A 144,179-nucleotide genomic window follows, 5' to 3' on the forward strand; every position below is an offset into this window, starting at 1 on the left:
ATATTTCATAAAAATATATTTCATTATTTGTGTCTTATGGAACTCTTACAGAATTCTCCTAACTTGATTTGCAGTGTTGGTAGGTAGTAATCTTCTGTTATTGCCAGTAATAAAAGTTGTGCAGGCCAGATGGTGTCTTCAATTATACTTTTACACAGCCTTCTTATAAGCAACACTTCAGCTGAAGAAGTTGCTGAGATGTCAGCAGGACGATGTAACAGTGGGCCTGTATGCTGTCTATATACCCCTATTAAATTCCTATGGACAGGAAAAACTCCCTCATGGGAATTTTGGTTTGGTTTGGGCTTTGTTGTTTGCTTTTGTTTTGTTTATCTGGGGGGTGTTTGGTTAGGGGTTGGTTGGGTCACCGTTTTTTAATTTTTACAAAGTTTCTCAGCACCACTGTTTGACTATCTTGATCTGCTTACTCAGTTAATTCAAATTTCTCTAAGGCCTTTGACTTCACGCAGCCATAGCACTCAGCTTAACTTGCTTGGAGGTAGGAAATGGCAAATACCGTATGTTTATTTCTAGCAACCTCTGTAATAAGCCAGAACAAAAAGTAGTACTGCCTGATATGAGGAACTGTGCAAGCACTGTTAAGAGCTGGAGCCCTGCCTTGCGCTAGTCGTTGTGAAGCCAGAAAGTTGAGATGTGGGCAGTGGAAAGGTGATCCTGGAGGATCATCTGCGTGCGAAGTAGGACATGAGCTAACAGATGAGAAGTGAGGGAGGAGGGGGAGCGTTGAAGTGAGAAGATATCCTTGCTTCCTTCTACTGACTGAGCTGAAAGTAGTCTGGGCCAGTGTCCAGCAGAACATTCCTCACTGCAAAATTTTCTTGCCATGATAACTACAGTGGAGGTATCCGAAAATGTAGTGCTTCTTGAGGTAAGGATGAAGGGAAGAAAATTAAAAACACCAAAAAAACCCCAAAACTGTGCAGTTGCAGTAGCTTTCCGTGTTCTTTTTCTCATTTTGTTTTCATTAATTCAGTTCTGTCTAAGGAGATACTGAGTGGGGGGGGAATTTGTAGTATCCCACAGTAATATGAATGTTTGGACCATTATAAAGATTGTCTGGGTTTTTCCATCTGTGTTTTTCTGGTTAGCCCTCCATCTTGATATTCTTTATTTCCAGGTGAAGGAAAAAAATCTGAAATTAAAAGGAATTGTTTCTGAATAGGCAGCAACCTAATGTTTTGTGTTTGTATGTCCTCGATTTTGAAACTAGGTGATGGTGAGGGTTACGGTGGCGAGGAAATCTAAAGTTAGCCAAGCATGCTGACCAGATGCCACTGGTATTGTGTGGTCTAGAACAGGAAGGAGCCAGGAATGGTATCTGAGTGCTGAGGTGCCTCTCCTTAGCTGCAGGTATATTTGATTGAAAGCAAGAAAAAGTTGGATGATGTACTGAAAGGAGGAATCATGCCAAAAACAGGAGGTACACTTTTCCCCATTTTTGGGTGACTGTGTTATATCAATTGTGCTTGTTGGCTCTGTACAGGAATGTACCTATCTGATCCCAAAACACAATGGGGAAACTGCAAGGCTTTTATATCAGTAGAATGAGGATTCTTGAAATTCTTAATATTTGACAAATGTTAAACAATTTGGACTCAGAAGTGAATGACTATAGACCTGTAAAATTTCTAAATTTTTACTGTTTGTCATCTAAGGCACATAGTGCTATTGTCTGCCAGATTTACTGCTTCTCCATGATGGATAAGGACATGCAGTAGTCTCCCTCCAGTACTCAAAAGAACTTGAAATTTTGGGGTGCATAGCTTGAGTTCAAACAGGTGGGGACATTGGGGTCCATACATCCCAAAGAGATGGAGATGTTGTTGGGCAAAAGCAGGAATCTAGTTCAGCATAGGTGGAAGGCACAGAGCAGTTTCTCAGGCCACATTGGTTCCCTCATAGCAAGAACTATCCAGCAAGGATGGTCAAGCTATCACCCAGGAAAGCCATGTCACCCAGAACTAGAAGCAAAAAAAAAAATTCATAGGTTAAGTAGGGATGCTGAACCTCTGTCTGGATATGGGTGATCTCTTTTGAAAATACTTGGGTTGAAAGTAACTGCTTCTTGGCTTTTCACGGCCACGAGAAAGCATTTATCTTGATTAAGGAGTATTTGCAGGTTTTCCTCTTGCCCAGGTTGCCTGAGAGTGTAATCCACGACCATTGCTTTTTAATACAAAAGGAGCAAATTTGTCAGTGTTGTGCAGCCATTTTTCAAGTTCTTCTAGAAGACTCACAGACGTAGACTTTTTTAAATGTCACTGTAATTTTTTCTTATGGGGGTTACAAATCACTGTGTTAAATAAATTAAACTACTCATTCAAGCTGAAAAGCCTTTAAAATCTTATAAGGTAGCAGAATAGTTGGGTTTGATGTATTTAGATTCTAACCTGAGCTAAAATTGGTAGTCTTAATTTAAAGTAATCTTACTCTTGTTTAAAACTAATCTTAGAACTTAGTCAACATGTAAATGAAGAACACAATTTCATATAAATTAAATTTAAATAAATTAAACTAATTGCAAGCAGTGTGTAAACTGTTGATACAAAGATAATTACAGTGACTGTGCTGGTGGAGTGAATCTGCCTTAGGGTGTGTTTGGTAGTTCAAAACAAAAAAAAGAAAAACATCTTGAACTGCTGTTTCCTTTTACAAACTTCTTTCCACTCAAAACCAAAACTAACCTAGTAGAAAAACATCTGTTTTCTTATTAACAGGTTAAATTGCTTAAAAGTGCTCCTTATTTTACTGTGCATTTTCATCATCACCTTTCAGGGCTTGTAGGTGGTGCTGCATGCAGCCACAATGGTGTTTGGGCAAGGTCAGCTCTATATCCTACGCTGTCACGGGTCATGGATGTGTGTGATACCAGCTATGGATAAAGGAAAAACCATTGGCACCGTTCTTGGGTAAATTCTTTGTGGGCTGTAATTTGGTTAAACTTGGTCAGAAAGGGCTCATGGTGGTGGCAAGAGCTGGGCAAACAGGGAGAATGAGAGCAAGTGGCTGGAGAGAGCCGCAGTGCCAGCCTACAAGTGTCAGAAATGTTCATAGAGATGTGGTGCGAGATACTTTCCTTTCAGCATCGCCCTGAGAAAGCTTTCCTTGTGGCCTGAGAAAGCTTTCTTTGCCCACTCAAGAATGCTGTTTTTCAGAAAGAGGGGCTGAATATATGGGAGCTTTGTGTAGTCAGAGACAGAAGAAAGCAACATCACAGAAGTGGGCTTATTTGGAAGCATGCACTATCACTGTGCGTGTCTGGATTCCTCACCTTTTTATTATGAGAGAAACTTGCAAATCCCAAACACCAAGAAACTGATTCCTGCTTTCTAGTACCTCTAATTTAAGTAATTAATTTCAAAGATATATTCAGACCCTCATATTTTTTTATTTGCTGCTTTTTTTCCTCCTAATCCAGATGCTGTCAATGTCCTGTTACATGAACAACACAGCTTTTGTTTGTGGGAAACAGAAGAGGTTTGTATTCGTCAATTCTATGACTGGTGGTTCTTGAAGCACTGCTTATGCTGGGAAGCTTCTGTCTCATAAGCAGAGTGACTTCTAAAGACATGCAAACAGTGCATTTCCTGCAGCATTGACATTAGATCCAAAGCCCTAAGTAGCTTTGTAGCATAGATAAAGAGCACTGCAAGTCTGAGAGTGCTGAGAGCACTGTAAGAAAAAAAGGTGCAAGTGATAACAGCTGAAGAAGATCTGGGTGAAAGGAGGTTCCACTACTCACACCTATACAAAAAGCATTTCTCAGCATTCCCCAAGCATTTTCTTTGTTTTTGCCCAATTTTCACTTCTTCCTTCCAATCCTGTGCATCATCAAAATAGCTGCAAACAGGTACTTGTATATAACACATATGAAATTCCCTCTCTGTAGAATCAAAGTAGAAAGGGCAAGCTTAAGAATAAAGCCTCTGTCACCTTCCTTTCATGTGCATGGTTTGAACCAGTTGCTTCATGACCCTTAGAAAAAAACTTCAGACAGAACATTTACATTCTGTTAATGTCTAGCTATCTGTCTTCTACAGAACAATTACACATAAAATGATTAATATTTAAACCGTGGCTTACATTTTCTGCAGGCAAGTTTGTGCTTAAGAGACGTGTATAGTTTAATGGCATGGAATTGAAATAACATATGAAAAGTCCTGAACAGTTTTGTTGTTCTTGAGATCTTTTGCATCTTTCTAACATAGTTACTTTGTTCATTCAACAGCCGTTCTTAATGGGAGTTCCTGCTAAGCTTTATGTGTACTGTATTTTTAGGAACTCAGCAATTATAGATGTAACAGTGCTGAGTTATTAAAAAATACAAACTTGTGGAATATGGAGTACTTGTATGATTCAGAATAACTGTTAAGTGGCTGCATTTTCTTTTCTGTGTATTTAACAGATTTATCTTTCAAATATCTTCCAGTTGGCTGTATTCCTTTAAAAGCTTGAGTTTTTCCTAGAATTCTATGGGTTAGTTCATCAGACACTCCTGTCATATGTACTGGCAACAGTGTCCATTATGTTGAATTTTAATGCATTTTGTTTTGCTGTCCAGGCCTGTTGCAACAACAGCTCTTCAGCTTCTAATAATGCACTTTCAAAGTGAGCACATTCTTATTCAGGTTAAGGAGCTGTCCTCTAGTGATCCATGTTCTGATTTTGTAAAATGAATTTTATGACCCCTTTGTGGCACATGGAGGGTATCAGGTAAATCACTTTCTCTGGGCCCATTGCTGTTCAATAACGAAATCTTTTTGATAAGTTTTTACAGTTGAACTCATTTCCATTAAACTTTGTGGCAAGAATTGAGTTCCTGACAAGTCCCTCTCCGTATTGCAAAACAGAGCAGAATAAAAAGATGAGCCATTAATTAATTTTTTGCTCTTTTACTGATACCATCTTATGCTGACATTTTCTAATCCTGCAAAACTCAACTTGGGTTCATATTTGGGGGTGAACATCATTGTATGACTCCTCGATGCACAGGCTGAACCGATGCTGGGGCTTGGTGAGCCGAGTGGCTGTGTTGTGGGGTGACCCATCCTTAAGGACACATGATTACACAGTCCAGAAGCAGAGATGCTGGGTTGCCCATCACCCAGCAGCCTCTTGGAGTGTGACCCAGCCACCTGGGAGGCTCCAGCTGCTTGCTGTAGCTTCCCAGCTGTGGTGGTTGGTGGGCAGAGTGGGGAATTGGTGTGACACCCAGTGACCTCATTTGGGTCATCACCTCCCTCTGTCATGACGGCAGGTGATGTTTGCTCTTCTGGAGGTGGAAGGGTCTTTTCAGCCACTTTGAGAAGCGCATCTGCTTGGAGGTCATCTGGGGGTAGAAAGAACATTGAGACTGTAGGCAGAAATATAAGCATTGAAGGGTTCCAGCTTGTATATAGTATGCTGTTAACACGGTCTCTGGTGAAGAATAAAAGTGTAACACGAGAACAACCTCCCTCTCTTGTTATTCCAGGTGGGTGTCTCTGGGGAAGACATCTCTGCAAGAAGATGCAGGCAGGCTGAAGACTTCAGAAAAGTGAGCAATGAGTCCTTCTGAAAGCTGAAGAGAAGACCCCTTGTAGTGTCATGAACCTAAGACAAGTCTTCGTGTCTGTATTGCTGTTTGGAGTAGCTGGTCTACTCCTCTTCATGTATCTGCAAGCTTGGATTGAAGAACAACATACAGGTACACCATGCTTTCTCTCTTGTTTTGTTTGGCTTTTTTAAATATATATATATTGCATCTATTATTTTAAGATGACCATAAAACCTATTGAGGACAGTTGGTGGTGGAGTCTTCATTCCCCCACCCCCACTTTGGAAGTAAAATGGCATTGAAAATAGACTTGTTTTAATTGCTACACTTCATTTAGAAATTTCTTCAGTCCCGTGAAAAGATGCCCCCAGCTACCTAATCGTATTGTATCAGCTTCATTTGCAAATGCAAGTGTTGCAAAAGCATTCTGCACATCCAATTTAGAAATTATTCTCTATGATGATTTGTCGTGGGTTTTGTACATTACAATTTTTGTAGTAAAGTAATTTTTGGAGAAAAACTGCTGTGTTTTATAGACAAAAGTGGTCTTCTAAGCAGCAGTGCTCATGGAATCATCCTTTCCCTTTCTTTTTTGTTGTTGTTTGTTTGAAACTGGGCTTAGAAGTATTTTTATATGTACCATCAGAGTCATATAGCAACTTCAGGTAAATCTATGTTAGCACTGGCTCAGGATTACACTTCTGAATTGTACTTCTGTTGTTTCCCATTTGTGATGTTTTGTGTTGAAACCAGCTCAATCTAGATTCTCTTATGGACTAAACTAAACCAGGTTAGTTACCTCAACAACTACTGGAAGCTCAGTAACCTTCCACAAAATGTCAGTAAGGTCCCCCACCATTTTGTTCTGCAGGTCCATTTCTGTTATGTCACCTTATTGAGGGCATATCCTTGATCTTACTTATATACTTTTATTGGGGATGTTAGGTTTTCTTTTCAAGGTTTGGGTTTGGCTGGGGCTTTTTTTGGTTGTTTGGTATATATGCCTGGGGTTTTTTTGTGAGTGTTTTTTTGTTTATTTGTTTCCAACTTGTTGCATCTTGACTTTTAGATTCTCTCATCTCTCTCACTCAGCTTCCATTTCCTCTGTAAAACTCCTATTTTATAGTATGTTTATACCATTGTGAAGAAATATATCTGTAAAACCACATTAGTCACTGGCTTTATTGATTTGTACTGTTATTCCATGAGCTGCTAGGCTCCAGTATGTTTTAGAGAGCAGTGTTGAGGGGGAAAAATAGTGCATCATTTCTGCAGTTGTTTGACAATGACCTTGAGGTTTTTTTCAACTAAGTGCCATGATCACAGCATTAATTCTGGCTTGTTAATTTTTCTGGGCTGTCCCAAAGTATTCACAAGCTTGTATTAATAAAACTGTTGTAGGAGGTAATACAGGCTCCCTTTGGAAAGGTTCCCTTGTAATCAGTTGTTGACAGAAAGGTGCTGGCAGAAACCGAGCATGAAGCAGAGGGGGGTCTTCCTTGAAAATCACTACTGTTTTCAGGAATGTTAAGGGTAGATATCCTTGCTTTCAAGGTAGTTCAGGAATGTAGATGATGACTGTAGATTATTGATTTATTTACTTGCTGGCATTCTTCACATTCCTTGCATCTTTTCTTGTGCTGTAATTAACCTTTCTTTCCTTGCAGTGCTCCTTGTTGCTGTTTCTCACTGCAGTTTTTTTGACTCCTTTCTTTTGTATGTATCTCTCTACTATTTAAAAGAAACAGGAAAAAGAAAATAAAATAAAGGTTGAACTAGGACAGACTGTTCTTTTGGCCAACCAGTTGCTTTTTTTAGGGTTTTCTTTGATATATTGCTATAATCTTCTTCCGGAGAGAGGCTTCTCCTTGCACACATAAGTCATTTCCATGTGGAAACATTTCTCTAATAAAATGGAAGATATCAGAGAATAACAGAATGGTTACTGAGCTTAAAGTGTGACTGCAGTTTTGAGTGCCCTTCTATCTCACTGGCCTGCTGTTGTGACAGCACTTCATCGAGATCCAAAAAAAAAAATAAAATTTTGGCATTCTCTACAGTAGCAGTAGAGAATGTATATGATCATGCACATTGGCAAAAGCATGGAAAAAAGTCATTCTTTGGTGTCTGCTCTTGCTTCTTCTTCCAATTTAACATTTAGAGAGCCATTCTTTTTTATTTCAAACACCTGTATCTCCCCTAAACCTTCTGTGGCACAATTCTCTAATGCTCCGCTCTTGTATGCTGCTTTAGAGTTGATATGAAATAGAACATATTTGCATATTCACAATATGCATTACTTTAGTTATGGGCATTTTGCAAAATTTTTTCCCCTCTTCTGCTCTGTTTTTCATATTGCCACATGTTGTTCACTGTGGCTTTTTTGGGGATGAGCTGTATCTGGAGAATCCTAAACTGACAAGTATCTTTGTGAGGATTTTATGTGTTCCTTTAATCCTCTCACTAGCTGCACAGCTGTAAGACAGCTACTTTTAATCTGCAAGTGGCTGAGCATGTGAGGTGAAATTCTGTTAGGAAATGGAAAGTGCGCCTCGTGCTTCTCAATTGCCATGCTCAGAGCTTGTAGAGACAAGTGTTTGTTGTAGGCAGAACTATTTTTATCTTCCACAGTGCCCTGCTCAAGACCTACAGCATTCATGTTTGCATTTGGTTGCTGAAGGGATGGAAAGTTGGATGTGTTTGAGTTAAGGAAAGTAGCTGTTTTGCACCTGTGAAATGCTCCTCCTTACCACCCCATTCTTCTGAATATCCGGAGCCTTTATAAATCACAATCTCTGGAAAAGATAGTGAATTTTACTCTTTTGTGGTTTGCAGTGTTCATGCTTATTTCTCAGGCTCTCATAACTGTGGTGTGAATTATTCCCAGATGTAGATTTTTTGAGGGGGAACTGGAAAATTATATGGTAGTTTTCAATTCCCTTATTAACCTTTGGCCTGCTGTTTTAAAGTTGGACTGTTTTCTTTCACACTTGCCATTCTTATTGCCACTTTTTCTAGATATTCATAATTTTTCACTCTAGATCCAATGCCAGTTTTTATTCATAGTTTGCTTTCTCTCTTTTGGGGTCTCCTATTTCTACTTCCTGTTCACATCACTGAGATCTCAACTGTGATTTCGTTCCTTTGTTTGTCTTATTTTGCTCTAGACTGATCTTATCCAAGCATGTTTTTCTCTGATTTATTTTTGCAAACTTCCCTCATTACTCACATGTATCCAGCCCAGGAACATCTCTAATTTTTCATCCTGTCCATCTACTCCAGATGCACCTGCAGGCTCAGCAGCTGGATGCACTTCTCAGCACAGCCATGTCTTCTGCTCCCTCCCACTGTGCTTGGACTCTTCAGAATATTTCTAGTCGTGTTTATCATCCCTATACCTTAAAAAAGGGAAAATCTTTCATTTAAAGATGTCTAAGAAACAGCTGCTAGCTACATGGTGGTCCTCTCTGATGGCTTTTCAGAGACATTAGCAGACAGAGAGAACAGGGGAGTGTCTTGGTTCGGCTCTGGGCATGGAGTGTATAAAGACAGGATGATACATCTTTACTTCTGTTGGGTAGCTTCAGTTCTGCTCAGTGGAGGAACTGGGAACAGACTTGTCAGTAGTCCAATGTGAGCATCAATATGTGCAGACTACATCTGGATGAAAATTTAATTTATAACATTGATAATGTGGTATATATGGAGCACTTCATGTTCTCCATATATAATTATGTTCATTGTATATAAATTCACATACATGAATGAAGCTTAATGTGAATTCAGCTGGATCCTACAGCTTTACTTGACAGCTCTCCACGCCGTCTTGCATTAAGCAGTGCAAGCATCAAATATTGTGATTAAGAAGCAATCACTATTTGTTACATGCTTAGAAATTTCCAGCCCCGTTGATCTTATTCAGATGTGGCAAACTGCTGGGTGTCGTGGCTGATGTTGAGTTCTGTGCCATGAATTACCTGAATTAGGGGGTTGTGAGGTACAAAGGACCCTTGCAATTTAATCCTGAAATATTAGAGATGTGAATTGGTGTTTTAAGATAGGGGTTCTAATTTTTTACTTTAAAACTCTTCCTTTTTAGGGGAACTGATGTGATTTAGTGTGACTGGTTGCTACAAAATAATCTGAGAATATCTTTGAGGTTAGAACTGTATGCTGGGTTTGTTGTTTGGGGTTTTGCCATGTGCTGGTTTTTTCCCTTCTCTCAAGTTTGTGTAATTATTTTTTTGTGATGTATGCCTAGTAAATCCATGATTATGAAGGACTACTTTAGAATAGTGTAATCTTACCACTTATTAAAAGGCTGCACTGCCCTCCCATAGACTTCTGGCTCCCAAGGGTGAAAAAGTCTGCATCTCCTCTTTCCCAGCAGTTTTGCATCTCACCTTAAGGATAACAAGATTTTTCTGTGTGCTTTCCCTTCCCTTTGCAGAGTATCAGTTCTGTAGCATCAGTGGTTGCCCAGGCATCCTTCTGCAATCAGCGTGCTTTCCTGCAATTTGTGCATCTACCTCCTGAAAAGCTTCATAACACAGACTTTATACCCATTCCTCAGGCCACAGGTGTTCCTTTTGTAAAGAAACAAAAATTCAGATAAAAATCACATTTAAAAAAAAGTTTGGGCTTCCATGCAATTCTTTGCATGAGCTTTCACAATTTATTCTGCTATTGTTGTAGCCATCTGGGTTGTATCCATTATACATATTCCTTGGCATACACAGGTGGGCTTTTTTCCCCCACCTTGCCAGATTTTGTAATCCAAGGGGGTCTTTTGGGTCCTTTAGTAATCTGGTGAGATATTTTGAGTCCATGGAGTGCCTTTCTTCCTTATCTTGGAACTCTAAGTAGCAACTGAATGTGTGTGTACATACAATAATATTTAATCTTTGTTGTTTTTGTAGGTTGATTTTTATTTAAACTTTGTCTAAGTGAAGAAACATTGATGTGGCTTAAAGAACCATTCATATGTGATGATTTGCAAAGGCACCTGTTTCATGAAGGTCAATTTTTTTCTAGACAATCATCATAAAATACATGAAAGTAATATACTTGTAGAAAAGAGGTTTGTAGCTAAAGGTGAAAAGAACACTGCTCAGCAATGGTTATTAACTATAAATCATTTAATATTTCTAGTAAGATTGAAATATTTCTGCTGTCAAAGTCCTGAGTAGTTTATGGGAGTCTTCCTAAGTCTGCTGGAGAACATCACTGGTATGGCAAACAAATCTTCAGGTTTACACTAATGAGGCTGCTCTAATGAGTCTGGGTGTACTTAGATTTTACCCTTCTGGTTGGAATATGCTGTGTTTTTTGTGTGAAATGTTTCTGTTTCTTTGTTTTGTTTAGTTTTGTTTTTAAATCTGCCACATTATTGGACTGAAGCACAAAAGAAAGACGATTCAGTAGGGTCAGTAAATGCTGCTTGGTGAACAATTACACAGGTATTGAAATCCCAGAAATGTTACAAAGTTTTATTAGGTGAATTTCTCCATTGTAACATAGACTGGATTTCCTTTCTCCACATCCAGCTTTCAGTAGATGAAAACTGTAGGGGGAGAACAATTGCTTTTTCAGGAAAAAAGCTAATAAGAAACAGGTGGAAATTGATATTTACTTAAACTATAATAGTTAAAAAACACAAGTAAAAGTTGAATATAAGAGAAGATGGTTTCCTGAGCTACTGATTGTAGAGTCCCATCCTGTCTTCTGCAGTTTCAAGTCCCAGAACCTTTAAGAAAAAAATGCTAAAATTTCAATTTTTTATAACACTTAAGGCTCTATTTATCTATTTCTGAGGATATTCTTCCCAGGTCTGGCTGTTTAGCAACGATTTCATTCATTTTTTCATTCAGTCATTTTCATCTTGCATTTCATTCATTTTACTTTTATCATTCCTATATAGCTAAATCCCATTTAATTTTATAAATCCCTCTACTTTAGAAGAAATTCCAGCTTCCACCTTCTGGTGGTATAAAGCAAACTAAATGGGATAAGGTTTTGGCGCTCCTCTTAGCTATGTATTCAATTTCATGTTTGAGTGGTAGCTGATGACATTTCATGTATTATTGTGTGTAAGCTTTGAACAGCCCACAAAACCTTGTCCGACCTAGACCACAGAGATCTAGCTCTAGAAAGGTGCAGCACATATCTTAATTAGACTGAGGGCAGCTGAATATACTCTTTCTTGCCTATTTTCAAACAGAACTTTAAGAAGAGGATTCTGTAACTTTCTTAGATCCATGGGCATGTAACCAAATTCACTTCAAAATCTGAATTGTAGTTACCCCTGGAGGGCTTTTTGGCTTGATTAGTGAAACACTTATGAATTGGGGTATCCTCCTTCCTGGAAAGGCTGAGTAACAGTAATGCTGTTTTCAAAATGCTCTTTTGAATTAGATAGAAAATATGTAACAGGTGGTCTTCATGCTGTTTTCCAGTTAGTCAGACTCTCAGTGCAGAATATCTGCCTGATGTTCAGAAATGTGGTTTTACAGAGTCCTTAGCAGTCAATCTTTCTGTTAAGTAGCTATGCTGCTTCTTTTTTTAACACCATATGAGTTTTGGTTTGTTTTCCTACTTTTTTAAATTTTCTGACAGATGTGCTGTCATTGAGTGAAGCTGTTAGTTTTTAGTTATTGTCCACCATTGTTACTGCTTTAACAACATTTGGTTCATGGCGCTTCTTCAGTTCCAAAATTTCCTTTCCTTAAAAGCTTGTCATTTGGGCAGTACCGCCCTGCAGTCTTGTCTCTTCTGGGCATGGACTTTATGATACAGTACCACTTAAGACAAACAGAGTCTTACAAAGCAAGAAGGATGGAGACGTATTTTTCACCTTGCAAATCATCATTTAGATTTAACAGTAGAAAAAAATTGATATCACAGAATCATTAAATTTGGGGAAGACCTATAAGATCATCAAGTTTGACTTAATAACCACATTGTCAGCTAAACCATAGCATTTAGTGCCATGTCCAGTCTTTCTTGAACACCTCCAAGATGATGACTTCACCAGCTCCCTGGGCAGTCAGTGCCAACTCTAAAATACCCTTTCCATGAAGAAATTCTTCCTGATGTCCAACCTGAGTGCCCCTGGTGCAGCTTGTGGCCATGTCCTCTAACTCTGTCACTGGTTGCCTGGGAGAAGAGATCGATCCCCATCTGCTCCACCCTCCTTTCAGGGAGTTGTAGAGAGTGGTAAGGTCTGCCCTGAGCCTCCTTTTCCACAGGATAAACAAACCCAGCTCCCTCAGCTGCTCCCCATATGCCTATCTAGGAATTATGATGAAAAGATGAATGTTTTTCTTTTCCTGCCTTGTTCCATTTTCCTTACGTGCAGGGCACATTTTCAGAGGAGCAAGTGGTTGCTGCTGGAGTATGTTTAAGGCTGCTTACCTCTGTGTCTGATGCTGAACTACTTTGATATGTAGCTTGATTGCAAACGGTCCTGTTAAAACATGTGATGTGGTCTCTGCAAACTTCCAAGGAAAAGCTTTGGTTTCTTACTGGAATTAAATTAGAAGGTCTGGTGTTTGTTTTAAGTGTGAGTTTATACATATAGGTATGCATAGATATATTTATTTAAAGTATCCCATTTATTTTCCTTTTTTTTTTTGTGGGAGTAGAGACTGCTGGTAGTAGAAATATTTTAGATGGAAACCTATCTTCTAACCACAGTCAGCTACTGGGGTACATGGAGATGAGTTTATATGGAAGAGTTTTTTTGGTATTCACCCTCTAGAGCCTTTGTTTCTGTCTCTTTCATTTTACTCATTTGTTATTACTGTAAACAGGTTATTGCTATTAATTTGGGATACTTCTAGATCATCTTGCAATGTGTGAAACAAGCATTTAAAGATCAGAAAGCTGAGAGGTTTCAAGTAATGGGAGCCATTTTAGTGTACAAAGGGTTAATTTCTGCCAGATGATATGTATGATTTAGCTAGGAAAAAAAAAATCATTTGTGTCAAGGAGCAAAAGGCTCAAGGAAGAAAAGTGCCTTTAAACATCTTCTTTTTTTTTTTTTGGTTCTTTTTTATTTTTAAAGGTAATCATTATTTCACAGCAGCATGAATATTGGCTGGGCTTTTAAGTTTGGGTCCCTACTTCTTCAGACAAGTGTCTCACTTCTTGTGTTTTTTTTAAATTTATATTAATAGCATATTCAAAGAAAAAGAATGTTTCTACATTCTACAGTATTCCTGTGCAAAACATTTCCTATCTGTCAGTTTGAGACTGGGAAGATGCATGACACATCAGCATACAGTGTTTTTCTTCTCAGCTCCTTCAACCTTGAGCCTTGTGGCTATGTGTGTGGGAGTGAATGTTGCTGTCTGCAGCCACAAAGAAGGGAGGGCTAGCTGGGTGCTATCAGATGTTTAAACAACAACAAAATCTAAAATAAACAAACAGGCAAGCCCCTTCCAAAACTTCCAAATTTGCTTGTTTCTGTTGAAAGTCAGGGTAAATAATCAAATCAGCTTGAGGATTCTGCTTTTTGTAAAACAGTAAATATTCATTACTCAGGAAAAGTGAAAAAATGCTGTATTTTAAGCATTGCCTAGTATAGTGATGAAACCATTCCCAGGCAAGTATGAGCCTCACTTGATGTAAAACGATGGGGAATAGAATATCACACATATCCATTGGCTTTGGATTTTGTTTGGTTTGATCTTGGTTTAGTGAAGAGGTGCAGCAGCAGCACCCTATACTGGAAATTCTGGAAAGCCATACTTTGCAGCAAGTGCAACCTAGAAAATATTATTGACCACAGTATTTCTTTTGGTCCTCTCACTCCCCTCCAGTCCCACTCAAATCACCAAAAAACTATTGTTTCCTTATCACTTGAGAGTCTCCCCATGGTAAAAACATCCAAGACTATCGTGGACCTCTGTTAAACCTGTGTGGAACCTGTGTGCTAGAAGGGGAATTTGTCCCTCACAGCTTTGTTGTTTCAAATGGTTTTGTTTATATTGACCACTCATCTTTCTATCACACAATCCTGCCAGGAATTCACAGCATATAGCTCTAGCAAAATCAGGCTGAGTAGGCACAGATTTTGTCTCTTGGCACCATCCACAAGGTTAAATAACATGAGTTATCAAAATATTTGGGTAATGATAGACTTTTTTTTTTCCCTCGACAATGGTAATAATAATTTTCACATTTACAGTTCCATAATATTCTAATTAAAAACAAACAAACAAGGCTTGGTCAACGTTAGACTTTTCCAAATGAGCAATGATTCCTTTTTGTTTAGTTGTGTTTTTTGATTGGTTTGTTGGTTGGCTGGGGTATTTTTGTTGTTTTTCAGGGATGCTGAAACACAGAAGGTCCTGGAATGGCAGGGATGGGAGACAGTGTTGAGTCAATGGCTGCAAGGAGTTCATTTACCGTGGGCAAAAACTCCTATGAGCCAAGCAGACAGTGAAGGGGGAAGGAGGGGAGGTGCTCTTAAGAAAGTCATTGGCTTTGGAAAATTGACTTTCTTAAGTAACAGTGATAGCAAGGCTAAACTTGTCTCTTAGTGAAGAGATTCATTGCCTTAGAACGTAACAGATGATGGCCTTAGAACGTAACAGATGATGGCCTAAAAGCCACAAATTTGGACATGTACATCAGGGGATGTCTTCTGCATGTCATAGGCACTGGGTAACATCCAGGAAAGTAACTGAAGATCGCAGTCTAAGGTTAAGAATAATCAGAACCAATATTAAATTTCACTGTGGGTGCATGCCAGGTGAAAGACAAGGTGTTAACTGGTTTTATATTTAATGTGATTGGAAAGGAGCAGGTCATTTTAGTACTAATTATAGTCCAGCAATAGAAGAACTTGCACAGCTTTGTGTACATGTGTAAGGGCATAGATGGAGGAAGGAGCTGTTAAAGGTTTGCAATGCTTTCTGGGACAGATGTGTTATAATCTAGGCCTAATACAAGCATGCACTTAGGATCAGCTCAAGTGAACTTGGGCTTGTTCAGAGTTGTGTTGGCTGGGCCCTGGGTGCGGGCATATTGCCTCTCAGTAAATTATTTGCAGGAGAAATGAGGGTTTGGAGGTGTTTGGTTTTGATTATGGTCAGCCAGGGAGATGTGCGTGAGTGCTGCTAGCTGCAGCTGGAAACATTCTGTTGTGTTAAACAGGAAAATATCAGTGCCTGATGCCTTGCCATTCATCCACAAAATAGCTCTGTTAAGAAAAGAAAATATGTCTAACAGGAAATAAGCATAGCAAATGTTGTTTGCAGACACAGTTTTGATTATACTTTATATTCTTGCTTAATTTTTTAAAAGAGCTGCTCCTTCCTGGGAAGAGTGGAAAACAGTTGTTCTGGAATTGTTGCCATACCCCCATAATGTTTCTGTTGTTCAGAGGTGTAGGTCATGAGAGGTTACTTTGACTTTGGCCTTACAACAATGGCAGAGGAGAAGGATCCTTAGTTAGCAACAGCTTAATAGAACTGGGTAAATAGAATTTCACTTTCTGGTCCACTTGTCTGTGCAAAATCATTTTTTTTATTCCTGGAAGAACACTTAGTGGCCAAATAATGCAGTGGAATCTGTTGCAATAGTGTTATTTCATTTAAAAAAAAATTTAAAAAAAAAAAAAGAAACCCACTATATTCTTCACACTACAGTTTTTGAATGAATTCTGGCAATACAAATTAGAAAAATACATAGATGCATTAATTTATTTTTGTTTTTCTTTGTTTCTGTCTCTTTCTTGCTCTCATTAAATAGTCATTAATGCACAGTATGCCTTGTCCACTACTGAGAACTAACAGGGAACCATCTGTTAACACAGGTCATGGTATTTGAATTGTGTGTAAAATGCAGCCTGTTACTTTAAACATTATGCATATAATTCATTAAATGTCATTGCTTTAAGATGATTCTGTACTTGCAGTCAAGAATTATGGAGCACTTTCCAGGAAGCACTTCTGTTCTTGATGTTGGGCCAATGAATCAAGACTTCTCATGAACTTCAACTTGATTTATAAACTATTTGGAAATGCTCAAGTCAAGTAGCTCTACAGGACAGTTGTTAATAGAGGTGACAGACATTTGTTTTCCTTAGAAACTGAAATTTCTGTGGGAATATAAGATTATGAAGTTCTCTAACCTTTTCTATCTACCAGAAGTCCTCAAAGAAGTCATCAAATATGTAAAATTCTGACACTGGTGAAGAACCAAATCTGTCGTGTTCTGTGATAGGAAGGAAAGAAGCAGCTCAGGCAGGCTGGTAGAGGGATGGGAATTTATTTGGATGTGTTTTTATCTTCTTTACTCTTTTGCTCTGGGAGCTGCTGGATTATTAATGCAATAATAAAGTCCATTGGATATGAATAGACTCCTAATCGCTAAAGAAGTTACTTGTAGGATCAGAATCATTACAGCGAGAGTTGGCTGATTGGCCCCCAATTAAATTATATCCAGCGAAGCAACAAACTGTAAAAAAAAACCAGTAATTTTTTTTCCAGTGAGTATTTGATGGGTTTTCTTCTTCCTCTGTGCAATTTTATGTTAAGGATTTGCTATTGCAGTCTGATGGCAGGGAGAAGACAATCAAAAACATCTCAGAAAAACCCCCGGCTTTGCTCCTGGATTTCAAATTACTTTCATGGGATGGGGGCCAGCACAAAATACATGTGAAATACAACAAATAATATGGACTTTGGGGATTTTAATTTGCTTTATCCTCTTACAGATGGCAAAATTAATTTTACCCTACTTCTTTTCTGTTGCAATCTTTCTACTTCAATGTGCCTATTTTGAAGATGAACAGGCGGGTGAGACTGGGGTTTCATAGGCTGAGGTATTTGCAGTGAGGTATAAATACTTCATGATTTATTTAACCTTTGAGCAGAAATTTCTTTCTGGTAGAATTAATCTGCAAATAGCTGAGGTGTGCCACCCCTTGAATTATGATTGATCATGCAATATAACAAAACTCTATTGGCATCAAGTTTAGGACTGATGTACATATAAATATAATGCAGATAAAGCTGCCAGATGCTGTGACTGACAGGTGGGTTCAAGGTATTCTTGGAAAGAAGACTCAGCCTTGACTCTCCAGCTAATAAAATGTGCATATTGGACAGCTTGTATTAATATTCTGTAAATAAAATACAGTTGAATGACAGTTGGGAAGCAGTTTAAGCAAAGTCTAGTCTGTGATGACCAATGCGCACACAAATTAATAACTGATTTTCTGGAAAGTTAGAAGTTAATCTTGGTATTTTAAATGCTCTAATCCATGTGGACTAGTATCCACTTAAGGCAATCATATTAATTACTTGGGGGAGGTCAGATGTTTATTTGCAAAACTTTGCTGTCCTTTCAGTTTTCATTTGGGGCTGTGGACCAGGTATTTTACCTGGGTCAGAGGGCTGCCAGAATGTCTAGCTCTAGAGCTGGTAGAACAGCATCTTTTTGGTTTTGTCTCTCCATAAGGGCCAAAGACCACATAAATGATCAAAACCATTTGTTCATTCTGTTCAATGTGTTTCTTGAAGCTGACACATTCACTAACAAATGTGCTTTGTTACTGTGTATCCCCTGAGGTAAACCACAGAAAAACAAGAGCAACTGATAAAAAATGGCAGAGTAAAGCAAATGGTTTCTGGAACCTTGATGATAGGAAAGGAGAGCATGCCATAGATGTTGAATTCTAACTTCTGTTACAAGAAATGTGCTAAACTTACTTTTTATTATTACATATTTGTTGTACATGTTTATATTTTTCATGGTTATGTTTTACTTTTCTCAGACTACTGCTAGGCCGTTCCTAATACTAAAATATTTTTGTCCTTTAAGTATGTTGTTTCTCACATATCAATCATTAGTTAAACTCTCTATCATAAAATCATTCTCTGGTGACACCATCTAAAGAGGGCTGGCATTACACTATCAGCCATTCATTAGGAGTATCCTGGTCACAACTGTGCTTTTGCCTTGAAAAACTTCTGACATTTCAGGTTTTTCCAAAACTCTGGTTCCCACTGATATTTCTTTTCTTGCCCTCCAAATATCTGGAAGCAGTGAATGTGGCTGCAGTCTGTAGAAGTTTTAAATAGGTGGATTTGTAGGAATAGCATCTCCTTTTATAGCGCAATTTAAAACTGTCTTCCTCGTGTTAAGATAACCCTTAGCCAAAAAGCTCTGTGCTGCAGAGCATCAGTAGAATTAATGAAGATTTCTTCTGTGTGAGGAATACTGAAGTTTGACCAATTGAAAATACCCAAGTCTTTGTTCCTGCTTTTTTTGTTTTCCTACATAGTCTTTTTCTTTTTCTTTTGATGTTTTCCTCTAATCTGATATTGCACTTGCACAACAGTGCTTGGGGCATAGAGGTAATGTTTCAGGTAGCTCTCTTGCTACAGACGGTCACATTTTGTTTTTCAATGAATAGCCATAAAACTGAACAAATAATTATGTTTGCATTTGATGCAATGCCAAATACTGTATTATCAAAAATGTTCACTTGAAACTGTACCTATCTGGGAGTGTTTTCCAGTTACTAATAAAACAAAATATTTGTTGTGGGGGAGTGAGGTCTAATCTTATGTCTAAACATCCAAAGTCACAGTAAACATTTGTATATGGAGGCCTTGTAATGGTGTAATGCTGTGAGCTGGGAAACGGGGAATGGGGGAGAGGAGGAAAGACAGAGCCTGAAGAGGAGCTAAAATACTTTTGGTGGTGTGGCATTCAACAAATTGAATCCAAGAAAAAAGCCCAAATCACACTGCTCTGAGTTTTTTCTGAATAGGAGGACAATGTAATCAAGTGGATCACAAATACCTTTTTGAATGAGGAATGTTTATAGGATGTGATGACTTAGCCTTAGACTGCTGTGAATACCACAATGAGGGGAGGCATTCAGACTGATAGAGACCTGAAAGTTGCAAGCTTCCAAGAGAAATGCTGCTTGAGCCAAGCAAGTATGGTAGCAAGATGATCACCCTCTGTCATGTAGGACATATCAGGTCACTTCTACCTTCAGATAGCTCAAGCAGAGGTTTAGGAATCCAATTTTCTGTGGCAGACAAAAAAGAAGCAATAAGTCAGGTCAGGTTCAAAGGTCTCTCCAGCTTTGTATATTGTCTCTGCAAACAGTGCTTGGAGTAGACTATAAACTAGAGAAGTTTATGATAGTAGTTTAGAGAATTTTCTTTGCCTTTTGTGTTTTATAATTTAGAGGCCTTCTAGATTGGAGGTGTGTTCAGTAGCCCTGAATTATTCCTTCTTCCATCAGTTTGTACAGCGTTGTCTTAACTGATGCCTTTCCTCTGAGAGTCCTCTGATGAGAAATCCAGCTTGAACACTGGACACTACTGGAAGCATTTTTCCCATTATGCTCTTTCATTCTACAGAGGTATTCTCCAGAGTGTGTTATCATTGGATAACTAAAAGAAAGTTTTCCACTTTCTGTCCCTGTATGAATGTTATTTACTGATCAAAAAATTAAAAAGTGACTTATGGATGAATGGCTCAGCAGAACATCCTGGCTAGTTTTTTTATGGTTTTGGCACTTTTCAGTGCTTCTCTTTATCAAAAACTAATCAGGGATGATTGATTGTATCACTTCAGCTTTGTACCTATCAAAGTGTTGATAGTAAATTGAAGAATGTTGTTTTCCAATAATTTTTTTTGTAAGAGAGAAGGAGATGTCTGTTTCACTGTACTCATGACTGTACTGGGATTGGCTTCACACATGAGTAAATAAATTGTCTTTCAAGAAGAGAAATTTTGATAAGAGCAGATCAAAGATATGATAGATGTTTGAGGGGAGATGAGTTTAGGTATTAAGGGCTTTCTTCATAGGACAAAGTTTAGTATTTTTTTTAATGAATTACGAGCAAACTCACTCCTCTGCCAGTCAGGTCAGTAACATGACTGAAATGATTAGTTTTTATTAGAAGTGTATTTTCTCCATACATTTGAAAAAACATGCATCTCTCAGTGGATTGAGAGCAAGTGAAGAATAAGTGAAGATTTCTGCTTTTCTTGTATAAAGCATCAAGTGCTCCAAATGCCACATTTACTTAATGTTACTTTTACAGTGATTAGAAATGGACCTGACAGTCTGAGTTGGGCAAAACGTTTGCTGGGCAAGGATAGCAAATAGAATTGTGTGATAGCTTGGGGTATTTCTCACTATCTAGAATGAAATTTGAGCGTATCAATCAGCTGCAACACCTTTGGGAGCAGAATAACGATTAGGCAGTGTTTGTGAAGCCATGGCCATCGCCCTGTGGATTGCTTGGAGGAGCTAACCTGCTGCCATTCCGTCTCAGAAGAGCTGTCTGTCACCAGCAGGTGTAGGTATGCCAGTGCACTTCTGCAGCTTAGAGAAACTGAGCAGCTGACAGCAGCTGAGGCTGTTCTACCCATGAAACCACTGCCTAAACTTCAGCAGACAAAAATTCAATTTTCTTGTCTTAGTCGGCAATTAATGGGGAAAGTGGCTGCTCTGTCAAGTGCTCACTGTTGAATGATTTTTCTCAGCTGAGACAGATGTATGAATGGAAAAAATAACTTTACTAATTTCAAGCAATTTAGCTCTAATGACTTTTTGAAAGCCCCACAAGCTAGGAGGTCCAAAGAAAGGCTCTAGGAGAAATTACGTAAACACTAAATAGATGCAATCACCTACATTTGCTGTCTTAAAAAAATTCACTTATTTTCCTGGCAAGAGTGTATGGTTTAAAAAAAAAGGAAAAATTGAATAGTAAAGACATTTTAAATAATTTTGTAAGGATATGTTTGGGGTTTTTTTATCCCAGAAAAATAACAATGAAATAGCTTAAAGTTGAGTTAATTTGAAAACCTTCAGAGTGATTTTCAGTGGAAAGTATAATTTTATCAAAGTAGAAACTAAATACAAATAAAAAATAAGGCTATTTCTTGTTTATTTCAGAGAAAAATTGATGAAAAAAAATTATTTTGTTTAATATCTGACTTTGCTTTTGAAAGAACTTTTTGATGCAAAGAATTATATGATATATAGCTGAAGTCTAGGGTCCTGTTGAGAATGAATAAAAAATAGAATGTTAGACTTTTCTTTAGAAGAGTAATTGAGGTTTTTATTAGCTGTAACAAAGGCCCCTTTAACTCATGCTGATATATTGGAGATGCATTATAGATTACTGAGAAAGCAAATTATAATGTATCACTTAATTTATTTGACAAATGTACTTTCTTTAATTAGCTGCAGTACTTCATAGACTATTAGCAAATATTTTGCAGTCTGTCCTTTTATTTCTCATAAAGAGACCTTGCAACATCAATTGACTAAGTCTTGATTTGAGATGAAATGTCCTCAGAATTTTGTGAGCAAAGTCTGCCTGTGCAGTTTCTTGAAGCATGAGTTGGAGTTAATGTAGAAATCAAGTTTTTTCCATCCTTTATTAAACCTGTGTGGCTTTTATTTTAATTCTAATAATTTATATTTTCTGATAGAAACTGTGCTGTCTTTTGTTGGAACTGTTAGATAGAGGTCACATTCCATTATAATTCAATTCCTGAAAGTTAGAAAAAGACAGCATTCTGTCACAGATTAAATAACCTCCAAAGCAGTTCTAATCAAACATTTTAAAGCTTTCCAAAAGCAATATAAGCCATCTCATTCTGTTATTGCTTTCTTTTATGCATTTGTTGTTTGGATGAACCTCATGTTTGTAACAAAATATATCCTCCTTCAAGAGTAAATTTTCTAAGAGGAAGAATTCATCAAGAAGTCTATTTTTGGGCACCATCCAGTTAGGAGGTGCAATAATGCAAATTTCAGGCTGCTGAATCTCTGCCAAAAAAGTTCAGATATTTTGTTTGTTTAATAACACAAATGTAGCTGCTGCCTGAACACATGGCAACTGTTTTGAGGGAGATTTTTAGCCTGATGGTTTCCATCAAACAGGCTGTCCTAGTGGGCACTGTTCTGAAACAGCAAAGGCTCACTCTTGAATATAAAACACCATTTGAGAAGATGCAGAGCATCATGCCTTCTCTATGTGAGATGCAAAGGGGTAGGAGGAGAAAGTGACATATGCACTTGCTTCTCAGGGGTACGGTGACAAGCAGTAGATGGGACTGCAGGTTTATGCACGCTTCACACTTTTTTGCCTGACAGTACAAATGCCAGTATGAATTTGACTTCTCTCTCGCTTAACTTGCAAAATGTCAGTCAGTAGCTGCAGTGGTTTATGGAAATGAGGGTAATGTCAACTTACTTCAGTGTTATGCTTTTCATGCTTTAAGCAAATAAGACTGCTTCCATAGCTCACTTTTAGTCTGAAAAGTTTGAGGTATTTTAGATTTGAGCAATAACTCATTGTAACATGTTTCCCACGTGATGCTGGACGTGATATGGCTGTTGACAGCAAGATACTTTTGATGAATGCTTTTAGCCCTGGATTACAGAATTCCAAAGTGACTCTGGATGATCAAATAAATAGTTCTGTAGTGGGAGGCACTCCTCTTCCTGCTCAGGTACGTGCTGTTAGTCTTACAGGTCCTACAGTATTTATTTTTTTCTTTTTAATGGACCTTTACTGTATTATTTTAGCCTCAAATATTAGTAGATTATGGTTGTGGAGTCCTTTAACCCTGAATTTAATTGCAGAAGATCAAGATCTTCCATGCCCTGTTAAACATGATGGTGATATATGAATAAGGGAGAAGATTTGTGTTGGTCTAAGGGAATTTATGTAAGGCTTTGTAAATTATTTATGGAGATCCATCAAAGGAGATGTAAAAATATTTCCATTCACAATTTGCATCTTAAGCCTAGGGATGGGAATCATGAAATACAGGAGAAGAAGGAAGACAAGATGTGTAGGAGGGAGTTGAAAGAGAAATGTTGGGGTTGGTAGGCTGATCTTCCTGACCAGAGCGGTTAGTGGAGAGTGGTTATCTTCTTCCTTTTGGTCCTGCAAGATGTCAGCTCTCAGTCTTTGCTGTGGTGTAGTGTCAGTGGGGCTGGGTTCACACACTGGTTTAGATTAAGGCTGGGGAAGAGAGCTCATAATATTTGTTGTTTGGAGTGTGGGCAGACTGGGAGGAACAGGAACCCTTATCTGGATGAAGCTAAAAATGAGTGGTGAGCAGGCAGGTACAGGTGCAGGTATGTGACTGATTTCAACAGGGTTTTTTCCTTTCCTTTTTTTTTCCTTTTATGTTTACAATTACAAATCTAGTTTACATATCCTCTTCTGACCATCTTCTATGGAGTCACAGTATTTCCAAAGGCTTAAGAGAAAGTCTAGAAAGAGTCTGGTTTCCACTGCCTAAAATTAGCCTTGAGCACACCCCTTAGAGGTACTACAGTTTGTGTTCTCTCTCTATAAACTTTTTAAAGAGGGTGTGTGAAGGAAATCTAGCCAGGAATAGAAAGAGGTTTCATATTGCTAGGCTATATAAAACTGCAAAGGTTTGCCAGGTTCTTCTGTGGTTCTTGAGCTTAGTTAACCCTCTGTATGTTGTGTAGTTCTGTCCTGGTATAACCCCAGACAGAAACCAAACACCACACAGCCCACTCCACCCCATAGCAGGATGAGGGAGAGAAACAGAGAAGCAGAGGTGGGAAAACCCGAGGGTTGAGATAAAGACAGCTTAATGGGCCAGAAAAGGAAGAAAATAATAATATTGATGAAAGAAACAGAATATTCAGAAGTGATGCACAATATTACTCACCCCCTGCTGACCAGACAGTTCCCATGCAGTGGTCCCCAGCCTGCTTTCCCCTTGGTTTGTGTTCTGAGCAGGACACCATGTGGTATGGAATATCCCTTTGGCCCTGTGTCCTGGCTGAGTCTTCTACCAACTTCTGCCCCTGAAGCCCTCTTGCTGTCAGAGCATGAGAAGCTGAAAAGTCCTTGCCTTAGTATAAACACTCCTTAGCAACAACTGAAAACATCAGTGTTTTTACAACAACATTCTCATACTAATCCAAAACACAGTACCAATCTCTAGGAAAAAAGTTAACTCAATCCCACCAGAAACCAAGGCAAGTTCTAGTTAACAGTTTAAGATCCTTTTGAAAGACCAGTTCATGTGCTGATCAACAAAGTGCAGATACTGTTCTGTGAATATAGGAGAAAAATAATGGAGAAAAAGACCTGCTGCATAAAATGCTGCAAGTAGAAGTATTATATGGTGTTGCACCCTCTTTCAGCCATTATGCATTGAGGAAGTCACTTTCATGGAGGTGGATGGCTTTTCCTTTACCTGTAATATGCTTACCTGATAAACAGGAAAATCAGAGATTCATGGCATCAAACTCTTTTGCCTCCCTTTCCTGTGGGTGAAGGAGTGATCTCTTATTCAAGGTCCTAGATATGGTGGAAGATAACATGTTTTGTCTGAGTTTGCCAGTGATTTCTTAAGAAAATAATAGAGAAAACTTATGCCCTAGTTCCCTGTCTTCAAAGCAGAGGTGGGGCTAGGTCCTACTTTGAAGGCTTCTTCTGGTATTAAAATCCTGTGCTGACAGAGACATAGCATTTCAGGTTCAATGGAAGCTTGTATCATCTTTGGTGGGCTTTGGGACCCTTCCTTACAAAGGCAAGAGTACATTCCTTACAGAGGGATGAAGCTCTCTTTGTTCCATTCCTTCTTAGTAACTCTAAAAAATCCTTGTAATTATGAATTGAGTCCTTAGATAGAATTTTGCCACTCCTCAAGATTTATGCTCTTGTTTCATTGCTTACAAAATTCTTTTAACCAATTCATTTGTATTATCAAAATGTATTATCTAGTCAGATAAAATGATTTTTTGTAAATGACAGTGGTCACTGCATTCAGGTTCAGAGGCTCTGGTTGCAAAGCAGAGGGGTGTTGTATAAAATCAAAACTATAAGAATACTTCCTGATTTATCTTTATTTAAGATCTATAACTTACCAGTCTGTCAGTATGAGTATCTAGTTTACTGCATTTAGAAGCCAAGTCCCTTCACTGTCTTAAATTTTCTGGATCTGTATGTTCTTTTTTATTTGGCTTAATAAAGCAAAATTAAAAAAATAAAAAAATAACGCCTTCAACAAATATTGATTTAAAATATTAAGTAATATTGAATATGTGATTAAAATCATAAATTAAACTTTGAACTAAAAAACTTACATCTAATAAATTCACAATTTACAAATGTTCAATAACTATTATGTCAATATCTGTAAGGCAGTTGTATATAACTTGAATATTTACATATTTAAGAGCCAAAAGAAGTGGGAAAATACAATTTATAGTTCACTAACCATTTAAGCTAGGAATGTATACAAAGGTTACAGGCTTGTATTTCAGCATCCATTCCCACAAAGATGGGGTTGGAGATATTTCAGTGTTGTTTATATTAAAGGTACTAATGCTGATCACAGTGGTCTAACTAAGAGTTGTTTCATAACCTTGATATCTTCTTTACATATCATAGACCTGTATTTTATGTTTACTTCTCAGGTTTAATGTTAGTATCTAAAAATATTGCATCTGGTATATTAAGAGTCCTCAAAGAGTCTGAACCTTTCTGCATATAAGTTTTTGCCCTGTTCTATTTCCCTTTTTGTTGCCTCTCATTATCAAAAGCAAAGTAGATGCATTTTTGATGGGAGTTTTTTGAGCTTCATATAAGGATTTATGGATTTGTTCATGTTTTCTACGTACTTGAACTATAAACTGCTCAATTGTAAGAAAGATTGTTCTAAAGACTGGAGTAAAGACAGTAGAAAAGGCAGTGTGAGAGATGATAATTTGTGTTAACACATTAATTTGACATGACTACAGATACTTTGTATTATCAAGGAAATACCATCCCAAGAAAAAATTGTTAAATTTTCTGTGCAATATCCAACTACCACCCATAATTCTTTGAGTATTCTTTTTATCTGAGCTTGACAGATTCATTATTTCTTTTTTTTCTCACATTTCTCTTGCAATCCCTCAGGCAGAATGTTCTTTTCTTATAATTTTAATTCCAGAAGCTATATATAATAAGGGGAAGGAAAATATTGAGAACCAATAGGCATGAATAAATAAAGGAGAGCAAGTTAGCTTAAATGCATTAACTTCCTTCGCTTTTCTTATCTGCACCCAAGAGCCTCAAACTACCTCCTTTTTGGAGGTAATGTTGTAATGATTTATTGCTAGGATGTTCTTCTGTACCAAAAAAGACTTAAAAAAACAAATGTTTACAATATAAGCTACAGTAAAAAAAAAATCCGTTTATACCAATAATCAGAGAGGGGAAAAAAAACTATGCTCTTATTAGTGATTGAAGATACAAAGCAGGGCTCTCTGTATGTATCCATCCTTGTGTGCTGTCCAAAGTAATGTCATCATAAAGCCCTGGTTTGTTGCACAGGACAATTAATTCTGTCATTAAATTTAAGATAATACACTTATACACACTATACACCCTGTTGTATTTTACACTCTTTCTTGCCCCTTTGACCTGGATATCCAGTAGGATCTTGGGGTGCTGTGAAGAGAGTTTCTTTCTGGTTGTAGGTAAGAGATGGAAAATTTTTTCCAACTTTTTGGCTTTCTTTTCCAGATCAGCTTGGATTTAGCACAAAATGTTCATGGTTTATTTTCTCTGCTCTGGTGCATCCATAACTTAAAACTGCTCAGTGATCTGTTTATTTTTACTATTTTTGTGCACAAGTGGTTATAGTTCATTATCTTGTCATGCTTACTGAGAGAGAGTGTTTATTCCTTACAAAGCATTAGATAGATTCAGACATGTTTTTATCTTTTTATATACAAAAAAAAATAGCATTAGTGATGTATAATAGCATTGCAAGTGATGCAAGAGTTAGAGGCTGGCAGAACAGAAGTATGCTTTGTTCCTTTTGGCTAATAATTGCAGGGTTTGTTCTCCCACAGCCTTGCTTTATGTATGGAGCCTGCAGAACTAAATGTAAGATATCAAAAGATTTAACTTCTGGTAGTTTAATGGTTGGTTGGCTGACATAAAAAAACAGAGTACGCTTTGCTCATAGGTGCTATAGAAATAACGAAGTGTAAAGTATTTTTGTGACTCCTTATAAAACCAAAGAGCAGAAAACTGAAATGGAGTTATCTGCAGATGCTTTGTTATATTGTACTGCCTTCTCCATGTGTTACTGAGCTTCTCTGCAACTTCACTGGAGCATAAATGTGAGGGTACATAGAAACAAAGCAATTGCTCTTTAATCTTGCTATTTTTGTGTCTCCAAACATAAATAATTTCTCCATTCATTACTATGGCATCTTAAAAATATGTAATTTGGGTAAAACTTCTTAGTAGTGAGTCAGGCTTTCCAAGACCCTTGAGATCTAAATCATCTAAAGAAATCACACCCATGTTTAAAAGAGACCTGAGAAGCAAAAGGCAACAAAGTTTATGCTTGTCTATATATGGATGTAAAGTTTCTTGGTTGCTAAATTCCTAACTGGATGTTGAAACCCCAGAATACAAGTCTTCTCCTTTCTTTCCTTCAGAATATGGCAGCACAGCCCTTCCCCTCTTTGGGGAACAGTTAAGCCATAGTATAAAAAGTGGATTTCTTAATGTTCTGTAGGTTTGGGGTTTTTTTGTTTTATTGTTCTTTTCCTACATGCTTGTTATAATGTCTTCAACAGTCTATAGGGGATTAACTGTCTTGGAAAGTTTGCTTCTAATTTATATATACTGCTTTTAGAGTTGTATTTTTGCAGTACTTTATTTTTCAGAGTTTTTTTTACTAAATGTCTGTGGGTTTTGCTGTAGCAGCAGTGGAAACTCTCAGCTTGGAAAATTCTGTAGAACACCATAGAAGTTTGTTGATAACACTCATTTACATATTTGATTTTCAGCAGAGTTTCAAACATTACCTGAAGGCAGGTAGCAGCAACATAGATGTTGGTTCTTAAAATTTGCTTTAAAAAGGACTTTTAATCAGACTGAGTCCTTCTTCTATTTTTTTTCATGTCTTTGGTGGACAGATTTGTGGATGCTATTATGGAAAATTCCTAGAAAAGTTGAAAATCTTTGCTCTTTATGCATTTTCATTATTATTAATGAATATAGAAATAATATAGAGGAATACTGGGGAAAATGCCTCTGAATCTGAAAATATGGGGAGAGAAAGAAATATTCAGGAGAAAAATTGCTGCAGCTATGACTAATTAAGTATGACTAACTAGTAATCACTGTTACTTTAATAAATATTTTGAAGATATATATAGTCCATATTTTGCAGTTATCAGTAATTGAAACTTAAAGTATGTTTCAAAGCAGGTCTGAAAACTTCTATACTCCTAGAGTACTGCAGAGATAAAAATCTTTTTTTCAATTATTTTACCTTGTGGAAGAGTTCTATTACAGCCCTCTGCCTGTTAATAGCAAACATTTATGGGCTGGAATATAATCATCAGCTCAGACTGCAATTATTCTGGTATGAACAGTTGTACATGGCCATCAGAGCTCAAATGCTGTATCTCAAAGCCAGATCTCTTGAGCCAGTGGAACAGAGGTTTTTTGGATGGGAAATACACAGGGATGCTGTCAGGTGGAACCAGAGTGGAATTCAAGCGGAAGGAGTTTTCCAGATGAGAAGACATATTTCATGAGGGGTGAAGATAACAAAGGTTAAGAAGGACAAACTGTATTTTAGATAACTCGTTTTCAATTAGAGGTATAAGAAAAGAAACACTTCTCAAACTTGGAGCATGCCAAGATATCTGGGTGTTGCTGTAAGATGGGCATGGACTGCAGCCCTGGAAAATACACTGGCAGTATTAGCTAAAATCTTACTTCTGTTACAGGAAACTGGGACTTGTTGAGGTGCTGAGCTGCATGCACAGAGCTAGCAAGACTGGAGGTGTTGAGGCTCCTGTATATCCAAGGAAAGAGCAAAGGGAATAGATCTGAAATGTATTATAGGAGAAAAGAGAATGTGTTAAACAAAGCCTACCCACAAGGAAAGTGCTTGTGTGTGAAGATTGACTGCGTTGTTGCAGGAAGCAGAATTATGTTTGATTGGTTAAAGGAGTATAAAGAGCATCAAAGGTGGAAAGGTGTCTCTATGATGCCTGTGAAACAAAAGCTGTTCTTAACACTTAGGAAAAAGGAAGTCATCATTTTTAGCTGAACAGCAAAAAGTTGAATGCCAATTGTAAGGTGAGAAGGGTGTCATGAAAAGAAGGCATCATTACTTGTGTGGAGAACCTCAATGCAGTAGGTGTTAGCACAGAATTAAATCCTTGCAGGTAGGGTGTTAAATTGTAGCAGTGATCACTAAAACTGCATGCTCAGCACAGCGTTGTAAGCAGCTGAGTGTGGGAGTTAAAAGGTCTGGTTGTTAAAAAAATGAGCAGTAGGAAGATTACTCATTAATCCCTTAATAATTAATCTCATTAGGTGAAACAGCAGGTGTGGTGTGTTTAGGTTCTCAAAGAACTACCTGCTTGTTAGGAAATTAATTTCAGTTAGCTTTAAATCACTCTCACGTACACTTGATTGAGGGATACTTTTTGGAGAAGCCCCTGGCCATAAGCTGAGCAGCTCTGGAGGGATACAGAAGTCACCCCAATGTTCATGGGCTACAGAAGACTCCATGTGACACTGCCTACACAGCACTTCCCTGGCATGGTCCCCATGGAGGGCATTGAAGGATGAGAAGTCACCTAATGGGGGGAGGAAACTATCCACTGCTTTCTCCCTAGTGTTTTGGGGGATGCTGAGCTGCAGCAAAGGTACCCTCGACTGAATCTGCCCTGCATGCTTTAATTAGGGTGCCTAACATCAGGATGCTAGCCTGTTGACATTGCTGCTTCTTGACTAACTGATGTTTCTTGGTTTCACAGCATCTGCTCTTTGAAGTGCTCATGTCATCTCAGTCTCTGACACCCTTACATTTTATTGATGAAGCAGTTCCCATATTGCAGATGTAATATGGCATGGTAGCAAAAAAAAATTAGGGAAGAAGATAAAAATCTGCATGCAAAATCCTAGGGTTCCATTCTCCAAACTAGTAAATCCTTTCCAATAAATGCTATGTTTAGCTTTTCCCACGCAGGAAGCAGGGTCATGGTATTTTCTGGGTCCCCCATGGCAGGAAGGAATGAATCTGACTCCACGTTCTTAAAAGGCTAATTTATTATTTTATGATATTATATTAAAGAGTACTGTACTAAAACTGTACTAAAGAATAGAGAAAGGATACAGACAGAAGGCTACAAAGAATGATAATGAATCTCATGACTCTCTCTCCAGAGTCCGACACAGCCTGACTGTGACTGGTCATTAAGTTAACATTAAGTTAAAACAATCTCCAAACCACATTATAAAGCAGCAAAACACAGGAGAAGCAAATGAGATTATATTGTTTTCCTTTTACTCTGAGGCCTCTCAGCTTCCCAGGAGAAGAATCCTGGGCAAAGAGGATTTTTCAGAAAATATGATGGTGATACAGGGGTGCTACTGAAGTGGGGTGAGCAGCCTCTAACTTAACGTTGTAAAACTTCAAAAAGTTTTACCCTGGGTCTAGGCTGTTTGCCTTCTATACCAGCAAGAATTATTAACTGGCTTTTTAAACATCAGCTGACCTGTCCAGGACATTTGGTGGGAAAAACAAAGGTGGCAATTCAGAAAAGGAAGGCCAAGCAAAAAAATAAGGATAAGATATCAAGTAGTTTTCTCAAAGTGTGAGTGGAAACTCAGGAAAAGAGTGTGAAATTAAATTTTAGGTCTGTTATCTATGCTGTAAGGATCTCCCTCTGCAGTATGGAAGCCTGGAATTTGTTCCTATTACAAGAGTTGAGGGATCAGGACATGTGGACAGGTGTGTTTCACACTGTAAGCGTGGCAGTAGTGATTATCAGAACACAGAACGATTTAAAAATTATTTATTTCTTTAATTTATTTTCCTTCTGTGAGATGTAGTTGCCATAATGCATTTGTTGCCAACTTCAAAATTAAATGAGGTTATACATTCACAGCTATCCTTTTTAACTCCTACAAGTGGGATATTTCATTACACTTTTTCTTTATAAAACTGTGATCATCTAAAAATGAGGCTGCTTTGTAATTGTAGCTCATTTCAAGAAAGGACGTTTTGGTTTGGGTTGGTTTTTTTTTTAATTCCCCTACCCAGCTGAAATCTGAAGTAAAAGGGAAAAATAACTTGGGTAGCAATATGGAGTTAGTGCTGCTACAAAACATTATTAAAGCAGAGCTACCAAACCAGAACACATAGTCTTGTAAACTTAAAGCAGAATCACATTTGTCCTGGGTGTTTTTCTCTCTCTGAACAAGTGCTTGGTCTTCTAAATGAAGCTGAACCTTATCTTCTTTGAATTAATTTTTTTAAGATGCAACAGTGTCAGAACAATTTATTTGTAAGATTTGAAGCAAAATAGATTTTCATTGAAGAAACAGCTGTTTGGTACAACACTTAAAAAAACAGTGACAGAGATACAGGTCCTGGATCTTGTGATGATAGCAGCAGGACTAGCTTTGTCCTCAGCATTGCTTGTTTGGCTTCATCTCAGCCTTCTCATAGGAAAACATGACTGCAGTTAGGAATCTTAGACCAGAACTGGTGCTGGAACTGTCCCTGCTGGCTTTTAGGTTTGTTTTGGGCAGCATTTTATTGTCTTTTTCCAGGAAGAATAAATTGAATATTGATTGAAACAAATTATTCTTAAACTAACCAGTACATACTTCAAACCCCAATGCCACAGATGCAACTTTTAAAAAATCTCTTCCTATGGACTTTAAAATCCCATGCTTAGTACCTCTGAAAATGCTGAATGCAAACTTTTCTATGCCTATAATGTTAGTGCAGAAATGAAAGCTAATTGGAAATAATGTCTCTAATAAAGGAAACTCTGAAAAATCACTTACTCATCTATACTACAGCCATTTTTGTACTCTTTTTTGCTGACATATTAATGCACTGCAATAATGCCTTCCAGAGGTATTTTGCATCTATTTTTCACATGAAAAATCAGGAAGAGCATTATTTGCAGCTGTAACTTAGAAAGCACCAATGTAGCAGGAGTTAGAAAAGGAATCCAGTGAATTTCACTGCTGGTCTGCGAAAGTAATTTTTTGTTTTCTTAACTCTGTAAAGTGTGAAGACTACTTTCATTACTGCACCCATGTGTGTTTCTGGTGATAACCAGAATCCAAGCCAGGAATCTGTATTGAAAACTCTATAACACTGCTGACTGTCATTTTGTCAAAGTGCTATGTTGGCTTGCAGGTCCCACTTCAGAAAAAGGCTTACTTTCCCAGAAACAGAGAGGATTTGCCAGTCTATACTGGTACTCAGAATTTTTGCATTTCAACAGAATGGATAGATAGGAAGTTATGGGGGCCACCATGCTGAGTAGGTGCTGCTGCTTATATGTTTTTAAGGGCTACGACCCAAATTTCCAAATGAGTGTGTGCACCAGTTATTGATACTCTAACTGAATGCTTTCTGTCTTCAGTAATGGAAAGGGATCCTACAGAGAATTAAAATGAGTATCAGTATTCCAAAATACTTGGAAAGTCATTCAAGTACATCCAGGTTTTTTTTAGACAAGCCGGAGCAGAGTGGAAGGGAATCAATTTGGACTGTTTTGCTTTAGTTCCCTAACATGATTAAAGCTGTAACATAGACAAGGACTTTTGCAGATTTTTAAATGAGATAGCTGCTTGTATAGAGACGTTGAGAGAGTCAGAGGTCATCCTACCATCTTGGAGTAAAATTTTACACGGCCTTGTCTTTGCTAGGATTTTGCTTTATGTTTTCCAATTCCACTGTGTCTGCTATTCACTGAGTTAAAAGAACCATTTAAGTCACATCTCACTCTTAGGCTGCTGCCTCTCTTGCAACACAGAAATTTGTAATATGTAACTTAAGCCCATGTCAAGTGCTTGGTAACTCTTCCTAGATGTGGCAGATATGAATGGATATGAATTTTTATGCAGAAGTGTGAATCTTCACATTAGCTAGAACCAAAAACCTTATAAATAATATGCTAATTTACATGGGCATATATAGTGTTTTTCTTTAAATTGTGTGTAATTCATACATTTCATTACATTTGTGTGTAATTCAGACATTTCTTTATTTCAATAAATATTGAATGTATGCAAATAATACATTCAATATTTATTTCATTGAATATTAGATAATGCTCTCATTGCAGAATTATTCCTAATAAAGACATTGTAGCATCTTTAAAGCTCTTCCAACAGCTATGAGGCTGAACACTAAACCTGTTTTAATTCTTATTGTGCATCAGTTATCTCAAAGTTTCATGTTAAAATTAAGCTCTACAATGCAAAGTGTAGACTACACTGGGGTTTTTTAAAATTATTTTTCTTATTAATGTGTATTCTGAGAGCCTTGATTTTAGTTTATTTTTTAGCCAGCTTCTGCGAGGTAGTTTTCTTGTCTCAGATCTGTGTGTTCCTCATGGCACTTTATAACAAAGAGAAACATTAAGCTTAAATGAACATCTCCAGGTAGCCTAGCAACAGGACATGATTAATAATACCTTTCACCTAACTGTATGCAGATAAATGTCTGAAAGTGAAAGCAAATTCAGAATTGGCTGGCCAGAGCCTGGCAGTGCAGTGAGAGAGAAAAGGCAATATGATAATATCTTGTGATCTCTGTTGAAAAAAGGAGAGAAAGTAAAAGATATATTTAGTGGGTTATATCTGCCTTATGTAGTGAAATACAGAGCATAATGGATTTTGTTAATAATAATTGAATGGTGTACAAAGAAAAAGTATAAATGCCCTTGCTTCTCATTATTGGTTATCATCACTAATTCACCAACCATGCTTTTTCATATGTGAGAGATCAGAAACAATCAGTAGTAATTACTGGGCCATCACAGCTAAAATGAAATGTAGTATAAATGAAATGTGGCATAATTTAATATAGAGTTAATGGCTTTATAGTACCATACCAAGATTTTTAGGCCTGAAATGGACTTTTGTATTGAGTGCTGTACTTAAAAAATATACAAAACATTGGATATGGCATTAAGCTTGTAATTACAGTTTTCTAGCAAAGAAGGAGAAGCTGCAATGGATGTTTTGTCTTAAATGGCACTGCATTTTTTAGCTTTTCCTTAAAACTTCATGTGTGTATATATGCAAAAAAAAAGGACTCTGAGTTTTCTCTATGCACATTTGAACGGTATGTATTTATAAAATGTTGGAGACATTTACTTTTCAAGCACTCAGAAGGTGTTAGAATATGAGTTGGCCACACAAGCTTAATACTTTCACATTTTGTATTCATTTGGTATAAAGAAGAGGCACTGTGGGAGTAGAGCGAATATGAAATTCATTGTATGCTCATTTAATAATAGTGGGAAATTGCTGTTTGTATAGGAATAGAATGGAGTAATGTATTTGTGTGCTGAATGTAGAAGAACTAGTTATCTTGAGACAATCCCATGGACCGGCATAATGTCATAAACATTTGCCTTTAGAGATGAAACAGCCTATTACAATGCAGAAGCACAGATTTCTGTCCTGTGCTTTAAAACCTGCCGAACCTGCTTTTTTTCAGTTTTCAAATTACTTAATTATACCAGTCATGCCCTGTCTTCTCTGTGAAATCCATCGAGATCTTTATTCCCATTCATCAGAAGGTATGTATTTATATTTGCTGCTCAGTGACAATGTGAACCTTTCAGTGCGTTGCAGAAGTCGTAGGGGAGGGGCTGTGAAAGGTTAGCTGCTGATTGTGCCCCTTGTATCTGTCCTGATGCATTTTCATGGGCTAAAATCCATCAGCAATCATTTTGGTTTTCACTTATTTTTTCCTTTACACAGTCTAATGCTTTGGTGTCTGGTAGTATTCCAGGTTTTGTTGCCAAAACAGAGAGGGCAGATTTTTGCATTTAATAGGCAATTCCCCGGTTTGTTCACAGTTGGTAGCCTACTGTTAAAGTGTGGTGGGTGTTCTGATTTAGCAAGGATGTCTATTTAAGTCCAGACTCCTTTCAAAAGGAAATTGCTGCTTTTCTCTCTAACTGCTGCCACCTGAACTTACTACACAAAGATCTTGGTGTAGGTGTGTTATGGCATTTTATGGTGTAGCAGGGGTTCTCTGACTCATCCTTCTGAGATTTGTCCCTCATTAGCTGAAATTCCCTCCTGCAACATATCAGGCCTCAGTATTTGGCTTTGGCTAGAGCTGAGATTATTCTCCGTTGGAAAACTGCTTCTGTAAGATTCCTCCTGCCTCCTTTCTCCTCAGTCATCACCTGGATCAGCACCACCTGCTACATCTCCTCAACCCCTTGTGAATATATCACTTAGTGTGATGGCACAAGCATAAAGACATGCCATTAGTTTTCTTTTTTTTTTTTGTTTAGATAAGCACCAAACCCATGTCTCTCTAGTATTAGTAGAAAGAATTTCTGTTTAGGAAACAAATGCCATCCTTACTCTTGAGATCCAAGATTCCTCTTTTTGAAATCGCCATAAGTTGTGCCACTGATTTACCTGAGATTCACCTGATGGTGCCCTTTGCCTCTGGTTTTGCTGAACAAAATCTCTGAACTCTCTACTTGCAACCTATCCTAACTAACTGGTCATGCAAACAGCTTTTGGTGCTTTTACTTCTCTAAAAGTGCATTCAGCCAAGTTGGTTCACTGAACTAGTTTGACTGGTATCTGAGGTAATTATTTCTTTTCTGAGAATTACAGCTTCTAATCAGTATAAGATATTCATGCAGCTGTTTCTCAGCTTTACTGACCTTCTTGCTTGAGTCAGCTGTGTTTGCTTAGGTCTTTTGCCCTTAAATACATTTTTTAGGTTTTTGGTTGAAAACAACCCAGCATGAAGAGAATGAGAATAAAATGCCCCTTTCTTCCTGCACTGCAGTTTTAGTGTATCATTTATTTAGCTGGTGAATCACATTTTTAGCTCAAATAATAGGGACTCATTTAAGTTTACAGAGCTCATAGGAGTTCTGTGAGCTTAAATGAGTTCAGAAGTGATTGTTTTCAGACAAACTTCATTTTCCAACCAGTCAATTTTAAAATGGAGTATAAGTAACAAAACAGCTGGGCATTGCAATTTTGCAAATGCATAAGATTTTTTTGTATAATGCAGCTCTGAAACATGGTACATCTAAATGAGCAAAAGAGTTCTGCAATTAAAAATTACTGTTGTTAAAAAAAAGATATATAGCTGCACACTGACTAGACAAAGCCAGATTTGAATTTTTTTATGCATGGTTCTTCTCCAGAAGCAGTTGTATTTGTAGAGGTGGATGCAATAACGATAAATCTGTAATTAAACTCTATGCCTTCTGAATAATTAAATAAGAATAGTAATTAATTAATAGTAATTAATAGTAATTAAATAGTCCTCACATGTTCATTACATGTTACCTAGTTGGAATCTTCAGAAGTCATGTATGGCCTGGAATGTCTGTGTCTCTTTTGTAACTCAACTGAGAAAGCGCTGTAAACCTTAATTGAAATTTGAGGCACAGTGATGTGTGTGAAGCTGCACCCTTTACACCTTTTTATATGACTCATAGCTCTTTTTGTAGTACAGAGCTGAAAAGAGTAAGGAGACTTATTTGGCTGAGAAGTGCAGAGGGAATTAGGAGTGGGATTTCTTGCATTATCAGTGCGTGTATGTGTGTTTGGCCCTCTCTGCCCTCTACCTCAGCTGCCAAAACACATTACAGTGTGCATCTCTGACTAAGCACTGAAGTGCTCTGTACTTCCATGAGTGAAAGAGGTATCCCTGTGTTTCAATTAGCAACTTCTGTGTTGCAAAATGCCCTCAGGATCCCCAGGTTGTTGAAGGGATTGCACCAGCACTTCCTAAATTGCTTGTTACCTGTTAGCATGACTCCACAAGCCATGTGTCTTAAATAGTAGGGAACAGAATTAGAGCTGCTTCTCTCTTTAAAATCTGTTCAAGGGTCTCCCCATCTATTTGGCGCTGTAACACTCATGATGCAATCATTAATCTTAATATTTTCATTCTTATGGAGGTCAATGACATTCACAGAAGTCTGAGCAAATCCATTTTGTTCACTGAACCCTATTCTACATATCCACAGTGTTCCTCGACGGCCTCACAGAGTCTTAAGTTTCACAGATGTCTGAAAGGTTGAATGTTTTTTTTCTTTTCCCTTGGAAGAGGCAGAAGTGGCTTATTTAATAAAACAAAAGGGAAGGAAAAAAGGAGAGTAAACACAGTGAATAAAATTGCTTCTGCATCCAATTCAGGCTGAACATTGCTGTTCCTCTTTTGTCACTGCCAGTTCATCAGCATTTGCTTTAATATTTAATATTTAAACTGTGCCCACACTGTATTCCCTTTTATTTGGGTGCATTTTCTTCTGGAGTAATCTCTATCATGATTATTTTTAACATTAATTTTTTAATCTTATTATTAAGAATCACATCTCTTTTGACTTCTCCTCCTTACTTTTGTTTTTCCTTTTACCTCCCCCTACTGTGTTCATGCTTTTCTTTTGCTGAACACTTTCAGATATTTGCTGTTGTTGCTGAAAATCCAGCTTTAGGTCAGGGACTCTAACTGACCTATGACAGTATCTATCATCTTTCCACTACTGAGAGGAGAAGCTACTTTTTCATGTGAAACTGAATTGACAGATGTTACCCTTTCAGCTGCTATTTATTTATTTTATTTATTTTTCCTTGACCTCTTGTGAAGCAGCATCATGGCATTATAGTGCAGTAATGGTGGGTTGGTTCTGTCTTGGACTGTTGGGATGGGTTTGGGAATTTTGGTTTTGTGGGTGTTTTTTCTGAGGTGGCTTGTGTTTTGCTGGCTTGAGGAAAATATACCTTAGGAAATATGTTGTAGGGACACTCAGTAAGTCTCAGTGTGTAACAGGACTTCAAAAATGAACATATTAAAAAATACGTATTATTTAAAAAATATAAAAATGCAGTTCCTAACTATCACACCCAAAGGTTCTGTGGACAAAATTGACTTGCCTATTTAAAACAGTTTCCAGTTCCCTTACTTTTGATTTTTTGGTGTCTAAAGAACCTCTACTTGATCTACAGTATCCTGAGTAATGTCTCAAACCATTTTTACAATTTGCTGGTGCAGAGGACAAGTCTGTGCATCTCAGCTTAGTAGTAGCAAGGGGAGAGTGTAACCTCTTACAAAAGGTCCTCCAGGGAATGGCAAAAAATGAAGCTCTGGAACCAAATAGAAAATAATAAAGAGAAGGAAGAATACAAATGAATGCTTATCAAGAGGCATAACAGAAAAAATCACAAACCTTGTGCAAAGCCAGGTTTGGAGCTCAGAGCCCCTCACTGGAACCAATATCCATACCTTATATTCTTGCTTCCTCCATCTGCAGGATGTAGGCCCTCAGAGCTAAAAAATTAGTCTTGTGATTTACTGTGGCTGATTTTTCTTTTCCTTCTGTGAAGCTTGTCCTTAGCTTGTGGCACTCAAGTAGACCCTGAAGTCAAGAGGGACTTTTCATGTGGTTAAAGCTAAGGGAGTGCTGAAGTGCTCTGGCTGGCTGATTTGTAGTGCTGGCTGCAGAGCTGAATTTTAGCACACACAGTTTATTGTGGTCAGATTTAGGATCAAAATTTGCTATACCTTGCGTTCTATTTCTGTTTCTAATTCATTTGTGTTTCTACTTCTTTCCACAAACCTTATCCTTACTCTGCACATGTTTCTTTTTTCCATGCCAGGGTCCATTTTTGAGTGGTTTGTGCCTATAACTAGAAAAGCCAGTGAAATTAGAACCATAAAAAGCAGTGCATTGTGAGGTTGAGGAAAGAAGATTATTTTCCTCAGCTTTAATAATGGAACCATAAGCAATAGGACAAATAGGCTTAGAGAGGATAAATCTAGCCAGATTGCTTTTTTTTACCTTTCTGATAAGATTACAAAATAAGCAGATGAAAGGCAAGTGGTATAATACATGCATTTTAGTAAACCTTTTGATACCATCTTGCCAAAGCATACACAAATAACTAATACATGTTGGCTTGGATAGAAACCTGGTCATATAGACTGCAGATGAGTTGAAGGACTTTAAATAATGAGCAGTGATGACTGGTGATGAATTGAGACAGGGTGAATTGTATTAATGAGGCTCTGCAGAGGTCAGGATTTAAGCGCAAGTTTTTATTCTTTAACATCTTTATTCCAGCATCTTTTCAGCCTGCTGTTGATTTCCCCCCTTGCCAAAAATGACAGGGAGGCAGATAAGTAAAATATGGATACCTACAAGGATTGAACTCAGACAGAAGACAAAAAATTACTATTTATTAAAAATCTTAGGCCTTAGAAGTAGTGAAGCTACAGAACAATTTCTTACAAAATTATTACTATTTCAAGAGAAAAGACTTAATTTGCCCTAGTGCTGATAACCACAGAAAGGCGAAGTGAAACTGGGTGACTGAGGAGTAGCAGCAGTGTTCAGCTGGATTTCAGGAATCCTTAACTTAAAGGGAGTTTGGTTTTCTGTCAAAGATGTGTTTCAAGCTGTGGAATGATTTCCTAAAGAGAGCTCCTCAAAGCTCTGCTGCTTGAACCATCACATTGTGTACTGGGGAAAAGAAGCTACATCATGTGCCATTTAAAGAAAAACAGTGTGAGAAACTTCTGTCTCTGTAGTCTTTTCTACAGGTCTGAACCCCAGAGAGCTGCTCAACAGTGTCCTCATTTGGGGTGTCCCCCACCCCAAATGGTCCTGTCCTTCCAATGGACTCTGGGTGTGACACCCAATAGCAGAGCCAGGTATTTGGTGGTCCTTCCCTGGTGTTTACACCTTCTTTCTTGAACACATGGGATGGAACAGCAAATGGCAGCATGCAGTCAGTATTTCATACATGCTCTCTGCAGCCTGGCAGAAGTGCTCAGCTTTCATGACCAGGCAGTAGTGCAGGCTGAGTAACCAGGTTTGGAGGGTTGTTGCTCAAAGATGTTGACAGCAAAAATATAGCAGAATGTCTAAGAAGTGAGTCGGTACTAAATGCCATCAAAGCAGTCAGGAATGGATTATATCTGCTCCAAATTCTTTTGTCAGGTTATTTTCAGTGAAATGTGCATTTCTTGTAAAAGTCAGCATTGCTGGAAAAACTTTTGGGGTTTTTTTGACAGATTTCCACCAAGTGTTGAAATAATGGTTTCAGCTTTTCTGGAACGTGTTCTCCAAACTACTGTAATGCATAACTTAAATGAACATATCTTGTGCATCACAAGTGGTCTAGGTAAAAGTCTGTGTGATTCAGTCAATGGTACAATCAGTATTAGCATTTTTCACCTAAATCTATGCAATGAAAGGTTATTACTTGCATCTAAATAACTGTATGAAACTGCAGCTGATGGGTCACAAAATAATGAAAATTAAAATTTACAATAAAAATTTTCATAAAGTTGTCGTATGGGATGCCGTGAAATACATTTTTAAAATTTTTTCTCATTTTCTGTGCCCAGAAACCAACTTGTTTTAAGTTGCCTCTGTGGTTGAAATAGTGTATTTCAACTAGTTCCGAAATGACTGTTTTACTTACATGGGCCTATAGACTATCTTCTCTGTGGATTGGGAATTAAATAAGGATATAACAACAGGAATATTTTATCCTGGTTTTACAAGAAGAACAAAAGGTAAACCGGTTGCTGCAGAAATCAGAACTCATAAATGCAGGCTTTCAATACCCTAAGCTTCTTGTGGAAATGCTATGTTTATTATTACGAAATTCATCAAACTAATTCAGTTATCCATTTCTTGTGGCAGTTGTGATATGTATATCAGCCTGAATAACAAATGCGAATTCTGTGTGCTGGCAGTAAGCAATTAATAGCACTTCTGTACTAAAAGTTTCGGAAACATGGTTGATAACTTTTCTCTAATGATGAAATGTTGCAGGTTCTTTCTGCCACTTCTCGTAATTAAGCCTGTGTGAGATGTAATTAAGCCCTATTATATGTGTCTCGTGCTGCTGCTGCTACTTGTCTTCTTAAATCTAAATCCAAGCTAAAAGAGAAACAAAGCTGTTTTCCTCCACATTTTTAGGTTCAGTTGGAGCAGACTTAGCATAAATGATAATGGAATTAATCAGATGTGAAAATATATCTTTAGTCTTGTGTGTAGCTTGAATTTAAAAAAAGGAAAAAATACAATTAGTAAATGATGTGAATTGCATACAGATTGTGCATCGCTGTAATGCCACAAAGAAACTAAATTATTAGTTTGAAAGACTGGCAGGCAGTGACAACTGGGTTGTATTTGAAATGTATCTGGTGGTACCATGCACTTCTACAATTTTAGTTGCGAAATAAATTATTTGTTTTGTGATAATTTACATTGGCATCATCAGAAGCAGTTGTTCCTTGACTTTGTAATGCAAACAACTTGATGCTTTTTCCAGTAAATTAGCATGAACATTTTACTCTTTTTTTAATGGATATTAAACCCATTATCATCCACTGTCATACCAAGAGCAGACAGTAACTGGTGCAGTCCTCTTGTACACCTTACCCTTGCATCCTTTGGAATTAAGGAGAAAATTACTACCATTGTTACAAATTTGTTTCTGATGATGTTGTTCAGCAAAGATAGTCCTGCATCTATGGTTTCTGAAGAAGCTGAAGTATACAATAATGCACAGACTAGTTCTTTACCTCTAATAGGCTCAAGGGGCTTGTGAATGAGATGCCATTTGAGAGCAGCTGGACTTGTGGAGCTGTACAATGGCTAGTGGTCAGCATGCCTGTTTCCTTGAGCAAGCTCTGGGAAAAGTCCTCACAGTTTGGTGTTACGTAAAAAGAACCGCCTGTCTTCATTTTGGTCTTGGCTCCAACAGCAGGAAAATGATATTTCTTAAAATTTTTTCTCATATTTCTATGAGAGCAAACGGAATATATTTTTATGTTAGTGGAGAGCCAAGTCTAGCTTTGGGCCACAGCCTTAAGGAGTGTCAGAGTTCCAGTATACACCTTTCATTAGGAAGGTGCCTTATTTCCTGGAAATCTTTGAAGTATCCTTCCTTGCAGAACATGCTGCAGAGCCCTGGCCAGATGGGGCATGTCTCATTCAGCACCACAAGTTGTGCTTTGCCAGCTAAATCTAAATATCTCATGACCTGGATTGTGTGGTGGTCATCAGCCCATTTTCTTGTACTACATCATCTTCCCTAATATTGAACCAGGTTTGGAAGTGACAAGTTTATGAGGCAAAAAGTAGACCTTCCTAAAGCAAAAAAGGGTGTATTCAGAAAAGAGGAAATGTTATCTATAAGCAAGCTACATGTATGCTCAGTTAAGAGTAGGTCACCTGTCTTCTGCAGCAGGAGAATTAATAAATGCATAATAAATAATACATGTCCTTGTTGTAGGCCACTGTGGGTATGATGACGTAGAACCTGCCTTTTCAGTATCCCCAACCCACTCTGATCACTTGCTCCTCTGGTAACTCAGCTCCTGATCACTTAGGTTGTAATACAACCACACACAGGCCCATGTGGTATGTATAACACTTCTTCTAAAATTAATATAGTAATATTCAAATGTTCAGTGATTCCACAGCATCTGTCACGTCGTGCCCCTAGCCACACTGCCTGGTAAGTGCTTAAAAATAGTACTGGAAATGTGTTTTATCAGGAAGCCACTAGATGTACAGATTTACCATGATTCATTCCAAGCTGAGAGGAGGCTATAGGATAAACAGTGCAGTAAAATGGGAATAATCGGGTAGGTTTAGACCACTGACAGATAGAAGCATGCAGCTCAAAAATAAAGTATTCTACAGAAAGATTATTTGAGGTTAATACTAAATACTGTTTTATTCATTCATATAGAGTGAAAATCTACTTTAGCAGTGGGAACTGAGTTAAAATTGCACAGACTAATATTTGAGATGATAATTGAACTTCCACTGCAGTCAGTTTAATTGTCTGTTTGGTGCTTTTTCTTTTTGAATACTCATTTGTTCCAGAAGTTAGAGAACAGAAAGAAACAGGTAAGATGTTGTATGTTTCTTCCAGTCCCCTAAGTAGTTTACAATCTCCTCATGTTGGTGTTTTTCTCTTGAATGCTGCAGCAGCAGCCATCCTCAGCTCAATAACTGCATCTCTGCCTGCACCTCTCCCATCCTTTTCTTGTGTGGCTCTAGCTCACTTTCTCACAAATTTCCAGTTTGTGAGAAAGCCCTGCCTCCCAAATTTCCAGTTTTCTCAGAAATCTGAGCCAAGGTAGCACAGGTGTACCAGCCCTTGGCTTGGGATCACATGCAGCTGGACCCCAAGGAGGAAGGGTACAGTACTTACTGCAGAAAAACGTTTTTTCAGGCCTTGATTGTCCTGTTACTAAAATACAAGTAAGCATAGAGCCCTACAGCAAGTCAGGGATCTTTGTGACAACATTCTCCTTCAGAAGGAAGCGCTGATCCAGTGCAACTGCAGAACAGTGTCTGGGAAAGAAAATTTCAAATGAATTTTCTATTTAAATTCATTTCTTTGGAGAACTCTGCTGGCATTATTGTTTTGACGTCTTCTGAATAAAAGAATCCTTTCTTAGTTATTCTGAATTTGTCAGAGTCTGCAGCCTAAGTAAAAGGACAACATGTTTTGAAATTATTTTGAAGATTCAGCCAGTCAAAAGAGTAAAAAGTACTCTTTGGTTATAAAGTCATTCTAATCTTACACTCTTCTTCCTGATTTCAAGTAGAAAGGTTTTTTGAAAAACCCCAAATATTTTCCCAAGGTAGCTCTCAAAGTAACTGATAATTAGTAGCATTCTTGATATTAATGCTATTTTTCAAAAATAAACGAGGACATTGAATCTGTATTTTTGTCTAGCAGATGACAAGAGGATTGGAGATAAAAATTTCTGCTACTTTAAAGAGAAAGGAGGAGGATAAAGCACACATATGCAAGCCAGGAGGCTTAGAAAAAGAGGGATCTTTCTTAGGATGATGATGGAAAGACGAAAGGCCAGCCATGGCTGTGTTCATTCTCACCTTATAGCTTCATCCCAGAGCATTTCTGTCCAGCATCCTGTTTTTCTTTATGGTCTTGAGTACTTTTTCTCTTTTTGCCAATTAAATTATCCTTCCAGACTTCATTACACAATGAAGAAGACAACTAATACAAGGAAAACTGGGTTATCTGAACCTGTTTGTGATAGAGACTGAACGCTGGGAAGATGGAAATGGCCAAAAGAAAGATCAGCAGATTTTTGTCTAATCATGCCTGGTGTTCCTACCCAAGGGTAGTAGGTGCTTGTCTAGGCTGGGCTAACCCAGCTATAACTTAACTCAATGTCTAAAGCTGCCATCCTTTCAGGGGAAAAGCAAACCTTTTGTGGTCACATGAACATGATGTGATCTGTGTTAGATTATGAACAAAGTCTATATAGAATGCACATGAGATCTTAGACTTGTGCCTGCCCAGAGAACTTTGTGTTTACACATGCTTGTTTCTTGAAAATATATCCAGTTTCTAGTACCTTTTCCAAATAAACAAAAATGGCTTGTTTTTCCAGATGTCTTCAAAATCAATAAAGTATATTTTTACTCACCAAAATCTGCAAAGGCATACACCTTCAGTGGAAAAATACATCCATTTTATGACTTTTAGAAGAGTTACCTATCCAGCTGTATTTTAGGGAAGTTTAGAGGCTGGTTGTTAAAGCCATCCTCCTATTTTTGCAGTCTATGTACATTGAAAGTTACCTATCAAAGAATCTGCCTCTTAAGATGGAGATGTGTTTATGCTAATGCAATTTACTTGTTGCATTTAAAATAAACCCAAAGGAATTTTTATTGTGATTTGATAAGAGTATTTCCTTGGAAAGGTGTGCCTTTATTAAAGGTCAAGTGCAAGAGCATGTTTTGGAAGAAACTAGAATCATTTGCATTAGCATCAAGATAATTTCTTACCATAGCCTCTGTGCCCTCTGTACCCTTTTTGAACTTGTTTACCAGAAAAGCACTTATTCCTGATATTAGCTCATGTTCTTTCTACTTCTGGTCCAAAAATTCTGTCCCAAGGAGTGACATCCTCAGGATTGTGTCAGAGAGCACAGGTTGGGCTGCTCAGACTAATGCAGTGGGCCATGCATGGTGAAAGGCTCTTCATGCTCTGGTTTCCTTCTCCTGTGTCACAAAATTCCTGAGGCTGGACTCCTGCCTATGTTTCTGTGCTGGCTTTCTGCCAGGTAAAGGGATTAGATGTAATTGTTTTGGGTTGATGCTGATGAAGGGAAGGGTACAAAAGGAGGGCAAAATCAACATTTGAATGCTGGAGCAGGAGGCTTGTGGCTCTCCTTCGTGGCTGGTGCCCTGTTAACAAAGTTCAGGGTACACAGGCTGACCTGATGGGGTGGGCAGAATTCAGAATCCACTGTCCACACATCCTTCATCTGTGTCTGGGTTTGAAAGGCTCTGTAGGTCACATAGCCTCACCCATGTCAGTGGCAGTGCATCCAGGACAGATGTTACCCTGCATCCCATATGCCATTCTTGCCCCTTAGAAGAAAAGAACTGTCCAAACAGGTCAAGATTTGACCCCATCAACATCCACTTACAAACTCAATTTAGGAAGCCCATTGTCGAGAAATGACATGAAATTATTAGGAAGTTATTGAGACCATCCTGGATTTTTTATTTAATATTTCCATTCCTTCTTATCAGAAAGAGGAAAACTTTTATATTGTTTTTTTTTACATCTTTACTCTGGGATTGTAACATAGAGGTCTCTATCTGCTTCCAATGGCTGAAGCTGCAGTTTATAAATGTGCTTTAAGGTAACAGAGGTGGATTTCTTTTCTTGAAAATGTGGCTCTGGAACACCATTTTTTCTATTACATGTTCCTTTGATGATTACTTGTCCCCATGGCATCACACTGGAGAAGCAACATCCTAAAATTCTTACACTGGGTGAAGGATTTCTCTCTCAGACTAGTAAAAATGACAGCATTTTTTCCCCCTCATCAAATTGACCTCTTTCTTCTGTATCCAAATATAACTCCTCTTGCTTTTTTGAGTTAAATTATGCACAATTACAGCAAAACACTATTCTGAATTTTGTCATGCATAGTAATTTCATGATTAGTACTTAGGTTGCCTTCACACTTGGGCATTTACGAGTTGATTAAATGCCTTGGTTACCTACTTGGGTAGCAGTTGTTAAAAACTTGCAGCATTTTGAAGGGAGAGGAATTCTTGTTTCATTCTAAAAAATTCACAGTACTGTAGAAAAGGTATAAATGCAGGAACTTTGGCTGTAGCAAAGAACCTGGTGCAGGGAGGAATTTTTCTTCTCACCTCTGCATCTTTTTTACAGCATTTCCCTGGCTGGGACCTGTGGTATTCTGCTCCATGGTGGTTGGGCTGTAGTTGTGTTGGGCAGTGCCACTGTTGAGAGGCACCTGTGGTAGGACAGGACTGAAAAGGAAGAGTGGGAATGATGCAGGGAAGAGGCACTGTCAGTGCTCCCTCTTTTTTTCACTCTGTGGTGGGAGCTATGGTGGGATGTCCAGCTCTGCCTTTAGTACCATCATGGGCATTGTGTGTCAGTGCTGCAGGCACAAGCATTTAAAAGGTCAGTCTGTCAGCAATTAAAAAATGAAAGTGCTGGCTCAGTTATCTGTCCCTAAGAAATCCAGGTGTTAAAGCCTGCTTTGGGGAATTCCACCTTCTACTTTCCTTATCAAGGGTTGCAACTGAGGCTTGAGAATGCTTCATCCCTCCTACCTACCACCCCAGCAGTGCCATCTGTTTATTTTCTTAGGAAGCTAGAAAGTGTCTCTCCTTCCCATAGAAATATGTAGTCATTACTGTTTAAAAGGAGAAAAAATACAGAAGACAACTTACGTATATGTACGTGTATATATATATATATTAAAAAATACATGAAATGGAAATAACAGTCTCATATTTGAGAGGGCTTTATTTTAGCTTGCTGCCTTGGGTTGTTGGTGAGTGGCATATGGGGCTGATCTGAGATCCTTTATGTGTGCTTCCACCTACTAGCGTTGCAGAAGTCTGCGTGGGGTTTGGGTTGTGTTTTTTTTAATTTCTCAGCCTTTCAGTAGAATTAATATCCCTTCCACTGTCTATACAGCCTGGCATCAATATTCTATACCTTACTGCATTTATGTGAAGTTGACTGTGGCTGCAGACAGAAGTTCTCAAAGTGTTACTACTCCCCTTGCTGGTGTGTTGTAGCCATGGCACTCAGATACTTGGCTTTCTAGTGGCAAGCTGCTTCTTCCTATTTGAATTCATGAGGATGATTTTATGAAGAGACAGAGACAAATTTAAGAGTATAGGCTTTTTTCTCCTTTCTTATACCACATGACTATTAAATTAATAGAATGACTTTCACGTGTCTCTTTGATTTATGCAGACATGGACCTCAGATATGTGTAGACTCATCAGCATAGTTTTATTTGTAGTGGAAGCTATTTAAACAGTGGCATGATAACTATTTTAGCTGGTTTGTTTTTCAGAACAGTTTATTCTCTTGAATGAAAAATTTTTAAAAAGGCTTGTAGACATCTGGGTAAAGATTTACTGATATTGCTGCGTTAAGGAATAGTAATAATTAATTTTCCAAGTTAAAAGCTAAGTGTTCAGTATGGTAAAAGTGTGTTTTCTTCTGGCCCCATGTAACTGGTGAGGTCAAGTGTTGCCACTTTCAGGTAAAATCAGTTCTTCAACATGCAAATAGAAAAGTCTGTATGGCCCTTTTTTCTCACTGTACAACTCATTAAAACATTAATTTGCAGAAAAGAGATTATAAGTAAGGTAGACCAGGTATTTAGGAAAAATTTGATCTTCAGAAGGAACTTGCTGGGGGTTGGCTTCCTTTTTTTTAATACGTTGACAAAAAAGTTACAGAAGCAACACAGATCTGTATTTCAGGAATTCACCAGCTGCAAGCCAGAATAATGATTTCCTCCTGCATCTGGTGTTGCACTGAAACAGCTTTCATATGAAAAGCTGTATTTTATGTTTTCTGGTTTTATATAAGCAGGTTTCTTTTCTGCCCAGTTGTAATGGGCCATGTGGAGCCAGAACGAAGTTCTGCTGACTACAGTTATCTGGTCTGCAGCAGGTAACCAAAAGCAGATTGCAAGTGAAGAATGCAAGAAGAAAGCAGTAATTCATGGTCACTTCCCCCAGGGCTCCACCAGTTCCACTTAGGCAATGCTCTAATGATGTTACAGAGTAAATTTCCATGGAAAAATTATCCTTCTTCTTTGGAGGGCCCAAAGCGGAGAAAAGCTGGTGATGTTTGTTGGAATGGCCCTAAAATGCAACAAGGGTTTAAGGAAAGAGGCAGGCTGATTGTCTTTTGTTTTTAAATTGAGAGGGTGGATCTTTGTCTGAGGATAGCAGTGTGGAGACCTAGTGAACCATTACAACAGAACTAGAGTAGGAAAATACACTTTGTGCTCATCTCTGTGAGCAAGATAAAGCCAAATGCTGGGATTGGGGTCAGAGCTTGACATCACACCTCTGGCTGATGAACACTGAGTCTAAGATGCAGAATCTAATTTTGAGCCATTTATTTTCATTGTAGCAAGCCAATCCATTTCTTTCAGGGTGCTTTGCCTTCTTTTGTATAGGCACTCCAGATGAGGTGTCCTAACCATGCAGGTGCTTGGCAGGGAGCTTTTATGGTTAAAAGAGGTGAAAAGTAGGGGGAAATTGTCACCCCATCCTATCATCTGTCACCTCAGTACCATATCCTGCAGGGTACATGCTCTTACTCTGCTTTTTGCAGCCCATTCTTCCTTATGCTTATTTGAGAGCATTCGTATTTAAGGAATGACATGTTCATTTCATAATTAAAATATAGGTTGGCACTTTTCATTGTTTTCCTGTCTGGATTTGTATGGCATACTGGAAAAAAATATTGAAGAGATCTGTGTTTGCAAAGATTTCTGTTTAAGTGGGCTGCATTACTTCTTTATATATTTTTTTTTTTTAAAAACCAGCCACAAAACCCCTCAAACATTTTAAAATTAACCACCCTAAGCCTTAATGTGGCTAGTTAAAGGCACTGTGGGATTGTAATCCTGAAACACAGAACTAATTTTCTTGTTTTACTTTTAAATTAGAGGATTTTTTTTTTTAGTTTACTAGAATTGAAATGTTTCAGTTATGAATAATGCCAGGAAGAGCCAGCACACTTGAGTGGGTTTAATGAATTGCATGCGTTTTTGCTGCTCTGTGAACGTGCGTGTAGTGGTGGAGTTTCTGAGACCTGTCACTTAATATACACAGAAATGCATGTTTTATTTATGATGTATTAATTTTAACTATCCTAGCTTTTTTGTTTTATGAGCAGGGTTTCTGCAGAGCCCTAAGATCATTTTAATATGTTCAGAAGAAATTTCTACAGACAGTGAACTGCAGAGCTTTATGTCTCATGAAAGTGTAAGAGAAACATGTTTCTTGTCTACATTTATTAGCCTTAAGAAGGCACTGGATGTTTCTGTCATGACTGAGAAAATACTTAAGGGTAGTTTATTCCTTCCATTGGGTAGATAGGTCATTTGCATTTACAATCCTTGATATTTTATGTCGATTCTAACCAATATTAGGCAGTGTTGAATATGGACAAAGAGGCAGAAATGTAACTACTGCGATAAAACTTGAGAACAGGTACTAACAATAAAGCTGTGCCCTTTTTTGACAGTCATTTGAAAGGTCAAATTGCAATTCAGAGCATCTTAGCATTGGTGTTTGTTGTTTTTAAGGAAGCAACATTTCCTTGGGAGATTTGAATTTACTTCAGTGCATTTTATGCTGTGTGCGTTAGAAAAATTCGTCTCTTTTGCCATATCCTTTTTTGGTTTATGAGCTGTTTTTTATCTTCTCCAAGGAACTGCTTACTGAAAGGCTGTATTTTAAACCTTCAATTTAATGTTCCAGAGGAATATAGGAGTACTTCTGACTAAATCCCCAGTTTTACAGTAACTTGAGAGCACACTGGCAAACTGCTTTTCTAGCTAACATCATTGATTATCTCAGTGCAAAGACAGTGAGTACAGCAAAGAAAATTAATGTGGTAAGGTTATGACTTCATTACAAAAACCAGAAAATATAATTCATGCTCATTAAGTGTGAAGACAAAAAAAAAAAACATGTTTTCATTGAAGTGTTTTCATTTAAAAAAAATGCATAGCAGATAACAGTATTACTTAAATTATTCATTGCTGGTCTTTTAAAAAATTACCAAGAGCTGTTTTACAGACTGACGTGTAATTGTCAGTGTGAGATTCTCCACATGAAAAAGCAAAAGACAACATTTGAAAAAACAGAAAAACTGCTTTTTACAGAAGAGTGGTGAATAATTTTGAATTGGTTTCCAAAAATCTGATCATGGAAATGCTATGGGGGTGTGTGTGTGTGTGTGTGTATGTGTGTGTGTATATATATATATATATATATATATATATATATATATATATATATATATATATATATATATATATATATATATATGTGTGTGTGTGTGTGTGTGCTACATTATTTATAATATGTAATGCATTAATTTATATATTATAACATAGTATAGAAAACATATATTATGTAAATAATAATAATAATAATAATAATAATAACTATGCAGTTTTGTTCTCTGTTAAGAATAGATTGTAAATCTTCAGCTTTCACCTAAAGGAGTAGCAGTACAAAGTAAAGACATTGGTATCCTTTCTAATAATAACTTCTCTAATTTCACAAATTTAAAAAGATTGAGGGACAAAAAAAATAGGATTTTTTCCTTTGGAGGGTTTCTTTGCTTTCTAAGAACTCATTTATAAGCCAGGATTCCCTACTTACATGTTTGGAGAAGATAATGGAGTGTCGGGTGGGCTGTTCTGGGGAAGGCATGAATGATTTGAGGCAGGTTTTAGGGTGGCTTGAGGGATTTGTAACAAAGGGCAAGGGTTGTCGGGCTGGCCCAAAGTTAATTCTCTCTTCTACTTTGCAGCATCACCACTCAGTGGCAGACAGCTTTCTGAAGCAACAGCAGTTCAAGGACTGTTGAGTAATTTAAACAACCTGCCACAAAGCTATCTGTGTGTCTCCCTTGAGTTACAGAAATGATAGCATTGACTTTGATGCAGGAAAATACTCATCATGTTTCAGTAAATAAAGTGCATTTTAGACTAACACAGTGATTGGTTTATTATTATTATTATTATTATTATTATTATTATTATTATTATTATTATTATTATTATTATTATTATTATTATTATTACTAATACTACTAATACTACTAATACTACTAATACTACTAATACTACTAATACTACTAATACTACTATCATTACTGATAGATTTTGCCTGTCATTTTTGCTTTATTTTCTTTAAATAAAACAAAATTTAAAAAAAAACCCAAACCAAACTAAGAACCCCACAATGTTTCAAATGCTGAGACCCAAAACTGTGTAACACATGGAAGTGACTGTGAAAGTTATTTGAAGTAGGACTTTGTCACTAGAGGGCACTTAGTTACATAAAATTAGCCATGTTTGGGTTGGGTTGGTTTTGGGTTTGGTTTTTTTTTGGGTTTTTTTTTTTTTGTTACAGCTTCTTTCTCTAAAATATCTTCTAAAATATTTGTTGATTTTGCTGGATTTTATTATTGATTTAGGAGTATGCAAGTATGGCCATAAATATCTGTAAACCCAAGAGTATCAGGGCAGTGTTCTGCAGTGAAACATTTAAACATTTCCTCTGGGACAGGGATAAACAGGGAAGCTAAAGAGAAGCTAGAGTGTACAGGATTTAGCGCAAAAAACAGGCTGAAATTATACCAAAAGGTCGCTCAATTAGTATTAATTTAATTAATAAAACCTGAAGTGGAACAAATTATCATACTTAGCAGCAGGGGTGTATAATCCCAAACACAGACACAGTTCTCAAGTATCAAAATCTCTGCTGTAAATTGACAAATGAAAAATCTCCTGTTACTGAAAACAAACAAAGTCAGAGCCCTCATTTGCACACACCACTCATGAAGAGCTTTAGGTAGCAGAGTGGAGTGCCCCTTTCCAAGTGGGTTCAACGTGCTTGGCACTGCACTGTGGGCCATCTAGCTCATCATGCTCCAGTGGTTTGCTTTGCTGGACACCCAACCCCAGGCATTCCTCATGGGGTGCTTAAGGCTCACTGGCAGCCTCGGCACACCAGGGCATACTGGCAGCTCATGGCACACCTTTAAAGCTGCCTTTGTGCTGGGAAGTTGTGCACTTTGCCTCCTGGCTCCATGGCTGTGGTCATTTGCCGTGGGATCTTTTTTCTCTGATGGATAAGGAATTCCAGCGGGCTGGAGAGCTGATGACCCAAGGGGTGTCCCAAGAGGGTGGGGTTTGCTTTATTTTTTTGCTGGCTGTTACTGCCAGTCACAGAGAGAAAGAAGGTACTCAGGGACTGCATCTGCCAGGCCAGCTTAATGCTGAGGTATGCAGAATGCCCAGTATTAATTTACACACGCTTTCAGCAAGCGTGGCATGCAGTCATGGTATGTTGTGTGTCTGTTTGTCAGCTCTGTCCTCAGCCTCTGACCACAGCCTCCCATAGAAGGCCTTGGTCCAGTGTTACTTGGGGTTTTTTAGCTGTCTGGGAAGTCTGACAGGTTAATTATCAAAATAATCAGCTGTTGTGAGCGGGTGGAACCAGGGGTGAGTATCCCAGGTGCAAATCAGTCTGCAAATGGGAAAAAATGGTAACTGCCAGACCATTGTTGATAGAGCTTGTCAAGAAGCAGAAGCAGTGACAAGGACCAAATACGCTGGAAGCACATGGTTTGTTTTATTTCTAAGCCAAACTGCATCAGGTTAAGCCTTTGCTGGAAATTTAAGCTTGGAAATTTAAAGAGTTTTGAAAACACATGTTCAAGTAGCTACAAATGTAAATTGCCTTTTATATTTTCCTATATCTCTTGCCTTAGATGGAGGGAATGCTACTGTGGTGCATTTTGGAAGACATGCAGGTGGGATAATAGAATTGTAACAGCTTGCCAGGATTTCCTGTGTCCCTTCTGTTCAGAACCAAAGCTCATGATTAATGGGCATGTATACCCAGGGCTGCAGCACTGCCTTTGCATTCATGGACTTGAGGCCAGGACTGACTCTCTGAATGCCATTTGCATGGCTTCTGTCCCTCCACAAATGGACATGGAAATATTTTCTACTCTCTAGGTCAGAGAAAAAGTTTGAAAGCCCAGAGGTTAGTGTACCCCCTAGCAAAACCCAAAGGAGTAAATTTCCTGTTGATTTTCTATATCTAAGGAATTTCAATCAATCCTCTTGGGCAGAACTGAGAATTTAAAGTGCAAGTCAGAGTTGATAACTGTGGATTATCACTTAAGCTGAATACAAGGTCAAAACCATTGAGACAGACTTTTTCTGGGTCCCCATTCATGGTGCTGGCTGTCTGCTATGACTTATAGAACTTTGTCCTTGATGGTGCAGTCTTATCTGTGTAGGCACCAAGGTCTGTCCCTCTGTAGTGTGTGCCAGGTGCTCAGATGGCCTGTATAAGTGTTTCACTACATGGATCGTATTGCAGGGCAAGGATTTACAACCTGGACTCCTTTTTTCTCTGTTTGTCATGCTGAACTTCACTTGTCATGAGTACACCTCCCACCACATTTCCTGGAAAGATATAGTGACCCTCTGAATTCATGATCCCACTGAATGCTAAGAGAAATTTAAAATTACGTTTTATGAAAACAGGATAAAGTTATGCAAACAGTATATGTCTGCCCATTTTGTAATGGCAATCCCTACCAATGCAGAGGAGAATAACACTTCCTACTCTTGTAATCAAAAGAAATAGATTAGAAACCAGTTCCCATCAGAGTGGTGAGATCAAGTATTTAAAAAATTGGAAAGTGTAGTTTTCTCTAGTTCTGCTGCCTAAGCTTTTTACGTGGAGCAGGCAGAGGGCAGTAGGTGCTAACATTCAGGATCTCTTCTCCATAGTCCCAGTGCTGGGCAAACCACGAGGCTGCTCCTCAGCCCAGATTGCAGGTAACCTGATTTTACATGGAAATAGACTGGGAGCACTCACACAATCTGTTAACATAACTCAGCAACTGCAGCTGTAGCAGCTTAGATTGCTAAAAGTGAGCCTCTTGGTAGGACTTAAAAACCAGCAGTGAAAAGAGTGCAGGCATTGGCTGGGGCTCTCCATGCAGGTGAACTTTGAAGCAGACAGCTGATTTTGTCTAACACAGCCAAGACAATTCATGTCTTGCACAGATTTTGTTTTCTGCTTTTAAAATAAATGAAATGATAAGCATTATTTGCCATGAAAATGACTCTCTAGAAAAAGAGATTAATTTCCTCCTCTAGACAGAGAAAAAACATAGGAGGATGATGGTATGAACAAAGCTTAATTAAAATATAATTGTATTAATCAATGCAGTATAATTAGAAATAGTGCTTAAGAGTTCATTTTAATGGCTGTTGGGCTATTTGTATTCTTTAAATTAATATCTGCCTTATGAACAAAACTCAGCTCACTTCTCAAAAAGGCTCATTTGTTTTTCTCTAGTGATTTTTGTCTAGTTCCAAGGAAGCAGAATCAGTAAACCAGAAAATTGATAGGTGGTAAAAAATTCCTGTAATGCCTTCTTAACCCTTTGTGTTCCCAGCCTGTAGCATAACAGAATGGTCTGGTGGTAGCATCTACCTTAGGACACTGCAGGTCAATCTCTTGCTCACAGTAAACTTTCCAGGTGACATTGAAAAGCCACTGAGATCATTGTATTTGTTTCTTCTTCATTGCACACAGAGTCTAGTGCTTTTAATATTCAGTAAGTCTGTTCCTCCTCTTTCTTGGAAATTTATCTAAGTACTGGTCAGTCTCCTGTGGCTGGAGGCTCAACAGGAATGGACAACAGCATGTGCAGGTGGTGCATGTTGTTATTGAGGGTGTCCAGACTCTGAAGTATTTTAAACCAGTGCTTTTCTTTTTTAACTTTCTTGCGTTGTTAGACATACACACAGCAGCAACACTGCCTGAGACCAGAGCTCTGTCTTGCTCAATATCCTAGCAGCAAAGTGAAACCTTCTCACGTTACTTTCTCAAACTCCAGCAGTTTGTGTTTCAGAAACTTCCTGTGCCAGAGGTGGTTTTTGTTTGCTTATCAGCCCCAAAAGGATTTCCCGTCTCTCAGCTTGTTCAGTTGTCCCCTGAATCCATGTAAAGTTTTAGCATCTGTAACATCCCCTGGCAAAGAGTTCCTGAGTTTCCTTTCTCAGTTGCATGGAGAGCTGCTTCCTCATGTTTGTTTTCCACCTGCCATCTGCCTGCTTCATCTGATGCCCCCAGCCTTGTGTTACAATGGGCAGCAAACAGTCAGTTCTGATTCACCCCTTCCGTGTCACTCATGATTTTACAGATCCCTATCATATCTCATCTCCTCTGGATCATTGCTTTGCCAGGTTCGTAGTTGTTGCTCCTTGAAAGCCAGCTTATACTTTCAGTCCACCCTCTTTACTTCTTCTTCAGCTCTGTTACATGAGTGGAAGGATCAGAATTGCAGATAGTATTTAAGATGCAAGTGTGTGAATATGCAGAAACACAATAGTTGCCTTTTGGGTTTTCTCTGGCCTTCAATTTGCTTTCTCTTCTGGTGAGCAGGAGGATAACATTTACACAGAAGTTTTACCACCCCAAGATCTCATTCCTGGGTAGCAGTGTGCTTGTAACTCAGTTCACAGTCCACTACTTTTGAGTCTAAATTAAGCTTTCCCCTAAAATATTCCTAGCTTCATTGTGTATAAATTGCACTTCATATGTCATTTTATTACAATCCTACTCTCAAAGAAAGTTCTTTAGCCTCCATCATTTCTACCCCAAATAGCTTAATGTCATCAGCAAGCATTGTCTCTTCACTGTTTGCTCCCTTTCTCAGGTGATTTCAGAACAGGCTGAAGAACATCGATATCCACAACATGAGGCAGCAGGACTCCACTGGAGATTTTCTTCCACAGTGAAATTGACTGTCCTCTCTCATATTCCTATGTCCTGTTTCCTATCTTTTCTACTGTTGCTTTTCCAAATCTCCGCAAAGGTGTTCACTCTAGTTCTGTGCCTGCTAGGTTTCCTTAAGAAATCTTGTGAGAGAGATATTATCAAATTCCTTTTGGAAAGCCCAAATAGATGATGTATCTGAATATTTTAAAAAAGGAAAAAAACAGAGTCCCATACAATGCAAGCCCTAAAAGAAAATAGCTGGTTGTCAAGAGAGTTGTTATTATTGTGCATCTGAACTATTCATTCAGACAAACCTGGGTGTTCTGATGCTGAGAGAGCTGAAGCAGCTGGGTAGATAAGGACTCTTGAGGATATGGAATTATAGGAAGTTTATGCTGATCTACACATGAGCTTCCCAGATGGGGATTTCTCATTGTGCCCACTGTTGTTTCCAGCTAGGTGTCGTGATCTGCACAGCTGATGTGGCTGCTCTGAGCCCATATGGTTGAGACAAGATGAGAATTTTTAGCTGAGTCAGGACTGTGATGTGTCTTGACCCTGCAGTGCAGTTGCACTGGTGGCCAGCACGTGGGAGGAGGAAGAGCACATCCCTTCAGCTGCAGCAAGGGCTGAGCATTGGGAAGCTCAAACCAATCATAAAAGCAAACCCTAAGAAACGTTGTTTGTCTGTAGCTTCTGTAAAGGGGTATTTTTAGCTAAGATTATTTGGGTCTTGGGTTTGTGTAGGTGGCTGCATGATGGCATAAGTTTTCCAGCAAAAAAAATAGTGGTCCACACTGGATTTGTAGAATTGGTCTAGTCTCTTCTCGGAAACAAGAATTAAAAATTAAGGACTTTCTTTATAACTTTTTTTTTCTGTCTGTCTTGCTTTCTCCTGTGATTGATGAGCCTAGCTTCCATTTCTACAGTGTTTGCTACTATGTTTAACCTAAGCTTGGTTCTATACAGTTGCAACCAGTGGTGTTTCTGTTTTAATGTGATTCTGGGAGCTAGTTATCTGTAATCCATGGGATAAAAGGTATTGAAAGTAGGAACATTACTGACATGCTTGTATGAAGAGAAGAAATATGAAGCTCTGAGATGTTTGAATCTCTGCTCTTCCAGAGTCTCTGACTGTACACTAATTAACCAGCCATTTAATAATATTAAGCATTTCTTTCACCCCCTGCTAGCAACATCAATATGTAAAAGTAATTTCACTGAAGATTTGCATCTCACATGCTTGCAACATTTGGACCTAGCCTTTAAATTATAAACCAACCACAGTATACAAATTATTTTAATTATAGCAATAGGTCAGTATGTTAGTGATGCCTCAAAGTTATGTGGGGGGTGGATGCTCAATTATCACATCTTCTTTTTAGATCCCTTGGAAGGCAGGAAATTCAGTCCTCTCAAACTGCTTATTACCCTTCACTAAATATTTAGACAATTGCAATTGGTGGCTTTAGTGCAAAATAACGTCTAATCTGAAGGTAATTTTCCCACATTTCATTTATGTTTCTTTTCACATTCTTTAATCAGATTTCATATAAAGTATTATGTCCATTAGAACTAAATAATAATAATAAGCTAAACAGAAATATGCCTTTTTCCCTTAGTCTATGGACATAGGTGAAGACTTTGTCCCTGCAGTTAGCAAGAAGTCATTGCCGAGCTGGAAATCACATACAATACTGACTCTGTTCTCCTGTCAGAAGAAAAGAGAAATGTCTCATCCTGAGTGCCCACTTCATTAGAAATCAGTAATGTACATGTGAACAAAGTCACCATATTATGGGACTGTGTCTTTTAGTACTTGCTGAAGCTTACTTCGTCAGTAATTCTCATGCTGATTCATGTCAGGCTTGCAGAATTAATTGTATGCCTGGAAAATAATGCAGTTCACTAGGAAGAAAAATCAAGGTGGGTTCTTTCAGTCATAGAAAACCATGTTGAATCACTTGGTGCAAAGGACTCTCTCAGAAATTTTTCCACCTTTGTAGCTGACACATTAATCTTGCCCTCAGTCTGGGGTATCATCAGAGCTGCCAGTATTAGTACACACCCATGGTTTGCAACCAGGACTGGGTAGGCTTGTTTCTTAAATCAGTCTGCCAGTCATGAACACAGCTGCAATTTCAGCTGTGAATTCTGCCTCTCCTTGCTGTGCCTGGCATGGCACATCCTATGGAAAGATTGTTGTCTGAAGGCTGCTGTGTAAGTAGTAGTTGTCGGCTGTGTGGTCACGTTCTTCTCATAGGTCTCTGCAGAACTGCACCTGCACGTTTATGGATGCAAATTATACCTCAGTACCAGCTTCTGGTATGTACCTATGGTCCTTTGCCAGCACCAGCAGTATGTTTTGTGAGTAGAAATTGCTGGCATATACAAAACCTGCAGGTGTGGTTTTAAAGCCTATTTTACCCTCTGTGCATGAAAAGGATGCGCTGTACCTGAGAGCATCTAATTAGATCCTGCTTGAACTGATGCAGTGCAGCATTCATGCTTTTGGGGTTGGGGTACTTTGCATTTTCTGGGTACAGAAAACCTTACCATACACCACCGTACCGCTGTTATTTTGAGCCTATTTTTAATTAAAAAGAATCATTTAACTATGTTTTCAGTGACATATGTTGAGTTCAGTTCTCATAAAGATTCTCCCAGCTGAACTTGCTTCATCACCCCTGCTGCTTTCCACTTCTGAGCACTGCCAGCATCCTCATGGGTGTAGCAAGGATGGCACACAAAGGGAGGCACAACAGGCATTCCTAAAGTGAGCAAAAGGCTCCTCCCAAGCAGAGTATGGTGCTCTGTGTGAGGCTTGGAGCATCAAGGTGTTTCACCTGTGGGCAAGGAGGCAGCTGCAATTATCCATAGTGGGTGCAGTACATACCCAGTTGCTACACAGCTGTCCAAAGCTAGTGGTAGAGCAGATTGCAAGCCTGAGCTACAAGTTTGCCTTTAAAGACAACAAGCATAAAAGAGTGGGTTTTTTGCATAATTTTAAATGTACTCTCATACAGGTGGTGAATCCTTTACAGACTAGCCTTCTGAATTGATTTTAGGTTTCTGGGGAACTGTTGTCATGAGATCTTGGTTAAATAATTGCTGACAGTTCTCTCTAATGGGAGTTTTCTTTTACTTCTATGCATATTGTACAATTTTTCTTTTCCCTTATCAACTACCCTGAATTATAGTTTGAATTTTCTGATGTTCAGAGAACACCTTTACTTGTTTATATATCATAGTACTTTTCTTGTTGAGGATTGCATCATTATCAGCTATTCTTATAAAGAGGTCCTTAAAATATCCTGCTTTTTGTGAAGAAAATAAGTTTAAAAAAACCCAAAAAACAAACCAAAAACAGTGCTAAGGTTGTGTGTGAATAAAGTCAGATAAATGTGTTATTTAGGGCTACAATCTTTGCCTAAGAGCCTTATTTCTTTATAACAGTAAGAACTGAGGGTCCATAATCTTTTCTTGTAGTGGACAATCTGTGGGAAGAAGAGGTTCTACCATGCTCTAGACAACAAAAATTGACTCAAGTTACATTACTAAATAAGTAGCCTTGTTTGATAATATAATATCCTTTGGTAATATTTAAGGAATGAAGTCATAAATGGCAAGCATAAAAACTGTGCATCCTCTGATAATTTACATTCACATATTGGAAATTGATTACTTAGATTAACTGCTATTACCAAACCATAAATCCATTTGAAAACTGAATCTGTAGCAGTGGATGAGCTTCCTGCCCTCTTTCTCCTTCCCAAAGTTCTTTTGAGTAACACAAACCTGAATCCTTGTGCATCTTGGATTCATATTATGTTCTCAGTCATGGATGACCTTTTACAAATGACTTCCAATAGCTGCAGCTGAAGTCAACCACAAGATTTGGTCGTAAAAGGTCATATTCCAGTTATACAAAATGTAGATAAATTTGCACTCCCTGCAGCAACTGATTGCTGTAGGTTTTTGGCTTGTATCTGACCAATTTTAATTCAAAGCCATGCATTAGAAAAGGTTATGTTCTAGCTTTTGTTTCTCTTTGCCTTTCTTCACCTAATTTTCTTTCACTATAAAATTATTTGGTTTACAGAATTTTTTTACTTTTCCAGTTGTTTAAGCTCTATTTAATTAGGTTCCTATTTTACCATTTCCTTTCTCCTCTCTCTTCTTTACTAACGGATTAATTACAGATTATTCCTAGTAAATGTGAGTAGTGTCTTTCTATTACTTTCAGGTTCTTACTGGGGAATATTCTACTTCTAACTGGAATTATTTCAGAGAAGTTGTTTGAGACCATTCTGCTAAAAGCATGCCTTAGAGTGTCACATTTAGACCTTAAACAAAGAAACAGGCAAGATTTAAACAAGTACAGTTTGTTTATGTAGGCATAACTCAGAATGAGTAGTAAATTAAAAGAATATTTGCTCTCATCACCACTGGTCACTTCCTGGCCTTATGTTGTACAGACAATTCATCTACTTTTTATTTCTGAAAAGCAGAAACTGTAGACTAAGGCTTCCCATGGTGACTTTGCTGTGGGACTCTACTTTGTAATTAGTGCCAAGAAGCTGGATTTTTCCATCCCTGTTTGGGCTTGCTGTGTACTTAATTTGCTTACACTACTGATTCACTAGAGAAGCTTTCTAGCTCAGCTGTTTGTGGTGCAGATATCCTGTCAGGTGAGTCAAAATAAGTTTCTCTGGGCTTGTGTGCTGCTTCCCATTGGTACTGGAACCTTCATATGCCAATTCCAGGGTTTTCTAATTAAGATTATATTGGGACAGTGTGCTCCAGAGGTGGAGATCAACTTTGCTACCCGTGAAAAACCAACAGTTGACCATGATGACAACCAGGATGCCATGAGGCTTTGCCTTGAGGTGGTTAATTGGACTGCAAATTTCAACTGTACTCCTCACATTCCTCACCTGGACAGGGCCAACCATATCTCCTTAATAGTAACAGAACCCAAGCAGGAGCCAAAACCAAAGCCAGACTGCTGCAACATTTCAGTCTACTGTGAGCCCAGTGCAAAGGTTCAGCTCCCTAAGACCATGGCAGGGTGTATTAAAGAGAGAACTGTATGCCCACAGCTGTATTTCTTTGTGGGGTCTGAGCATGTGAATTCAAGCTCCAGTTGCTCTCCATGCTCTTTTCTATCATGACAGTTCTTACTGTGATGTTCTTAGAGTAAAAAACCCAGACAGTTTTCCTTCGTGGGAAAAAAATCAGTCAACCATCCAAGGCCATGTTGGTTGGAGCTCTGAGCAACCTGGTCAAGTGAAAGGTGTCGCTGCCCATGGCAGCAGGGTTAGAACTAGAATGTCTTTAAGATCTTTAAGGTCACTTCCAACCCAAGCAATTGTATGATTTTATGACCTCTCACAGAATGATGTGCTAAGAACCTCGATACAGGAAACTGCAACAGATGGGCAGAAACAACTTCCTTTGTGTCAAAGCTGGAAACCTTTTTTTTTTTGGAATTAAACTGCAAAAGCAATTGAGCTTGACATGGGAGCACAGTCAAAAAGGTATTTTAACAGATTACGTGACCTACCCTCCAGATTATCATAACATAAAGCAGCATAAAGCTCCACACATAACTAGCAACATGAAAGGGGAGACTTGTGGTTTCTATGAGTTCAGATGAAAAAGCAATGGCCTTTGCAGTGTGGGAACTGAGAATTTTTACCACTGGATTTGGATCGCATTGTGATAGGATTTCAAAAAATGCATCCACTAAAGACATAATTAACTGGTCTTTGCTTGCCCATTACAGATGAATTGGAATGTGTGATTTGCTCCATTCCATTCCTTTAAGAGTGCAGGAATGTGAAAAAAGTAGTGAAGCAGTTGGGTAAAAAGAAAAAAACTTTTCAAAGCAATTGCATAGTGAGCTGTAAAACAAATTTGAAACAAACTGCTCTTGTTGTTAGACACAGGATGAATGCCAAACAGGCATTGAAAATACACACCATGTTCAGCTGGAAACCATCCAAATCATGATATCAATATTGTGTTGATGTTACAACCAAATACACTGTCTGGCATGTTTCCGCTATCTCAAATCCTCCATCCTTAAAGGAAAAATATGACCAATTTTTGCTTTCCCTTTTCCCAGTTACAGAAAGCACAGCCTTCTAGAAGAAAACTGGCAAACAAGGCTGGTTACTAATTCCATTAGTGGGCATTCTGGCAATTCTGTCTCATTTGAAAATTTTTATCACTGCTGATGAGGGAGAGAGCAGGTAAAACTTCAAATTTTTAATTAGTTTATGTTGTAACATCTCGTCACCCTAAGTACAGTTACACAATGTTAGTCAATGCAGGATTTGGTCCAGGAATGGATTTGAGTTATACCCCCACCTCCTTTTTACACTCAACAGAATTAATGAATGAGAGTCCTCAGTCTTAATAAGACTAATGTTCCTTTGTCAGTCCAATTTTTTTTTTCCTTTGGGGTTCCTTCTTGTTATGACTTCGTTAGGTGGAAACTGAATGGTCTATGTTAATCAGCACAAGACATTTGGCTACTCAAGCTTTGGTAAATGTTTAGTTTCCCAGGGTCCTTTGAACCTCCCAGGGAACAGTTCTGCATCCTTATTAGAGACTGACAATTAAAGGTCTGTTTTCATATCAAAAGTAATCACGAAAAATTAGCTAGGGAGACCTTGGAATGCTGTGAGAGTTTCAGTGTTTTGAGATGGCCAACTTTCCTTCATTTGCTTCAATCAGTATCAACTTGGGTTTCTTTTTATGTTTCCTTCTGCCAGGGCAACTTATGAGTTGGCATTGTGACAACTGAGAAGGATTATGCAATACCATGAAGATGTGATTAATATATTTTAGGCTACTGTAATCATATTCAGTTGCATAATTATCATAGAGGTGCAACAGTAAGCTAAACTAGGTTTTGAAGGCAATGGTATAAATGAACTCTTTCAGTTTATTTAATTCCTTGTCAGAAGGAGGAGGAAATGATGTGGAGGTCTGCAAGAGCTGTGTTGCTTGCAGACTCCAGAGATTCTGCTGATAAAACATAGGAAATGTATGGTTCTGCCCTAAATATTTTAATCTTTGTGTGCCTAGTTACAGGCTTTCACAGAAGATAATCTGTTAGTGTCACACCTTGTCTGTTATAAGCTTGAAAAATAAATCTGAGTGTTTCTTCCCCAGGCTCTGGTGCCATGGGAATTTGCTGCGGAAGTTTATCAAAAATGAGTGCTTTGATTTATTTACACTTCTCAGAATCTGTGCTGGTAGATCAGGACTGCAATAATCAAAGTGGGGTGGGTCACAATTTAATAAGTTGCATATGTGTTTAAATCTAGAAAAATAAAGTAAAAGATGAAGTTGGTAGGGTTTATTTCACAAACTGGAAAAGCAAAACTAAATTGGTATTAGAGCATCAAATTCCCTCTTCACAAATGATTCTTTAGAAGCACCATTCCCACTTGAACTTAAGTGAATATGGCTGTTCCAGATTATGCATATGGCAGTTCCAGAGCAAGGCTGAGGGTCCCCTTTGTCCCCTGAGATCTTCACACTATTCTCAGTCTTTCTGAAAACCCTCAGATACCTGGGAACAGAGAAACAGACTTAGCCTTTCTGTTCATCCCCTTCCTTTCTGCCATGACACAAATATTAGTAGAATATGAAGACTTAAGGAAGCAAACTTTTTATTCCAAAGCTTTTACTTTGACATTTATGAGGGTTGCTTGAAGTATCTATAAATTTGGATTTGGTGTTTGGAAGGGAAAAATATCCATTGTTGCTAGGTCTTATAGCAGTCACATCACATAAATTGGCAGATCTGTATACTTAAGGGATTTTTCTCTCTAATTAAATGCAGTAGTAATATCTTGCCTTTTGAAATGAAACCCTTGTTTTTTCATCTGCATACTTACAGAACAAACATGCTGTCAAAATCCTTAATGTCTCCAACTATTTGAACATAAAGAACAGCATCAAGCTGTTATTTTTTCTGTTGGAGTGTACTCATATTTCCAATCTGAATCTTTTGTACCTGGTGATCTTAATTATATTTGAGCTGGAAGTAGTTTAACATTAAAGGGAATTACAGCAGATTAATCTGTAAACCTGCACAAATATGCCATTCCTTTGTATGGAGGTAAGCAGGGCACAGAGTGCATAATTACGTGTTGTTCTCTGTAGGCTGTGTGCATAAGGCTGAGGAGTTGGTGCTGCCATCCCTCGTGACAGCAGCAGTTATGGCACGCTCTCATGTCTTGCAGCTGTCAGTTACATTAGAAAACCTACATTATTCCTCTCAGTAAGGTAATCTTTTAATCATGGACAATCAACCAAAACAAAGCAAAAAATTTTAAAAAACCAACTTGCCCTGGAAACAGGAATTAGTATACTAATTAGTGTATGAACATACAGAGAATTCTTTTAACCAATGTTGTTGTAATTTTTTTTTCTAAAGTGATATAGCTTGAGGTCAACCCAAGAAGGCCAGTTTATCTCAACCAGTCACCAGCCAATACACTTTTTGCAACTAGACAGACAAAAGAAAATCACTAAAAAATAATTGGGAGAGGTATGTTTCTCCAGTCCTGATGCAAAATCATCACTGGGGTCCAGTTGCAGCATTTTGGACTCAGTTAGCATGGTAGGAAACAAGAATCATGGTTCATACTGGTAAATACAACTTTTGAATCACAAAGTATCAGTTGTTTGTCTATGATTAAGGCCTTTGGATTTGCTTGTGATTTTTAGCTCAGGTGTCACTGTTGAGCCCATTTAGGAACAGTTTGTGAGATGACAGGTAGAAAATTGAAGTTTCAGAAGAAATACAGGAGAAGAACAAGCTGCTCTCAAACAGTCTGAGTTGCAGAAGGTTGCAGGCTCTGGGACTGTGCTGGCTACCTATTGGGCAGCTTCCATGAGAGTTTTCAGATGGCAGAAAATTTCCCAGTTAGTTTGAGGTTGTTGCATAAGCTGCTGCCTCATTGCAGTGGCTTGGGAAAACCTGTCAAAAATTTCAAATTTAGCACGTATTTGTCTACCAGAAATGAAACTTCTTGTAAGTGTCAAGTATTACCTGCATTTCATGAGGCTGATGCAGATATTGCCTGTAGGACTGGCAGACGTGTTCTGACAGTTCTGGTTTTGTCAGTGTCCCATTGCTTCATGTCCTTTGAGTTAGGAGCACTCTCTTCAGAGGTGTTTTTTGAATCCTGCTGGTGAATGTTGATGGGTTGATAGTCACCACAAATGATCCTCCTCAAAAGTGAGAGTGCCAAAAGTAAAACACAACTAGATTTGCAACTAGTCATTATAAGATAATTCTGGGAATTTAAGGGAAAAAAAAAAAACCCAAAACAACAACAAAAAAAAAACCAACAACAACAAAACCAAAAAACAACAAAGCAGGACAAACAAAATTCTGCCCACTTTCAATGGCCTTGTCCTGCCCTACAATTAGCCTCTGGCAGCTGGAAACTGAACCCCCTTTCAACACTGTAGGTGTCATGTTTTTTCACTGCTTTTTGTGATGTTTCTTCTAAAACAATAGTCCAATACACACTGGGACTTTGCAGGTTTCCCCATGTAGTGGTGCCAATATATTTCCACCCTGATTTGTAGTCTGTCTGTTATTACAGCCCTCGGTCCCTTCTGAGCACAAGTGCTGACTCTGCCAAATGCACATAGTGGTTCTGTGATGAGGACAAGGATCATCTAGCGAATAAATGGAGAACTCAGTATTCAATTTAGTGGTGACCTTGAATTTGATCTCTCTTCTATCCTTAACAGCCCAACAGTCAATCTCTGTCCTGTTTAACCCATGTCATCGTTGCTGCCGTATCATACAGCCACTTCTGCAACTGCCCTTTCCTTCATACTGTGCATTTAAATCACAAAAAGAAAGAAGAGAGAACAAGGAAAGAATTACCATAAATTCTTCTTCACCTTTTTCTTAGTAGTGTCAGGAATGGCTGCACAGGTCTTTCCCAGTCTTTCTGTTCTTTTTTTTATATTTTTCTGAGGTAGAAACCACAAGTTTGATTGATAATGCAATTTGCATCTTGAGGCATCACTGGAAATACAATGGCATGAAAGGCTACTCTGGCAGAGCACACTTTTCCCTCAGGGCTGACTTTAGAAACTCATTGATGTCACTTCCTTCCTCAGTCAGCAAGTGAATTTTCACTAATTCTCAAGACCAGCTGTCCATGCTGTCAACAGAAAGTTATTAAAATTCCTTTAAAGTGAATCAAAATAGCCTAAAAACAAATGTACTGGGAAACAGGAAAGCATCAGTATTCAAAGTCCACAAACCTTTGAGCAAAATAGTGTTGATCTAACCAGAGATTTCAAACACTCTGCTTTCCTAGCAACTTGTATATCATTAGAGAATGCTAAAACACATACCCCTTTAATCTTCTATTACCAACAATCTATTTGGCTAAAATATTTGTTACAAGAATAAATCTTATTTCTCCTAAAGATGAACTCACTGAGCAAGGGAATACATTTTAAGAAGTCTCCCCTAAACGACAGTTCTGTGGAGTTTTTTGAAAGCATAGCTTTTATATTTAGCAAATAAAAACACAACACAAGCGTGCAGGAAGTAATTATCATAAGAGACAATCTTATAATATAGCCTAAAGTAATTGTCTTCATCTGAATAATCTATAATGCTTTCATTGAAAAGAGGAGTAGTTTCAGGGATGGGAAGGGAGGATCATTTTCCTTTAAGTAGAGTCTTTATACTGCACTTTAACGCTTTAAATATTTTCACCTAATTTTAAAAATTCTGTTTGTGCCACACCTATCAATATGGAAAAGTTTTGTTGAAATGGAATATCCTTTCCAGGGCTGGAGGTGGCAGCCACCCGAGCTAGGCAGGCTCCCCTGACACTTAATAGTGATACTGACAGGTTGTAAGTCCTGTCCTATCATTATTATTTTTAAAAACCCTCAGGGTGCACGTAGCCTAGCTGGATAGACAAGTGTGAAATTCCTGACTTTCCCCAATATGTGTGGGCAGTCTCCAGCAGCAAACTGATACCAGCTGCCCTTTTGACAACTAGTGCATGGGAGCAGCAAATGAAGCAAATTACTGCCCCTTTTGGTGAAAAAGCAAAGAACTGGTTTGAGGTGTCCTTGCTGCTGGAGTCCCAGACAGTGTAGAAAAGCAGTGTTCTGTCCAGGTTTTGGTTTTATCTCCAGAAGCAAACTGAAGGGCGCTGCAGAAGAATAAGGAAACAAGACCATAATTCAGCTTGCCACTTTGTGGATAATATCAGGATAGAATTTCTCCCTGGGCCAGCTGGTACTGAGCCTCAGTCTTGACACAGGCATTTAATTTTATTTTAAGGTAATGGCAGAAGTTGCTTTTCTCCTCCAGTGGTCAAATCGTGAGCTGGATGCTACCAGTCTCTTGGTCACGTAGGACATCTTGCAACATTAAGAGGCTTCATACTACATGTTAGAATTTTTTTTTTCTCCCCTTTGAATGTTTAAATATTTTGTGGGGTTCCAGGTTAGCAAGATTGGCTACCTATCTCAGTCTTCTTTCTATCACATCTCTTTTATAAGATTTATCTCTTTTATGTGATTTGTTTTAGGTGCATTTCCATTTCAAACTGTCAAGTAATTTCTACATGTTAAATTCTGTTTCTTAATTATAGGTTTTGATTATTTTTTTACTAATTTACTGTTTGTTGCTCTGCATGTCCCCTATCATATTGATTAGAATATATAGAAACTATTTTTTTTTCTTTCCCTTTCAGAGTCTGGGAAAAAACTGCAACAAGAGACAATTAATCAGGTATTTGCAAACTTTCATACTTTTTGTTAACTTAATTTTTCAGACAGTAGAGTTGTGGCAAGTAGAAAGGAGAACTTCACGAGATACACTAATATTAGCAATACAGGTGTGCTAAGGAGCACATGTCAGACAACTTGCTGGCTCTGCAGATGTGTTGATTCACAAGAGCAGCCATCATTTTGATCTAAGATTTGCCATTTAAGCAATTCAGTTCATCTACTTCCCATGTTGGTGCTGAGAACAAAGCCCAGAGGTAATTTGTTCATTGGTATCAAATTTTGTGGCACAACATTATACCTTTTTTTTCCCTTTTGTTTGCTGGTATCCCTTTTAAAAGGCAGAAACCTATTGATACAAATTCCTGAACGACACATGTAAGCAGTGTGTTTCAGGTTTTCTTAGGTTATTTCTGCCATGAATTTTCATTGAGGCTGCACTGAACTGTGACATTGCTTGCAGAGGCGTTTTCCGTCCTGTCTCTATTACTGTATCAAGAGTAATTACTTATGAAAAAACCTTTATATATTGCAATTTGTCATTTCAACATCAGGAAAAGCATATAGAAACGAAAATGAAAAAATTTCTAACCAGAAAGAGAGGAGGAAACCTAGAGTTTTCTTTCCCCGATGACATGCCCTTGTGGATTGGAAGGACCCAACTGCACAGGAGCAGTGTGCTCGCTTGTCATTCTTTGGCTTCTTGTCCTCTTGCTGAATGCTGTTGTCCAGATGGCATATAAATGGGCATCTGGATTGTTTGTGAGATTTATTTTGAAATACCACTTAAAAAGCAGTCATTAAAATATTTGCAGTCCATCAATTACCCTCCCTTAAGCCATCTTCCTTCTGAGCTATATATCGAGGCATTGGAGTAATCACATCCCAGTTACCTGTGAACTGGTCACCAAGATGAAGGACTAACCTGGCAGGGGAATGACCACCTAAAGCAGCCTGGTTTGGGTCTAGCAGCAAGTCCCCTGCCGTGGCTGAGCATGGCACAGATGTCAGTGTGTCCTCTTCAGTGGCAGCACTCAACACCAAGTAAACCCTGGCGTGTCTGCACACTTACGGGAAGCCTTGTGCTGTGGCACCATGCAATATTCAGAGTTTTTACAACATTCTCGTTATTGAGAAACTGATGGATAGATATCCAGTCCAGAACATGGCATTGCATAAGCAAAGGAAACCTTTCACTTTTTAAAATAACTGTAGAAATATTTTGGAATTTAATGGGAGTTATGTGCTTTGACTGAGAGTTTATATCCTAGAACAAGTCTAATTAACTTTTATAACCGAAACTGCGTTTAAAAATTAACCTGAAATCTCTTGCAAAGCCACTTTTGGGAGTCTCTGTTGGCCAGAAGGGGGGGCACTTGTATTTTTAAACCACAACTTGAGGCAACATTGGCAGTGTGAGAATGGTTGATTGGAGACCTAATTCTGCACATTTTTTGTGTTACAAAATCTGCTCGGTGCATGACATTGCCCGTTTCTGAAGAAGAATATATTGCAATAAAAAAAAAAACAAACTTGCCACATTTTCAAAGGGTGTACACATTTTCAATGTGCTGTACTTGGTGTGACCAGTCTTGGTCTTTTCCTGCATGCCACTGTCTTGCCTTCATTAAATGGTTCACTTGTTTTGTCTCTCTGCAGTTAACCTACGAGTACCTAATATTGGAAGAATATTATGTTGTCTTGATATGCTGAATGTATGTAAATAAAGCTATGAAAAGTTGATTTGTGGACATTCCCATTTAAATGGGTACTACTTCTGCTGGCGATGTCCCATTCCAGCTGAATATCCTTTGGATTTCCAAGAACTGGAAGAGTGTTTCAGAACAGAAATCAATTTAATTTTCGAGTTTGTCCTTTAGGGCACAATTACATAAGCACTTCATATTTGATTTGTACTTGTATTGATTCAACAAAAATATTTAAATGGGTGTTGATCATGATGCAATATCTGTAATGGAAGGATTCCTTTTATTTTCAATACTGAAGTTAAAATTTTATATGCAGGGTAAGATCCTTTAGTCCCCTTTAAGTTCAGATCAGCAACAGGGAGTTAAACTGGCTGCCAGTAATTTAAGTGAGGGAGAAGCTCTCTGCAGAAGATGGATGATGTTACGACTTGACAGGAGCAGGAGTGCAAAGGGGCAAATAGCAGGAAATATCTTGTTGAGAGGTGAGTGAAACAGAGAGGGGATGGAGAAATGATAAAGCTGCTGTCCCAGTGATCTCCTTCTGGGTAAATCCTGACTGTCTGAGTGCATCTGGGACCTCTCTAATCTTGAAGACCACTGTGGTTTCTGTGTGGTTCTTAGCTCTTCTAAAGCCTAAGCAAAGTTTAGTGAAACATGACATAGACAAAACACTAAGGGAGTATCTGCTTCCAGAAACCTTTCACTACAGTTGTCATCTTCACTAGCTTTTGTTCCCTTTAATCATAAGTCATCTGCTGGTTTTCCTCGAACACCATTTTTGTCATTCATGTATATAAATATGTATATTCATTTAACAGCAGTGGTCATCTACCACCAGCAGTCAACCACATGTAGCACACATTCTGCTTTTCAATACCTGTTTTTAACTACCTTTGCAACTTCAAGGGTAAGTCCTGGCACCAATGTATAGCATGTTAATGACTGCTGAGGAAAATGAAAGAAAACAAGAAAAAATCTTGTGTTTCTATGTAACAGTATTGGCAAAACAACACATTACAGACCACAAATCAAAATGTATCTGGGGAAATCCTTTATGTTTCATCCTTAACACTCGTATTTGCTTGTCTTGTGGTCTTAATATACACTCCTACATACAGTTGTGTCCAGTGCCTCTGAATCTCTGAAGGACTGACAAAAATATGCATAATTGCATTTGGAAGTTGGACTTGCTTGCAGAGTCAGACTTTTGATTTAAAATCCCAATTGTGTTTGAGCTCAGACTTGATCCTGTCCCTTCTACAGTGAAGCTGCAGGTTAAGTTGGGAGACTCCACAATATCTGTCCCCCTGTTTTGTCAGAAGTTTTTTGTCAAGGCAGACTCTCTTGAAGAGGCACATCCATCCCTCAGGGAGTATTCCCCTTTCTGCACGTGGGGCTGTGAAGCAGGAACACAGAAAGGATGGTGATGAGGCAATGTACTTGCTAGAGCTGGGGTTGGACCATGGATTACTGCAGCTCTGACATACTGTCAGTATGTGCACACCTTGTGCCAAAGGAAAGAAGTCAAAGATAACTCAAACCTCTGTTAAATGACAATATAAGTTTGTTGCACAGACCATGATGAGGAATATGAATATGACCTGGAGGTTGCTTCGGGCACATGGTGTAATAAATCTGTATTAACATGACTGAAAACTTCACAGTTCAGACCAAACTCCTTGGTTGTCCTTGTGCACTGCTGTAGTTTACTCCAGTTTTCTCCTCTACTCCCTTCATCGTCTCAGATGACCTAGCTAAAAAAAACTTCAGTCCATTTATGCCAGCTTCCAAGTCCTGCCACTTTGAGGTTATCTGATAGGTATGGTCCTCCCTTCTGTCTTCTCAGTTTGGGATAATATTCCTCAGTGTTACATACTTTATTCCCCCAAAATTAAGAGTTTGAAAATCTATGAGAGAGCTAATGCATTTAGCCCACTAAACAAACTGAACTATTGCTTCACCCTCTTGTGCTTTATAGAATCACCTAATGGTTGAGGTTAGAAGGCCTCTCTGGAGATCAGCTTGTCTAACCCCCTTACTCATAGAGCCGGTAGCCCAGGATCACATCTGGCTGGACTTTGAGTACCTTCAAGAATAGTGGTTCCTCTGCTCCTGGATATTCCTGGATGCCTGTGCTTGATAGTCACACAGTAGAAATGCATTTTGTTGCAGTTATATGGAACTCCTTGTATCTCAGTTAGTGCCCACTTCCTCCTGTCCTGTCACTGGACATCTCTGAAAAGAGTCTGGCACCATCATTTTTACTCCCCCCACTTCTTCCCTCCCAGGTTATATGCATTGATGAGATCTCTCCTAGCCTCCTCTTCTCCAAGCTAAACAGCACCAGCTCTCTTGGCCATTGCTTGTATGTCACATGCTCCTAACCTTTAAATACCTTATTGCCCCTTCACTGAACTCAATCCAGCATGTCTACCTCCATGTCCATTTACACACTGGATGCATTCCACTATGCCCACATCTCCTGCACTGGGAAGTCCAGAAGCACACACAGCACTCCCAGTGTGTCTGTGTCTCACCAGGGCTGAGCAAATGTGAAGGATCACCTCTCCTGATCTGCTGGAATTGCTCTGCCTAATGCAGTCCAGGAGGCTGTTGGCCTTTTTTGCTTTGAGAGCACATTGCTGGCTCACAGGCAGCTTGTTCTCCAGTACCCTCAGGTCCATTCCTGCAAAGCTGCTTTCTCACTCTGCAGCCCCCAGCCTGTTCTGGCTCCTGGGGTTGCTCTTCCCCAGCTGCGGGACTTCGCATTCCATTTTGTCAAACCTCATGAAATTCCTGTTTAGCCATTTCTCAAGTCTGTTGAGGTCCTTGTGATTGGCAGCACAGCCCTCTGGTGTAGCAGCCACTCCTCCCAGTTTTGTATTGCCTGCAGACTTGGTGAGGGTATGTTCTGTCTCATCATCCAGGTCAGTATAAAGATGTGGGACACTTTTGGACCCACCATTGACCTTGGGGCAGTAATGAACAGCCTCCAGCTGCATTTTGTGCACAACTGTTTGAGCTTGAGTTTTCAGTCCAACTCATTGAGCACTTACCTAACCTGTACTTCATGAAGGTGTTATGGGAGTCTTAGTAAATGGGAGCCTTAGTAAATTTGAGATAAACAAGATCCAGTACTCTCCCCTTGCCGCTGAATCAGTCATCTCCTTGTACAGGACTATTAGACTGGTCAGGCTCAATTTTCCCTTCATAAATCCATGCAACATGAGATTTAGCTGGAGGACAGTCACCAGTGGAGTACCCCAGAGGTCACAGCTGAATAAATACCACTTAACTTCTTCATTATGTACTGGGATGATGGGATGGAGTGTACCCTTAGGAAGTTGTCACAGGATGTAAAACTGGGCTGAGGAATTGCTGATACAACAGAGGGTTGTGCTGCCATTCAGAGGGGCTTCAACAGGGTGGAGAAATGGACCAGCAGTAACCTCATGAAGTTCATCAAGGTGAAATGCCCCTGGGGAGGAACAGTCCCTTGCTCTGTCATGCTCCCAGGTAATGAGGTGAAGCTGATCAGCCTGTCATTTCCTTGCTATCCAACCTTAAAGATAGGAGAGGTGTTTGCTTTCTTCCTGTCCTCAGGAAACCTTCCCCAGCCACCATGACCTTCCAAAGATAATAAAGAATAGGTTCACAGTGACATCCTCCAGCTCCTTCAACACTCATGAGCACATTCCAAAAGCTCCTTGTTTCTGTTCCATAAGGACTTGTTTCTGTCTAGTTTGTTTGAATATTCCCTAAGCTGATCCTTCTCCACCAAGGGAAATCTTCCTTACTCCAGGCTTGAAGTGGGGCCTCACCAGTGCTGAGTACAGAGAGACAAACCCTTTCCTAGTCCATATTTTTGATTCAAACCAAGATTCCTTGATTTGTATCAAAAATACAAATGATTTTGATAGAATCCAAGCCCTTGGCCACCTGGGCACACACAGTGGATCAGATCCAGCTGCTGTTAACCAGCACCCCCAGGTCATTTTCCACTAGACAACTTTCCAGCCACTCTTTTCCCTGATCCACTAGGTGGGCCACCTGGTAATCTCCTATAGGTTCTCATTTGTTCACTTGTTTGAGGTAGACAGCTCTGAGCCCTATCTGGTTGAATATGAGATCCTTCCTGCTCCCCCTGCACATTTTGCATCAGTAAGCAGAAGCTGCATTTTTTAAATTAATTTTTAATTTTTTATCTGATATATTGTCAGATAAAATCAGTTGGGAAAAAAGGTTCAGTTTTTCCCTACACATAACATTTGCTTTCTTCCAAGCTGATAAAGGTTGCTTCTGATAAGATTCTCTGCCCCCTTTGAGTTCAGATAATGTAACAGTCCTTCACTGATTAGTTCATAATATATAGTACCAAGATGGTGACTCAGAAAAAAAATGCAGGAGGAACCATCATTTAAATAAGTACAGCAGACACTTTTATGTGAGAACCTTCTCAGTCCCTTGTGGAGGAAACTGTTTCTCAGACTGTATGGACAGGAACATAAATGCAGTGTCTGAAGATAAAAATACCTTAAATTTTAGGAAAAATTATTCTTTTTGTGAAAAAAAATCAACACAAACAAACATAACAATATGTTGAATGCTCAACAGAAGTATTAAAAGACATGGTGAGAGGTTTGAGCAATGAAGGGCAGCCTAGACTGGGAAGTTGTGTGGCAATCCCAGTTATCAGATTTCTGTCTCTTCTTGCTCTGTAAAATGGCAAGGTTTTTCTACCAGTATTAATCAGAAAGTAGGAATCACAATATTCACATGGGCTAGGCAATTATTATCTTTCTGTGGTTTACAGGCATGGAAAAATGAAGTGTGAAGGTCAAAGGACTTGCAGAAAACCAAACACTGTGGCTCTGGTGGGCACAGCTACCCTTAAACACCTTAAAGTGCTGCTCTTACCATTCCTGTGCTTCAGGGAGGGATGGAGCTTGAACTAGTTAGTGTTTGGGTGGCACACTGATCAGCTGTGGCTCTACTTGCATATTAATGCATATTGGGTGGATAGCCACACAAAAATCTGCTACAGAACAAGCTAGTGTATTTTCTTTTACCTGTGATAGACATGACAGCCCCATTCAGTGAAACAGGGTCAGTCAGGGTGAGGATGGAGCGTGCAGTGAATAATGCCCTTTGTCAATTCACACTGTATTGTGAAATTTGTTTTTTCCCACTGTAATTTATGAATGCAATAATTACTCTAGTATTATTTTTTTCTGTCTAGAAATTAATACACAAATTTCTTTAAAAGCGTACAAATGTAGGCAAACATGTGTTTGGGATATTTGTCTACCTAGAATGCATTTACATTTCTATTTCTTTTTTATTTACCAATAAAGTCATCTAATTTGAATTAAATGCTAATTTTGATTGAAGGGAAAATGCTTTGAGACCTCTAGAGATCTTAGTGTCTCTTCCAAAGCAATTTGGGAGAAATTGAATTCTTCATGCCTGAATATACATTAATATTCTTCATTGAACTTAGTTTCATTTGAAACTTTTCTTATTATTTCTAAAAGAGCAAGATGTCTTGTTTATGCTGGAAGATAAGTGTGTTTACCTGCAAACAAGATAGAGATGGATTCTGTTTACCAGAAACAAAAAAAAACCCTGTGAATCTTGCCACAGCCACTAATGTGAGGAATTCTGATTTGTGTGCAGAAGCACAGCAGTAGATTTCAAGCCTCTATTCTCAAAGCACTTGCTGGGAAATGGGAGCCAGGGTTTCAGTCCAGTTGTGCAGGGTTGACCTCCAGGATTAACACCCAGCAGTTTGGTCAGCTTCCTGCAAAATATGTCTACTCATGCAGACAAGGAAATGGGTACAGGGTCTCTCCTGTGCAGGCTGGGTGCTGATCAGCAGGGGCTGAGACATGGCCCCCCTTTGGGTAAAAAATGTTGGTGTCCCTTTTCTTAAGAGAGGAAAATAGATGTTGTCTGAAATATGAAATGCACTCAAAAATTCCTTCTTGGCTTGAGTTGTGAACATGCAAGAGATGCTATTTATTCTCAAATTTGTGTTTCAAACACACTTGAAAAGAGCAATTTTGGGAATTGCATTTGTCAACAGCAGGAACTGTTTGGGTGATTTGATTTGCTTCTGTGCTTTAAGTTATGAAAAAGTAGGCCCATAAGCATTACTTAATGAGTTAAGTAAGAGATCAATATGTAATATACAGAGATTGCCTGAAAGTGTCATCTTCAGACTTAAGCTCCCTCTATACATAAGGTAAACCTACCTGTTACAAAGCACTATGCTTCATAAAATGAATATTGCATGCTTAGTTCAGTCCATTTTGAATTTCAGGTTGTTTAAAGTGCTTTGCTGTTCTGTATAGAAATGTGAGTGAGTGTTGGTGAAGATTTCTGGCCACTGACCATAGTGTTTAACTTAAGTTTTACTGATACAGAGGAGAACTGAGCTCAGAATTAAACAATTTGAACACACCAGTTTACCTGTGCCCAAAACAAGTGTTGCTAGGTAGGAAGGAGGTTGGGCTAAATATGGCCAAGTGTTAAGAGGTCCATGACCTGAAAATTGCTTTTTATTAACAGGGCATCTTAGCTGCACATCTAGGCTGTCATGCCCTCCATGTTAATTGGCTGCAGACTGTGCCCAAACACTAGCTGTCAGGTCTGCAGTGGCCCTGTGCTTATTTTCAAGTCTGTAAGTTATAGTGCAAAGAACCAGCACCATAAAACTTTTATCAGGAGGCAAGACAAGCAGCATCAGCATTGCACTATCTGAAACCAATTTATTATTGCTGTCAAGTGACCTTCACTCTTATTTATTTATTAGTAATAAGGGAGTGGAGTGCTTTTTTTATTTGCTATACTTGGTTGCAGTTGTATTGGTGAATCTTTAATCTGTCACACAAAACTTAGCTTCTGATAATAATAGCATCTTTATTGCTACTCTTTCTATTATTTATGCCTTGATCTTTCTTATTCCTCCCATTCTAAGCATGCTTTGGAGAATCCAAATGCTTTGACTGTGAAGGTGGAAACAGGAGGGAGTTAATTCCAGATTTGATCAAGAATTGGCAAGTAAATTAGAGCTTAATTTCCTTCATCCAAGTTGCTGACCATGTGAATCAGCTTGTGGAAGTGGCTCGTGCAGACTGTCTTGCCTCATTAGCATGACTTTGTGCTTTCTGTAGATCAAGACAGGGCAGGGAGAGGAGGGGAGGCTGGTGCAAAGCCAGGAGTTGGGTATCTATGAGGTCTCAGCCAAAGACAAACGGATTTCTCCTGTCTCCTTATTAAGTACACTACTATATTTGTGATAATGTTACTGTTTATCTCACGCCATTGGGCCTCTCCAGTTTCCCCACTGCCTGTGGGCCTGGCTTGTTCTCCTCCAAAACCATCTCTGGGCTGGGGCTCTCCCTTCAAATTTTTCCACACCAATCACTGACACTTGGCCACACCATATAAAAAGAAAAAAAACCTCTCTTTCCCTCTGCCCTTTCCTTCTTCACTTTCATGGTCTGTATCCTTGCCAGAACTCCAAGTCACCGTGCAATGAGATGCTGGACTTTCTGCTAACAGATTCTAGGGGCAATAGCCACTGATTTACAAAGCTGTGTTTCGAAAAGCAGTATTTAAAATTACTGGTATCTGTTAATTAAAATTTACCTGCAGTATTTTTTTCTTACTATGATCAGTTATTCTATTTTGTGTCTAGCTCAGAGTTCACAAGGATCTCCTTTGAACCTAATTGTAATTCAGCTACAAACTATGAGGTTTGCCTCTTAGCCTCTGAAGGAAGTTCTGAGTATCTTGTATACTCTTTTTTCTTTTTTTTTTTCCCTCAACCTGTTTAGTAATCTTAGAGATGCTTGGTACAAGTACATGTGTTTTAGGGATACATATCTCATAGGAAAATGTGGTGTCTGTGTCAGTAAGGTCTTGCCTCTGGCTTTTGAGGAATGTAGCATCAGTGATATGCCCTGAATAAATTAGATAAGCCAAAAATTCATGGCTCTGCTGGGAGGTGAGGGGTTAGTGCTGCCTATTATCTTTGGAGTAGCTGATACAAGCACAAGTGATGAATCAAGAGGTTTATCTCCACTGCACAGAAGGTGAAGCACCTCATCAGCAAATATTTTCTGTCACTTGTGGGCAGCCTGAATAGTCTCTCTATTGGAAGATCCTGTGGGAGTTTGTTTAGCTCACCAACATTACACCAAACATCTGCTATGATATGGGAGGGTACTGAGCATATTTACATGTTAGCTCAGGTAGCATTGTAGTAGTAGAGGAGTCTGATCATTCTGAATTACGTTTTCCAAATTGTCTTCCAGCACAAAAGAGGTTAGGATAATCTCTCCTTTTGGCAGGCTTAAGAAAACTTGCACATACAAGTACAGCTCTTCATGTTTCTATGGGTGAAGTGAGGTAGTAACAGATCCAGGTTTCACGGGCTTGCTGAAAATGGGAATTGTGCAAACTTTTCCTCATATTTATATTGCACCCCAAGTCTGAGCTATCTGCCACAATCCTGGTCCTCTGATTAAAAGACTCTTCTAAGTGTGCCCAACAATTATCACAGAATCACAGAACAGTTTGAGTTGGAAGGGACCTTTCAAAGGTCACTTAGTCCAATCCTCCTGCAATGAGCAGGGACATGTTGAACTGAAGCAGTTTGCTCAGAGCCCCCTCCAACCATTATGTGCAAAACTTGAGGTTTTAGGCTGAAACTACTGGTTCCAAAGATTTCAAAGACTCACAGACTCCTACCATCCAAGTAAGAGGATGTTTGTTTTATAGTCCTCCACTATTCAAGCAGCTTTCCACTAGAAACCTTAATTAAAATACTCATCTCTATATGCTCCTTGATCATTTTAGAGTCTGAGTGTGAACTGGAAAGTGAACCTTGTCTTAAATTACTCTTTGTCAATTTTCTAGAGGGATCCTAGGTAAACAGGTAAGTTGTCAGCAGAGAAAAGCACAAGAAAACAGAATATTTCTTTCCTGTACTATTCTTCATGCTATATTTTCTGTTGGGCTTATTTAATTTTATTATTCTTGTTAGTAAAACTGAATATCCAACACTAAGGCATTTAGGAAACATAGCACTGTTTGCACTGCAGGCCATTAAATCTTTGTAAATCAGCCCTGGAATATCAGCCTTTCCAATACATCATTATCTTTTTGCATGGAGAGTTGCTCTAATTGCAAACTGCCTAGATGAGATCCCACCCGTGCATTGTAAAATCTCCACAAAGCATAATTGGATGAGTCTTAACCATTCTTGGCAGTAGTCAATCTCTTCTACCTCAGTGGCTTGTGAAGGTATTGAAGGAAAAGACAGCTTCCATGTGTATAAAAGAAGCCATTGGCTACTTATTTTCACAATGAGGAGAAATGCTTTTTTGAATGGGGAGGAGCAGAGAATCTAGAGCAGTAAAAAGGTAAAAAAAAAAAATAAAAATCCACGAACCCATTAATGACTCTAAAATGCCTTTTGTTTCAACAGCTCCACTGAGTTGCCTGCCAGTAGCCACACATCACAGAAATACTCCATTAAATTCCATTTTTTCCTCGAATTTAAACTCATTTTTAAATCTGTCTTCAGTTCCAGCCTAGCTAAAGTGAGACAGTGCCTCTCCTTTTCTAAATGGCCACTTCTTAACTTTCTTTCAAATGTGTTTATGCAAACAGAGGGCAGTTTGCACAATTACTGGCAAAGGTACAACAATTCCCTGGGTTTTAATTCTCAGACTAAATGTGTGCAGCCTGCTGCACAGGTTGTCAGCATGTCTTAAGGACAGCCTTGCATCATTCCAAGGTAACCACAGAGTTCACCTCCCATGTCAGGCAGCTGGTTCCCAAACTTAGCAGCTCTTTGGAAAGCCATAAAATGGACATTCCTGTCCTTGGACACTTGGCTCAAAGAGTTTGGTAAGGGCTGTCTGCATGGGAAGATCTGGATCCAGAGTCAGTGTCTGACACTGCCTGCATGCTGCCTGCTGTTGGTGTATGTTCAGGTGGTTTTCAGAACAACAATGCCCAGCAGCTTGTGGGATGGACTGTTAGGAATGCAGATATATGGACATGGATGTTTTTTTAAAAGTGTTTATTGGTTTTGCAAGTTTTTGTTTACCTGTTATTGCTGTGGACAAAAAAAATATAACATAGAGATGTTCAGATCTTTAAAGTGTCATAAAATGCACAACAAAGCATCACTGACACCAAGAGCAAGCCAAAGAAGCCAGCTCTCTTTATGTAAGACTGGTGTCATAAAATATTTAAATCCTTTCAGAGTGTGTGGCTTTCAGTGTCAGACTGTCAGGCAGCTTTGCTTAAGGAACATGACACTATCTATTAAACAATTTCTCTTAGTTTCCCAAGAAAACTGTCTAGTTAAATATTTCTCATAAAAAATAAAGCTTGATTCATCTTTTCATTCATCTTGCCTTTATTACGTACTTATCTAGTTACTCAGGCAACTGTATAGAAAGGTTTGATTTCTTTTTTTGTTGTTTGTTTTTTGTTTTGTTTTGGTTTGTTTTGTTTTTTGTTTTGGGGTGGGGTTTTTTTGTTTTGTTTTGTTTTGTTTTAGTTAGAAAACTTCCATGGCAATGTACCAGCCATTATGCCTTTGGAAAATCTGTCCCTATTCTTAGAGCAAGTTACAGCCAGCATTTGCTGCAAGGACACTGTGCATCATGAGACCATAAAAACATATATTAGCCAACATAAGTGGGATGAGTAAAGTCTCAGAGAGAAGGGGAAGAGGAAAGCAACTAATAACATTTTACAGATTCAGATAACTTCTTGGTCCTCAGATCCTCCTGTATCATTGCTTTGGCCCTAGGGTTTTGGGGTTTTGTTTGGGGCTTTTTATTTGGCTTAGGGAGGGAGAGGTAGGCCTGTAGGCCTGTGGGGGTTTTGGTTTGGTTTTGGTTTTCTTTTGGGGGTTATTTTTTATTTTGCTTTTTGTTTGAGCCTTTTTTGCTAAGTGACTCTTTCTCCTTTTGCCTCATCTCACTAGGAAGGAGCCCCTTCCAATTGCCTCCAACGATGCATATGTTGTTCCTTTACACTGGTACTGAGATTTCTCTGTCCATCCTTCTCTGAAGTCTTTAATCCCACAAAAATGTTTTAGTAGGGATTTAGGGATTCCTACAGCTGCATTCACAGTTTCTGCAACTAAAATACAACCCTCCTCTGGTGCCATCTTGGGTTACCCTTGAGGCTTCTCCTGGATCCCAGGCAGACTCTGAAATGGAACCAAATCAAGACCACACACACCTTTCAGTCTGTCCTTTTCCCTCCTGTTCTAGTGGAACTGGGGCATCTTCCACTAGTTCAGGATGACAGGATGGCTCTAGAAGGCTGAACTTTCCTATGAAGTATAGGGCTCATTTTAGTGGCTTTAGTTTGAAATTCAGATGGTTTAAGTTTCTTTGCACAGAAATGAGCTGCTAAATCCAGGTGATGTACCATAGGAAGTCATGAGGTACTGCCCTCTCTGAGTTCTCTCTGCACTGGGGAACACCAGTACAGCCATGTGTCATTGGAGACTGTCTTCTAAATTTTCAAAATCACCAGAGTTGCACTGATGAACTTACAACCTTCAGTTACTTTAGCACTGACACAATTTTATTCCTACTTCTGTTGAGCTTTGTATTGTGTAGTTGGTTTCTGAGTATCCCCTATTTTTCATCTCACCTTTTTAAGTTCCAGGCTTCCCTTTTAAGGTAAAAACATTTAAATTATTTGTAAGTCTGGTTCTGCAGTTGCAAGAATGGCACTTTGCCATTTACTGTGATGCTGAAACTCCCTTTGGGCTCATAGTCATACCCTGATTTACTACTAGCATTGCTTTCTGTTGTTACACACTGACTTAGCTCCTGAACTATTTCCATCATAGGGCAGAAGGGATAAATCTCTAGACACATAAGTTTCATTTGTTTTAAAGAATAAAAGATTAGACAGAATACATTTTTTAAAAATATGTTAGAAAAGTGGACCACATCAAATTCAATGAATTCAAGTATTCTTTTGCATCTCTAAAAACACCAACATGCCTTCTCTCTCACAGACATTGAAGTCCTGCACTACTCTCTTCTTTTATTTGTTTTCACCGATACAAAAATCAGTTCAGTGCCATAAAGACCTGCTTGTCAATGGCCTGCAGCAGTACAGAAAAGCCTGATCCCCTGGGTTTGTTTTTGTGATAGGAAATTATTACACTGCAACGTATGCTAACTTTTCTTGTAACTGCTTTTTTTTTTTTCATAGGCTTTTTTTTGAACTGGAATTCAAATTGTGTTCCCTTCATTACAACTTCTTACATTATTCCTCTGAAATTTTAACAGCTTTATTTGAATTGACCTATGAACTTTATCATCCCCCCAAATCCACATGTATGGTCTGCCAGTGCACAAAACAACTTTCCAGTAAATGTTTAATCACTTTATGTCAAAAAAACCTTTTTATGTAGCTTTCCAAAAAAAAAGTTAGGCTCACTGAAGCAGTCAGGTAGTCTGTGTTTGTCTGTCTATCTAACCATTTTTCTGTAACTTGCAAGAAATTCTTCAGTCAACTTGCATGATACAAGACCCTGAAGAATCTGACGTCAAAACACAGATGCAAGCTTTGCTGTTCCTGCAGTTTGTGGATTGCACAATGCCTGAGGACTTACAGAGAGATGTTTAGGAGGAAAGTCTCATCTTTAACAGTCTTTGCAGGGTCACTAGTTAATGATTAGTTAGTTGGTGTCATTAATGTTGATGTTTAAATAAGTCAGATGGAATAGGCTCCAAAGGCATCTATTTTTCCTTATCAGCTGTGAAAGCAGCTGAGGTGCAGGCACCTGTGCCACAGACAATGTATGTGCATTCAGTCCAGTGCATGCACTTCCATCACCTTTCTGTGTGCAGGTGGGAGTAGGACCGCTTTGGAGGGATGTTTTTTCTGTCACTACATCCTGCTCAAACCAACTGATGTCAACTCTTTAGGGCCCCTGGTTTTGTCCCCCACCACCACTGGGGGGCAAGAGCTGCTCCAAGTCTCGGTGGAGGGAGTAGATCCAACACCTGTTACTGTGATTGTGCCAGTGCACTCCAGAGAATGACCATGCAACTCCACCAGTGCCAGTGCTGGCACAGGAGAAAATGTGTTCAGTAGAGAAAAGTGCCTGGCCACCCCCACCAGGACTATCAGCCCCACTGTGTGAACCATTTTTGATTTCTCAAGAGGTGTGACTCAAGCTATTTATTTTTGCAGGAAGACCTACTGTGTGCTAACAGGTAATCCTCGGAAGCATGTACTTCAGTAATTAGCCCAGCTTGTTCCTAAATTAGGTGTATTGATCAAGCAGTTCAAAGGGGACTTTTTAGTACCAGATGTGGCTTGGTTACGAGCACACCCCACCATCCTTGCAGCTGCCGCAACATGAGTGGGCTGGGCTGGACTGTCACTGTGCTCTAAGCTCTGATCCTTTCCACGTTTGCAGGATTCCACACTCCAGCCTCTGGGGATGCCGAGGAAAGCAGAGTGGAGGAGAAGTGCTCCTGTGGGCCTCAGTGACCATGAGATGGCTGTCCCAAGCAGCAGGCACTGGCGGGGCAGGGCTGACCCTTTCGGTGTGGCGGCTGCCTCCGTGGGGAGCCGGCTCCCTGAGCAGCAGAAGACGAGTGAGTCCTCTCTCAGCTGGTTCAGAGGGGTGTATTTACCTCCTGCCCTGCACCCATTAAACAAGACGTTTGTCAAGGGTGGCGAGTGGCAGGACATAGACAGCACCCAAGAAAAGCGCAGGGCCTTCCTGCAGGACTTCTGTAGGAAATACAACAGCAGAAAGAAGCTGCAAAGCCACCTGGTGCACCTAGTGTCAAGAATTTATGTAGAGGACAGGCACAAGGTTCTGTACTGTGAAGTGCCAAAAGCAGGCTGCTCCAACTGGAAAAGGGTCCTCATGGTGCTCAGTGGCCTCGCTGCTTCAGCAAACAACATCTCCCATGATGATGTGCACTATGGAAAGCACCTGAGGAAACTGGACAGTTACGACCTAAAAGGGATCTACACACGCTTGAACATGTACACCAAGTTTATATTTGTACGGGATCCTATGGAAAGACTAGTATCTGCCTTCAGGGATAAGTTTGAGCACCCAAACAGCTATTACCATCCGGTGTTTGGGAAGGCAATAATTAAAAAGTATAGGCATAATGCAGATGAAGAAGCACTGAAAACAGGATCGGGAGTTAAGTTCAAGGAGTTCATCCAATATTTGTTGGATTCCCACCGACCAGTAGGAATGGACATTCACTGGGAGCAGGTCAGTAAGCTTTGCTATCCCTGCCTCATCAACTATGATTTTATAGGAAAGTTTGAAACCCTGGAAGAAGACGCCAATTACTTTCTGCAGCTGGTAGGTGCTCCAGCCAATCTGAAGTTCCCTAATTTCAAAGACAGACATTCCTCTGACGAGAGAACAAGTACAGAAGTAGTGAGGCAATATTTAAAGGAATTGTCTAAGGAGGAGAGACAGCTGACCTATGACTTCTATTACTTGGATTACTTAATGTTCAATTATACATCACCACTTGTATAGCACTAGAATAGCTTCAGGCTTCTACTAGATACTTATCATGTTGGGATTCAAAACAACTACTTTGATATTAGCCCTGAAAGGAAATGAAGTTACTGCCAAGTAGAGTTGTCTTGAATTAGTGAGGATTTTATAAGCTAGAGTGATATCAATTGATACTAAATTATGGAGAATGCGAAGAAAAAAAGACCTGTAAACAGCATAAATTGCACTAAAATGCCTGAAAAAGCTTTTTTTTACCATTTTGGATTATTCTATGGAAGCAGTAACTCAGACAGCTGTTGCATTAGCTTACCTATTGTTCTTTTAATAGTGTAAGAAAAAGAAATTCAGAGTGGCATGAGTCTTTTTTGGTGTGTTTGCTTTAGAAATGGGTTTTGGAAAAACTTTTGATTGTATTTTTACTTTCTGTCACTTATTAATAAAGAATCATTGGCTAATTTTCTAAAATGTTTACAGTGTTTTCACTTGCAAGGCTTGGTTTTTTTATTACTATTAGACTGTAGCCAATTTTAGACCTGACTTTTTTATTGAAGGACACTCTTGAATACAAATGCATCAAACTAAAAATAACAGAGCAGCTCAGTTGATGAGCAGAGTAGATTTGGATAAGCCTGTGAAGACCAGTCCACTGCCTCATTTTGATTGATGCACTGGAGTTCACAAGTATGACCCTCCTTTCAGATAGCTGCTGCATTCAACGAAATTAAGATTTTCATGCACAGTGGATGCATCATTACATGCATCACCTGCATACTGTGGTCCCAATATTCATGACAGTTTTCATTTTTGGTGAGATGGACTAAGTTTCAGCCTGGCAGCTCTGGGATAGTCTAAGGTCTGTACTGAGAAACAACTTCAATGCAACTGCTGTGACCATTCCCAGTCTGCTGGGGTCTGGTTATCAGCCCAGCTCCCAGCAATCTGTTACAGAGAAGGTGTGTGTGTGCCCATTGCCTCCCAAACCTACAAACTGGCTCCCCACAGCTCCCTGAAGTCACCTGTGTTTTGCTGTCCTGCCTGCCTTGCCAGTGGTCACCAAGCCCAAGGAATGGGGTATGTGGTGCAGTTTTACGTGGCGTAATGTGCATTGGTGATTTGTCCTAGAGGAAGATGTGTCCAGAATCCCACAGTCCTGGTTTGAAAAGATACCTTCTACCCTTCTCTTCCCCCTCCTCCCACAAGGGCTGCCTGACCAAAACATGCAGTTGTTCCTGCAACCTGTCTTGCCCAGTGGGTGGGCCAGGGTGTTCCAGGAGGAGGAGAAATCTCTGGAATGTCATAGGATCATGGAACCATTGAAAAATGAAAAATCATAGAGTCCAACAATTAACCTAACACTACCAAGTCCATCAGAAGACCAAATCTCTAAAATGGATAGGGAAAAATCTCTATGCCCTTCCACAATTAAGGTGTCCCCTATGCCTTTCTTTCTGAAGTGGTTTGGTGCATCTTGCTCCCGCGCCTTGATATAGCAAGTTGTAGGGTGAGGAAACAGCCTGACAGGAAAGTGATGCAAGTAAAATGTCCTTTTCCTCTCTTCCCAACCATTGCTCACAACTACTGCTATTATTGCTGTCTTTTCCTTCATCTCAGGTAAGAAGTTGCAAGGATGCCTTGGACAGGTAAACAGACCCATTGTTGCTTGTGTGAGCTGTGCATGGATGGACCCGCAGGTGTTAACACCCAGAAGGGTTTGGGAGGGGATACCTGGCAGCTGAACCTCCCCCACGCATGCTTCTCCTCAGGAAAACAAAAATCTCCCCTTTTTAACACAGGATGGTGTTCAACTCCCACCTTCCCTGTCAGAAATCCCTCCTGGTTTTCCTGTGGGCTCCACCCCACATCTTGCAACCCAAGACAATTAAAGAAGACCTCCAGAAAGTTTTGATTTTGTACCGTGCAACTTTCTAAGTCATGTGAAAACTGCCTTGGATTTGACCTTGGTTTGACCTCTTGATTTGTAACTATTGGATTCAACCTCAAATCCTGAGTGAATCTCTCTTGCCTTACAGGAAGATCAATGAATATAATAAATTTAAATAAAAAATAAATGTCCACCAACCTTTGGGTGTCTATATATTTGCTTTGTCTTGTCTGTTGTGGATGTGTGTTAATCAAGTGATTATTTACAGACAAAAAAATGGCACACTAGTGGTACTAGTATTTTCAAAAAAACACATGAGGAAAAAAGTGCAACATTTTATTCTTTTAATAAAGAATGGAGGCTAATTTACAGATGAGTTTGGTATGAATACTTTATTTCAGAGAAATAAATTAATATTAGTAAATGAAAAAGTCTCTGAAGAACTTAAGCTTCACACTGAGTTCATTTTAGTGGCAAACTTTCTGCCTATCTGATCAGAGAATGACAGTGATTTTGGGGAACAGCTTTAATTGCATTGAAAGAGCTGCACATTCTCATAAGATTTCGTCTACTAGTGGGTCTCAGATAAAGGTATTGTTTGAGTCAAGGAGGGGGTTGAAAGAAATTATCAGCAAATATTTGGTTTCTGCAAATGATAGGGAAAATGACATTGATTTGCATACATCCATGGACATGGACATCGGGTCCCCAGACTATCATCTTGAAAATCTGGTATGATTTGCATTTGTGATTTAACAGGGGAGGACACTAGTTAAGGTCTTTAAACCATGTATGTGCACAGAAGTGTAATTGTTTTAGCTGCACTGTTGTTCTATGGCTCTAGTGAAAGTAATTTAACTTCTTTGTAGGCTCAACTTCAAATTTCATAGCCCCTAACTGCACTTAAAAATTCATTTTTTGAAAATCTAACCGAGACTTTTGTAAAGAAGAGCCTCTCCACAGTGATGTTCAGCGACCTAAGGGATTCAGATGATCTCAGTAGCAGAATCTAGATTGTACTTTGCTTCATTAACCACATTTTGAAAATCACCAGCCTGCTTTGCCAGGAATTAAGTTACATGATTTAAAATTAACATAAGAGTTTAGCATAATTGAAGTGGGACTGTGATATCTGACTTATGGGATTATAAGAGATAAAGGCATAATTTGCAGCATAAAAGATAACCTCTATTTTTAAAAGTAAAATTGAAAAGGTCAAAGTGGGAGGCTGCATTGTAACTTTGTTTATATTTTGTAAGAATCCTGGGCAAAAACAAAAACTGAAGGTCGTCCACCAAAACTAGCATAAAATCTCATCTTCACAACTGCGCACAGATGTTTGTTTTATCCAGAAAATTATATATAATGTATGCAGAAGAGGAATGAAAATACACTCCACAACATTCAGTGCGATTATATCTACACTAGAGATCAGCTGTGGCATGCAGAGCCTCTTTTAAGGGGCTTCATTACAGTAAATGCTTTTTAGTTATGAACATTTCTTCATTTGAAGATCTCTGAGCACTTCCCTAATGCAGGTCAGTTGTCAGAGCAAGTCAAATGTGCTGTAAAGGCATTACAGGGAGCCTGTGGGAGGGCTGGCATGGCAGGAGAGTGCTCCCTTGGCTCATGTGTCTCTTCCAAACACCAGACAGTCATGCCTCCCTCCTGAAATTAAAATTTGGGTTTTGGAACCTAATGTTCTACATCTGCCTTTCTTCTAAAATGAATCAGTATTAATAAAACCAAAAATTTTAATTACAAAATTTTTAAACAATAAACAAATTTTAAAGAATAAACAAATTTTAAAGAATTAAACTTCATAGGTGTGCATTCCCAGATTCTGATACATACATCAACATAAGGCAACTTCTTTTTTCCAGGTAGGATTTGGCTGGCAAAGCTCAGACAGAGCCACTGTGCCCATCTCTTCTAAAACTGCTGCTAGACTGTTGCTTGCTGGAAGTCAGAGGTGTGCAGCCACAGTGCAATCAAACACAGCACATACTCCTGGAAATTTCCTCTGGTGGAACTCCCCCAGAAGGCCAAATTTATTGGAGCTACTCCTGCCTCAGGCTGTGCTATCTTGGTGATGTGTCATTGGAGATCACTGCTTTAATTTTAAATCTAGTTTAAATTTAACTGAAAATTGCAATGTGACACTCTGCAAAAGTCTGAGAGGAAAATATTTTTCTAGTGCTTTGTATTGTATATGTGGGTTACATATAAACATCTTTGTTGTATGTGCCTTAAGGCTAACAATACATCAGAAAAGTCTTTTCAACTGTAATGCTAATACCAGTTTATCAACTTTATAACTCCTGTGATGCCTTCAAAACTATATTAATTTGGTCTTGGAACATAAAGTCTGAAATCTGACCATAAATCATTATATTTCATTAAAAATATGGATGCACCTGTCCTGTATCAACCAATTAATGTACAGTTCACAGGGAAGGGCAAGCACATACACTACTGGGAGGTGGAACTCTCTGATTTAGCAAAAAACATCTCTTTATATCCCCAGATACCTGGGATTGCTTTTCCTTTGGAAATGTGTACAAGTGGGTGGGTTCAGGAAACAATCATATTATTTAGCTTAATGAGAACATCTTAGATTGTTTGGTTATCATAGAAATTTTATGTTTTATGGGAAAACAGTTGTGCTTTTGGCAATGCAGCTAATTGCAGTGAGCTCCACATGTCTCTTCAATGTTAGATGTAGCTCTGCTTGTGGCTGGAGTGACCAGCTTGGAATTAAAAGATCTGGATTTTCATCCACATTCTGTAATTTCATGCACTTGTTGGACAAACATGAAATGATATCTGTGTTGGTGTCCCTACTGGTAAAGTGGTCCTGTAAAGGGAAGGAAATTATACCATGTGTCTTCTCCTAAAATCATTAAACTGTGTGGCTAAAGAGCAGTGGTTAGAAATTAGTATCAGTAAGGAATTTAACTCTAGGATATTCATTGCATTTCCTTATGCTTTACTTCCAAGGGCTTGGAGGAAGCTGGGGACTTCCCAGCTTTGCTCCAGCTGAGAAACACATCATTCACTCTGGTCTGGACAGTTGGCAGCCTTAAGAATGCAAGCTCTGTCTCAAAACACTGTGCATCTGTCAAGCCTATCCAGGCACTGCCTCAGCATAAAACCAGTGCCAGGATGTCTGACCGGGGGAAAGTGTCCCTCTGGTTCCTTTGGGAAAGCAGACGGGGTGAGAATCTTGCTGTCTCAATTTATTCAGAGCCCAGATGAAAGAGAAGCTGTTTTATTTTGGTGTAAATAAGTACTGTCGCATTTCTTTTACTGCAGTAGCTGTAAATGAAGCGATGCTCAACTAGAGAGCTCTGCAGAAGCAGTGGATCCCATCCAGGTATGCAAACTCCTGCCTTGTCCTACACACCAGAGCTGCATGACCCAGTACCCAGGGCCATGTTCCCCCACCCCTCTCTGAGGTCCTGCCACCCCTTGTGGCAGGCTCCAGTTCACCTGGCATGCTAGAACATCTCAGGATTTATCTCATACTAACATAGCCACTGTTTCTGTGACCCTGTGGAGGCTACAAATAACATGGGGATGGCATTGAGACAGACTATGTTGCTTTCTTCCTTTTTGTCTTCAAAAAATGATGTGATTAACAACAATGAGAGAGGGGAAAAGACTCCTTACAAAAGGAAAGAGAAAATCTCACGGCTGTGACCATAATTTACTTTTTCTTTTTAAATATGCATAATTGTCTCTTCCTTTCCTCTGTCTCCTCACACAGGATTTCCCTCCCTCTCTGATTATGTCAGCACAAATGGGTGAGACCAATTGCCGGGTTGCTCTCAGCTGACAAGTGTAAGCCACCTCCAGTCCAGCACATCTCTGCTATCATGGCACTGAGGCTGCACTAATGAGCCTGCCTGAGAGTATGGTACTGTCAGCACCATCTGTGCACACGTGTCTGTCTTGACTTTGTCATGCAGAAATTCCTTCTGGCTCAGGGTTGGGGGTTTTTTCTCTGAAATTCCTTGCAGAAAACACATTTTCCACAAAAGCTCACAGTACTGCTCATCTCCCAAGATTTGTAAATTTTGAGTGGCCTGTGTCATTTGCATTCAAAGAACAGCATTCTGAGATATAAGGTGTAGGAGCAAAGCAGGTTTATCAGGGCATTTCAGCATACAGAGAGGTAAATCAATACCCGGTGGATTGTAAATACATGTCAGTAGGACATTAAATGCTAAAGGCTTAATTTTCTCAGGGTAGTTACTTGGATGTAAAAACTGGTTGAATGCAGAGTAGGACCTGCATATTAAACTATCTAATTTTTAACAAAAGCAGACGCACACAGAGACAGATTCTCGAGTTCTAGGAATGATAATAAGTTACCGTTCATTTGAGAAAAAAATGTGCTTCTCAGTGTGTTCAGAAAGCTGAGTTCAGCTACACAGGTCCCTCCCTAGAAGCTTGCATAATGCAATATAAATGCATGCACATGTTTTATAAATGCATGTGTACACAGAATTTGTATGTCAGTCTCATAACCCCTAGACAAAGGTTTTGCAACAATGGTAGTGGGAGCTCCATAGTTAAAGTCCTGCATTTGACTTTAAACACCTTAAATGTGCATGAAAATACATGTCTTTGGTTCAGTGTTAATCTGTTAGCATGTTGCAGAACCATAACATTATTCCAAGCAAACCTAGACTACTTGCAGGGACTGCAAGATTTCCTCTTGCACAGCCTTTCTTTTTGCTTCTTTAGCTTGCATGGGGCAGGATGCTGCCAGGTCTGTGGGGCTGCAGTTTGCCAGCTGAGCCTGCTTCTGGTCATGGGTACAGATGTGGGTTTTGGGAGGAGGCCTTCTGGTGGGACACTGGGTAGGGGAAGGAAGAAGGCAGGGGTTTACAGAAAGGCCTGCTTTCAAGGAAGTTATGGTGTTACCCCACAGTGCACTCCAAGCCACACACACAAGCTGTCACCTTTGCTATGACTTCTGCTATTCTCTTAAAAAAGAGAAAAAAAGAAAAGTGAAACAGAAAAGGGACAGAGGAAAAACCTCTAATGAGAAGGGGAAATGTTAATTGTGGCTGGAGGTGACAATGAACAATAATAAATTGCAGCTTTGCTATTGTATCTCTGATCAAAGTACTCTCAGGCTGCAGCAGAGCAAAAGCTCAGCTCCAAGGGAGGATGATGTTTCTCAAAATCCTCGTGATCCCTGCAGGTCCTCCTGAAGAGCAGAGAAAACACAAACACTGAACTAAAGTTAGATAAAATTTTTCTCTGTCTCAGACTTGCTGCCAACAAGGCTCCTGTTTCTCCCTGTATCTTTTTGTCTGTCTCCAGCCTAGTGGCTACAGTGGGTCCGAGACAATGCGCTGCCCCTGAGTGCAGAAACTCCCCGAATGGAAGCACTCTTACCAAGCAGAATCTGGCCCACAATTTATTTGCTGCCTTGCTTTATTTAAAAGTGATGCTACGATTGAAATTTTCAGCTTAAGCTGATATAGGCTAGGCTACTCAACCTGCAAGTTAGCAGGCAAAACTTTATAGGTGGGCTGAGCCATTGCTGCTGCCAGGCACATCTCTGGGAATTGCAAAGGCCACCTCTGGAAAGCAGAATAAGGGATACTCCTAAGTGGGTACTCCTAAGTGCTGCTGAAGAACTGAGTTCTTAGGAAGCCATGCTTAACATACTTTCAGTATAAAAATATACCCCTAAACATACTTATAATTGGAAGGAGCAGAAGCTACTTTGCTGAACCCATACCTTTCTGAGAAAGACATCGAGAAAAAGAGGGAATAATTTAGTAAATTTTCAGAGCTTCTTTCTAGAATTTTCAATTTTACTTTCTGTGCCACGCTTGGACCCCAACCACCAAAGCATTTCTTAAATTTGCCAAAGGAAAACAAGCTCTACCCACTGACACATTTATAGCTAAAATCTGCTCTCTGTGCTGCCTTGGTTGCAGAAACAGGCACAGGCTGAATGAGAGAAGCTGAGAACTTGTTATGTAAAATCTACAGCAAGTGAGCTTTTCTAGTGCTATTATGCCTTGACCCCTTATTTTGGCACAGTAACAAAACCACTGAGACTGGACAGTTATAGGGTTTCACAGGCTTTTTTTTTTTCCCTTTTCCCTTTTTGGCCTCATAACAAAACCCAAGTGAATCAATGGTGTGCCCAAACTTCTGAAATAGTCTAGGACTTTCAGTATCTTCTACACAAAGAAACAGTGGGGAAAGATTTGTCTTTTATTTATTCATTACTTAATCAGGGCAGACTACTGTCTAAAAATACCTTGCTCAAGATCATGATAGAAATCTCTCACAGATTTTTTTCAATTGCTTGGGCTACACTATGATCTCTACTGTTTTACATTCACATTGTTTTCTCTGTGTGGCTAAAAAATCTCCATTTTTCCCAATAAATTATACTTGCCTGTAATTCAGGTGATCATTTTCCCCTCCAAGACTTAATTTTTGTTCTGCTTCAGTATCATCACCTGAGTAAAAAAAAATAATAATAAAAAAGTAAATAACTAAATAAATCAAATTTGACTAAATGGGGAAGGGAAGGGAAGGGAAGGGAAGGGAAGGGAAGGGAAGGGAAGGGAAGGGAAGGGAAGGGAAGGGAAGGGAAGGGAAGGGAAGGGAAGGGAAGGGAAGGGAAGGGAAGGGAAGGGAAGGGAAGGGAAGGGAAGGGAAGGGAAGGGAAGGGAAGGGAAGGGAAGGGAAGGGAAGGGAAGGGAAGGGAAGGGAAGGGAAGGGAAGGGAAGGGAAGGGAAGGGAAGGGAAGGGAAGGGAAGGGAAGGGAAGGGAAGGGAAGGGAAGGGAAGGGAAGGGAAGGGAAGGGAAGGGAAGGGAAGGGTAAAATATCTTTTTTGGCAACAGACTGCAGGGACTTTATATGCATTTTATACCTCTTCATAGTTTTTGATACTTGGAAGTATCTACAGTTTCTCAGGTAGAGAAAGAACTCTTTGAGGCAATGCACATGGAATCAGGGTGACCTTTTAAGAATGATTTACAAATTTCTAACATTGCACAGCAAAAATTACATTGTGACACTGCATGGAAGTGCCCTCCCCTGCCTTTTGTACAAAACAGATTTGGTTTGGAAGTCAGAACTAACTTTTGAAGAGACCATTCTGCAAATTCCACTCTGCCCCACGGAGGCCAGGCTGGGTGGTTTTCCATCCCCTCCCACACCCCAAGAAGCAGCCAGGCTGCAGTGGGAGCTCGGGGGATCAGGGTGCCAGTGAGGCGTGTAGCTGAAAAGAATCCCTTTCACTGGGGTGTTGCTTCTGCCGTGCTGCGGGCGAGACAAATGTGCTCGTGTCAGTCAAGTGTGCTGGGTGACACTGAAAATCAGACAGGAATTGGACATGTAAAGCTTTTACAAAAGGGGTCACGTTAAACCATAAACCCCTCAGAAATCTCCCTCTCTCTGCATGCATTCTTAGAAAGTTACATCTATTTTTAACAGGGTTCAGACTATTTTGACCTGGAGAGGTGTCCTAGAATCACAGAATGGTTTGGGTTGGAAGAGGGCCTTGAGGATCTTCTGGTTCCAACCCCCTGCTTTGGAGTCCCCACCAGCCTTGTCTCCTTCATAGACACTAATTCAGCACAATACCTGTCTGCACAAAAATAGTTTTCTCTATAAAACTCATGAAATCCACTTCAAACACCAACTTTCAGCAGGGCTATCTATCTAAAACATGAACGCAAGAAAAGAGATGACTGATGAGTTTAAAGAGGTAAGTCATGAAGAATGGTATCAGACTAGTTATTCTATTTTAAGTCTGCTAATAAGTAAAAAAATACTTTTATCCAAAGTCTTCTGCAATAAATGTATTTTGTGTTAATTTTAGTTAAGGGACTGAATAGCCCCAATTGTCATTTCTGAGTTGAAACCTTTCTCCTAGTCCAGTAAAAATGCAGCGCCTATATCACTAGCTTGATGTGTTGGGGTGTTTCCAAGTTGTAAACACAAAAATCTGAAATAAAGCTACTGTTTATAAAGGATTCTGAGAAGAACATGCTATCAGGTTTTCTTTAGAAGCTTATGGACAAAAGAACTTGTAAATATTCATAGTCAGACCTTCCTTTTTTGGTTAGTTCAATGAAAGATGCACCACTGCATGGGAAAAGGATCAACATCTTCACATCTGTGCCCTGAGGTTTTAGCTTTTAGAAGGTACTAGTGTTGAGAGGGAAAATAACCCCAGTAAAATACATAGTATTAAGACAACAGTTACTGTAGTAATCTACAAAGACAACCTGAATGATCTGCAGCAAAACTGTCTTTCTTGAAACGTGCTGCATGAGCCCATTCATGGCATAGATTTCCATTAGATATATAAATCCTATGAATATGAAGCTAGGTAAGTATTATAGTATATATTGTATATATTATATTATAATATATACAATATATTTTCTTTATATTGTATTAAAAAAAAAAAAAAAAAACAAGAACTAGGACAAAGAACAAATTCCTAGCACTTGGCCACATGTCAAATATACACCACTGAGGCTCAGCCTTGCCCAAGAATAAGAAGAAAGAAAATGAACAACAACAGAATTTAATCTTTAAAATCCCATAATGGTTGACAGAGGTAGCTGAACAGAGCAGCGTGTTTCAGTGTTTCTAGAGCCTTTGCTGCTATTCTGAGTTATATTTGCTTTGAGCATTACCATTGTTCATTAGCCACAGAACAGCAAATGGGCTCAGACCTGGCTGAGAGATCTCTGAAAGTACTTAATATACTAATCATGTTGGGGGATCTGAAGGGATCACTGTGAGGCCTCTCGTGCTCCAGGGTTTTCCTCAGCAGGTAAGTCTGGAGGTAAATATAGAATCACTGCCAGTATAAAATGACTTAAATCAGTAGATTGAGAAAAGGCCAAACACAGCAGACTGGACTGTGCTCTAGTGTGATGCCTGTCAGACAGAATGTCTGCAAAATTGCATGCCTCAGAGTGAAACAAGACTTATCTACAGAATGAGGGCTATATCCCCAAAAGGTCTCAGGAGTTACTGTGGAAGAGCAAGAAAGGAGGCTTCCTCAATGCAATACCGTGGCAAGAATGACTAATTCAATTCCCAGGTGTGCTAAAAGAAATGCCTTCACTTCAGAACGTGCCTTCTGGGAGACCAATATTAAATATGCATTTTAAAAAGCATGTTGGAAAAGTGGTGAAGGCACAAACAAGACCTGAAAAAAAACCAAAGTTACTGAATTTTCTTTAGAGGGAGAGACTGAGAGCTCAGTCTGCTAAGCTTATCAAAAGGATGATGAAGAGTTGAATTGCTCACATTATATAAGCATCCTCATGGGGAGACAGTAGAAGCATAAGAGGCTTTTTAATCTGGCAGATAACAGCATAATAAGAAGCAGCATATGGCAGATGAATTCATACAAATTCAGTTTAGAGACAAAGACCATTTTTGGTGATGAAAATTATTAGTCTTGGGAATAAGCTACCAAGGGAATGGGTGGATTTTCTTTCCCATGAGTTTTCAAATCTAAGCAAGGATGCTTTTTTAAAATATATTTAACCAAATATAAGTTACCGAACTCATGAAATGTGTCTTGAGGTAAAGTGAAATGGTGTACAATATACAAACATGAATGCAAGAAAATATACAAAATTAAACAAAACATGTTACTATCTAGTCTTGAGCTCCACAATTCTTTGACTGATCTTCATTTCTGTAGGAGCCTGAAGTGGTGGTGAGGGAAGAAGCTGAGCATTTCCAGCTGAGGAGCTCAGGAGCAGCAGAAGGGCTGTAAGGGACAGCAACACAGACTGGTCAGGAAAGCATGGCTGGATGTTACAGAGTGTATCACAGTGGTGTTTACCACTGGATAACAGCGGTGTTTATCAGCCATTTTCTGTGGCTGATAAAATCTGTCAGTGCTTAACTGAATTTCGGTGTCTCACCTAGCAAAGTTGGATAAATCTCTTTGGTCCCACTGGATAAGGCACACAGCCCCAGCACACAGACCACTGCTATAATGGTTCGCTGGCACGTTCAGAGCTGACTGCATCTTGCTCTGTGCTGCTGCTGCATGTCACTGTCCCCTCCACAAGAGACCTTACTTCTCTATTTCCAGTTGACCTGGGGTCATTTCCCTAACTTTCCTTTCCCTAACTTTCCTGTGCCCCCATGAGTGCCCAGAGCAGCTTCCCTGCACCTTCTCTCCAGTTCATCAAATCCTGACAGGCTGTGCCACTGATGCAGCTTTTCACAACTGACATTGCAGCCACTGGTGGCAAGAGGAGAGCAAAAGATATTTTTGTTTTGCTGTTTGGGTTTTTTGTTTTTTTTTCTCCAAGCAAAGAGTCTGTCCATGCCATGTTCAAATTAAACCATTTCTAAAGGTGAAAAACCTCCAGGTGGTTCCTGTGCTACCTAGTTCTTAATTTTGCTTTTCCAACAGTAATTGAAGCCTATTGAGGTGGGGGAGAGGGCAAAGAAAAAGCATTCAATCCAAATTGTCTTGTGAGGGAGGTAATAGTGCGGGGCTAAGGAAGCTCAGCAGTCATTTAAGTGCACAGCTTCTTGTAAATCCTTTCTGAAAAGCCTGAATGAATCCCCCAAATGAATGGCCATTTTGTCCCTTTTAGTTCTCCTTCTCTAGCACAGAACTCAATGTGCAGCTTGTGGACAGACAGATTCCACAATAAATAGAGAAGGAGAGTAAAACTAAACCTACTGGAGCTTGGCCAGCAGCAATGTCAAATCTCTTGACTGATTTCCCAGGGAATTCTTGCTCTAAATGTCAGGAGAACATAGCCCTGCAGCCAAACCTGGACCAGACTGATACCAAGGCGTGACAAAATGAATGACCTAAGTAACAAGATTACACCACAGGAAAATTAAAACTTCAGAAATGTGCAAAGATCACATTTCAGTAAGTGGTGTTTTATGTACGATCCTTTTAGTAGACAAAGCGTAACCCAAACTTATAAAACATAAATTGGTGAGGGGAGGGGGATTTATTAGTGGCAACAGAATGAAACTTTTCATCACTCAGGAAAAAAAAAGCCTGAGAGTTTCTGCAAATGGTTTCTGAAAAGGCTCACAGCCTGCTCTTAAACACTCTTGTCGACAGGAGCCAAGGAAGGCCAAAGGAATTTGGTCTCCTAGGAGTCTGCACCTCTTTGAAAACAGCAACTAAGTCCTCCATCACTAGGGCACTTCTACAAATCCTCTTGGAGTCTGTCCTGCCAGTGACAGCAAGTGTTCCTTTTGCTGTGGTTACCTGCAGCCACTCATGCCCATGGAACTGGCAGGAACCTAAAAACAGCGTTGGGATTTCTGATCCTCCATCAGCTGTAGTTGAAATTGGCTGGTGGGTTCAAGATCTGCTGAAAATGGCAGAAACACCCAGAAGGAAGAGAGGGGAAGAGAGAGAGAAGGTACAGGCATGTAAACCTCCTTGCTTTTGGAAACCAAAAGCCTGAAGTGATGCTGAGAGGAGTCGAGCAAGCTGAAGAGCTTAACAAGAGCAGCATAAGGAAGGATAGAGTCCAGATCCACAAGGTACAGGTGGAAAAGGACTAAGACACTGAGAAAACATACAATGCTTCTAAATTGTGTTCTTTTGTTAGGTTTTGGTCTTTTTTTAAATCTGTTTCAGTCTTGGCTGACAAACCCCACAGTCTGACAGAGCTGCCCAGGATGGGTATCTATGAGATTTGCCACAGCAGTGAAGGGACTCTTCCCACACTGCTGTTCAGTGAGATGACAGAGCCTAGTGCTGGGAGTTTTTCTGCCCCTCTCCCTCATATTGTTTTAGCTGGAATTAGCTGTTTGCACATTCCTCTCTCACTTTGGCAGTGTGCCCTCTCCTCCATAACCAACCAAACTGAAATCCCAGATCCAGCATGCTTCAACTGTCTGGGAAGTTCTTGTTCAGAATGGGGATGTCTTATGTGTTGCAGCATCTTCTCACCATGGCTTAAGTTCCTACAGAGATCTTTAATTCATGATGCCCTAGAAATTACTGTAGAAACTCAGACTTCATGTTCAGTGAAGGAGAAGCAGAAGCACAGCAAGATTCCTCTGCACATTTCCCCTCACCCTGACATGGATTAAGTTTTAACACCATCTTTAAATTTTTCATAATAGTCTTTTGTAAGTTATTTCCTTAACTAAGTTGGGCACAGTAGCAGGAGTATTTCACTGTTGGATAGAAGTCCAAAACAAGTTAACCCAGATTTTACAAAGATGACAACATATAAGAAAAAAAAAAAAACAAGAAAACTCTGAACAAACAAACAAACAAACAAAAATATGAACGTATGTGATCCCAACTCCCAACACTGACAAATTTACCCCTGGATAAACTGGGGCAGTTTTCCTCTGATTTTCCTCTGAGTGCCATCTCAAGGGATGTCTTCCTTGCCTTCTGTGGTTTCAACAGAACATAGTCTGTTTGTTTGATCAGAGCTGGCACAGTGCAATTCGCTCCAGGTTTGTGCCCGAAGCATTGCCTTTCTCTGTTTTATGTGGCCACAACCTTTGTCTAATCCTCCAGAAGATCTTTCACAATAAGAATGGTAGCAGTGACAGAAGCTATTAATGTTCTGGCTTCTCTGTGTGGCAGTGATCTGCTCTGCAGATCAAAAAGAGCAGATATATGCCACCTGCCAGAAAAGGAAAAGCAATTACTGCTTTTGCTAAGTGAATTTTGTTTGTGAACAAACAAACATGCCAGAGGAGCAGAGTCCACAAGGTGCCAAAGAACAAGTGAGTTTTTTTCTGAAACCACTGTGGCAGGTTGTGAAGGGCTTAGATTGAAAACCCAAAACCAGCAAATGAAAGAGCAGAGATGTGTAATGACGACTGTACACAACCACCCCCCCACCCATCCCTTGACTAAGCTCAAGACATACACAAATGAAGTTTGAAAACAAAAAAAACAAGCTTCAAGCTGCAGCTTCTCTTTTGCCATCAAATTGTGAGTGTCTCTTGGCATCCTTTATGACATATCTGTAGAGGAGGAGCAGGCAAATTTGTACCTACATTTGTACATTATGATAGCCTGTGTTTGCCATAAACTGTGATTGGTAAGCATTTAATATTTGGATATGACTTTTTTATTGCTGTATTTACAAATTTGTCTAGGGCATCCTCAATTGATAGTGTTATACATTATATAAAAGCAAGTATAAACCAGCTTTTCACTGTTGTAAATTATTGTCTATAATCTCCTAGCAGAAGCTCAGGAAAGACTTCCTGTCCGTGGTTTCCTGGAGCAGTTCTTCATATCTGGCACTGTTTACTCATGGTTAGAAGGATTATCTGGTACAATGTGTTTTGTACAGGCTGGCTGGTCATGCCAAACATTGATTTTTTACTGTTGATGCATGGATGCATGGCTTTACCTGTAGTTCAAACTCATTTTACAGTTGAACATGTTCCTTAGAATGTATTCAATATAACTTATGCACATACTCTTCTACAGCATGCAAAGTCTAAACCAGATTTTCTGTACAGTTTTTCCATTCTCAACCATGTCTTCTTTAAGTGACAGTTTCTGTGCATTCTCTAACGAAATAGCTGTGCCTGGGGCCATAGGCAACTTTGTGGGGTTTTTTTATTACATGAAGGGCTGTTTTTCATTGAATTATTTTCATGCTGTAGAGGCACTGAATAGTGACCATGTGAATTTCCTCAAGAGACAGCATCACAGTCTAATTTAAACACTATTTTCCAGTGGTCTCCATTTGGCATTTCATACTAGTCGAAACTTCATTCAATTTAGCAACTTCAACAAACAAAACACAATATAAGAACTATATAAAGCTATTAGAAAACAACCAAAGGAGGGCTACAAGGAGAGTGAAGGACCTAGAGGGAAAGCCATATGCAGAGTGGCTGGGGTCACTTGGCTTGCTCAGCCAGCAGAAAAGGAGACTGAGGGGAGACCCATCACAGTCTAGAGGCAGTGAAAAGCAGGTGCTGATTGCTTCCCTACGATGACCAATGATAGGACCCTAGGGAACGGCATGAAGTTGTGTCAGGACATGTTTAGGTTGCACACTACAAAAAGATTCTTCACCAAGAGGGTGGTTTGGCAGTGGAACAGGCTCACCAGGGAAGTGGTCACAGCACCAGAGCTCAAGAGGTGTTTGGTCAATGCTCTCAGGCACATCGTGTGATTCTTGGGGCTGTCTTTTGCAGAGCCAGGAGCTGGACTCGATCCTAGTGGGTCCCTTTCCAACTCAGGATATTCTATGATTCTATGATTTTGTAACCAGTAGAGTTCTAGTAAGGTACTAATAGGCATTTTAGATGGATAAAACTCCCCGGCTGCTGAGCTGCTAGAGCTATTTTCCCTTCAATACAGTGAGTGGCAGAGAAGAAACCGAGCGGCTTTTGAGTCCTCCCCACTGCCGGGCGGCCCCGCGCCGCAGGAGCACAGCGCTCTCGCTCCTCTCTGCCCGGCAGCCGCGACCCCCCTGCCTTGCTCTGCAGCGGCACATGACCGCAGCCGACCCGCCGCCGGTGCTCCGGCGCCCGTTCCTCGAGTGCCGCCCGCCCGCCCGGCGCACCAGGTAGGGAGCGGAGCGCGGCGCGGCCGCCGCACGCTCGGGAGTGTCCCGCCCCCGCCCCGGCCCCGGCCCCGGTCCCGGCCCCCGCCCCCGCCCCGGCCCCGGCCCCGCCGCTCACCCGCGCCCGCCGGGGAGGCATGAGCGACGGAGCGGCCGCTCCGCGCCGCGGGTGAGTGCGCGGCCCTGCGCGGAGCGGGGGAGGGAGGGCAGGCGGCAGGCGACAGGCAGGGGACAGGCAGGGGGACAGACAGGGGACAGGCAGGGGGACAGGCAGGAGACAGGCAGGGGACAGGCAGGGGACAGGCAGGCGGCCGGGGACAGCCGCCCTAAACCAAAGATGAGTTTATGGGAAGCCTGGGCGCGGGGCTGCGGGCCGCGGGATGGGACCGTCCGGCCCCGGCCGGAGTGCGCAGCCAGGTGCGGGGCTCCGCGCTTCTGCCTTTCTCCTGCGTTTGCACTGGGGGATGGCAGCCGGGCAGCAGCTCCCCCTTCCCGAAGGCACTATCGGAGCCTGTCGGTCGCTCTGGAGTTTTAACATCAGAGGTGCGAAGGGTGCAGAAAGAAGCAAACTCCCAATCTTTTTCCACGTGTTAAAACTCCCTTATCCACTTGCGGTCCTGCGATAGAGGTCCTTTCTCCTCGTGTGTGGAGAAAGCCCAGGTACCGCGCAGCGAAAAAGTTGCGGTACTGGGCTCCAAGACTCCCCCCCTCCTGTGGATATCCATGCCAGTCGCTCATTTAACACCTTTTTGGCAAATGAGGCAAAATGGTTACAAGCAAGCCCTGCGTCTCGCCCTCCTCCCTCAGAGTTGGCCGGCAGGTGCCCGATGTCCGTTTGAGCTCCAGCCGGCGGGGCGAGCTCAGGTCGGGCAGCGTGGGAGTTTGCTGCGGAGATGCCCCTGTAAACAGCCACTGCACGCACAGAACTCTGTGTGACAGCAGCGTCGTGTGCAGTGGCTGGCCACAAGGCTGCGTCCAGCTTGTGTGCTCTGCTCCTTGAAATTATATTAGTTCGAAAACGAAGAATATTTTAAATACTGTTTGACTTTCATACCGAAACCTTTTTTATGATTTACACTGTTATGGTTTTTGAAGCCATAAATCGTGCCTGAAGCCCTGCTGGCAACGGGATCTGCAAAACCCACCTTGTGTCCTATCAGATACAATTTACTGTGTAATCTTGTAGCCCAGACCAGAAAATTTCCAGTGTGCCCACCTGTGAAATTAATGTGTGGCCATCACATTAAAGTGGTTTTCTGTTGTATTTTGAATTTATCTAAGGAAAATGTGAACAACTACTCAAAAAAAAAAAAAACTGTTTTGCAACTTTGATGGCAAATCTTCACTGCTGAGAGGTCCCATTTCAGTTTCAGACCTGTCACAGCCATCACTCTGACTCATCTCCAGCCTTTAAATTTAGCTGCATGCTGAACAAATAGTGGATGTTCGAGGTGGTTTTGATTTCTAAGTTGCTGATTGCCTTTGAATTTATGTGAAAACCTGAGCTCCGGGCTCAAACACAGTATTAAGCTTTTACTAACATTTATAGAGGGTTTTGCTGAAGGGAGGAAAGGTGAAGGCTTTTAAAAGAAAAAATTTGGCCTTGACAACTGAGCATTTTGCTTAGTATTGAAATCATGGAAGAACAGACTGCTTCAAAAAAGGATTTTTATGGATTAAAAATAGATGTTTATATCATTAACTGTAAATATGGCTGGCAGAGTTCTATGTAGCATGATGTTCTGAAAAAAGAAAAACTTACATTGATGAGCCAGCTTTTGTATTAGAAGCATTTGGCTTGCATGCAGCATTTCTACATTTTCAGGGCTGCAAATAATATTGACTGAATTGGCTGCACGTGCTCTCAGCTGAAGAAACAATATGAGACCTGTCTTTCATAAGTGGTAGCCTCCTTCTAGTCAGGCCCACCAGCAGTCCAGTAGAAGGTGTGATCATCCACATGCACAAGCACACACACACTCACTCTTAAGGTGATTTTCCAAGATGTTCCACAACTGGTGAGAAGCCAACTGCATGATCTTAATGCCAAATACAAGCACCTTTTTCTGTCCACTTTCTGGGATGAAGGTGTGTAATTAATTTGCTGATCTTGCTGTTCTCTGAGTACAGAAAGGGATGGTCAGGCACATTGAACAAAGACATCAGGAGTCACCATGCTCCACAAACCTACATTCCCCCCGTAGTGCCCTTGGTGGCTGGAAATTCCTCAAAATTCTTGAATATAACACCAGGGCTCGTACCAGGGGAACCCAGGTTACATCCCAGCTGAGCTGAGGCATAAAAGAGTAGCTGAGTGCTGCTTCCCTTGTTTGTGCACCCGGGTCCCAGGTTTCTCTTCCATGGGCTTTACTATATGTGTCATCCCTATGTTCACCTGGAACATGGCCAGGGAACTGGGAAAATGAGCTTCTCTCCGTATGGATACAGCACCTATCTCTTACTCAGGTCACTAAGATAAATTGTTAGTGAGGAAGCAGGAAGGGAATCAGAAGTCTGTCTTTAAGTTTCAATGTGAATCTGGGCATAGGGTTCAAAGGTAAGAACATCCAAGTATCTGTGAGCTTCAGCTTTGAGGGAGGCAATGATTTTGGGTTCATTTTGTACAAAAAGTCTAATCTAGAAGTTGGTCATTAACTGACTGTTAATATGAGATCTTACAAAAACATCTTTCCATTTATCTTGAGTTCAACCTAATATCAGAAGATTTGGAGTATTACTTTATTCTCTTTTGAGGTTCTGGCTTCACTTCTCTAGAAGAACAAGTCTCTTTCAAGTGTCTCAGATCCCTTCATAAGCACTTTACAAGGGCCATTTTAAGGAGAGAATGTAATTGTTCTCATCTGAGAGTCTAGAGAACTGAGATAGAGCTCAAAAGGCCTATGCAAAATACAGAGTAAATTAGCATAGGAAATGAGTCAGGGAAGCAACTTATTTGCTCCAGCCACAGCATTAAATTGCTTTTCCCTTACTCACTGGAACTGTTAAGAAATTCATGGGCCATTCCTCTTGCAATGACTTGAAAAGGGCAGACATGCCTTTTATGCTTCTTTCTGATGTAACTGGTATTAAATATGCATTGTAGCTCAGTTACCGTAGATAACTGAGCATAAATTCATCCATCTTCCACTTGAAATTCTGTTCCCAAATGTAGCAGCTGAATATTCTTTCTTTTGTTTTCTACTTTTTGGGTGGGTCGGGTGTTTCTTGGTTTTGTTTTTAGAGAAAAATCTTTTTAGCATTCCTTGGAAACTAATTAAAATGCTTCCCTTTTGGCTTATTCTCCTAATTTATTAATACCACAAATAACTTTTCTTTGGTGACCCACTTTCATAGGTATCTGAACATCTAGCAAAATTGTAACTCACCAGGAAGGCGGTGTAGACTAATAAATAGCATCTCCAGACAGGAAGAAAAGCCAAGACACTTCTTTCTTTGCCATGCAGAGTTTTACACACCACACATGCAGAAAATATTGCTCTATTCCCCAGGTCAGTCAGCGCCGTTAGCCCAAAAGAAAGCATTTTATTGATTACACAATTGATTTAAAGGTCAGAATGTAGGATTGCATCTATTCTCCTTCCTGAATTCAATTTCCACCCACTATCTACAGTGAAGAAACTGCTCTTTGCATAAATATAAATTGAAATACTAGTCTGAGTGTTCAAGCAAATAAACTTTCTCTTCTAGCTCCCAGGGCAACTCCCCAACACTGTGCTGTCATCAAAACCACTAGGCTTCGACTAAGATACTGCTTCTTATTGAATTATCTTACCTGCTTTGTGAAAATTACAGATTTGTGTAGACAAAGAGGATATTCACTGATTTAATGAACATGATGATCAACAGGCCACTGGAAGTGGTAGAGCTGTACAGCCTCTAAATCAGAGGCCAGATAGCATAGAAGAGTACACTTAATTTCATGGTCATTTCAAAATACCCAGACGTTGCTTTTTGGGAGCTGAAATAATACAGAATTATCACAAGGGGTGATTAATTCACTGTCCTGCAGACACTCCAACACTGGGCATGTTTTAAGGGCAGTCTGCTCTAAGAGGGTAGTCTGTGGTTGGGCAGCCCAAGGATACTCAGTGTTGCCACCTTCTCTCCAAACTTTGCTGAAGAGCGACCCCTGACAGGAGAGCGTAAGGTTTATTTGGTGACTTCTGATGAAGATTTGCTTTCCTTTTCAGTAAGTGTGGACGTCTGTGTAAGTGTGAGAGAATTATGGTGGCCTTTAAAGGAGTCTGGACTCAGCCCTTCTGGAAAGCCGTTTCAGCGGAATTTTTGGCCATGCTCATTTTTGTCCTCCTCAGCCTCGGCTCCACGATCAACTGGGGCGGAGCAGAGAAGCCCCTGCCCGTGGACATGGTCCTGATATCCCTCTGCTTTGGACTCAGCATTGCCACCATGGTGCAGTGCTTTGGACACATCAGCGGAGGCCACATCAACCCTGCTGTGACCGTGGCCATGGTCTGCACGAGGAAGATCAGCCTTGCCAAGTCCGTCTTCTACATCCTTGCCCAGTGCCTGGGAGCCATCGTGGGCGCGGGCATCCTTTACCTTGTCACGCCGCCCAGCGTGGTGGGAGGCCTGGGAGTCACTGCGGTAATCACTGCTCCTCTGCCTCTTGAACTAGGCTAGCTCAGACCCTGGGAAAATAGAATCAGTGTCACACAGAATGAGGAGAGCTCAGGTACAGGTTTTTAATGGCTTGCTGGTTTATTTGCAACATCCAGGCAGGGCTTAAAGCTCTCCTTAGGATGGGTTTATGCAGTGTAATAGCTATAGCTGATCTTTTATAGAAGCTCTCTTTCCTAGAACTTCCCCAAATCTGATGACAGCAGGTAATGTTAATTTACATACAAAATTTAAATAATGTATGCGTGAAATGCCATTTTTATATGGTCTGGGGAGGGGGGAAATTAATTCTATGCTATTATGATGGGGATTGAAAAAACATCAATTTAAAATGACATACTTTTGAAATAGATTGTGGCTTAGATTTCAGCTTTGTTCTAAACTAATAAGGAATGCCATCAGTTAGCCCTCTTGCAGGACTTATTAAAAATGCACTTCAGCCGCACACTGCTTAATTTTTAATTGAAATTTAAATTAATTAAGTCAGGGCTAATTAATGAATTTATAATTGAATAGTAAATTACAGTGCTCCCAAGAAAAAAAAATGGTGAAAGGGATGTGCAGCATTTGCAAATCCCTGTGTAAAAATAAACTATACTTCTGCAGTCTAACTTTGAAGTTCCAGTTGGATGTTACTGTTAAGCCTTCTGTTCTCAGTCCAGCTATGATTTTCCATGTTTCTCAAAATAAAATACCATTTAAAAGTTAAAAAAAAAAAAAAAGGGAGAAGGGTGAAGAGGGAGCAATCTGTACCTCTAAAAGTTCCTTGTTGTCTTTCACTTTGTACTGTTTAGAAATACCATTCATACAAATACAATTTGTATATGTGATGGCTTTCTGATTTACAAAATCACTTTTTTTCATTTCTGGTGTTTTTTTGCCTTCTTCCAGGTACACAGAGATCTTTCTGCTGGGCATGGGCTCCTGGTGGAATTGATAATTACATTCCAGCTGGTTTTTACTATTTTTGCTAGCTGTGATTCAAAACGAAGTGATGTCACTGGTTCAGTAGCTTTAGCAATTGGATTCTCTGTTGCAATTGGACATTTATTTGCTGTAAGTTAATGGTTTCTCTTAAAAAAAATAGATCCCTTTACCCTTTATGATTACTTCAGAAGTAAATGGAAACTTTTGTGACCTTTAGAGCAATTACAGCTGTATAGCTGCTGTAGTCTTTATGGACCCGTGCCAAAGCCCTTTGGAGTCTCAGTAGTGTCCCCTTGGGTAGAGTGTTGCACCAGAACTTTTCTGGCTGTTCATGTGATAACTTTTTTTAACTTTGTGTTAAGACTCAGGAGAGTGATGATATCTGTTGTAAAGAGGAGGAGCTGCACAAAACCAGGGTGGTCCCATAGAAATCGAATCACTACCTACCAGACTTTCATAACAGGCAACATTTTCTCTCTGCTTTAGATCAATTACACCGGTGCCAGCATGAACCCAGCTCGATCATTCGGACCTGCTGTCATTATGGGCAGATGGGAAAACCAATGGGTAACTCTCCTCTCTTACTTCCTTCATCACAGTGACAAACAGGGCTCAGGATTTTTTATACATCATTTGCTTTCAGTTATCTCTCCCAGTGCCATCACTGAGGAAGATAGGCACTGACCTGCCCCAAGCTGAGGCATCATCATGCTCCTCACCTAGGACTGTAGTGCAGCATGCAGCATGTTTGGAATAGCATCTTACTATTCAGGGGCCGTTTTGGGGAGGTAGTAGCTGGGGTAGAAAAGAAATCATACAAGAAGTTCAAAATAAAGAAAAAAAAAAAAGAAAGCGACCCAAGGAGACTGAAAGAATTGAACTGCTGGAAAGAAAAATCCTCCTAGGCAAATTGCAAACCCCTCTGGTCCTGCTGGTGAGGAGCTATGGAAGGAATTCTGTCTACTTCACATTTCACCTGGCTCTGCAGCAAACTGGGGCAGATGTATAAAATGAGAACAGGGACCCTCTGTGATCTGGTTCCTGGGGGAGAACCTGCCTCAGCAAATGCCTGCAGTGAGAGATGAAGAGGTTGCAGTCTGGTATTTGCAGACCAGGCCAGATGTTACCTGCTTCAGTTTGAAAGTGTCAGCTTAGCCAGGAGGAGTTGTGCAGGAAAAAATGTGATAAGCAGGCTGTGAATGATGCAGTAAATTTCTATAGCATCCAACAACTCAACTTACAAAAAAACATTTCATATTTTATAAGGGAAAGATGGATCATAGCTCAGCCTCACCTAATTATAGAGAGGGAAATCACTTCTAGAGACACTTTCAGTGCTGACTGGAAGAGCTGCATATTACAGTGCATATAAGGATTTTCTTGATTTTTAAAGTATGAAGCCCACATTGCTCCCACTGCAGCTAAGAATAGAAATAGCATTGTCTTCAGGCCCTAAGGCTTCAATTCTGCAAACACGATACCATGTGTAACTTTGTTCCCATGAGTTATCCTATTGAGGCAGATTTACCCAGTTATCAGTGGATGGCTTGTTCATATGAAAAACTGCTGTAGTTTTTCACAAGATTAATTATCCATACTCTGAGGAAGCCTGTAATTTATAACTAAAGCTATAAACAATAAACAAATGCACCATGGAGAAACTTGCAGGAGAAGCTTAGTTACTGTCCTGGCCACTTGGAAAGACAGCCTTTTCTCTACCTCCAGAGCAGTGACATTGGCATACCATTGACAGGACCTTGTGGGCTTTGGCACCTAGTAATGTTACTGCACTGCTGTTTGTCATGATTAAATAGATAGGTACCTACAAAGTTGTGTTACGTCCATTGTATTTGCTTAAGTAAATTAGATTATCAGACTGCCTGTTGTGGTTGACTGCCTGCTGTATTCTCTAGGATTAAATGCCAAATTTGAAATATTTTGGAAACATAAGTCTGAAATACCAAAGCAGAACTCTTTGTGTGTTCACTAGGAAGGGCCTTTGTATGTACATTAGGAAGGGCTTTTTTCCCTTGAAAGTTCATTGTCATCTTGGTTCAAAATGCAGAAAGAAAAATCACTTTTCTACATCGATATTTCCTTTGTGTGTCTTCTTGCAAAGAGTCCATATTTGTGGTCTGCAGCTGGCAATGAGCAATGAAAAGTTTAGAAGAGGCTTCCTGTTAAGAGATAGATCAATAAAACTTGACAAAATTATTTCACTTCAAAGAAGTGGGCCTGCTTGTCAATATTCTTATCATGTTAATTTAAAAGCTTAATGCCTGGGATTTTTTCCCACCCCGTTTTTTGCAGGTGTACTGGGTGGGACCGATAATCGGAGCCGTCCTTGCCGGTGCTCTGTACGAGTACGTCTATTGCCCAGACGTTGAGCTCAAGCGCCGCTTCAAAGACGTCTTTGGTAAGGCTACCCAGCCCTCCAAGGGCAAGTACATCGAGGTGGACGACAGCAGGAGCCACGTAGAGACCGATGACCTGATCCTGAAGCCTGGCATAGTTCATGTGATTGATATCGACAGGGGTGAGGACAAGAAGGGAAGAGACCCATCCAGCGAGGTGTTGTCTTCCGTATGACTAGCAAGAAGCACTGAAAGCAGAGAGCAGCCTGCTAGCACATCCACAGATATCCTTCCACCCATTAAAGAAACAGATCTCCTCTAGACTGAGCACCTTCCGCTTCTTGAACGGTATGGTGTGGGCACATGCGTGGAGTGGTGTCACCAAACCGTACGCCTGCTCAGCTGGAAGATTAGGACTTTGCTATAATTAGGATTCCCCATCTATTATTCCAAACTTACACTTGTTCCTAGTATTCTCCTTTCCTTCTTTCTGGAGCAACCCCAAAGTCAAAAAAAGAGATGAAAGCATTCTCCTTTAACAAAGCAGTCAATAGTGAGATAAAGATAGAGATGTGTAACATCCAGATTGACAGTTAAGACATACCAGGAAATGCCTATAGACATGAAGACCTACTTATCAGATTGTTCTTCTGACACTTAATTGGCTGTTGTCAGCACCGATTATAACATCTTACCCATTAAGCCTTCTCTGTGAGGTTCAGAGACAGCACCAGCACTATTTCAGAGTTTTATCCACAGTCAAGCGAAGGAGTATTGTTTCCACTCTTGTACATCACTATTGCCTTGCAGACTACCTCTGAAAAAAATGATACTTTAACAGGCTTTTAAGAGAAAATTCTATCAACCCATCAAATTTCACTCATCTGATTCACTGTATAAATAGATCACCTTCATCCCCAAGAGTAAATATGCTGAAATGGAATGTTGAAGTGTAGGGTAATACGGCTGCAAAGCAGCTGATTGTACTTCATGCTCCCTCTTGTCATTGTCTATCTGGTGAAATATTCTCCTGGGGTTTGACTATTGACCATTCAGTGTTAGCAGACTCTCAAGGTCATGCAAAGAATATAAAGGCTTTCCTGTTACTTAATAACTTAAATAAGAGATATCAGAAGAAAAGAAGGCGTATCTGTTTTCAGTGCACTTGTTTGAATACACATTTCTGTGCTAATTTATGTAAACTAAAGGTTTAAATTACTTACCTATTTTCTTACGAGATGGTTGGAGATAGTGTTTTTTTTAATTTATTAGTAATGTAGAGGGGTTTTAACTTTTAACTGTATTGAGACACTGATTGGGAAAAATTTTTTTATAACAGATGATAAAAATATGACTGCTTCTGGCTTTTTGTTATAACTGATGCCTAACTATTTGAACAGGTTCCCTGCTTGTTCCTGTGTTCATATAGTTATAAACTACACCTCTGGCAAAGGTTTCTTTATCTGTTGTTAGAAAAAGGTTCAAGTGCTTGCAGGGTGTTTTAGGGGCAAAAGGACATGAAATATGTTTGGTAAACAGTCTTTCCCCTATAGAGGTTTTTGCCAGACAAAATCACCCCAGCAGAACATTTCTGTAAAGCTGTTGCTGACTTACTGCTTTTGTTTCTGATCAGTGGCTTTGAGTTTTACAATATGCAGCTGCAGAGCAGTCAGGAGCATGGTATTATTACCGTAATTATATAGTTGGTTTTTTCTTAAATTGAAAAGCTATCCCTGCTTATTTAGCAATAAGAGAAGAAAAAAAGTATTAGTCCTGACTGTGGGCTGTATTAGCCTCATCTGGTCTTTGACATACTCTACATGCAATCTTTATTACAGGGCATTAGATGTTTCTGATGAGATAATAAACCACTACAACCCTCAAATCTGTGCACTATGATCCAAGGGCAATTCCAGTATCCCAGCTTGCAGCCTTGTATAGTCCCAGCATGTCCTTTCTCAAGGTTCCCATTTTTCTTGTCTTAGTCCCTGTTAGTGTGGTGTAAGTTCCCTGCGCTGAGCATGAGATTCACGACTCCTTCATGCATTTGCAGTTGTGTGGCTAGGGACCTGCAATGGACAATGTCAAATGGCAGATAAGAGCTCCTTCCCACAGCAAGGACTAAGTCTCCCAAGGGAAGGGCAGCACAGGTGTGGTGTTAGACCTCTGCTCAGACGGATAAATACCATGATAAAGAGATTCCAAGAGAAAGATCAAAATTTGTTGGGGGATTCGTCTAGGCAGTTAGTTGGGCTTTTTGCAACATAGTTCCAATCTGTATTTGTTAAAGGGACATTTTGGTTAAACCTTTTGCATGGCTTCAAAAGATAAAGAGTAATACATATAAAATTGGTGGATTTTTAAGCAAAGGTTTGCATTTTTTGTACTTTAAGACACTCCTTAATTTGTGAATTTTGCATGGTACTGTGTTATTTAAATAAGAAGCTGTGATTTGCTTTATGCTTAAGGGTCCTTTACACAAATGACTTGATGTATGTTTTTCTCACCCATCCTGATTCTGCTGCTGAGGTGAGCATAATGTGAGCATAGCACCAGCCACCTCTGTTGGGAGGATCTTTTTCCTGAAACACTCTGTATTAATGAACTGTGGCAAACACTCAGAACCAGCCCCGGAACCAGCAGAGCTCCTTATTGAGGATAAGATCCTGACACTTCTGAAAAGATCAGGGAAAAGAAGTGATGCTAAAATAGAGGCCAGCAGGCAGTAAAGGTTGATGCCATGCCATTAAACATTAGCAGGTAAGCAATGTGTGGTAGGTCTGCTCCTGATCCCATGGATTATAACTTGTGGAGAAATTTGTCATTGACTACAGTGGAAATGATCCTGAGCTTTTTTGGGGCATGATGGCTTCTCTCACACATTTCACTGTGTTTCTTCTAAAATCCGAGGCTTTCTGCAATATGCCTAATTTTGGAAGAAGATGCATTCAACTGGAGGCTTATGACCCACCCTAAAGTAAATCCTTAGCAGTGGCTGTAGCCACAGGTGGTTCTGCCCCTCCACATTTATATAAGGGAACATCACTCTTCAGCAGCTTTTGGGACTTAGTTTAGCACAGGGGTATGTGCTCCTCTAAGCTGTCTTGCAATGGTGTCATCACTATACAATAGTCATGCTTGGTTAAATGATAGGCTAGCATGACCTTTTTATGGATTCAAGATACTTTTGCTTCAGCATTTTTTTTAAACATGTACTTTGATACTGTTTGAGTGAGATTTGTGTTCTAAAGCTCTTCAGCTCTACGCTGCAACTCATAACATATATGATGTCCTCTTAAAACATTTCTTGGTTTTGGTGGGAAATGTTTTTGTTTATGATTGTGAACGGAAATCACAGGAAGACTGGCAGGTCTGTCATCATTTTGGGGCCCCAAAAAATAGGATGAGTTTCACTCCTCCATGATAGCACGATTGTTTTCAATGCTATTTTGCACTTTAACAAGCACCTTCATAATATTAAGTCACTGGGTTTCAGAAAAGAAAGCATGGAAGCCAAGGGTGATTCTGTTGAAGCACACAAATACCTTTTAGGTTGTGTGTACTCTGAGGAGTTCATCACCCAAATTCTAGCTATTCTCAGGAAAAAACAAAGAGGAAGAAACCCTGCAGCATTCAAGTTGTCATGAAAGCCCTTCTGTCCAAGTGTTCCACCTGTCAGTGCAAGTAGGAGTGAGATTCATCTCATGCTGTGTTTAGGTTTGTCACATGTATTTGCATATCAGCTTTTCAAAATGTGCTTCATTTCTGGTTATTAGTAATTACCACAGTATGTCCTTAGAAAGCTAGATGGCCACCTACCTTTCTAGTGCTTGATGGCAGAGCAGCTGCTGCTGTGCTCTGAAACACCTGACCTGCTGGCTGTGTAACACGTTCAGGATATTATACACCATCCAATATTTTTAATCTTATTAAAATATGTGAGAATTTACAATGTGAGTCTTTGTTTTCAAGGTGAGAGGTGAATGCACCATGCACAATTTTTTGTATCTCAGTTCAGCCTGTGTGTATCTGAGTTTCTCAAGGACTTTCTGAATAGATAATATGTAAATATAGACTGAAGTATTTGCTACCCACTTAAGTCATCCTGTTGCAGTCTGAAATTTAGGACAAATGAGGTAAAGCAAACTGTATATGGATTTTTCCACAAGACTGCTTATTGTTTAAGTGCTTAGTCACCATGATATCAGAACTAATGTAATAGAACTTAAAAATTCCATATGTAATATTTGGAATAATCTACTGAAAAATTCACTATAAAATAATACATGATTATCTGGTTCCCACATGTATTCTACTGTATCTCACACTACTGTTGCAAATAAACAAGTGTCAAAAAAAAAAGGTGTCTTGTGATCATTGGAAACATTTCATGATCCTAAAGCTCAGGACTGCAATATAAGGAAAAACCCCAAATCCAACCCATAGAACATGTCAAAGAGGAGTCTGGAAATGTATGCAACAGAGAATGAATGATTTCCTGCGGAAAAATATTCATCAGAGAAGAGAGCTGCTTGTGCAAATGTTTTAATATTTTTAAGGAAATGAGCTAAACCAGTTATGTCAAAAATTATGCTGGTGTGCTGTCATGGTTTAAGCCCAGCTGGAAACTAAGCACCACACAGTCCTTTGCTCACCTCCCCCACTCCTAGTCCAGTGGAAAGGGGAGGAGAATCAAAACCAAAACTTGTCTGTTGAGATAAGAGCAGTTTAATTAAAAAAACCCAAAACATCAGTGTGTTATCAACATTATTCTCATGCCAAATCCAAAAACACAACACTGTATCAGCTACTGAAAAGAAAGTAATTCTATCCCAGCTGATACCAGGTCATGTATGTATATCGCTGATTTTAGCAAATGGATTAAAAACTCATAAGACTTGTGGAGAGCCAAGGATTTGAAAAGTGATATAAATTTTACTGGTGCTTCAGACCCCTTTCACTAAAACACAGCTTGTGAGATCAAGCTCCCATGGCAATCTTCAGCAATGGAAATCAGATCCTGGGGAATTTACATTTCTGGTTGTCTAGCTCTTTGCTTAGAATGCAAAGTTTAGCTCTTATGACATTAATGGAGGTAAATTAGGATCCTAGAAATTACTAATATGAGAACCCATCACCTGTGATAGCTTCTAATCAGTAGGAATGGCTCATGCCTGATATTCACCTCTTGCAGTGCTTCAGCTCTTGCCTTCAGCTTCCTCAAGCTCCAGAGGCACTTCCCAAGAGGCTTAGGGGACTGTGTATGTTGCATATGACTTAATACACACATGGTTTGTACCTTACTGAAACAGGCTCCCAAGGGAATTTAGGCAGAGCCAGTAAAATTATTTTGGTGTCACAATCACACGAGGAAGGAGCCACTCTGACATTTTGAAACAAGCACAAAATAGGAATATGGGTGTCTGGAGAGTTACAAAGACAAACACATAGTGATGGAGCTGTCTGCACTGTTAAGATGAAGGGTCCTGGGAAGAGCACAAAAGCAAGCACGTGGGCAAGGGAGATCCTTGTGGTATACCTCTTACCAGGGATTACTGGCATTAAGGTATCAGTACAGAATTAAAACATGGTCCCCATTGTATGAGGATGTAGGTGAAGCTTTTGGATCTCATCTGAGCCTTTTTGGGATCCCATGGAGAGACTGAGCTGTGCTGGATGACTAATGTCCTTACTCTAGGCTTCAGTGGCAACGCTGGCTTCAGCAGCAACAGCTACAAACAGCAAGTGTGACCCAATCATCTGCTTAAAAAAAGCACTTAGTATTAAGCACCTAGGTATTTCCAATATCAGCTTCCTTTTAAACCCTCATTTGGCTTTAGATTCCTTTATCAGTTGTAGATTGAAGGGTATTGCAAGCATTATACACTGCTTTATTTATATCAGACCGATAACTGTTATCTTGGGCATTAATTTCTTTTGACTTTTCTTGCCTCGTTAGAAAAACAATCCTTTTACAAGTACAAGAGCTGTGGCATAATCTGACAAAAAAAGCTATCACAGTGTTCTTTGGAAAAGCAAAAGGAGCTTGTATTATTTGTCTCTCACCTTGCCATGTGGGATGGGGAGAGGCAGAGGTTTTCTGTGGGTGTGCCTGGCAAACAGATTTCCCAACTGCTATTCTCTGCTCATGCACAGCCATGAGCTTCCTCTGATGTTTCATCTCTATTTCCCTTCTGATATGAATTTTCATTAAAAATCTGGAATTCACAGTATGTCTAGAGTTTCTTGTTAATGGGCACGTGTCTATTAAAATGTGCACATACATGCATGTGTGAGCACACAGCTGTGTGTGAAAGGTGCAGGGAGGCACAACGTGGCACAGCCACCGTCTTTGCTTCTTCCCAGCAGTGGGCAAGATCAGTGGGTAAAACTGTGGGAGACCAGCTGCCATTTGGGATTGCTGCATGCCCCACTGGGATCCTAATGACTTGGTCATTTATTTCCACTTTTTTCTGAGCCATATGATTTTCAGCTTGAAATGAGTTCATGGCCGTCTCCTACTGCCATGGAGCCATTTAGCTTCTGCTGCTCTTCCTCCCCAAGTCCATTTGCCACAAGGTTTTCTTTCCCCACATTTCAACCATTTAAAAATTGATTTTAATTTAAAAATTACCTAAGACGTTTTGTAACTTTCTAGCATGCAAAATATTTTACCATTATTCCACTCTACCTTAGTGTTAATTCCATTTATTCTGTGGGAATTGCTTCATTACTTTAGAACAGCAAATCTCAGCCCATTGGAGAGTCATTCATTTTTCCTCAAAAATTTCCTTTGATAGTTCCTAGTGATATCTCTGCTATTCTGTTCCAGTACTTAATTATTTCCATTTGCATGGTATCTCAGTGCCTAGCTGCCTTGTGGTCCCATATTCAGACAGGAATGCATGCATATTTTGTTTTGTTTTGCCTTTCCAGCTGAATGAGCTCATCAGAGCTGGAATGAGATGGTTTAGTCTCTAGATCCCCCTTCTGTGAGCTTCTTCAAGCTGCTGCTGCCACTTTGGACTTGGGGCCACTTTTTCTAGCCAGCAGCAGAGTTGCCCCAGGGTGGGAGGGGGGCATTTCATCTGCTTTGACTTGCCAGAGCTGTACAGTACATAGGGAAAATCCTGCCTTCGCTTCCAGAAGAGATGAAGTAGGTTTGCACCAGCCAAACCCAGTCTTAGACAATTGCAGTAGAGCAAACAGTGTCCCAGCAAAGAAGTAATCAGTTTTGAAAAGATGGGATTTGGGCTTGTGGCCAGTCCCTGGGCTCTGATTTGCAAGAAAAACATCAATAGGAAAACTGGAACAATGGCTGATTGTCCCTGTAAGTTCTGAACATATGTGCATGAATATCCAGTAAGAATAAGCCTAATGCTTCATGATTAAAGATGACAGAGCAGGGACAAAATGAACTCTGGAGATCAGGAAGATGTACATAGATGTTGGACTCTGCTGTTGTTTGCCCACAGGTATTGCTCCAGAGAAACAGCTGCACAGCATCTTCTCAGAGCTGAGTCAGACCAGCTGTACAGGGTAGGATGCACACAAACACAAATGTTTCAGACACAAGGCTTCCTTCCGCAGCTGCCCAGCATACTTCACATTTACTGGAGGCAAACATTGCTAGGGCATGAATGCAGAAGCTTTTCTAGCCTCAAGACTAAAATGTGAGAATAAGACCACGATGTGTCCTCCAACCTTTTAGCTTTGAAAAAGCCCAACAAATGCCCTGGAGGCAGCTTTAACAAAAGAGGTCAAAAAGTCCATCTGGTTCCCTCTGCATCCTAGTCATTCCTAGAGCTACCCTTAGAGAAAAGATCCATAGGTTAATTTATCATTGTGTAAATAAAATATCCCCCAATTTCTTTTACCACTAGTCTTTCTGAGTTAAAATAAAAATGCTTTGGTAGAGCAGAGCTGAAGAGCATCTAAGGTTTATATATAGCAGTATTGCTATTGTGCCTGCATGGTGAAGAAAAGGTCAAAGCAATATGATTTTATTATCCCCCCAGTAAGAAAAATTGTTCTGTGTGTTTGGGGGGCTTTAGGGGTACAGGGCAGTTTGGTCTTCTTCTTAGAGTGTTCTGGTTTTTTCAGGTTGTCCACATTTAGCTTTATTTTTTTCTTCTGGTTGATACCTCAAACATTGTATGGAATTAAGTAAAACAATTAATTTTCTTTTTTTCTTTCTTTCTTTGTTAAAAGGGTGCTTTAACTTTTCTAGCTGTTTGACACATTTGCTGTGCAGGATCTGATGGCACCCTCCATTGTATGGTCTCCTCTTCTCTATATTTCCTGCACAGCTGTCCCTTCAATGAATTTGGGACCCTATGGAAACTGCAAAGGTTTTCACAATGAAGCTCCAAGTATCTGAATTTCTGATTCAGATTTTTCATTTTCATTTCAAATTGCATTTTTCTTAACAAAATATCTTGACAAAATACACAGTTTCTATGAGCTCTTGTTCATGATATACCAAGGTTTTTCTTCTGAATTCAGTCCTCTTTAATCCATTTTCTCAGCATTTTGCTTATTATTTAGAATTTATCATTAAACCTACATATTTGAGACAACTGCCAAAATAATGCTTGTTTTTCTTATATTCCTATCCAGTGCTGGAGTCTTGGGTGATGGGAGGAGCTTAAAAAGTTGTCATTTTATATTCTTGCAAACACAAACTATAGCCAATAATGAAACATCTCAGGTTTCAGGGTTAACTGGGAAATGTAATCATAACAACATGAGGTGAAAATCTAGACACTGATTTCCAGTTTTGCAGTCAGAGGGTGGGAAATCTCTAAACTTTCCAGTGGCCAGAAGGAAATTCTATAGCTAAAGCAGATTTCAAATACTGAGTTCTGTAGTTCTAGGAACTACAAAACCATTTTTGGTCAAAACTATTTCTACTATTACATTTATATATGTGTATATATGTAATTCAATGTTTAAATTTACATATGTGTGCGTATATAATGTTATATTCATACATATAAATATAATAAATAAAAATATATGTATATGACATTATATACACACATATGTATGTATTGCAGTATTTATATATATGTCTGTGTGTGTACATGTAAATAATATATATGGGTATATAACCAATGGCTAATAAGTCTTTAAGCACCCTTGTTACCCCACAGATTTAACAGTAAACTTTAACAGGAAAGATAACACAGAGGCCCTGACTCCCATCTTTCTTTTCTGAGCATTGGTATTTTCTCTGTTCCGAGTGTTAACATTTCCCCAGCCAACATGAAGTGTTTATGCTGCAGATAAATCTGGAAGGAGGAAGCCTTGTCTGCTCTCATAGTTGCTACACAGACAGTGTTTTCCTTGTGGCTTGATTTAACATGCAGCTATGAATGCTCTCTCTAAGTAACAAGTCATTACACCTGCACTGAGTAAATTTGATACAGCTTGCTTTTGCTGAAATATTATGGGTTTTTCTCACCTGCCTCTTGAATGCAATCCAGGTCAGGAAGTCCTGAAGATCAGCCAGTTTGTTTCCAGCCATGACTGCAGGTTTTACCAGATCCTTTCCTCCAGAATATCAGCAGAGCTAATTCAGACATTTCTCTTTTCCTTTTTTTAATCAGTCATGAGGGTGAGTTTTTAGTTGATGACAGAACTCCGTCCCCCTGCTCACTAGTACCAGCTCTCTGCGTGACAAGGCTCAGTATCTGTGATCCTGAGCTACTCTAGACCCACAAATTTGAGTTTTGGGTTGAAAGAGATTTTTAGTGTTTGGGGGACACAGCTACTGTTTAATAGGAGGGAGGGATTGTCTTGGTTTGGTTTGTGCTCTCTGTTTGGTGAAAACAAGACAATCAGATTTGGAATAACATTAGGAAAGCTTTACAATAACTGTTGTGTGAAATCCAAAATACTACCAGTTCTGCAGTAAGATTCAGAATCAAAACTTTCTCTTTTTAAATTCAGAGAAGTTTTTAATTAAAAACATTTTGTCTGCCTTTTTTTCTTTTTTCATCTCATGTGATCATCTGGTACAATTGTGAGATCTGGAAACATCACAGTTTAAGAATCCATGGTAAAAAAATACAGCCAGGCTGATGAAACACTTTACAAGTAGCAATGATGTTATACATTTGTGTTATTAGTTGTTTTTAATGATGCTGTGCTTCTGTGGCAGATGAAGCATGCAAAGTATCTCCACTAGGAATGGCTCAGGGATTAAATGCTGTCAAGGGATTAGGTTGGTGATGCCTCTCACAGCAGTGCAGGGAAGCTCAAAAAATCTCTGGATGGGGCTAGATCTTTTGGAAACAGAAGTCTTGATGGGCATAGGAGGAGGTGGCTTGGAAGCTGTCTCAGACAGTGGTTAACAAAAATTGCCAGAGAGGCTGCAGTAGTGGTGGTGGTGTGTTTCTGTGCAGCGTGACACTGCTAACGTAAATTCAAAGGGACTATGGGGAAATTGTTTGTGCTAAGAATAAAATTTGTGTAAAAATGGATGGTGAAATAAAGAGCATGAAAGCAGACACTTCAAAAGACATTTCACAGCAAGTAATATCTCATATTAGTAGTTTCACATGAGGAATTGTGCTGTATTTTAGGGCTTTTTCTTCAATTTATCATCCTGAGTAGTTTCTCAGAACGTTTCTTTATAGCTTCTGTCAAATTCCAGTTGCAAACCAATCTCTTAAGGGAAGCAGGAGTTTATGTTGCTAGTTAGTAAGGCCAACTTGAAGATGAGCTCAAAGTCCCAGGTGCAACAATAAATTGCTCTAATCTCTGTTAAGAAATGGGATTTCCTTTTTCTGCTGCTCCTACTCAGTCAAAATAATATATGGAAACAAAGCTGTTGTGCTGGGGAGTTAAGTCAGGATTCTGTCCACTGATGGCAAAAATAAATTTTTCAAATTACATGATGTGTTTTACGTCCTCATTGCCAGAATTGAGGTTACCCCATTGGACTGTGTTCCATAAAGCAGCCAATCTTCCTGGAAGAAGCAAACATCTTTAATCTTGATGTCATTGACACAGACAAAGGCTGTGGAAAGAAATTGTCAACATACCTCTTTTCAGTGACTGGTTTTTTCACAAGCATAGAGGCAGTCTACCAGACACTTTGTTCTGGATTAGCTGTCTCCCACAAAACTTGGGTAAGAGCAAATGAGAGCTCCTCAGTGAAAAGCAACCTTGTTTTAGCAGTCCATGACAATTATTTATGTCATGCTGACAGAGTTTGAAGTTATGCACTTGAAGACCATTCATGTGATCAGTCCTAGGAGCTTTGTTCAGGAGGTAGTAAAGGGGCAACATGACAGTGGCACCCTGTAAGCCTTAGACTAATTCTTGAGAGGATGCCTGGCCATTTTGATGCTTAGCTGGATAGAAAATCAACATGAGCCAACAGCATGCAATCTCTACAAGCAGCAAGCATTATTCAAGTGTTTTTAGGGGACCGTGGTATAGAAAAGTGGTGCCAAAATAATTGAAAGTAGGCAGTTCCATCTTCTTGACCAGAACCAGGCTGACAACAAAATACAGGAGCTGTGGCATTTGCAGCAAACAGAGATGTGGCCTAACAGCCTAATCAATGCATTTAGGAAGGCTGTGATTTTTGCTCTTTGACCTAAGGGTTCATCAGTTTTTATTACTTGCAATTCTGTACCAGCAGATCAGATTGTCATCATTAGGAGTTACCATAGCAGGATAACCCAGAGGTCAAGGCTTCACTCTGCTGCAAAGTGTGCAAGTGTAACAAAGTATGATCTCTGTCACAGGAGCCTGGCACTCAAACTAGGGGGCTATTGGCTAGAAATGTGAAAAAACAAACAGCCCCGGGGAGTGGAGGTAACTAAACAGTGCAGAAGCAGCAGGATAACAAGGATCACATCAAATCAGGTGTTGTCTTTTATCCTTATGCCAAGTACCATTGGAATACAAAGGTAATTAATCCTTACTCTCTGTCCTGTACACTTATGCAAGTCACTTAGTAAGGGAAAAAATGCTGAGCATATCCAAGGCACCTCTCTATCAGAGAGAAAATTTTTCCCACCACTTATTTATTAATACTTTTCTACCCTACCTACAGAAGGACTTTACTGTTCTTGCACTGAAAGGAGATTTGTCATAGCCCCTGCTTTTTCCATTTTCCTAAATCCTCTTTCTATTAAGCTTTATAGTTTCTCTCTGTCCAGTAAATTTGTGTCCTTCAAATCTTGTGGTGTTTTTTTAATATGATTTTAACCAAAGAACACCTGCTGGTTTTGGTGTACATATTGACCCTTCCAGCCCATTGATCAATTTTCTTTTTTTTGTCTGCCCCCCTGATACTGGTAGTGTCAGAATTGTTTTAGCTATGTAAGGACTGGGACTCATTGCAAAAATTGCTGCTGGCAGGGTTTCTGGTTCTCATATAGTCAGTGATCTGCATCTCTTCACCCCAAGACAGGATGCCTTTGTATGCACCTGCTCTCTTCTGCTCACTTACTGCAGCACACTCTCCAAAGCAGTGTTGTGTTCTCCCTGGGTGTAATACACTTAGCAAGAAAAATTAAAATTCATCAAAACTGTGGCAAAGAATACTAACTTTAAGCACAGCAAGTTTTGCAAGCTTTGAAAAATTCCGTCAAAGCAACCCAAGACAGGCTGCAAGGGTGAAAGGCAGGGTGGGGAGGGAGAAGCCAGCAGACAAACAGACACTTGGGAAACTTAATAGAAAGCCTCCTGCACTTTCTTCAGTACAAATATAGTGCAGTCTCAGAGGGGAAGCAACTGCCACTTCTCATTCCTATGAGAGGTTGCTGGACTACGTGGAAACTGCAGCTGCAGTGTGCCCTCTTATGGCAACACCAGTTGCTTTCTCTGTTTCACACGAAGGTGTTACAGGGGAGAGGCAGGGGTTGCTTTGGTGTATTTGTTCTTCTGGTTTTATTTTACCTGAGAAAAGATACGTGAGAAGAAAATGTTAACTCTGTATGCTGTAGCATTGCTAGAAAAACAGGCTTGAAGCTTCTTGTCCCTAGCACCAAGAAGTGCCTCATCTGTCAAAGAAGATGAACTGATGAACAAAAACAAAAGAGAGGAAAAATATCATTTGCAGATGAGACATGGCTTTCACACCAAGGTACATGTGAAGTGAAAACTGATTGGTGGTTAAAGGCACTGCATTTAATGAATAACATCTAATCAGTTGATAGAATGTTTCTGTGCTGGCTCCACTGCAGGTTCTGTACAAGTTCCTCTGCAGTGCTACTGCATTTCTAGTAAGAGTGTTGAGGAGTACATGGGCTCCAAGTAGCCCAGCTCACAAGCTGCAGACTGAGATGGTCTGGGTAGGAGCCTGAGAAGAGAGGCCACGAACTGCCCACCTTTGGGATAACACAGGACATGATGGTGGGGGACACCAGCCAGGTGAATGGACTCTGGGAAACACAGGAGAGCTGGGAATTGCAGCCTTTTGGGTAACAAAGGAGATGAAAACCAGTGAGCCAGCAAGGTGGATGGACACAGAGAGGGGGGCAGGAGCCAAGGACTCAGGAGGAAGAGGAGACTTCTGGAGACTGTGAGGGTATAAATGCCCAGGGGTTCCTTGGCTGGGGATCTGCCTCAGAGGCACCAGCTCTGGCTGTTCCTGTGTTACTGCACTGTGAATAAATGGCTCTATGGAACGAGACATCTGGGACTGTGCCATGGGAAACCTGGGGGTCAGAGTTGTGAGGAAACTTGGTCTGACTGTGTGAGTGGGATGTGTGATGAGTCTGGAGGGGACCTGTTGGGTCACTGGAGCCTCCTTCTGTGGAGGGGCTTCAGTCCCAGCAGTGAAAATCTCTGGCCTCGGGAGTGAGGCTGTCAGATACCCATGTGAAAGAGAGCTTCCATAACATGAGGATGACTAATGTAATGTCATTATTTTGTAATTATTCTATTGTAGATCTGTTTTGAATATTGTCTTCCCATGGCTTCTTCTGCCTCTGCTTCTGGTACCTTGTTCTCCTTTGGTGTTTTCCCCTTGTTACTTCTCAACACCCCCACCTGCACAAGCACCTTGGAGTCCCTCCTGTTCCAATACATCATCCCACAGCTCCATTCCCAGGAGGACTCTCCTCCTCTGCTCACTGGAGATGCTTCCAGTCTCCTGGCATTTTCCAACCTACAAAATCATGGCTGGAATACTCTGGGACTCATACAGCTCATCCTTTCACATCTTTTTTATCAGAACAGCCGCATCAGTCTTGCTTACTTGATATTGCCCCTCTGCTCACTGAATGTTTAAAAGCACACAGAAATCCCCAAGAGCTCCAGCAAAGAGTTGCAATTAGCATTAATGACTTTCACTGCAGCAACTTGGCACTGTCAAAAAAAAAAAATTAAAACAGAGCAAGGGGCAAACTATCTTTCACCAATGTACTCACACATTTCCAGTTGCAAAGCTGACCCAACCTCATGTGTGTGAGGAAAACAAATACATGTCCCTGCCAGGCTCCTGGCTTCTCCATCAAAATAAAACCTGGCACACAGGGCGGTACGTGTGGTTCCCTGCCACCAACGCCGCATGCTCGGAGCAAAGGCTATTCCTGGCATGACCTGTTGTCCTGGGGTGCAGGTCATGGTTGTGCCCAGGAGCCATGCACGCACACCCTGGTATTTCTGACTGCAGTGTATTTGTGTTTCTGCTTTCCCTCTGGCTCTTTGCCTTTTACATTTGCTTCAGAATGCCCATCCACCTTAACATTAAACACAAAAAAAACCCAAAAAAAACCAAAAAAGGAAGTAAAGGGTCTAAACACTTTTTCTGTCAATCAGGCAGCTTCTGCCGTTGCTTATTCTGCTGCAGTTAACCTTCCTGAAACCTATCCTTCATTTTAATAATATAATAATTAGGCAGTTCCAATAACTCTGAATATTTACACTGAGATCGATTATATTTTCTAAAAAAAGATGAAGTGGTCCTCAGAAAATAGAGATCAACCTGCAGGCTTGCTCTGGATTTCAACTGAATCAAACCCCACTGGAATTGTGCTAAAAAGCTATGATAAATCTATCCAAAATGTGCGTATTATTTTGGCTCTGCTTGCCTTAGAAATAAAAAGTGTAAGGTGATGCTGTCTAGACTTACACCACCTCTGCCCAGCCCTCGGGAGCACAGTTCAATGACCCCTATATGTTCTTTTTGTACTTTCTGTTTGATGATTTGACAGGGTTTTTGTAACTAAGTCCACTTCTGTCGCCAAATTATAGTTTTCGATGTCAGAATAAATGCTTTTTCTGGTAGACAAGGAGTGAGGATGTCAGAATATGGCCCTTCTTATTAACCTGCACAGAAGCAGTTGAGAGCTTCACTGTTTAACATAATTCCCTGGCTGTGTATTTTTGTTCTTCAAGCCTTGCATTTATTTTACTGTTTACAGCAAGGTTTGTGCTGTCAAGGAGACTGCTGGTAGGGAAGCTCTAGGAGGAACAGAAAGGCTTCTGTGCCTATGAGATGTTTGTTCACATCCCCCCAGCTTAATACACAGCAAAAAAACCCTACTTCATTTAATTAGGAGCACAGACCAGCAAAGGATCTCATAGGCTACAGAGCCCAGTCCTTTACTGTCTCTTATAACAATAGAATGCAATACTTTCTACCCAACACTTCAACCTTTCCTAAAGTTCTAACTTTCCTAAAGTTATGATAACCAGCTTTTCTGTAGCTGCTCTAATTGGAAGTTTGCTCCAGAGGTTACAGGGCTAAAAACTAGAAAACTTCTCATCATTTGCAGCCTGAATTCATTCATGGCTAGCTTATACTCACCTGTACTTTACCAACAGACCTTGGTTTACAATACCACTTCCTTCTTCTGTTTCACCATACCCTGACCGTCCTTCTCAATGGAATTCCTTCTTCATCCTTGAGTCCTCCTCTTGTTGCCTTCCCCCGTACCCTGCCCCTGCACTTGCTGTCTGTGGGGGCCATCAGTCACACACGAAGCACAGCCCTTCACCCCTCTCCTTCCCTGGCACTGCACCTGTGGGACAGCAACTGGTGACCCCAGCCATGAAAGGAAGGGTGTGTGTCTCAGCAGGGAGCTCACTGCCCCCCTCCTGTCTCTGCTGCCAGCGGCTCTCCATGAGCATTGCTTGGTTTCCTTAACTGCATTTGCCTCTTAGCTGCATTTGCCTTCATTCTTCCCTTCTTGTTTTAACTCACATAGAAAATGAAGGTGTGAACACACTTACTTGAGTCATTACCTTAAGGCTTCTGTTTTTCTTCCTCAGCTTCCCCTCCAGCAGTCCCCAAAATAAAAGAATAAATTCTAAAAGGATAAAATAATATAGACCTGCGCAAGGAACAGGAAAAAGCTCCCACCCAAATGAATGCCAATAGCTGCCAATTCTAGTCTCTTGATTTTTGCTTTCAAGGCTGGGAAACTCTCCATATATCTGCAGGGATATAAATGAGCTGATGCTGGATAACACTCAAATGTTCTATGAGAGCTGAAGCACTTTTTTGCAGAATATGTGTAGACGAAATAAAGTCTACGAAAAGACTTATCCAAAATTGATATCAAGCTCCTACTTCTTTGTAACGAAAGCATGGAGAAAACCATCCTTTGTAATGCTCAACTTACACAGAAGAAAGCAGAGAAAATTAGGGCCAAACAGCATTTGAAAGTGTACCAAGGTGGGGAGTACACAGTGAGGATACTTGGACATCATGGTAGAGGTGAAGCACTTCATTGTCTCCACTTCTTCATTCCTCCTCACCACTGTCAGGTTCCCAGGGAGATCTTTGTGTCTGTCGACAGCCAGAGCATCTTTCCCTCTAGAAAACATGACAGTTATTCAGAGTCCTGTCCCAGAGAGGTGATGTCTCCTGTAATCAAACCTGTGTGGTGGGATGATGCCTGACAAACCTCACCAAATTTTGCAGATTTATTTGTATTTTTCCTAGAAGCAGCCTATGTGCTTTCACAACTAGTGAAGCCTGGAGCGTGCCTCTCTGTGTGTGTCCCACTTGTGTATGCTCTTTTCAAGCAAGGATCTGCTTTCCCCCAAAGACATTTTGCTGTGAAAATCATATTATAATGAATCTGAGTTCATTCATGATGCTGACAATGATAATTTATCTGAGGTTACCTAAAAATTTCATTTATTTTAATAATGAAGTCTATGGATTTGAAGACTATGTCAGATGCAGTGACATGTCAATAAAAATGGAAATCCAAAAATTTATTTCAGTAGAGAGAAAGAAGCAAGCAAGCAAGCAATCAAGCGCACTGTCTTTCAGGAATATTTTTAACTGTATTTGAAAATTTCTAGATTTCTAAATTGGCTCAGTAAGATTTCTCATATAAGATAAAAATACCCTTCTATGATGGACATATAAATCTGATTATGCCCACAATGAATAGAATGTTTTTCTTAAAGTGAGGGGGTGGTGGCGGGGGGGAAGGTTTGGGGGAGATGCCAGGAAAGAGTAGTTTCTTATGTTTCAATTCTGGAACTATCACCAACCAGGAATTGTCTCATAATCTATCAGCCGCTACATCAGCTGTTGTATTTGAAGCACCCCCCATTTCATTGGCTCAGCAGTTAAAAGCAAGAAGAGACCAAGATTTTAAGAAAGTTTGTGGCACAAATTTTCTGTGGGTCAAAAAGGGAGTATGGAGGCTTCACAGCATCCCATTAGCACTGCCTAGTGAAACTGCCTCCCTTGACAAGGGAGAGATGAGGCCAAGTGCAGTTCCTCCACCTCTCCTGCATCTCTTTCCTGGCTGCCCCAGCAGAGGGACACAGCAGCAAATTTTAAATGAGCCAAATCAGGTGATGAGACAGACTAACAGCAGCACTGTTGTGAATTTATTCCACTTCAAGCAGCTGATCCTGATGCCTGAATAAAGTAATTTAAATCTTGCCCATATACCCTTACACAATGCTTCCGAGTGCAGTACAGCTGCACGGTCTGCGTTAGGACTGTGCAGGGGTGGATGAAGCACGTGCTGCACTGCTGGTGACGAGCAGCAGCCACCTTTCTGCTGGTCATTAGGGGGGTGGATCATGCCATGCATTTGCCCTCCTTCAAATGCAGTCCTAGGCAAGAAAAGTGATACCCCCACATTTCCAGATGTGATCGGCTGCCTGCACATCTTTCCAAGCACATCTTTCTCAGGAGCTTTGGACAGCAAATGTCCACAAGTGGAGTGCTGGTGGGCACTATGTGTTTGCTCTCCAGACACACACTCTGGAGCGAGCACTGTATCTGTGTAACCTTTTGTAGAACATAAATGCAACAGAATTTCAATTATAGGCATTTTCCAGTGGTAGAAAGGGATGAGAAAAGTATCTCCTGGGTACAAGGGTACCTGCTGTCCCACAGAGGACAGAATAGGATGTGTGGGATATCCGTGTCTCTGTAATCATGCTTCCAATGGCTCTGAATCTCCATTTTAATTGCTCATGGCACCATAAGGCATCATGATGTTGAAAATAAATTACATTAATTAAATAGTGATAGATAAAAACAGCCACACAAGAGGAGACTAGAAGCTAAGGCTTGGAAGGACTCAATGTACAAGACCCTTCCCAGGGCTTTGAGACTGCAAGAAAGCTTCACCTGTCCTCTGCCAGCCATGTAGCAATGTCAATTAGAAGTGCAGGGGTAGGTGGACCTTTATAGTGTGTGAGCCCCATGGAGCCAGCTGCACGAGTGGTTCTGCACCCACTCTGCTGCTGGCAGGGTGGCCTCTCACCTGGCCTGCTCCCTGAGGGCTGGCTAAGTGGTGCTTCATGGGTCTGTCTAGTCTGGTGTGAAAAAACCCAGGAGCCTGTGGGGAAGTTTCAAGGGAAATGGGGTCCCCAGGCTCATGCCAGCCTGCACAGCTGGGGAGGCTGGAAAGCCATTTCTCACCTCTCCTGCCATCCTGAATTATTGTCTGCGCTATCCTTTTGCTTTCTCACAGGGAATGGAGACCACCAGGAAACACATTTAAAAATCATCTGTGGCACACAGAAGGAGAAGAGAGAAAGTTGTTGGTACATTTCAGCAAGCCTCGTTAAAAACATCTCTAGGCACTACAAAGTGCATGTTATCAATATGCATATGCGATGTCTCTGAGGCAGAGTTGCCTTTAAGGTACGTATTCAGCAGGACAACATTTTCCCATGTGAGGCAAGGAACAACAGTGAATCATATGTGTAGGAGGGAAAGGCCTTCCGGCTATGTACAGTATTTATTCCCTTTTGTGTCTTGCTTCCCCCCCTCCCCTCTTTTATTAATGGCTTTTGCAATTAGTCGGAACAGAGTATTGCTAGCTGGCAGAAAGCAGTGACTTCTGCAGTGGATTCTTTGTGGGAAGCTGGATGTATAGGGGAAGGGAAAGATGCTTGTGTGCTGGTTTTGCTCACGCCTCTGACCCCAAGGAAGAGCCAGCTGACACGCTATTTGTGTCCAGCACTTGCGTCCCCAGCTGAATGTCACATTACTTGACCTCAGATAAATACACATACAGATGTAGAAATGCAGAAGGTGAGGCCTGCAGTGCACACATTAAAAATTCCTACTGAAGATGTCAGCAGGGGGCCCAGAGAAGCTGGGTTAAATTTAGAGGGAATCCGAAGGAAAATTGTGGCACCTTGCTCTGCCTGCAGCCACGGGTTGGCTGGGGTTTTATTTCTCACCCCGCTAAAGAAGGGTTCCATCCCAGAACCCACAGGGCTGGAAAGCATTGCAAAATACAGATGGCAGATGCACGAGCACTGGTGATGAATCCTGCAGTATTTTGGGATGTTAGCTGAGTTCCTGGTGAGCTGATTGGACAGAACTGGAGTTCAGGATCTTCCTAAATGCATAATTACTCCCTAATGGGTAATAGTAAATGTATGCAAACAGTGACACAAAGTCAGCAGACAAGAGGTTTCCTATGGTGTCCTGGTTTCAACAATAAATTACAGCCAGGCGAGATGGAGTACCCAGGAGGATGTAGATGTGAGTACCCAGGAGAGTGTAGATGTGAGTACCCAGGAGGGTGTAGATGTGAGTACCCAGGAGGGTGTAGATGTGAGTACCCAGGAGGGTGTAGATGTGAGTACCCAGGAGAGTGTAGATGTGAGTATCCAGGAGAGGGTAGCTTCCTTACAGTTCCTTCTTCTCCTTGCCTTCCCTCCCCACTTTCCCTTAGTTCAGCTACGTGTAGATTTAGAGATTCCTGCTAAAACTGAAATGTCATAATGCTATATATTGTGTAATTATGGGAGTAGAAGTGACCTAACAAATTTTAACTCTGAATAGAGTGAAAGAATTAAGAAAGAAAAATGAAAGCTGGCATCACTGAGCAGTCAGCACTATAATTTCCAAGTACTAGTAGCAAGATATCTCTGATTGGCAAGTTCTGCTGCTTTCTCCCTTTTTTATTCTTTTTGGAAAAGCAGAGGGGCACTAACTAGAGGGGGAAGGGTAGGAAGGAACTGGGCAGGTGAAGTGAGCAGGGTGAGGCTCATAGAAGATGTGAGAGGGGTTGCAAAAGGAAAGCAGAGGCAACTGCTCATGGATGAGAAAAGAGCATCTGAAAAAGAACAGAAAGGTTTTGAGGCACCAATGAGTGGAAATGGTTGGCAGTTTCCTGTCAGAGAGGAAAAGATGTCATTTTTTTCCTGTGGAAAATGCTGTTTTAATAACTGTCTATCAGATACTAATTCTTTGAGAATTTTCAATTTTACCTGACTCTTATTTTAGATTTGTGTTGGAGAGGAATTGTCACGCAGCTGGAAGCTGACATTTCTGTCAGGCTCTTATCATTCACGTTTTCTACCTAGAGGCAAAGAGCGTGAGATCCTTCCAATCTGGGAGCTACAGCTGGGCTGACAGGGAGGCGCTGAGCCTGGTGCTTGCTTCCAGCCATCTGCCTGCAAGCCTCACACCATGGCAATTCTCTTCCCCTAGGCAAAAGTCAGGCTGACAAGAGCCTTTCAAGACAGCAACCAGCAAATCAAATAAAGCCTTTGTTCCTTCAGACTGGAATGTTTCCCTTTTCCGCCCAAATGAGACATGGATGTACAAACAATTTTGTGAGAAAAGTCTGACTCTACAGATGACCTTAGAGAGTACAAAGGTCCTTTGGTACCTGCTTGCCTCTGCTTCCACTAGCTAAATTTCTTGACAGACCAGTTATTTTATCCCTGAATTTCACATGGTTTTAAGCAGGACGAGTTGCCCTGGGGAAAAAGGCTCCCCTTTACAAGATTCCGTCCCTGGGAGTGCTCAGAAACAAGGAATATGCTTGGCTTCCCATCTCCTCTGCCTCCTCAGTGTGCCTATCACAGGCATTTGCTCTGCTCTTACTGTGATTGTTGCCTAGCTGACACAATCAAGCAATGAGTAAATGTAGTACAGCCTGGCATCACTGCCGGTATACGCATCAGGCAGTAAATTTCACTGGCTCTGTCAGGGATCATTATCCAGCCTACCTGACTCCTGCAGGGTCTTTCAGATTCTGCAGAGGGCCCCACAGACCAAAGTCTACGAGTGTCTCACCCTGCAGGTTGCTTCCCACTGGACTACAGCTGGAGCGTCCTCTAAATAAAAATTCTTTTAAGCAACTGGGAGAAAGTTTCTTCATGACACTTGTAAAAAAAAAAAAACACCTTGATGGAGACTGGTTTTTTTCTATTCTATTCAGAATACTAAGAAATCTGAGCACTGAACTTCAAGCAGGATGCAGGCCATGTGGGCACTGTCCAGAGGAATGCAACAACAATAATCAGAGGTCTAGAAAATGGGAAACACTAACCTGAATAATTCTTAGTCTCCAGAAGAGACAGCTGGAAGAGAGTACTGAGAGATATGTTAAACAGGGTCTGCTGGATGGAAATACTGGGAAATAATGGATTTCACTTCAATCAGAAAATTCACATGTAATACAAGTAAAAGTCTGGAAATTATAAGGATAAGGAATGCATTGACAGGAGAGTGTTCCAAATAGATATCCTGGGAGATCTTCAGAAGCAAGTCAGAGAAAGATCTGTCAGAAATGGCAGTTGATCCTGCCTTGGGTAGGGGGAAGGACCAGATGACTTTTTTATGTCCTTTCCAGCATGATGTTTGTGTGTTCTGTGCTCTTTGATGAAAAACCATGGTTTGGGTTTGCATGCTTTTCTAGACTCTTAAGTTGACCAGGAAGCAGATATGTAAAGGGAATCCAAACGTGTAGGTGGGAAAAAAAAAAAAGAAAAAAAAAAAAGGAGAAATTAGAGAAAAAAAGGTAGAGGAAGTCTGGACAGCTTCAAACAAACCAAACAGACTGTCTGAACCCTCAGCAGGGCAGACTCCAGGCAGCTACTCACTGGTTATGCTAAGGACCCAGGCATATGCCTGAGAGTCGGATGGAAATTGGGCAATTGTTATGCAGTTGAGATTGATGTATCTGCTGTTTTGGCTTTGCCTGCGCTACATTTACCTGTGTTAAATAAACAAAGAAAGTGCTCTAAGTATTGCTCTAAGAGTGAATAATAAGTGGAACATTTCTTCTTTTGTTAGTAGCTTGTGTCCTTGCTTATTAAGTCTCAGGCTGAGCAGCCAAAGGGAGTGTTTGAGACATAAATGCCGGAGGGGACTCCCACTGCTGAAAGCAAAGGGCAAGCAGCTTGAAATGTGCTACTTCTATTCCTGGAAGACCATGATGATCAGAAATACAAGCTCTGTGTCCTTTATTCCCTGCCTTTTCTTCTCTTCTTCCTGCTCCTTCTCCATCCCTTTGAATAGCATTCAGGAAGTTCAAAACTCATTTGTAATGGCAAACCAGTTACTAACAGAGAAATTGTGCTTTTGTCTTCTGCTAACTAAATTAGCAGAGATCAGTTTTAGACCAACTCCTCATTTTAGTCAGTGGCAATATGAGTACTAAGATATACCCTGCTTTTCTCTCTCCCTGGGTCTTTATATTCCTTTTTCAAACTACTGCACCAAGGCTTCTAGTCCTTAGAAAAATCTGCAGTATGAGACTATAAGAGAAATATCAAGTCTAACAAGATTCACTTGCCCTTTCAAAACCAAATCCATCTCTCATAAAAAGAAAGAGAATACCTATCCAATACTTTGAAAAGCAGCCTCTTCTCACACCAGACCTTCATGTGTCTTTTAAGTCATTTGCTCATTAAATCTTCCTCTGCCTTACCAAAAACCTCAGACAAAACCAAGCTCTGTTAGTCCTAGAAAGAAACATGAGCTCCTTTTCTAAGGAAACAGGAAAAGCACAGGGCAAAAACTCTACCCCCTTTTTACATGTCTATTAAAGGGTTTAGCCCTAGCGTAGCTGCTGACCACAACTGCTTGCTGTCACCCAGAGAGCAAGACACATTCTTCCAATCTCCACCTGAGACTTCCCCAGAAACTCACCAGAGTCAGTGCAGATACTGTAAAGTGCTCCCTTTGCAAAGCAACGACACGACAGAGAGCTGATCTAATGTGCACTGAGCAGGGCTATGTTTTATTTTATAACAAATCACCCCTGCAATTATTGCCAGATGTTTGCAAAGGTTCTGTAAATCTACCCTCTAATGTTAACTGATCCTCCCAAATTTCTTTCAAAGACTGAGGGTGCTGGTTAGCTACAGCTGGCAAAAAAAAAATTAAAGGGGAATCATATAACACTTTTTCTTTTGCTATTTTTGCTGTTAGTAATAGAAATGAAACCACTTGAGTAATAGGGAAGGCCACAGTGCTATTGAAACACAATTCTTTTATCAAAATTATATACCTCGGTCTCAGTAATGTGAGCTGCCCTTCTATTTAGTCATGTAATTGGAAAAGTTGATATTTCATTTCTAGTGTATGCCATAATTTTGCAAAGAAAGAGAACCTATCAATTTTAGATAATGCTTATTAATACACAGATTAAGTGTTTCAGATAAAAATTTGATGACACTGCTCCCTAATATACTCGTTTTGTAGGCAGCAGAATGAAAAGTATTGACCACTTCATCCTTCTTTGGAACAGCTGCTGGAGGATTTACCTGCAATTACCCACTGAAAATGAAATCAAAGATTAGTAGAAATGAGATGTCACTTGGACTTACGGCTCCTGTTGCTAGGGAAACCTTAGAGTTAGCATCCTGATTAGGGCAAAAATTGCTGTAACCCAGCTGAACCTTTGTCAGCATCAGTGGTTGGCAGAGCTGCAACATCTGTTTGTCTGGCCAGGGACAATGATTTCCCACTGTCATCTCCTGGTTGACTGAACAGCCCTTTCTGATGGTGCCCCATCCAGACATCAGCTTACAAAGATACATAGCAGGGACTGTGTAAGTGAATTACACAAATGCAACACCAGTGCAATTAGATGGGTAAAAGGGAAAGACTGATGGAGGAGGGAGATTAATTATGTTTAATCCCCACTACCCCTAGTATAAAACAATTCAGAGCTATCCAAATACCCAATGCCTGCCAACAACATCCACAGGAGCACATTTCGTGCAGGAAGATCAATGATGGAGAGACATCAGTCAAGTGAGCTCTTGGCAAGAACACCTGCAAAAAGACTTGAAACAGTGGAGCGAGGCCAAAGAAAATTAAAAGTATTCTTATATGTTTGTGCCTGGGCCTCCAGAGAGGAAAAACAGGTGGTTATGCAGAAAGTGATGGAAGTAGGAAGGGGAAAATTGTGTTATATCCTCCCAGTGGAAGGAGGTATTACCTCCTTACACCGTCCTGAGGAACAGACTCCTTTGCATTTATGGACTGTCAAGGGGAAATAATTTCAGGACATCTTGACTCTACCACTTTCCCCCATGTTGGGGAACTTTCCTTGAGTGCCTCAGTACCTGCAGCTTCCCTTGAGTGCATCCAGTACAGCACTCCTGACACTCCAAGACATCAAGAAAGGCTCACACGGGTAATGGCAAGGCAACAAGTTTGAGGTTTGAGACAAGTTCAGAGGCTTCAGAAGATAAGTTAATGCTTTTTATTTGTGGAGTTTGAAAGCTGCCAGGGATTAGCCTGTCAGCACAATGGAATTAATTGCAGTCAGCACTTGGCTGGATTCAATGAAATAGATGCTGTTGTGTTTTTCTGCTCCTGTACTTCTGTACTTCTGCTGCAAGTCTGTTTGGGGTCTGACTTTTAAAAACACCCTAATTCTCAAAAACACATAAGAGAGGTACTGTAAGCTGGTAGGTCATTTTGTTTTCCAAAGCTTTTGCTAATACTGTGCACAGCCCATCATTTCAGCCAACACAAATACTGAACTTGAGCTACATGCAAATTAGAGCTTAAGTCTATAAAATTACCTCATATTTAAATTATTAGATTACTTTGTCTCTGCCCTTTGGAAAAGAATCACCATCTCTAAGAAATGCAAATGCTGCATGATTAGTTCATGACCAGAAACACCAAAACCAAACCACCTCATCAGTTCTTTCTTCTTTAATGTTACCTCAGCACTGACTTTTAAAAATAATCTGGGATTAGTATCTTAAATACGCACAGACATTCTTGCATTCTTCTATCCACAACTTCAGTACCAAAAGAAACATTACAAATGCCAGGACTGTAGGAGTGTTGAAAGGAAAATTACATTAAGAGCTCAGGAAATACTGCTTGTCTGTGAGTTTATGACACTCATTTTTGAAAGCTGATGTGTTCTAATAGTTGAATGCCAGGTCTCTTTGGATGTAGCGACTTCATTACCACTTCCAGCAGCCCACCACATCTTTCTCTTGTAGATTACACCATGTTGTGTAAGGTGTGGCAAAAAGGAAGGTGGGCCTGTTCTTTAGCCATCCACAGCAAAATAAGCCATTACACTGAAATTCTCCCAAAATGTCCCAGTCTGTAACAAGTGTACTGCAGTTCAGCACTTGCAGGTATGGGAGGGCTGTGTGTCTAAAGAGACAGCTTAGCTTAAATATTCAGCTTTTTACTCAGGGAGAAAATTCATTTCTGATCTCAATAATTCTAAGGAAACTGCCATCCAATTGCTAGATTTTATAAAAACAATTTATTTTATTGTTTTATAACTCTGCTTAATTAAGGAATATTTTTTTTTTATTAGCTGCAGGGAAGAGATGTTTCTTTGGAAAATTGTCAGGGCATGTGTATGTATATATATATATTATATATGTGTGTGTATGTGTATATATTTGTGTGTGTATGTATATGTGTGTATGTATGTATGTATGTATGTATGTATGTATGTATGTGTGTATATATATATGTGTGTATTAATTTTTTTTTCAGTCTCCAGTAGTTATTTGGCCAGTTCATAGCAATTTAACACCAGAAACTTGGGTACTTCTGAGCACACTAAAATCTTTTATAAAAGTGCACAGTCGAAATATTCTAGTTTGTAATATATTACAATATATTTTTCTCATAGCCATGCATCTCTTCTGTCTTAAGAATTGAAGGTGCAGTAGTAACAAAATAAGTGAATCTTGTTATGTATGGAAACAGCTGAAGGGTTGCTGTTCCAGATATAATAAGAGGATTTCCTTTGTTCTTTTTCCCATGAGTTTTTGGAATCCATTATGAGTTCTGTGAGAAGACAGTCCAAGGAATAAACTCTCCTTTAACCCAAATGAGAGAACACATAAAATTGTTTTTACTACCTCCACATCATACAAGAGCACCCTGGTGCTATTCACACCACCATTTTGGTGGGTTGACTCTGGCCAACAGCCAGACACCCTGACAGCTCCACACCCACACAGCTCCTCATTCAGTCCCTCTTTAGCTGCATCTCTTCTTTGACATTATGCTCTGAGACATCTGCAGGCACTTTTGCTCTGAGTGGCCATCCTTCCACGTTCCTGCCTATTCCTCCAGTAAGGATGATCAGCAAAGACCCTCTCAGATCCAAGGTGTGCAAGGTGTGCTGTGTTCCCACTGCCTTGGGTTGGTACCCAACCAGAACCTGCTCAGCCTCCTCTCCCAGCACAGAGAGAAAATAGAGGGAAACCAATAAGGCTCATGAGAGGAGATCCTTCGTCCTACTGATGGTGCTGGACACGCCATCCCAGAGGAGATGAGGAAGGCAGGCCACTACCTTTGAAGAGATGCTAATTCAGAATGGCTGAGACAGAGACCCCAGCAATCATCACAGCAGGCAGAATGAACAAAGCAGAGGTCAACAGATCCATACCAGCACTCATAATTGAAAGACAAAGAGAGGATTTGTGGCTGCTTTTTTCCTTTCTGGAGTATTCGAGTGCCCTTTTCTTGGCAAATATTCACCACCAAAAAGCTGGGAAATAGTGCCAGTATTAGTAGCATATGTAGTGTGAGGATGGAGAGCATAAAAACTGCCAGTGGAAGGCTGACATTACCATAAACCATTTTTAACTCCAGGCAGAGAGGAAGTTCATCATTATGTGCCTATCCATCCACGATGCCTCATGGCATTTATAGCTGCAATCTGAGCTGGGATAGAGCCTTGACTAGAAGGGTATCATGTTAGCCAATGGTTTTGTGATACTTCTTATAGTCTACAACAATAAGGACTTACGGAATTTTTGCTCCTGGGATGGCTGTTCAGATCAGCTGCTGATATTAGAGGAACCTTTACTATAAGAACAATAAGGAAATTCTGATCAGCGATAGATAAAGTATCTGTAAAATTAGGAGAAAGGAGACCAAAGCAGGGCACAGAAGAGGCTAAATATCTCTAGTGAAGAAAATGCTTCAGCATGTACACCTTAGTAATCAAAACTGGAGTGGGATTCTACTAGACTATTTTAGCAACAGTATGTTTTCTTTTCCAGATTTAGTTTATGGATTACTAGAACTCTCTAAAATTAATGATCAGAGACAGGTGCTGTCTGAATTAAATGAACAACCATTGCACACAGAAGCAGCAACCTTGAGGAAAAACACATTTGAAAATATTCCTCACAAGCATTCATCAAACTAGAATTTTGCTGTTTTCATGTTCCTTCTGTCCAAAGAATAGCTTCTGGTAATGTCTGTCCTGGTGATGAAGGTAAAAGTGAAATTTATGCTTTACAACAGAAAGGAAAAAGATATCTTCAGACTACTTTGAGATTTTGTAGTCTTGCACCAAAGGCAAAACAAAAACTAGAAATCCTGATTCCCTTGAAATCGATGGCAGAAATCCATCTCATTCAGTTATTTTAAGATTTTATACTGGAGGGGCATTAGAAAACTGAGGATACAAAATATATGTACCTGTAGTCATCCCACTACAGCAGGCCTACATTTAATATGGGCTGTAATATGGGTGGGTAACCCTGGTCAGATCCTACTGTGGCTGATCCAATTAGTTCAGGGCTAGTACAAAAGTTCAGGTGTAAGCATAACCTAAGACACGATAAATATGCATTAAATAAACTTTCCCAGCTATTGACATTTTGCTGTGCAAAGACTACTCCAAAAAGAAAGCAAAGAGCAAACTTCAGTTCCACTTGTCCATGGGAAGACTCTGTCCTTAAAATCTGCTCTTTTTCTAATAAAATCTGTCTTCTAAACAGTGGAATTTGAAGCTGAACATCTGTGAAATGAATATTTTCAGTACATGCTAATTCAGAATGTGCTGCAGGCGAAAAAGGTGCAGCAGCTGTGAGCACCACAGGTTCTGGTTGGGTGCCAGTACAAGGCAGCAAGTACCCAGCAGACCTTCACTGCTGTGTGCACTCTCCAGATCTGAGAGGACCTCTGCTGAACACTCCTCACTGAAATGATAGCCAGGAACACTGCAGGAATGCCACTCAAAGCAAGAGTCACTGCAAGGTCTGTGGAATACGTCAGGGAAGAAATCAAATTAAAGAGTCAAATCTAGAGAGCCTAAAAAAGTTCATGATGACTAATCTAAGGAGCTGAAAGAGATACTGAAAAATACAAGCTTAGGAAGCTTCCTCAGAAGCCAAGGATAAGCTTTGACCCCCTAGGAGGACTGATTTTCTACTCAGCAAAGAGGCTGCACCTGGAAAAAATGTTTGGACCTGGGTTTTCTGTATATGTGTAGAGATACAGATATAGATATATTTAGATACGTGTGTGCATGTTTATGTGTGCATGCATGTGAATGTGTATATATATAAACACAAGATGAAGAAAAATATCGATAAAATTATGCCCTTGTCGAAAGTGCTCAATAATTATCAAATGCTAATAATTGACTGTATGAAACAGGCAGCAGCAGATCACATCTTATTTTGAGGATCCAGTGGGTTAGATGTCCTCTGTGGGTTAAAAGTTGTGCTATGTGTTACACATAATACTCAGTAGCGCTCTTTGAAAAGATAAAAGAGTAGACAAAGAATAGACAGAATGAAACGCTATATTCATTTCTGTATGGACTCAGCAAACTATAATTTGGAGCAGAATTGTAGGAGAGGAGAGGACTGGGGAAATGAAGGCTGGAAACTGAAGAGAAAGAAAAGGGAACAGTGAGGAGGTGTCTGCTGAAGATGAACACGACCAGCCAGGCTCAACAAGAAGGAGAGAGCAGCCAAGGAGTAGTGGCAGAGAGGCAAGAACAAGTCTGACTTGATTAAATCTAACTCAGGCAGGAGCTGGTCTGGCCACTGCAGCAGGAAGCAAGGTGGCACAGGTCAGCACTAGCCTGGAGAGCTGGAAAGACTGTTGGTCATGTCCAACACAAGCATGAGCAGAGTGTCCTGCAGAGCCTGCCTCAGCAAACAATCAAATGGGGCAAATATACTTAAGTCCTGCTCATTGAGCTGCTTGGCTCCTGGAATAAGCCCAGGGCAGAACATTTTCTGAAATAAGAAGCCACAAATGTTAAATATGTAGTGAATTAAAACCTTCCTGGAAAGGTGAGAGTGAAGAGTATCAGCCAAAGCTCTTCTCTCCAGTAGGACAATATCAACTTTCACCTTCATTTGCGCTCACTCTGGGTAGGATTCCTGAACATGGGAACACAAGAAGCACACTTTAGCAGTTTCAAGTTCTTTTGGCCTTCTTCTTGATTCCTTGGGTATGGAGGGAGATGGTAAAAATGGCCTGAGACCCTACGCCATGACCATGACACAGTCCCTTGTGTGCTCGCTCCTGGAGCTGCGCCCTCTTCTCCCATCTCAGGGTTACCATCCGCTCCTGCAGGGAGCCAGGTGTGCAGCAACTCTCCTTTCTGCCATGCTCCTGGAAAGATGCCAGTGCAGAGACTGCCATTCTGCTGCTAATCCTGCTGGCAGTGCCCACTCATCTTCACTGCGTTTGAGAGGATTGAACGACAGGAGTTAATGTGGGAATAAAGAGACGCGGTAAGGGCATCAAGCACAATACTCTTCTTGTGGGCTAAAAAGCACCAGCTGCAGAGGAGGCATGATGGGGATCTGACCCCTCAACATCTACACACATCAGGGCTGTGTATTCCCTCTCTGCCTCGACATTTTTTAGGCCACAGCCACTGATTAGTTTAGGGTGCTACTTTCTTACAATAGCTAGTGACAGGACTAACAGAGGGGAGAAGGGAGAACAATTTTTCTTGACCAAGTTAAAACCAGTCCCACACAAACCTGAGTAAAACAGATGAATATGCATGTGCTCATTTGAATATGTGGTTTGTCAGCTATTTGCCTACATGCATTTAACACCCACAGAAGGCCTAAGGCAGCAGCCATAGACTTTCTTCCCCTTGCTTTTTGCAGAGATCTTACAGAAGCCCCAGAGGAGTTAAATTACTGGTATTAGGATGCTATGAATGACTTATAGAAGTGTATTACTTTCCAAAGCATTGGTTGGCTTAATGTAAGCAAAAGTGCAGCTAGTGCCTAATGGCTGGGATCTAATTCTGCTGAACTCCCAGCTATAGCCTTTAGCAGCTCAGGAAAGTTAGCTTGTGTTTGTAATACAGTCATTTTCTTTTCTTCTATACCTCAAAGAGTGACATAAGCTGAGTCTTGGGGTTAACTGTGGTATTTCAGTGCCTACATGCAGGTGCAGGTAACTGACAAATTAGGGAAAATAATTCTGAGCCCTCCATCTTTTGCCTCAGCTGTTTAAGCTAGGTGAAAAATGAGTTTAATTTGGATTTGGCTAGTCAACAATAGTAATGTACATTATTTGTAAGCTGAAACATGGCCTAATTCAGCTCTTTGACAGAAAAAATCATTTTATTTCTAGGATGAAGAGGGCTGGGAACAGAAGAAAAGTAAAAGGGGACAGCATAGAGACAGAAGACAGGAGAAGGGGACTCTGACCTTAGTGAAACCATTTATTGGAGGGTTTATATGTATGTATGGTTTATATGCAATAAGAAAGCAATTTGGATAAAATCTTGATTCTGTTGCAATTAAGGGTTAAAGCAACTTCCATATGAAAATAAGAGAAAGACAGCATGACATCCCATTTTTATACACCATTTCCATAGAGGCTACAGTAATTTTTTTTTAATTCTACAGCCATAATGGAGACATGCCTGGGACAAAGCAAAGCACATCTTCTTAGAAATATCAAGGAATCTTCGTCCAAGGCATGCTTCCCACAGAATTCCTTGGGTCCCCTCCACCTGCCTCCTTAGGACAGAGCATCTATCTGCATGCCTTTGGGAGAAGGATCTGTTCCTTTATGGCCCTGGGGCTCATTTGGGGGCTGGTAATTATTGAGACTGCCATGTTTCTGTCCCACTGGCTCATCCTGTCTCCCTTTGAAATATCTGAGTGTAGATGGATGCTGACTGTTTGGGGCTATCTTGATATGAATGTTGCCTAATAGACATCTGATATCATGATAATTTGAAGTCCAGCATCAGTGATGGTGCCCTTTTCTTTTGACAGCAAAGGGGTTTCCTTTTGCTAAGTAGCAAACTAATGAGCATGCTGAGAAAAGGGAAATAGGGAAGTTAAACTGCTTATTTGGGAGTTTTGTGCTGAGGGCCACTGAAAGAGAAATGTAACACATGGAAATCTTGTGAAGTAATAGAAAGATGAATGGCTGTCAGAGAGAAGAGTTTGGGGAAAGGATATAACTGAAGCAGGAAATGGAAGGAAAAGGGGATGGTGCAGCGCCACAGACCATGGGAAATTCTGATTTCTGCTGTGGTATGGAGAATCAGCAGACCCTAAAGCCCAGTGGGGGTAGAGGTTGATTTAAATGCAGGCAGGGGTTGATTCTCAATCTGCTGATTAAAAAAAATATTGTCTTCACATCAGAATTCTAGAGGAGATTCCAGAAGCATTCCAGAAATTCCAACAACGATGAGGTGTTCCTAATCAGTAAATAAAACAATTCCTCTGCCATTGGGGAAAAAAATTCTATTTTACAATACTTTTGATGGCATGTTACAGATTGGAGCAAAGCCTCTGTTACCTGAATTCCCAGATGTTGTGCTTTCTATTGGAACAGTTGGTTTGGAAACTACAAATTAAATCACTTTCCAAAAAACCTTTCTCATTGCAAAAGTTTTGAATGCTGCACTGTTACATTAGACTCCATCAGACAATTTGAATAAGGACTTTTCTTTCTCCCATCCTCTCAATAAAATGCCTCAGAATCAATTGCAGTATTTAAAGACAACCACTTGGTTCTGTATACGTCAATGTAATTTTTGTTTGTTTTTCACTTTCATAGAGAAATGAAATTATGTTTGCATGCTGTTAAGGTTGGTTTGGTTTCTTTAATTTAAATTAAATCTTTTCAACTCCTGCCATTCCAGTGTGCCAACTTTTAACCCAGGAGGATGGGGAAACATGTGCAGGAACTCAAATATTAGCCAGACTGATCCCCTCTGTACAAGCCAAATGAGCATTCTATAAATACAAACCCTGTGTGTTGATTTCCAGCTTCTTTGCACTGGAAATAACTTTTAGAAAATTTCATTTATCTGTGCACAATCACAAGCTTTGCCCTGGGGCCTGCAGAAGGCCTATAGAAGGGATCAGTCTCTTCCAAGCTCTTTGTTGACATCCTGCAGTCAGCATCCCTTTCCTCTCCCTATGGGTCTCTCACAGAGCATCACAAGTGGAAATCATGCCCAGAACTCCTCTCTTATGCACCTGCTTTCCATTCTGCTTTTTTCATCACAGCCAGTTGGAGACCAGGGTATTCTTTGACTTATTCTTCCCTTCACTGAACTGCTCTAAATACTTGTTTCATACGTTCAAATCCAGGTTCTTGCCTCTTCTCAAGCGTGTCTCAGATCATCTTTAAACTCTCAGCAAATATTAAATTGTATAGTCCCAGTTATAGCTGTCCCTCATTTTATGTGGATAGGGAAGGCAGTTTCTACTGCTAGGATGTGAAAACAGCTTCAAAGACTAAGATATAATAGCAATATTGTCATCTTTAGTTAATAAAACATTTGGAGTAGTTAAGTAGCAGTAATGTAACAGATTAGGAGCAAATGTTGGCTCTATTACCTGCATCTATTACACTTGCATCTTGACTTAATTTTTGCTAAATTCTGTATTTTGGGAGCATAAAACTAAATGTCAGGGCTGCTGTTTGTAAAGTTTGGGGAGTGGGTGTTATTTATTATCTCTATTATTCTTGTCTTCTATGTCTTCTACACCTTCTGCACCATCTCCATCTCCAATATGGGTATTTTTTATAACCCACTAAGGCTATGAAGCTCAGCACATAGAGCTGTGGCACTATGCTGTAAACAAGCATTTCATTTACACAGAGGTTGCCTTTTTTTCTTTTTTTAATAAAGGTCCTTAGGGAGTAACTCTGGTGTTCATTTTGCAAGACAGGCTCCCCCGAGGTCCGTCAGGCAGCGCGCAGCACGCAGGGAACTCTGCCCACGGCGAAACGCCGCAGCTTCAGAAACAGCTGCTGAGCTCCACAACAGGCCCTCCTGCCCAGCAGCTCCCCAGTGCCTCCCACTTGGGATGGGAAGCACCAAATGGAGCATGCAGAACAGAGAAGCTGGGTCTTTGCTGTGTGTCTGATCTCCAGATGGAACCTTCCAGCCTGCTTCCTGGAAACACGTTCAGGAAGTGAGTGGTTGAGAGATGCCAGGAAACATCTGTACCAAGGCTTGGGGATAGAAGAATAGAATAGAATAGAATAGAATAGAATAGAATAGAATAGAATAGAATAGAATAGAATAGAATAGAATAGAATATTTTAGTTTGAAGGGACTTATAATGGAAACCTAGTCAAATTGACTGACCACTTCAGGTGTGTCCAAAAGAGTAAATTGCTGAAGGCATTATCCATACTATTATTATCGTTGTTGTTGTTGTTGTTGTTGTTGTTGTTGTGTGGTTGTTATTATTATTATTATAAATATTGATAGTCTTAGGGCATCAATCACCTCCTCAGGAAGTCTGTTCCAGTGTTTGACCCCGCCCTTGGTAATGAAATGCTTCTCACTGTCCAGCCTGAACCTCTCCCATCATAGCTGTGATGATTCCCCTGTGTCCTGTCAATGGAGGGAAGAGGCCAGCACCTGCCTCTCCACTTTCCCTCCTCAGGAAGCTGCAGGCAGCAATGAGGTTGCCCCCAGCCTTCTTTACTGCAAACTAGACAAATCCTAAATCCTCAGCCTTTCCTCCTAGGACATGCCTTCCAGCCTTTTCACCAGCTTTGTTGCTCTCCTCGGTACTCAATTTGATGAGGTTTGGAGACAAAGTTGTTTTAATGGCAGTACTATTTCTCCTTCTCCTGGCACTGCTCTTTGATCAATGGTAGAAGAAAGCAGCTCTCCATGTGCTTATTTGATGTTGGCTTCTTCCTGAAGCTTTGCTGTGTACTTTGAAAAAGTCACATCTTTGCAGCAAAGGCAGAGATGAAGATGCTGAAGCCTGCAGCAACCAGGGCCTCATTTCCTGAGTCAGTTTCTTTTGGGCTGCCACTAGAATTCTGCCTGAGGAGCCCTGAGGTCCAGCATTATTAGTGGTATCATTAGTAAAGGGTGGCATTGACTTGGTGGAGTACAAAAGGATATTTTTAAACCCTGAGTTATGATGCAACATGAACCATAGAATCATAGAATCATAGATGGAAGGGGCATTTAAAGGTCATCCAGTTCTGCTCCCCTGCAATAAGCAGAAACATCTTAAACTAGATCAGGTTGCTCAGAGCCCTGAGCATTCAAGTAGCTGGTCTTGAACATTTCCAGGGACAGAACATCAACCACCTCTCAGTATTTTACCATCCTCATTGTAAAAAATTCCTTCCCTCTATCTAATCTAAATGAGGCAGTGACCTTGGACTGAGCATACTATACGTTAACTGCAAGGAAAACAATTCCTGCTATCATTGTCAGTCTCCATTTTAATACTTGTGCTCTG

The 144,179-nt window shown here is 40.0% G+C and overlaps 2 protein-coding genes across 4 annotated transcripts; both read left to right on the forward strand.

Moving 5' to 3' along the window:
- Positions 1 to 5,607: 5,607 nt before the first annotated feature.
- CHST9 (carbohydrate sulfotransferase 9) lies at positions 5,608 to 84,632 on the forward strand (the record flags this gene model as incomplete). Its single annotated transcript, XM_084216541.1, has 3 exons — positions 5,608 to 5,707; positions 68,309 to 68,346; positions 83,535 to 84,632. The coding sequence occupies 3 exons, from the start codon at positions 5,608 to 5,610 to the stop codon at positions 84,630 to 84,632; spliced, it is 1,236 nt and encodes a 411-aa protein (XP_084072667.1).
- A 16,361-nt stretch (positions 84,633 to 100,993) lies between these two features.
- Positions 100,994 to 109,239, forward strand: AQP4 (aquaporin 4; the record flags this gene model as incomplete). Of its 3 annotated transcripts, none has more annotated exons than XM_084205297.1 (5): positions 100,994 to 101,067; positions 105,276 to 105,690; positions 106,615 to 106,779; positions 107,137 to 107,217; positions 108,961 to 109,239. In XM_084205297.1, the coding sequence occupies 5 exons, from the start codon at positions 100,994 to 100,996 to the stop codon at positions 109,237 to 109,239; spliced, it is 1,014 nt and encodes a 337-aa protein (XP_084061423.1). The 3 variants fall into 3 exon arrangements, with proteins under 3 accessions (XP_084061423.1, XP_084061424.1, XP_084061425.1); XM_084205298.1 differs by lacking the exon at positions 100,994 to 101,067 and adding an exon at positions 101,202 to 101,233; XM_084205299.1 differs by lacking the exons at positions 100,994 to 101,067; positions 107,137 to 107,217 and having other exon boundaries at positions 105,283 to 105,690.
- Between the last annotated feature and the right edge of the window lie 34,940 nt (positions 109,240 to 144,179).

The sequence above is a fragment of the Fringilla coelebs genome (assembly GCF_963513975.1).
Source record: "Fringilla coelebs genome assembly, chromosome: 1".
NCBI lineage: Eukaryota > Metazoa > Chordata > Aves > Passeriformes > Fringillidae > Fringilla > Fringilla coelebs.